This window comes from Rhinolophus sinicus, linkage group LG14 (assembly GCF_036562045.2).
Source record: "Rhinolophus sinicus isolate RSC01 linkage group LG14, ASM3656204v1, whole genome shotgun sequence".
Lineage (NCBI taxonomy): Eukaryota > Metazoa > Chordata > Mammalia > Chiroptera > Rhinolophidae > Rhinolophus > Rhinolophus sinicus.
In genome coordinates, this window is record NC_133763.1 from 42,425,710 (window position 1) to 42,539,468 (window position 113,759).

General features: G+C 44.6%; 4 protein-coding genes and 1 pseudogene across 8 annotated transcripts; 3 read left to right on the top strand and 2 right to left on the bottom strand.

Annotated features, from left to right (window-relative positions):
- The first annotated feature begins 21,614 nt into the window (after positions 1–21,614).
- Positions 21,615–28,957, top strand: RBM15 (RNA binding motif protein 15). 2 transcript variants are annotated; one of them, XM_019730470.2, is made up of 3 exons: positions 21,615–24,574; positions 27,831–27,940; positions 28,589–28,957. In XM_019730470.2, exons 1-2 carry the CDS (start codon positions 21,712–21,714, stop codon positions 27,932–27,934), a joined length of 2,967 nt encoding a protein of 988 aa, XP_019586029.1. In that variant the 5' UTR covers positions 21,615–21,711; the 3' UTR covers positions 27,935–27,940; positions 28,589–28,957. The 2 variants fall into 2 exon arrangements, with proteins under 2 accessions (XP_019586029.1, XP_019586030.1); XM_019730471.2 differs by lacking the exon at positions 27,831–27,940 and having other exon boundaries at positions 21,617–24,574.
- Positions 28,958–42,234: 13,277 nt separating this feature from the next.
- SLC16A4 (solute carrier family 16 member 4) lies at positions 42,235–63,832 on the bottom strand. Of its 4 annotated transcripts, none has more exons than XM_074318938.1 (10): positions 63,020–63,814; positions 62,199–62,277; positions 61,573–61,690; positions 57,817–57,949; positions 56,917–57,060; positions 56,586–56,747; positions 54,769–55,287; positions 52,816–53,027; positions 51,654–51,747; positions 42,235–42,504 (listed from the first exon to the last, which is right to left on the bottom strand). In XM_074318938.1, exons 3-10 carry the CDS (start codon positions 61,657–61,659, stop codon positions 42,380–42,382), a joined length of 1,476 nt encoding a protein of 491 aa, XP_074175039.1. In that variant the 5' UTR covers positions 61,660–61,690; positions 62,199–62,277; positions 63,020–63,814; the 3' UTR covers positions 42,235–42,379. The 4 variants fall into 4 exon arrangements, with proteins under 4 accessions (XP_074175039.1, XP_074175038.1, XP_019586031.2 ...); XM_074318937.1 differs by having other exon boundaries at positions 62,199–62,329; XM_074318939.1 differs by lacking the exon at positions 62,199–62,277 and adding an exon at positions 42,604–42,696 and having other exon boundaries at positions 42,373–42,504; positions 63,020–63,832.
- Positions 63,833–67,933: 4,101 nt separating this feature from the next.
- On the bottom strand, positions 67,934–71,901 carry LAMTOR5 (late endosomal/lysosomal adaptor, MAPK and MTOR activator 5). The gene is made up of 4 exons (XM_019730474.2): positions 71,744–71,901; positions 70,837–70,898; positions 68,903–69,020; positions 67,934–68,261 (listed from the first exon to the last, which is right to left on the bottom strand). The coding sequence occupies exons 1-4, from the start codon at positions 71,776–71,778 to the stop codon at positions 68,201–68,203; spliced, it is 276 nt and encodes a 91-aa protein (XP_019586033.1). The 5' UTR covers positions 71,779–71,901; the 3' UTR covers positions 67,934–68,200.
- Positions 71,902–84,974: 13,073 nt separating this feature from the next.
- Positions 84,975–86,537, top strand: LOC141568497 (small ribosomal subunit protein eS19 pseudogene; annotated as a pseudogene).
- Positions 86,538–96,001: 9,464 nt separating this feature from the next.
- Positions 96,002–100,968, top strand: PROK1 (prokineticin 1). The gene is made up of 3 exons (XM_019730574.2): positions 96,002–96,225; positions 98,867–98,992; positions 99,714–100,968. The coding sequence occupies exons 1-3, from the start codon at positions 96,154–96,156 to the stop codon at positions 99,831–99,833; spliced, it is 318 nt and encodes a 105-aa protein (XP_019586133.1). The 5' UTR covers positions 96,002–96,153; the 3' UTR covers positions 99,834–100,968.
- Positions 100,969–113,759: the final 12,791 nt, after the last annotated feature.

Here is a 113,759-nt window from a genome sequence, read left to right on the forward strand (position 1 = left end):
CCCCCACCAACCTGGGCCTGCATTGCAGTGCGAGGGAGACTCACACACGCACGCACACATCTGTCCACAGGGTTTCTTCACGTCTGGCTGGAAGCGCTGCTCCAGGCTCCTGGCACTGGGCACTGGTTAACAGGCAGGGATGTCTGCCTCGGAGCTCTGTGGTTGAAGGAACCTTTCCTTCCCCAGATACTTCCCTGCCCATGTCACCTTTCAAATTAGTCTGCAAATTGCTTTGGACAATCTCCCGGGTCTTACAGCCAGAAAGACCATTTCTGCCCCTGCAGGCTGGTTAATGACTTGACTCCCGCCCCTTGGCAAGCTTCTTCCCCTCTCACTGTGGAGAGATGGGCTAAGTGAGGGTCAGAGGACAGAGAAAAGACTGTAGTTGAGAGCAGTCCCCTGTTTCTAGATTATGAAAAGGGGCCCCTAACTTCCTCCTTTCCCTAACCCTTTGCAGGTACAAGCCCCCATGTCAGCAAATTTTGATTTACGTTGCGGAGATTAGACTTGAAGGGCAGGAAGCCCCCACTTGATTTGACAAAGAGGCCCAATGTGCTGCTATCAGAGGGCCTTCCTCGCGTTGTCTCTGTCAACATGTTGCTGCTCACGCCAGGGCTAAGAGCGGGCGGCAGTCTCCACAGACTGTGTCCATGGGCCTGGGGTCCTTTCACTGCCACTGCTCTTTGCTCTCCTGGGTGGGGTCTTCTGTGAGGTGCGTGCTCCGGCTAAAGACACCTCGGTCCAAACTACGTGAAAGGAGGCACTTAAACTAGCTCTTCAGCTTAGTCAAGTGTTCATCAAGCCATAAATGAACAGCTGCCTCCCACCTTGAGCCCGATGCCTCGATTATTCATTCTTTTTGGCTTTCAGATCCTCCTTTTGGATCCAGACAGAAACTGCTCCTTCCACAGCCACCTTAGTTTGTAATGTCATCCTTCCAGACACCCCCACTTCCCAACTCCCAGCCTTTGTCTTCCTTTGGTTGGGTGGGCGTGTCTCTCTTCTCCAGGCCCCTTCTTTCATCCCAGGCAGAGTCTCTGAGACACTGCTCCAGGCTTCTCTCACTTCTAACCAATTCCTTTCCCCTCTTGTCCCAACAGCCTGCCACGCATTTTGTTGGCTCCTCTCCATTTTATTGAACTTTCCTTAAAATATCTCCTTCGTTTTCATCTATCTCTACTCCATGAGGCCCTAAGAAGGATGTGAATTTGGCCTTTGGTAGCGTCCTTGTTTCTGCACGTCTCCTGGGGTTACCGCTTTCGTTCCTTGTCACCACCGTGCACCTCGTCCAGTCTCCCCCCTCAGGTGTTATTGAGTGTGTCACATGCGCCAGGAATTGTGTAAAGGCTTTGCCTGCATTTTTTAATTTCATCCTCACAGCACCCCATGGTGGTAGATACTATTATCCCATTTTAGAGGTGAGGAAACTGAGGGAGGCCCAGAGAGGTTGAGTAACTCACCCAGGGTCCCACAGTCAGTGGGAGTAGGGATCCTGACCCAGGTCTGTCATGCTCTCGATTCACTGCCTAACACACACACCTAAGTCAACATTTATCAAAAGCCTGTGGCATGCAAAGCACTATGGGAAATACTTACTTGGAGAGGAAACAAAGAGAAATAAAACAAGATTCTGTCTATGCCCTTGAAAAGAGTCTACCTAGTGTCAAGACAGATGTGTAAATATATAAATACATGGCAAGTGTGAGGGCTAAACATAACCACAGTGTTCTGAACGCTTAGAAGGAGTAACGATTAACATAGGGGACGTGAAGCCCCCTTCAGGAGGGTCTTGCTTATCTAAACAAAAATCTAAAAATGGAATGAGGGAATATTTCAGGGAAGGATCCTCCAGACACTGCAGGAAAGTGGGAATTGTTGCAAAGCGGATTAGATGTTTAGCTCTTGGGCTCTGGGTCAGATTCTTGACCACTTTGACCTTGGGCAAGTAACCTAACATCTTGGAGTTTCAGTTTCTTTATCTTCAAAATGGGGAGACACCTACTACCTGCCTCCTAGCAGTGTTGGGAGGCTTGAGATAATACAGTACCAGTAAAGGGTTGAGCATAGTACTTGGCATGTTTTTAAGGCTCTATGATTATCATTCCCATCAACTTCCTTCTTGTCACAAAGTCCCCCCACTCCCACCCCGTGAAGAATAGTATTTATCGAATATCTTCTTACAGTTAGGTGGCTTCACACGGATTAACTCATTCAATTCTCAGAACCAAGCTGTAAGTTTTGTCTGGCACAGTTGGTTGTCACTGTCTTAACAGATGAGGGAACCCAGGCTCAGAGCGTTTTGAAATTTGCTCAAGGTCATCTGGTCACTGAGAGGCCTCCACCAGGACTCCAGTGGGCTCTGCCTGGCTCTGCAAGGCCATGCTTTTTCCTCTGCATGAGTCACCAAGAAGTCCTGGAGTGGAGTCACCGAGTGGGAGTGGAAGCATCAAGATTCAGGGGGACATTGGAGGACATCGAGTCCCCAGCTGTATTATCTGTGGAAGGAGAGGGCCCCCGGGCATTCTCCTGGTGACCCTGCAAACACTGAGCTGTTTTCCTGATTACAATGAGGATAGGCAAGCAGAGCAGCCAATTTTCCCTGGAAATGTCTACATTTCCTGCAAAATCTTCCCAGTCTGCGCAGGATGGGGGTCAGGGTTGTTGTTTATCCTTGCTACAAGGCAAAAGAAGGACAGTGGCAGTTGGCATCTTGTTTGAATGGACACAGGATTTGAAGATAGGTGGACATGGATTCAAATCCCAGCTCCCAGCCTCGAAAGCTGGGCAACTGGGTGAGGCACTTCTGTCTCGTCCTCAGTTTGCTTGTCTGCAGACAAGGATAATCGTAATTACTCCAGTCACTCCACAGAATGGTCCCTAGAGCCCATGAGTCACCCAGAGCCATGGGGCACCCTTCACAAGGTCAGGCATGCCCCATCATTGTTGAAAGAATGAAGTGCGTGTTCCGGATGGCTCAGAGCCCAGAGGAGGAAAACTGACCTACCTCCTGACAGAGGAAGGCAGCCAGCTGTGGCCATCTCCTGAGAGCACCCCCGCTGCCCTGCCCTGCCTCACTGGTCCACGCCACATACATTTTTCATGGATCATAAAGTCCCCCACGCCAGCCCTGTCTGACCCCTCTGATGACACTCTTGCAGCTGCCACCTAGGGCCACACACAGAGGACACGCTGAATCACTGCTTATTGACTGACTGAGTCAGTGATGGGGCACCTGCTTGGGCCCTGCTTTCTGCCCTCGCAGAGCCTCCTCCTGCCAATACTTCCCCCTCCCATGGAATCCATCCCTTACCCAGGCCTCTCTGACAGCAAACTTCCCCTCCCTGACCATTGTCTCTTTCCAGGCCTTCATTTTTCCCAGGTGGCCGACTTGTGGGTCTCAAAGCAAGGCCACAGAGTGTCAGTTCACACCCCCCCCCCCCCACCGGTCCCCAGCTTCTGCCAGCCCTGCTGCTCCTCCTTGTCTTTCCCTGGAAAGCTTTGGCTGGAACCAGATGCCAATAGGCCAAAGTTCCTGTAGCCTGGCTCTTCGCAGCATCCAAACCAGCAAACCAGGGGCTTCCCTGGGGCTGAATGACCTCCTCTGGGCTGCAGGCCAGAGCCCAGTCAAGTGCTGCCTCTTTAGCTGCTGTGGCTGCAGGAGTCCTGGGCTGCATCCCAGAGAACGAGGGCCCGGCTCTGTGGCTGAGAACCTCAGGGGGTGCAGGGCTGCAGGGACCTTTCAGATCACCAAGCCCAACTTCCCCCATTGTCCAGAGGAGGCTACTAAGGGCTGAAAAGAACCAGCCACCTGGATCCGGTCACTGCAAGCGAGATGTGCTGGGCTGCAGCCCTGTTCTCTAGCCCTGGGCAATTTCTGTCACCCAAAAGCCCCCAGTGCCTAGACTGGAAGATTTCAAGGTCTGCCTTCCACCCCTTTCCTTATGGGCCCTGCTATTTGGCTTTCTTAGGGAAGAAGCAGGCTGTTTAGTTTAGTCTTGCTTTTAATTTCAGATTAAGAGGGACTGGGAAGAATAGTATTTCTCAGGAAAATACTGTCATTGCCCCATTGTACAGATGAGGAACCTGAGGCTCAGAGATATGAAGTAGCTTGTCCAAGGTCTCATTGTTAGCAAGCAGCAGTGGTAGGGTTCCAAGTAAAGCAACTGGCTCTGTCACATTATGCCGCCGAATCCCCCTCAACCTCAGAAGCACTGGCTGCTTCTTACAGCCCCAGAGGCCAGGCTGGGCTGGAAAAACTCAGTTTGTCTCATGCCCAAGGTTGAGCAATGTAAGTGGTGTCCAGAGGTAAAGCAGGGAGGATGTGGGCAAAGAGAAAGCCCCAAGGGGAGGGGGAGACTCCAAGGTTTGGGCAGCTCACTATAGGGATACAGTCACTATAGGGATCCTTTCTTCAATAGTCACAGAGGAAAATTCTAGAAACAATTGAAAAGGGCAGGAACTTGCCTTTCCCTGGTCCCACTATTCTCTGAGGCTCAGTTATATTATATATATATGATTTATTTTTCTTTTAAATCAGTAAAACTGGGAGCTCAAATTAGTTCTCCAAGGTTCCTTCCTCATTAATAACCCACGAGCATCCAGTACTAAGCTGAGCCCTCATATAGAAGCATCCATGCCCACCACTGGTCTGCTGTATAGGAAGGGGCAGCAGGCTTCAAGGTCTCAGATGAGTGGAGGAAACACACAGTCTGGAATAATGCATAAATGGGTCCTTGACTTTGGGTTCAAGTGGCCCTTCTAACCATCACAGAGTCCACGGGAGGAATTGGAGTTTTAGGGGTGGTACCTTCCCCCTTCCATCCTCAAGGTCCACTCTCATTCCAGGTCTGTTCATTTCCCGGATTTCTTGACCCTCAAGGACCTGCAATGACCAGGCTTGAAGCTACCAGGGTGCTATGGAGTGGAGAGGGGTGTGGGGAGAGGCAGCCCCAGGGACCCCACCCAGGACGGCGTCCTGGCAGAATGAGTTCACCCTGCAGACTAATAGCACCGTGGACTTCTGCTCCTCACTGCAGTGCTCTAAAGGCCTGCTTCTATTGTTCTCCCCTGCAGATGGTGCCCCCCGGAAGGGAGGGGTGGTGAGGGGAAAGAATAATATTCTCACACTCCCACCATCCTTCCATTTAATCTCTATAGTAGAGCTACCAGTTTATGGAAAAGGAAACAGGTCTGAAAATGACTCACACAAGACTAAACCAGGACATGAAAGCAAATCGAACTCTAAACCTAGGTGTCTCCTAACTACTAAGTTAGCAGGCCTAGCATTCACTGACATATCCAGCCCTTCCCCTTCCCCCACCTCCAGTGGAGGTTTCAACCCAGCCCTAAAGAGAACCTCACACGCCTTAGTGAGGTCCCAGGTTCTCTCAGGAGCAACCCACCCCATGCAACCCAGCCTTGGCAGGCCTGCCCCCCCCCCCTTCTTCTGATATGTGGCCTGTGGGTGTGTCCAGCTTCTTGAAACCCTTTGCTGGGATAAGGTCCTTCCAGCCTTCTCCCCGCAGCCCTGACCCATCCCATGTTATCAAATCTCATCCTTCCTTCTGCAAACAGGGGCTATTTCAGCCAGTCCAGAGGCCTGAGGGCTCCAATGACCCTGTCATGTGGCATCTGGGGCCGCACAGCCCTTGCTGGGAAGTCCAGCGTGCCTACCCCCCACGGAATGTTTACCGCTTGGCAGGACCGAGTGACCCAGTTTCCCCAGCGGGGAAGCTGAGCCAGCGGGCTGCGCAGTTCCGCATCTGCTTGTCTCTGCTGCTCTCTGCCGGTCACGGAGCAGGAGGCTCAAAAGCGCAGGCAATCCCACACAGGGTCCACCATGGGGAATTGCCTCTCAGGCCTGTAAATGTTTGCTGAATGAACTGAATGAGTGAGTAGATTGTGTACAGTTACAGGCTCTGGGGCCTAAAGCCACTGAAAAGACAGGACTGCCCTTGGCAAAAGAGTGACTTTGGTGGGCTGCTTCCAGCCTCCCCTTTGGCAACGCTTTTTTCCCTTCTTGTGTGCCTCCCCACCCACCAAGGCATGCAACCTTCCTAGGAAGATCTAGAATTTTCCAGGCCCGGGTCAACTAGTTTCTCCCCTCCTACCTCATTATAGTCTCCTCTACCACATCCCCAATGAGTGCTCTCAGCTCTCTGCTTGAATGCCTCCAATGACAGGACACTCACTATTTATCAGAGCAGCCTTTTCCACTTTCTGAGAGCTATAATCAAAAGAATGGCCTTGCCTCCTTTTTGACACTAAATCTGCCCTTTATTGTTTTCACACAGAGACCCAGTTCTTACCTCCTGGGTGAGTTGTTCAGAAATCTGACCTGTCCACACTGTGACAGCAGTCACACCAAACTTTCCTCAGCGGGGGCTTCTGCCAGTGTACTTTGGGAATGCCTTTCCCTCTCCCCAAAGCAATATAGAATTTACAAAGAGCTAGAGGCTCGGTCAGGGATTCCTGCCCAGGTGTGCCCTGGGTGTCAGAAAGCTAGTGAATATCCAGGTTTCTGTTCCCCTGAGGGCAGGAAAACCACTCTTGTTCCTGCGGATTCCACGAGAACGCAGTGCCACTTATGTCCCTCCTTTGGCAGTGGCTGGGACGCTGTCTCTCTGGGCAAAAAAATTGCTCACCATAATTACACTTGGCATTTGAGCAACACTTTATAGCCACTAATTAGTTACATGTGCATAACACCCAGTGAGGCCAAGAAGAACCTCGGGCTCTGTTTTGCGGTTGGGAATACAGGGATGGGAGCAGGAACTCCGGCCACCAGTCAGTCAGAGTGGTGCTGGTTCCGAGGCTCTGCTCCCACTGCAGACCTGGCCCAACAAGCTCTGAACAGTGGCAGGGGTTTCCTCTTCCTTCTCCCTCAGAAAGACGATGAGGTGGTGGTTTCCTAAACCATTCATCCTGCTATGTTAACGGAAATTGAAAACAGTACACTCTGAGCAGTCTCTGCATTACCCAGAGGCTCTGACAACGGATCACCAAGCACCTCTTGAGCTCTGACTATAGATATGTCTGTGGGCCCATCCCTGTGCTGAACATGCTGCAGAAAAGCCATGCCTCCATTCCTTGCGTCGAAGAGGGCTAAAGTGAGGCAAAAGAAAGTATATGAGATGATCAGACGGTAAGTCAAATGAAGGACAGTGTGGGTTTGCTGAAGGTCAAATGAAAGAGGGACTTGAAGTTGAGCCTGGGAGCACCGAGGAGGTGAGCTGTGGGTGGTGTGATTGAATAGGCAAGGGGACTGGTGAATGTGGGGGCCTCTGGGATAGGCTGCCCATGGGCATCTTCCGTGAAGGACTTGGCCCAGCTCCTGCAAGTGCTGGGAGTGGACGCCAGCAGCTGTCAGCCACTTCAGGGGGTTCCTCTAGTGCAGCGAGCCGCTTTGCCCAAGGTCATGATCCTTTCCGTGGCAGAAAATTCTATTCTAGACTTGAGTTTGAGTTGACAGCAAGACTTCCAAATGGAAATGTCTTGTGGGCCGGTTGCAATCTAATGACCAAACAATACAGAAATAGGGACAACACTGAAAGCCACTATTAGTGGTTCATTTTAACTCTAGGGCTCCCCTCGGGTGGGCTGAGGATATTCTAGTTCAGCTCCACTTTTTCTTTTCCCGATCCTAGTTCCTTCCCTTTCCTTCCCTTCCACAGGTGTCAATCTCAAAGTTTCTTTACTTCCAAAGAAACACCCTGCATGCTAACCACCTCTGTCTCAGAGTTCAGTTTCCAGGGAACCTATTATCAGAAAGTTAGATAAATGAACTCCCTTAGGGCACCACTCCAGAATCTTAGTAGGAAAGTGGGATGTGGGATTTGGGAAAGACTACCAGGCCGGGGCATATAAAATGGGTAGGAGCAAGGGAGAGGCTGGAAGAGAGAAGACCAGCTGGGGGGCCAAGAGGTGAGAAGAGTCGGACCAGGGTGATGGGAGGAGATGACGAGAATCCAAGAGCCAATAAGAAGAAGGAAGAAAAGACTAGACTTGGTAGATTATTTTCAGAGAAGGAAAATTCAAAGATAAAACATTTAGTCTGTGTGATTTTTTTTTTTTTAGGTTATCACAGTACCAAAATAATAAGATTATTGGAATAAAGTGTTGTGGTAAATTTTGTTTTAGACTTGAGTTTGAATGGACAACAAGACTTCCAAGTGGAGATATCCTTGTGGGCAGCTGTGTATCTAAAACAGGAGAGTGGATAAGAGATCAGGATGGAAGAGGTCGATTTGGGAGCTATGTCAGACTGTAGCTTCCAAAGACGGCCATGACAGTATCTCCCATCACACATGCTCTTTTACATTGTGACGTGGACACTGTCCCCATCAGAAGTGGAATCTAATCCCTCCACACCCATCCCACCTTGAGTCTGGGCAGGCTTGTGACTGCTTCGACTAATAGAGGCCAGTGGAAGTTAGGCTGCGGAACTTCTGTGGCAAGGTCGGAAAAGGCATCTTCTGCCTGCTTCTCTTGGGATGAAGCCAGATGCTATGTAGACGTCTGATGACCCTCAGATGGCACTGCTGGAGAGGCCGTGTGTAGCAGATGACAGCCATTGTCAACTGCCAACCATATGAGTGACCTATGTTGAATAACCAGCCCAAATGAGATGCCTGAAGCCCCAGCCAACATCTGACTGCAACAACATGAGATGCCTCAAGCTTGAATTGTCCAGTGGAGCTGTTCTCAAATTCCTGATCCACGATTGTTTCAAGCTGCTAAGCAAAGGGGTCATTTGTTAGGTAGCCATAGTAAGGGAAACAGGGGTCATTAGCTGTAAACATATAGCTAGATATGTATATATAACTACATAAATATAGCTATAGTTATATCTATTTATCTGTATCTGTATCTTATTGGTTCTATTTCTCTGGAGGACCCTGACTAATACATACAGGTAGAGCCCAGGAATTTGTTTTTTAAAACAAGATCCCCCAGGTAATTTTTATTTTGACTCGGGTTGACACACCCTCACTTACAGGACCCAGTTCTTCACAACCCAATATTCTACTCCCCCTTTTGTTAAACATAAAAATCTCACCACTACCCTCAAGAGGACAATGGCTTTGTTGCCGAATGTCTGTATCTTCTATATTTATCTACCAGCTTTCCTACTTTGCGCTTTAATTCCTATAATTTATATTATAAAAACAATAATTTCATTCTCGAGGTATAAATGTATAAAATTGAAATTGCAAATTAATAATTTATATAATGTGCTTTTAAAATATGCATGTGCATAAAATTTATAAATTAAATAATAACAGGAGGAAAAAGTTTATCTTCCAGATAAATATTATCCCCATCCCCGCCCCTTCTGTGCCTCCAGAGAATCTGAAATTCTGCTCCACTGAGTTGAAAACCACGACTTTACCCAGTAGGGCTCCCTGAAGATCCCCTAGTCGTGCTAATTTCTCTGCCTCAAAGGCTTTTTGTCCCTTTGACAAATTATTGAAGACTTAGCGTATGCCAGACACTGTGCTATGCAACACATCGCCCCTCCCAGAGAGAAGCAATTGGTTCTTTCTCTGAGGGCCACAGCACCTGAGTTTGTACTTCCATCATAGCCTTGTCATTCCATGACACATTAGTCGTCTTCTTCACTAGGAAGTGCAGGTTCTTCAGGAGTTCTTCTATCTTGTTCATCTTCGTATGTCAGTCACTGGCACCCTGCCCGATACCCAGTGGGAACTCAATTAATGTTGATAAATGTGTTCATAAACGAATGATGATAGCCCAGCGTCTGGCACCTCACAGATAATCAATAAATATCTGTTGAAATGCAATTGAATTGAAAGTTCAGGGCACAGAAATAAGGCCAGAGAGGATTTGGAGAAGGAGGGGTTGTTGAACACCGTCAAAAAGATATGAAAAGATGAAGGAGGTGAATGCTGGTGGGGTCAGGAGGGAAAAAAAAAAGCACATTGGATTTGACAAAAAGGAAGTTGATGTGAAATCCTAGAATGAATAGCCGTTGAGAAAATGTTTATCACAAAATGAACAAGTGAAGATCAGTATTTACTTACCCTCTGGGTGTCGGTGGTAGTTCTTTAAATCTAGTTACTGGATAAACTCCTTTGAACCCTGTGGTTTATTATGCCACAGTCTTCACTAACTAGCTTGTTAAAACGCCCATGCATTAGTTATCCAAGCTTAAACATCTTCTCCTCACACTTGAATTTTAGGTTTAGCCATACAAGTATCCTTTCTATGAAAAGATGGGACCACTCGCTGAGGTGTTCTCACCCCAGATACTTTCTCCTTCCAATCAGTCTTTAAACAAGTATTTATTGTGCTACAAACTGTGCTGAGTTGAGTCCATTCTTCAACTACTGGGGCAGCTTCTATTCTTAGAGTGGGTTCGTGCTTATGGCTCCATTTCTTAAATCTTAAATCCTAGATTTGCCTGGATTCCCAGGGCAGCTTAACTCCTGGGAAATTCCTCTTAGAAACACTTAGAACCCTTTTTGCCATTTGCTGTTTCCAGAAATAGTGCTATCACGGGAAACTAAGATCTCTCCCTTGAGTTTTGTGGCCCAGAGTATGTTCTGGGGAACCCTGGGTTGTATTCTGTGGTCAAATTAAATGGAGGGCTTCTTTACTGCAGGATTTGCCGGCACCTTTTATATACAAACATGTGTTAGGGGTGAGGATAGAGGTTTGGATAATATGGTATGAAGTGTTTTCTAAACGCATTTGACTTTTTTTTATGGGATGTTGGGAAATACTGCATAGGTTATATTTATTCATTTACGTAACAAAAATTTGTGTGTGTCAGTTATGGGTCTGGCAGTGTGCTGAGAACTGTGAATAAAATGGTAAGGAATCAGACACACAGACCTGCCTGTTCTTATGAACACTTAAGGGGAGATAGACATGAATCAAAAGCGCTAAATCGTAAATCAAACAATCACAACAAATGTAAAATTGTAATTATGACAGGTGCCGTGAAGGACAGCCACATCACACGGCCAAATGAGAGTCTACAATTAGGGAACATGAGTCTGGTCAAGGAAGACTTCCCTGAGGAGGTGACCTGGAGCGGACACCCGAAGTATGTATGGGAGTTCGAATGGTGATGAAAGTGGAGAAGAGTATATATACCCTGGGATGAAGGGAGTTCAGTGAGTGTGTGGGACAGAAGGAAGGCCAGTGGGGGATGGGGAACAAGATGTGGCTGGAATAGGAGAAAAAGCCAAACCACATAGGGCCATACAGACCATGTTAGGAATTTTTATCTTTATCTGAGGAGCAATGGAAGCCATCAGATTTGCATTTTGGAAAGTTCATTCAAGCTGCTGAGGGGAGAACCGGTTGGAAGTGGGCCAGAGTAGACCGAGGTAGACTGGTTAGAAGGCTAATGAAGTGGTCCAGGAAGATGGTAATTTTGCCCATGATGATGGTGGTGGAAAGGATGCTAAAAAGAATTCATTCTCATGGGTCTGGATCAAGGCCTTCTTCTCCTACAAAGCAGCCGAACCTACATAGAGCTGGCTTTGTAATAACACATAGATACCCATCTGCTTCACCAGAAAGCTCCTCTCTGCCCCTGAGGGATTGGGGATGGTCTGCTCTCATCTCAATTCAGTCAAGTAAAGCACTGTACAGAAATGCTTTTGTCCTAGGATTAAAGACGCTCTCTAGAGCATCTGTCATTGGAATCAAAAGAGAACCCTAGGGCTCTCTTTCCAATTTAGTCCCCAGCTGTACCATGTTTTGAGGGGGCCTGTCCTTTACTCTATGTGACTATAGGTTTGTTTCCTGGCATCTGAGAGTTTCAAAGCTGGGAGGGATCCTAGAGATCACCTTCACCCTCACCTGTAGACAAGAATTCCTTCTACATACTTGAAAATATCTCAAACGAAAGTTAATCATTCTATCCCCAATCACCCTCATCATGAGGATACCTGATACAGCTTTCTCATTCTGTCCCCAAGCCTATGGCGTCTTTAGAGCTTAAATGTCATCTCACAACTCACCCATAATAATTCTTCACATTCTCATAGTAGCACATCCTATCTCATTTCCTCACAATAGCTTCCATTTACAGAGACATTAAGTGACAGGTTCAAGGTTACACAGTGAGGAAATTTAGGGTCAGCACCCTTAGCAAAGCAGTGCTTAGAACTTAGCCAGCATTCTACCCCATGCATTCGGTGTTGTCTGCAATTTTACAGTGAACATATGTAATTCCCCTGACGACCCCAGCCCTCACTGATCTCTCCTACCCCCAAACCTTTACACTTGACTTACTTTTTAAATTTTAAATTTTAATAATTCACTGACTAATTTTAAGTGTACCTGGTTTTTGTTTCCATCTAAGCCAATTTTAGGTAGGAATTGTGTCATACAATTTTCCCCTGTATTTGCACTGTGCTGGGCACATGAAACATGTTTAATAAATATCGCGGAATTGATTGAATTAAAGGAGCTCATAATTTTTTAAATGTCACGGAAATACTGTTTATAGTCATGTTACACATACACAAATATTTGCAGAAGTCCATTTTTCCGCTGGATGATTTATAGCTGTGTTGAGGGGCTCGGTTTTCCCAAAGTTGGTCTCTTTTGGCTAACAGTGGGCTCACAGAGATGCCTTGTCAGGTCTCAGCCATGAATTGCATTTGCATGAAAGACTTTATACGCTAAACAAACCAGGTAATAGCTGAGGCTACAACTTTTTGTCCAATTGAAACATAGTTGGTGACAGGAGCACTCACCTTCTATTAACTTTATAACCTCATCAGTTTTTATTGGTGGGTAGAATCTGACATGCAAGAGATGTGAAGACTCTGCAGAATACACTATCAAGAGCTCGTTCAGTTGGACTCTCCACCCAACACAGGGAGCAGCAAGAGGACTTTGCCTCCTACCCAACGAGCAGCAGCAAATCAAGCTTTCACTGCCTTTGACTTTAGAAGTTTTGTCCAGTAATTGAGAATCCCTGAATCCCCATCTCCTTTGTAAGACACCCAGTTTTCGTCTTTAACCTCCCTGCAGTCAAATGAAATACTCTTTCGGTTGCTATAAACTACCAAGGTTAAAGAACCAGCCTTACAGCAGGCGGATACTAACATGGTTACTATATATTTTCCCATTACATTAGCGCTCTATGGAATCATCCATACCACTTGTTCTAGAAATTTCCCTAGCAAAGTACTATACTGTTCACAAAAAAGAAAAGGAGAATGGAGATTGGTTAGACAGCCAGAAGTGTCACCCATAATATATAAGGATGATTTCAAATCAAATGCCTCTCACAGACTGGAAAACAAACAAACTAAAGTCTCCCGGAGTATCGTACATATTCTTTTTCTTGAATATTTGTAAAATATACTGGGTCTGTAAGCCTCAGTTTCCTTACCTGAACAAAGGGGGACTATAAGCCTGCCTATCTCCTAGGGTTGTTGTGAGGACGAGTAAGCTAATGTGAGGAAAGTTTTAGCAGAGTGCTTGGTATGTAGTATGTGCTCAATTAAAGCTGGCTTTTATTTTTATTACCTATTGATGAATGGATTATTTAATACGATGTGCTTGTTCCGATTTTTACTTGTGGGAAGGAGACACTGCTGCTGGAGAGCCATATTATTTCCAACAACCTGGTTCATATGAGCTAGAAAGTGTCCCACAGGGGCAGTGAGTGGAGCTGCATCTGTCCCACACCTTGCAGATTTAAGTGCCACGTTGAAAAAGTCACAGAACATAGAATTATTGGGCTGTGTGGGAGGTAGAGTCTGTCTAGAGCAGCTAGGATTTTAGAATTGGGAGACTGTGCTTTTCTTTTTGACTGTACTGTCTCCTTCTTTGAAACAAAACAAACAAAAACCACCATCACCAGCAATAACTATAATTAGCTGCTCCGAGTGTTAGTTTCCCAATCTGCAATTAAGATCATCATATTTGCCCTAACTCACATTTCTATGAAGATCAAATTGGATAATGTAAGTGAAATCATGAAATGACATGTTTTAGTTGAATCCTGCTAAGTGCCATGAGCTTTACATGTATTGTGTCATGGAATTCACCCAGCAGGGAGTTACTAGTGACCTCCAGGTCTGCTCTCCTCCCTTTCCTTAGAAATAAGACCCCTGACTTTTAGCTGAATACACTTCCCAGCCTCCCTTGCTACGTGTGATGAGATGTCTACATTCTGGCCAATGAGACAGGAGTGGAACTGTAGTGTGTTACTTCCAAGTAGTGTTCTAAAAGGAGGATGACGTCCTATTGTCCCTCCCTTCTTCTTCCCTGCTCGTTCACTGGAATGTTATTCCATGGCTGGAACTTGAAAAGCCTTATCAGATCATGAGACATCATGAGGATCACAGAACAGGAAAATAGAAGGAAATGATCCACTCCTTAAAAGTCTTCTGAACCATTTAGAGTAAGTTGGAGATATCATGTCCCTTTACCTTTAAATATTTCAGCATGCATAGCTGAGAGCAAAGGCATTATCTTAATAACGACAGCATAATAATCAAAACCAGGAAATATAACAGCGATCCATTCCTATTAACTGATTCGCAATACGTATTCAAATTTTATTAGTTATCCTAATGTTGTCCTTTTTAACTTCTCTTATAATACGGCATTGTGCATTGATTTTGATTGCCATGTCTCTTTGGTTTACTTGGGAAGAAATTCAAGATCTATTCATGATTCAGAACTTTTAGAAAATTAGGAATAAAGTCGATTTCCTTAACATAAGGATAACAAACAAACAAAACCAACAAAAACAAACAAAACGTGCCGTAAATATCCTAAATGGAGAAACGTTAGAAAGAGTCCCTTTAAAATCCGGAATAATGTAGGAGTGCTGTCACTCTAGTATTGTGTCAAAGATTCTACTTAGCACAAGTAAGACCAGAAAAACTTAAAGTTATAAGGATTAGGAAGGAAGAAATACTCTTATTATTTGTAGATGATATGATTGTCTGCACAGAAAACTCAAAGTGATCTATGCACTAAATTAATATTAGGACAGTTTAGTAAGTGGCTGCATTTCAAATCACTGACAACAAATAGAAAGCATAACTTAAGAAAAAGACACCATTAACAATAGCAATGAACCATAATAAAAGACATGCAAGAGTACTCATAAAATTATAAAAATGTTGCTGAGGGAAATTAAATAAGACCTAATTAAATAAAAAGATATCCCTGTTCACTGAAAAGAGGACTTAATTTCATAAAGATGTCACTTTTCCCTAAATGAACTCACAGATTTAATGAAACCCCAATCATAGCTGTTCATAGAACCTGATGAATTGATTCTAAAATGCATGAAAAGAACAAAACTTTAATATAGGTGAATCCTGGTGGCAGGATTGGGAGAAGTGAAAAGGATATCTTAGACAAGATACAAAAAGTGCTGACGAAAAAAGGTTGTTAAACTCAACTTTATTTAAATTAAGAACGTCTATGTATTAAAACACAACTTAAATGAAAAAGAAAGCTGCAAACTAGAAAGATATTTGCTATGTACCCTACAAAAGATTAGAATCAAGACTATGTGAAAAACTCATACACATATGAGAAAGATATAACTTAAAAGATAAGTGAAAGACATCAATAGATATTTCAGAGATGAAGAAACATATATGGCCCATAAACTTATAAAGTGATACACGACCTCACTAGTAATCAGGGAAATAAAATATCAAAACCACAAATATACTATTTGACACCAATTTGTTTGGCAAAAAAAAAAAGTTATAAAATGCCAATGACATGGATCAATAAAACCTCTTGTAGGGGCTGGCCCAGTGGCTCAGGCGGTTAGAGCTCCATGCTCCTAACTCCGAAGGCTGCCGGTTTGATTCCCACATGGGCCAGTGGGCTCTCAATGACAAGCTTGGCATGCCAGTTCAATTCCTCGACTCCTGCAAGGGATGGTGGGCTGTGCCCCCTGCAACTAGCAACGGCAACTGGACCTGGAGCTGAGCTGCACCCTCCACAACTAAGACTGAAAGGACAACAACTTGACTTGGAAAAAAGCCTGGAAGTACACACTGTTCCCCAATAAAGTCTTGTTCCCTTTCCCCAATAAAATCTTTAAAAAAAAAAACCACAACAACCTCTTATACGTTGCTGGTGATACTGTAAATTGATTTTTAAAAAACTACCTTAGAAAACAATCTTATAAAACTGACCACTCAATATAACCTTTAATGCAGTAATTCCACTCTTAGGTATCTCATCCCCACCACCTCCCTATCCTATCCCAGGGAAATTTTTGCTTCCGTGACTCGGGACATATGAGTAAGAGTCTTCATAGCAGCACTTTCCATAATAGCACACAATAGGAAAGGATCCATATGTCCATCAAAAGAATGAATATACAAATGATGGTATATTCCATACAATGGAATATCTTATAGCAATGGAAATAAGTGAACTATAGTTTCAAATGATGACATGGACGAATCATAGTAACATTATGAACGACAAAATGTAAGTCTCAGAAGATTGCATATACTATATTGTTCAAATATAAATGTATATCAAGGTACTAAACAAGCAAAAATAAAACCACACTTTTAAGGTGTGTGTGTATGCATGTGTTACCCAACTCAAGGGTTTCACCACGTGGGATGTTCTATTCAAGAACAAGATGTGGTTATCTTTAGGTAGTTTTGTTCACTTGTAGCAAGGGAAGGAGACAGAATATTCACATCCAAAGCTCTGTCTCCCTGAAGGGAGTCTTAACCATTGCTTCTATACACTATTTGGTTAATTACATAATGATTTTTTCTTTACACTTAGCTATAGTTATCTGATGGGTTCCTGTCAAGTTCATCCTGTTTACAGCTGCCTCTGCAAAATACTGTGCTACATTCTAACAGTTAGCAAGAATTGCATTTATTAAGAGACCCTTGTTGTATTTAATGCGTGCACGCGTGCGCGCGCACACACGCACGCATACAGAGAATTCTTTAAAATTCCTTCAAAATGTTCTTTGAAGTTCTTAAAACAAAACAAGGGATTGCTAAATACCAGATTCAGGAGAGTAGCTACCAATGGGGGTAGGCAGTGCATAAGGGAGAATTTAGGTAGATGTAAATTATCTGTAACTTCCTATTTCTTGGATTGAGTGGTAGGTTCATGAATATTCACTATGTTCTTGATAAATGAAAAGTTTAAAGGTCCATGGATGAACTGTTGATGGTTGTATGTCATGAACCAAAGATTATGATTAATCCAATTCCATGTACTCAAGTGCAAAGAGAAACTATGTTAGTAGTGCTTGCCATGTACCAGGCACTGTTCTAAGCTCCTTACATGTTTTATCCCATTTAATCCTCCCAAGGAAGAGATTCTATGATTATTCCAATTTTATAGACAAGAAAATCAAGGCCCAGAGAAAATTAACAGTAACTATTCTGAGGCCCAAAGCAGAGCTGGGATTTAATCTAGGCTGGCTGGTTCCATAGCCCATGCTCTTAACCACTGCCCCTTAAGTTGTCTAAATAAAGAGGTAATTATATTACTGCTTAGTCACCTAGGAGAAGTTATAGCAGAGTGCTTTCTGTAATAATATTAAAGGATGAAACACATATACAGCGCTGGATATACATATTAAAAAACCACTGAATTGTACACTTTAACTGGGTGAACTTTATGGTATGTAAATTACATCTTAATAAAGCTGTTTAAAAAACCTCACAAACCACAAATGCGTGACTTTATAATGCAAACTGGGTCCTAACTGATTGTTAGCTATTTTAGGGATTTAATATATGCTTATGTGTAAAATATACACTTTTTCTGTAGACCAAACAAACAAACCTCACTGTCAGGAGACCACTCATTTTATGAAGGAAGGCGAAATAGAAAATTTTAATCCACTGTTGTCAGTGGGAACAATTTTTCCATTCCCAGCTACAGGCCTTTTTGCATCTGCCAGGAAATCAAATAACTCTTGGCTCCCAAGACACATTTCTTATTGCAATTGTCTGTGTGTGTATTGAGTTTACACCAACAATAAAATGTAGGAAGGAAGCGGGTGGAAAGAAGACATTTGATTGAAAACAGACTGATGTCTTTTAATTGCAGATTTTTTCCATGTGTATAACAGTTTGCTTTTTCCTTTTAAATCTAAAAGTGATTTTCAAGGAAATAGAGAAAGCACTTCATATGGAAAGCTATGGCTGCTCTCCCCGAGAGTCGAGTCCTCTAGGACCTTCAAGCTGTACAGCTCTAAGGGGCCAATACTAACACCAGAACGGGCGAAGGCAGCTTTTCAACACACTTGGCTTTTGACAAGACACTGAAAGGAGAGATAAAACATGCTATGATGCTCAGGGAATCTGTTGGCAGTTTAACTCCATTTTCATGACAGCTGAAAGATCCTCCTTGCCCAGGTCAGCTGTCCTCACAAATCTGGCCATAGATCATTAGGAGATCAGATGAAAGCTTGGACTGGACATCAACGACTCCATCACTCACACCAGAAAAAGTGTTCAGAGTCTTGGCCCTTTAAACCATGAATCACTTTTATCCTCTCAGGCCTCCCTAAAGCTCACGAGTGAAAACAGGCTGATTCAACCTCACTAAGCAGCTTCATACTGTAAACAACAGAAAGGAAATGACAAAACCTTATTTTGACTACAATGAGAATCAACATATTATGTCATTATTCAGTCCATTATTCACGGACACATGGACACACACATCACAGGCTGTATTTTGGCTCTGTTACCGGTAATGAAATTCAGGCCTGTACTATCTACCGACTGAACTACCCATCCTCTAGACATCAGACTGGCTATCAGTCCCCTTAGGCAAGCCCTCGCGCTGAAGCCAGCTCTGGGCAGGAGCTCCACCAAGCTCGCTAGGATCACATATGGCAAGGCACCACACCAAGCAGAGACTCAGGCACTGCCACTCATACTGGTCCCCGCTCCCTGAATTCTCTCGTGTTCCCTCACTCACTATTATGAGGTTTGGGAAACTATACTGATTTGGTCATTTTCTCTTTTGTTGATCAGTGAGTCACTTAAGCAGGACAATCTAGGCCAAAAAGTCAGTCTGGAGCCTGGTTTATTTGCATTGGCTATTACCTTAAGTAATCAGATAATGACTTACCTTCAATTTTGTGTTGTATTAATATAACCTTGCAATAGATTAAAACCCCATATGTGAAGATTTTTGTGTTGTGCTTTTACACATAATGTGTTGGTTGTTGGTGTTTTTTTGTTTTTTTTTTAAATCTTCTAGCATTCAGATTTTTGTCTTTAAATATTATTTCCCACTAAAAGGAACCAGAACTCTTTGGAGAAATGACTGATTGTATGTCTGGGGCAGATAATGTACCAGATAAGCCTGGAACAAAATAATGAAGGGGGGGTTAGAGTGGGAAGAGAGTAAAGATGAAACAGAATTGACATGGGTTGATTGTTGTTGAAATTGGGTGTTGGGTACATCAGAGTTCTGTATAGTATTCTGCTTTTTCCATGAAAATAGTTCTAAGGAAAGCTAAAAATAATATATATATATATATATTTAAAAATATGAAACAGTAACAGCATGCACATGGTAAAACAAGTTTTAATAATGCATAAAGGTATACAATGAAAAGTTAAGTTTCTCTCCTACTGAAACCCTCCGACACCCCCCCCAGCATGATCTTAGTAACAATTTCCCAAGTATTTTCAATGAAGTTTCTACAAATATTTACAAGATATATATACACATACATACATATCATTTTTAAAACCACAAATGATAGTATATTATACACACGGTTTCATGATTTATAAAGCTTTAACAGCTAGTTTTAATACAATGAGTCTGTCTACATACCACAATACTGTGGATTTTCATGCTTTGCTATATTGGGCGTCTTTCAAACTTCTTTGATCTAATCAAGAGAGAAAAGGCGCCCATTGTCACCTTCCTCAAGATTATTTAGAAAGAGAAGAATGGCTGAGGGGAGGCTAAACAGGTTGCAGCCCCTAAAAGATTTCAAGTTCAGGTTTCAGTTTGATGGACATTATTGCTACCTTAAAAATGTCATGTTTTAAAACATCTCCCATTCTCTACTCCATATTGAACTTTGAGAGATGTGGTGGACGAGAGAGAATCAATATAAGTATCCTCATAACTTCTGCCCGGAGCACATCTGGGAGGACTGCACAAAGCCTAAGGGCTGTGATGAACTCAGCACTACAGCGAGCAGCAGGGCAAAGGTTGTACCTGTTCTAATCTCGGTATCACCAGCACCTCGCATAATAGGTGCTTTATTGTTGGACACAATAAAGGTCTCTGGAAAGAATGAAAGTTGGATTTTGAAGCAGATGATTGAGGAAGCCCAAAGAGGTGGATTCATAGACAGCAAGGTAGTTGTGCCACTGAGTTCTAATATCGAATAACGGGGTGACAGGGGAACTGCCAGGAGATACAAGAAGCAACAGGAAAAAAAAAATGCGACACATGTGCAGGGAGCGTAGACTTCACTCGATTATTTAACGGAGAGGGGCATGACATATAAAACACAAACATACTCTTATTACACGACTACAAAATCCAAAATCCATGTGAATTCGCAACATAAAGCAGGAAGCCCACAGACACGTTCGCGGTGCCCGACAGTCCGGGCCACCGATGCGGGCAGAGAAGCTGGGAGCGTCGGTCACTCCCTTCGGTTGCTCGGGGGACTTGGGCAGGAACGGGACGCGCCAAGGAGACCTGGGCTCCCGAGCGAGGCTGTGTCTCGATTGCGCTGCTTCGTAGCTGCGTGACCCCAAGAGCCCGCGCCCGACCTCCGCCCCGCCCCGGGGGCGTTAGTGTGGTCCCGAACCGTGTGAACTCCGGGCCTAGCGTGCCCCGCGGGCTCTAGGGACCGCGCGGGCAGCGCTCTCTCGAGCACAGTGAGTAGGGCTTTTCTAGGCTGTTGACGAACAGGCCGGAGGGACTAAGATGCTGCCCGCTGGCCGCTCCGGAACGGCTTCCAGAGGGATTTGTGGGTAGAAAGTGGGGAGACGAAGGCGCAACGAAATCAAGTACCCCACGGGACCCAACAAATACTTGAAGGAAGAACGCCGAAAGCGCGGGGAGGCGGAGCTGTCCCCGGGTCACCATCTCGCGACGTCTAATGACGTCGCACAGCAAGCGCGAGTTCTACACTTTCACCTTCAGTCCACTCCAGCAGTACGTGGGTCTACCCCCTTAAGCGAGTGATGGACAGTTTTTTCAGCCTATCGATTTTACCACTGTCATCCAATCAGATTCAAACTTCTTTCAGCCGCCAGAGGAGTTGGAAGAAAGGGTCGAAAGTAGGAGCGCTGTTTCTCGCGAGATCGCTGTGAGGCGGCCTCTCAGAAAAAGACTCCAGAACAGATGGCCCGACTTCCCAAATAGTGGGTTGAAGGACGGGGTCTAAACCAATGAAAGGGATGAGGAGGTGGAACCACTGCTTTCACCGCGCAAGAAGTACCGTTACAGAGCACACTTTTTGTCCAATCAACGCCTCCAGACTTTGGGTCAGGTGACGATAGAGTGCGAGGGGCGGAGCTAGAGCCTGGCGCGAGGAACCGTTAAGATGGACAACGAATATAACCAATGAGGTACTCCGACTAAGGCGTTGAGAACCCAATAACAGTGGTCGGGCGGGCTCCTTCCCGGAGCGCGGAGAGATGTAAAGACAGACAAGTAATTTTCCCAATGAAACTGTAGAAGAGGGGAGCTGCTTGACCAATGAGGAGTGCGGGGCGGGATCCTTTGCAGCGGCGGAGTCCAAGATGGCGGCATGCGGTTCCGCTGTGTGAAACGAGCGCGGAGCGGCGGGTTAGTCAGCTCCGCGGAGACGACCTCCGACGACCCGCAACAATGAAGGGAAAAGAGCGCTCCCCAGTCAAACCCAAACGCTCTCGTGGTGGTGAGGATTCGACTTCCCGCGGGGAGCGGAGCAAGAAGTTAGGGGGCTCTGGTGGCAGCAATGGGAGCAGCAGCGGAAAGACCGACAGCGGCGGCGGGTCGCGGCGCAGCCTTCATCTGGACAAGTCCAGCAGCCGAGGTGGCAGCCGCGAGTATGATACTGGTGGGGGCAGCTCCAGTAGCCGCTTACATAGTTACAGTTCCCCAGGCACTAAAAATTCCTCGGGCGGGGGCGAGTCGCGCAGCAGCTCCCGGGGTGGAGGCGGGGAGTCACGTTCCTCTGGGGCCGCCTCCTCAGCTCCTGGCGGCGGGGACGGCGGGGAGTACAAGACACTGAAGATAAGCGAGTTGGGGTCCCAGCTGAGTGACGAAGCGGTGGAGGACGGACTGTTTCACGAGTTTAAACGCTTCGGTGATGTAAGTGTCAAAATCAGTCATCTCTCGGGTGGCAGCGGGGATGAGCGCGTAGCGTTTGTGAACTTCCGGCGGCCAGAGGACGCGCGGGCGGCCAAGCATGCCAGAGGCCGCCTTGTGCTCTATGACCGGCCCCTGAAGATAGAAGCTGTGTATGTGAGCCGGCGCCGCAGCCGCTCCCCTTTAGACAAAGATCCTTATCCTCCGTCATCCAGCGTGGTCGGGGCCTCTGTAGGTGGTCACCGGCACCCCCCTGGAGGGGGTGGTGGAGGCCAGAGATCACTTTCCCCTGGTGGTGCAGCCTTGGGATACAGAGACTACCGGTTGCAGCAGTTGGCCCTTGGCCGCCTGCCCCCTCCACCTCCGCCACCATTACCCCGGGACCTGGAGAGAGAGCGAGACTACTCGTTCTATGAGAGAGTGCGCCCAGCATACAGTCTTGAGCCAAGGGTGGGCGCTGGAGCAGGTGCTGCCCCTTTCAGAGAAGTGGATGAGATCTCACCCGAGGACGATCAGCGAGCTAACCGGACGCTTTTCTTGGGCAACCTAGACATCACTGTGACAGAGAGTGATCTAAGAAGGGCTTTTGATCGCTTTGGAGTCATTACAGAAGTAGACATCAAGAGGCCTTCTCGGGGCCAGACCAGTACCTATGGCTTTCTCAAATTTGAGAACCTAGACATGTCTCACCGGGCCAAACTAGCAATGTCTGGCAAAATTATAATTCGGAATCCTATCAAAATTGGTTATGGTAAAGCTACACCCACCACCCGTCTCTGGGTAGGTGGCCTGGGACCCTGGGTGCCTCTTGCTGCTCTGGCACGGGAGTTTGACCGATTTGGCACCATACGCACCATAGACTACCGCAAAGGTGATAGTTGGGCCTATATCCAGTATGAAAGCCTGGATGCAGCTCATGCTGCCTGGACCCATATGCGGGGCTTTCCACTTGGTGGCCCAGATCGTCGCCTTAGAGTAGACTTTGCAGACACAGAACATCGTTACCAGCAGCAGTATCTGCAGCCTCTTCCCTTAACTCATTATGAACTGGTGACAGATGCTTTTGGACATCGGGCACCTGACCCTTTGAGGGGTGCTCGGGATCGGACACCACCCTTACTATACAGAGATCGTGATAGGGACCTTTATACTGACTCTGATTGGGTGCCACCACCGCCCCCAGTCCGGGAACGCAGCACTCGGACTGCAGCTAGTGCTGTGCCTGCTTATGAGGCACTGGACAGCCTGGATCGCAGGCGGGATGGCTGGTCCTTGGACCGGGACAGAGGTGAGCGAGATCTGCCCAGCAGCAGAGACCAGCCTAGGAAACGACGGCTGCCTGACGAGAGTGGGGGACGGCATCTGGATAGGTCCCCGGAGAGTGACCGGCCACGAAAACGTCACTGCGCTCCTTCTCCTGACCGGAGTCCAGACTTGAGCAGTAGTCGGGATCGCTACAACAGTGACAATGATCGATCTTCCCGTCTTCTCTTGGAAAGGCCCTCTCCAATCAGAGACAGACGAGGGAGTTTGGAGAAGAGCCAGGGTGACAAGCGAGACCGCAAAAACTCGGCATCAGCTGAACGCGATAGGAAGCACAGGACAGCTGTTGCCACTGAGGGAAAAAGCCCTCTGAAAAAAGAAGACCGGTCTGATGGGAGTGCAGCCAGCAGCAGCGCTGCTTCGTCGAAGCTGAAGTCCCCTTCCCAGAAACAGGATGGTGCAACAGCTCCTGCAGCATCAGCCTCTCCCAAGCTCTGTTTGGCCTGGCAGGGCATGCTTCTATTGAAGAACAGCAACTTTCCGTCCAACATGCATCTGTTGCAGGGTGACCTTCAAGTGGCTAGCAGTCTTCTTGTGGAGGGCTCGACTGGAGGCAAAGTGGCCCAGCTCAAGATCACTCAGCGTCTTCGTTTAGACCAGCCCAAGTTGGATGAAGTAACTCGACGCATCAAAGTGGCAGGGCCCAATGGTTATGCCATTCTTCTGGCTGTGCCTGGAAGTTCTGACAGCAGATTCTCCTCTTCCTCAGCCACATCAGACACTGCCACCTCTACTCAGAGGCCACTTAGGAACCTGGTGTCCTATTTAAAGCAAAAGCAGGCTGCTGGGGTGATCAGCCTCCCTGTGGGGGGCAACAAAGACAAGGAAAACACCGGGGTCCTTCATGCCTTCCCACCGTGTGAGTTCTCCCAGCAGTTCCTGGATTCTCCTGCCAAGGCACTGGCCAAATCTGAAGAAGATTACCTGGTCATGGTCATTGTCCGTGGTGCGTCCTAAAGTCCATGTGTAACTTGTATTTACTACTTTGACACGGTTCCTGTTTTGTGATGTATAATGGGATACAGCATCAGAGGAAATTTTCTTTTTAATTAGTTGTAGCTTTTTTCTTTTTTATATTTTTATAAACCTCTTTAAAATAGACGTCAAGACAGTTTAGCTATTATGTTAAGTGAAAGAGATGCCCTAAAGGTAGCAGGCAGAAGGATTTACTTTAATTAGGAGTTCCCACTTTTATCAGTAACTTTTTTCCTCCTCTTCAGTTTTTCTCTTTTTTAACCTTGAGCTTAAAAAACTCCTCAAAGTTACAAAACCAAAATTTTGAAAAGTCAGAATTTGGGGAAAGGAGCCTACCGACTGTATAAAGATGGTAATACACCCCTAAAAATGCCTCTATTAGTATGTGGGCAAATAATTCCTGTACCAGAAATGTTATTTGTATAGCCGAAAAAATTTGATCAGGGAACTCAAAAGTGTAAGCTGGTAAACTGTATAGTGTAATTATTTTAGGTATTTGAGTATTTCTCTTAAAATACAGTTTATTCCGAGTTTACTTTAACATCCACATGTTTATCATTAGTTCTTGAGTTCTGTATCCCGTATATGCACTTTTGGTTTGTAGCTGTGATCAGTAAAAATTGAGGAGTGTGTTACAAACCATGTGTCTTATGCTTACACTAGTATGCAAGGAATGAGTAGGTGCTTTTAAAATCAGAATTCATTGGTCAGTTATTGGTGTGTGGTGGTGTTTTTACTGGCTTTTTCAAAGTTGTAACAGGTACATTTCTAATTGTGCACATTTCAAAACTTAAGTGTTTTTCATCAAAGATGAGTTTTTGTTTTTGTATCCATTCAAATTCCTGATTTCAATAATAGAAAGAGGAGTTGTCTGCAGGCTCGTAAGTCATCTTTTGTTTCAGTGGGCATTAATCAGCCATGTCTAGATTTCAGAATTTTTGAAAGTCATCGTGAAATGCTTTTGACATGCTCTTTTAAAATTTTGCTTGTATTTTTATTTTCCTATTTAACAGTAGCGATGACGTTACATTATTGAAAATGTTTTGAATATCTTTGAAATCTTGTGTTTAATATTTTCACCGGTGTCCGACTACAGAGAATTGAAATGTCAGTGTAGGAAAACCCTTTTTAATTGTTTTTCCCAAACATCTGGAATTAATTTAAAATAATTTAACCCATCCTCATGGTTTTCTTCATAGCTGAAGATTATATCGACTTCTGCCTCTTAACAAGGACTTTTCCTGCTTAACAGTAATGGATAATTTTTTTTTTTTTTTTGTCCTGTTTTTTCATCTTTCTCTCTGTCCCCACCCCTAGTTTCTCAGGTCATTAGTAAGTTTATTTCTCTACCCCCCTTGATTTATATACTGAGGATTTTAGCTAAGGCCCTTGATATTTAATTATGATTAGAAACTTTAGGACCTTTTGGATCATGGTCATGTTTCTATTCTGTGAAAGTGACTTATTGAAAGCCTGGCAGAACCCAACTGTTTTCTTTCTGTTATCAAAGCTGGTAGTTTTAAAATAGCACCAATAATAACCCAGGGAGATGTCATGTAATTTATTATTTTCTGATATGAGAGGTGTCTAATGCATGTCAGCATGAAAGCCTTATCACTGCTGTGTCATACTTTTTGGTTTTCACTATGCATTCATAAATTTTTTTTTTTTTTTTTAGGTTTGGAGGTTTTTGTGTTCTTCTGTTTTTAAACTGGAAAAACTAAGCCATTTTGAGAGAAGGAAGGTACTAAGCTGTAAGCACACAGGCCCTTGGTTAGCCTGTAGGGAAAATACCTGAAATCCTACAATTAAAACTTTGGGTGCTTTTTGCTTTTAAAAGGCCGTGGTTGGCATGCTAATATGGAGTAGGCACCTGTTTAGAAACTAATTCAAGTGTGCAGTCTGTGTATACATGGCTTCAGTACAGTTTCACTAGATACGTTTTTCCAGTTTAAATCTCACTAACCATTAACTTTTGAATATCTTTTGATAAGATGGCTGGACAAATGATTTTGCTCTTTTAGAGAGTGAAGTCCTTGACATCTGATTTACGATAATCCAAAGTATGGTTTTTTTCCGTTTCTTCTTTCCTTTTTTTTTTTTTTTTTTTTTTTTAAAGTTGATGCTACAGTTTACTGAGGAGTACTGTGGTTTTTGCTCCATGTTAGAATGTTTATCTGACATTGCAGCTTTTGTTAGATCCGGGAAATTTGTGCTTCAGTATTTTTGAAACAATGGTTTGATATCATTTCTAAATGAATGTATTATAAATAACTGTTTAGTTTGATGCTTACCTACAGAGTGCCATCAGATGAATCTCTTATTTGTGTTGCCCATTCTGTTGTGCAAGTTTATAATATTGGTAAACTACTTAAACCTTCAGAATGGAATGAAAGCAAAAGTCTAAAACTGGTTCTAATTCTTACTAATCAGAATTTCATAATCTCAGCATTGGGTGTTCTTTGTAACAACCAGTTTTTTCTTATACTTAAGAAAATACTTGATTAGTTGATGTTTCTGGAACTCGGTTCAAATGAATGGAAAGAAAATTTCTTCGTTAACATAATTTAATGACTTATTAAGTATTACTGGTGAAAAACATTAAGCCAATTAAGACTTTTAGATCACAGTTTCAAAGCTTATGGAAAATTAAGCAAGCATTCAGTTCCTAGCCAATTCTTAAATATTTTGTTGGTCGTAACTGGGATTCTTATAAAGAATTTTCAACATAAAAATTTAAATTCCTGATTTAAGATGTATACTTTGACTCTTAAGTGAGCATAGATAGAGTTTTCCTTTTGGATTACATCTTAAAATGTCCATTCTCTGGCTGGTATAATAAGCTTTTGTCACATTTTGAAGGTAATATACTCTGGCCCTTCTTAATTACATCATTTAAGGTACTGTAGTTAAAAAAAATAAGGTGTGTTTGAGCGTTCAGAGTCAAACACTGTTTAGGTTTGTTTAGAAACTTTTATGAGCAGGTTTTCAATGACAGTGTTTTTTAAAAAAATTGTTTTTAAATCCTCTTTGTTTAGACAGTGAAATTGCTCATTATGCAGGTACAGCTCGAACTGCAATTTGGGTCCATATAGACACCATTCACCAAAAACTGTGGTAACAGAATTAGGAAATCCTCTTGAGAAGAGGGCCTTTATGACCTTTCACGTGAAAAACAATTTTTGGAGAGAATTTCTGGACATATGTTTTTTCTGTCTCTGCCACAGTGCATGGTTTTGAGATAGGAGTTCGGTATGAGAAAAAGAAGAGAGAAGTGGAGCTGACTTTGTTAACATCTGGTTATAGTGATATCCCTAAGGGGAGAAAATGATTTCAGGTAACCATAGTGAACTGTCTAGAGTGATGAAAAGTTTTATATGTGTGATTTAAACAGCATTGAAAAGTCAAAGTCCTAAAGTGTTCTTTGACTGTTCAGCAAGTGTTCTGAGTGTTTTGTTAAAATAACAGCTGCTGTCTTTGGTAACACAGATAAAGGTGGATTTTTAAATGGCTTTATATCTTGACCCCTCTACAATAATGGAGCAGTTCTGTATTGCTCCATGTAAATTTCAGAATGAAAATAGAGGGGGTAGAAGTTTGACTGAACTTCACCTTTTTACAGTTCCATTTTTTTTAAGTTATATGTAGAATATATTGATTATACACTTGCTTTTTCTGAATGTTTTCCAACATGTTTTATTCAGTTACGTGACTATAAAGGATATTTTCAGTCCTATAATCCACACTTAATTGCAGTCTTTAAAAAAATCCACCCTACTGTTCTACTTGTTACTTGTCTGTTCATACAGTAAATTCATTTCAGGGTTTGTGCCAGTGGGTATTATTGGTGCTTTTTGAAGTCAAGGTGGATTATCCAGGAAGGTCTTGTTAGCGTTTTTTTCATCTATAATGGCATAGGGGAAATATATATATTTTTAATATTGTAAACATTTGTACTGAATAACCTTTTTTTCCCCCCTGCAAGCAAAACTGGTGAACAGCGGATGAAGATACGGAATTCAAAACTCTAATGGACCTTTTTGAAGAGAAGTTGTGGCTCATGTGGAGTTTACATGGGCCTCTTGATGGAAGAAAGCTAATCTGTTTAGTATTTGTGCATTTTACTAAAATGGCAGCTTAAAGTTGTGTATCTGCTATTGTGATGCCAATGCCGGTGTTTTAAGTGGAAAAAAAATGACCTCTTGCTTTGTGCTGTGTACACAAGATTTCTGGAAAAGTAAAGAAAAACCCTTTTTATGGCTCACACAGCTTAAAAGTAGCTGTCACTCAAACGTGCGCTCACAGTTGAGCTGCTTTTGTTTTATTCTAAATAAATTGTTTCTTTTGAGGAAAATGTTTTTCTGCCTGGAAGTGAATTGACGGCAAACCTTTGACCCCTTTGTTTGCAGCTGAGGGGTTACTTGCTGCTGCTCAGATCTTGTATGTCTTGAGCAAGAAGCAGGGAGACCATCATTTTGACTATCGCGGTGTGTGAATTCTGAAGGATCGCTAGTGTTACTGTGACCCCCTTTGTTTGCAGTGAAGGGGATCGTTTGCTTCTCAGTCCTCAACTTGATGAGGAAAAGGTGCTGTTTGCTGGCACACAAGAAGCCGGGGCACGCACCGTAAGCCTCGCCACAGTGCACGAGTCGGGGGCTTTGCTGGTTTGAAGAGCCGGAGTTGCTGAAATTTAAGTTTTGATTTATTTTGTTCACCCATCACGTTTGTGGCCTTAGTTTCATTTTTAATTTGAAGAAAAGTTTGCAGTTGCTTTATCTTGCACTTAACATTTGCACCAAATTGCCAAAAGAAGGAGAATGCTCCGTTTGCTTTTTAAATGTTAATGATGATGTTAATAAAGCCTTTCCTGACACATTTGAGGAGCTCCTCCATCTCCAGGGGCTTCTTCCCAGAGGTATGCAGTGATGGGTTTAGTTCTGAATGGATGAAGAGTTCCTGAGAGCTAGCGTTTGTAATTAGAACCGTTACTTGGTATCTGTGCCTTACTTGACCTGTGGTTCCACATGCCTTGGATGTGCATGCACCGTGACGGTTTCATAGGTACGAACGCACACTCAGGCCCTGTCACCTCGGTTGGTAGTACAGATTGTGAGGAAAAAAAATGGAGGCATCCTTAAGGAGGAAAAGTGTTTGCCTTTAGTTCCTGCATTGTCCTGCACAGGGGCTCCTGAGCTTTGGAAGCTGTTCCCAGTACAGGAGAACAACTCCCCTGTTTGCAGCAGGAGACTTCGGTGCACAGTGACAACGCTGGAGTTCAAGAGGAAGCCAGCAGTGCTGCACCATTGGCTTCAGACACCATTGTTTTTTGCCAGTTTTAAACTTACCTAGTTGCAGACGAAGACCACCTTGAAATGCAGGCTTGTTGGGCTTGTTTTGAATTGTAACCTCGGATGGAAGAGCCCTAGTGCTGTCTGTGTCCATGCGGGATGACGATAACTTAGGCAACAGGTGATTGTCAACAGAGGATGCCAAGGTTATACTCTGCAAGGTGGTGTTCCAGTGGCAGACAGCTGTGTAAACTCTTGTAAACAGGTAAGAGGGTTTTTAGAGGTCAAATGCATTCTAATTAATAGGGTGAGGGCTGCTAATGTTTGGGGCGTGTTTCTCGGGAAGGCCTCGGGCTCTCTGCTGCTGTACCTTCCTCCCCTTCACCGAAGTGTTGTGTTTATGAAATCCCGGGCCACAACTTTTGTTCTCCTTGGTATTTGTATTTTTTAAATTTCTTTTAACCTTTGAAACAATTCTTTTAATGTGGGAGCCAAAGTATTAAAATCCTGGCTGTGGATTTGGGACCTACAGCCTTGATGTCCTTTAAAATTTTGACATTTTCCATTAACATGACCTTCACACTTAGTGGTGATGTAATGGTGCTGGAAGAATTTACTGTTACAAAAACGTTGGCTGATTTCTAAATCTGCAAGTTAACAAGATTATATAGCAAAAAAAAAAAAAATGTGCTATCAGACTGGGAATGATGAATAATTTTACCAAAATGGTTAGTTTTTTTCCTTGTCCCACAGAGAGATTAATTTAATTATAAAATTAGACGACTACAATTTTAGAGAAGTGAATAGGCAATGTTGAGAACAATCTAGTCTTTGCTCTTACCATCATTTTCATTTTCCATTTAGTCCTACAAGCCTGAGTCCTTCCAGCCCCTCCTCCTGATATTAATCAAGTGTGAGGCTTTGGCAACTTAATATAAGCACAACTTTTTTCGTGTATAATATGACTTAGGTTTCCTTGGCTTTATTTTAAATGGGGTCAAAACTTTTTAATAGAATTTTTCATGAAATTTTTTTCATCTCTTTCCAAAGGGGAAAAGTGAAGTACGGTGGTTATTTTCAGGTTCCTAGTGTGTCTTAAGGGTTTTTACAACATCTGCTTATGCGTTGGCTGCCTTCTAAAGCTTTGCTAAATGACCTCTTATCTACATGTCTTTAAACATTTTATACCTGTTGGGAATGTCAATTTCCAGTGTATTTTCTTTCGTTGGCTAGTTCACATTGAAAGCCCATTAAGTAATTTTTCCAACTAGTAAACAAATATTGTAAATCACTATAGCGATTTGAGGAAGATTGTTACACTCTACATATTTCTACATATTTGGTATGTTTCTAAGGTCTCAGACTTCATCTCAAAAACAAGAAGAAATCTTGCAACAGGGCATTTGTTTATTTGTATATGAAACTGTATACAAAATGGAAAGGTACACAGTATGACAGTTTTTTGAAACTGCTCATGAAATCACTTTATTTCCAGCTACACCATGAAGGAAAAATTACTAATTGGGTTGATTATTAGATCTAGAATTCTGGTTTATAAATTGGAAACTGCCCTTGTGAATTATTTGTGTGGTTTCCCAGTGTCTTTCATATGATCTGAATTTAGGGTACTACTCGAAAGGAAATAGTTGCACAAACACCTCTGAATTGACTTGTGCTCATTTTGAAAAGCCTGGCTGTGAGTATTAAAATTGAAAATAGGGATTACTCTGACTAATAAAACGACCTAGATTTTTAAAATTACCACTTCTGTAGCTTAAGGCACATTGTTTACAAGCCATTTACCTGAGGCAATAAATTTAGTGCTTAAGGCTTGTTCAACATCTGTTTTTCTTTTTACCATAGGGTATCTGGTTATGGCTTATCTGAGTATCACCTTTATCTCCCAGTTTACTCTTTTGTTAAGTTTCCCTGGTTAAAAGACCCTTTTACTTAATAACTTGAATTATAACCTAGTTCTAAGTTGTTAGCAGAGGAATTTATTGACTGACAAAATTCCTTCAAACCAGACAATATTGTTCTTAGCAACCAAGAAGAGATTTTGACCTTAAGGTAAAATTATTGAACATGCTTCTACCTGAAAGCTGTAATGTTAAGCTTTCAGGTAGGGTTTTTGTGTAATCATGTGAATGCTGGTTGTATATTAAGAACTAAGGTGGTGAGCATATAAAAGAAAGTATCAAATAGTCTCTACCCCAGTCAGCAGTTTATACTGTGGAGAAACTAGATATAAACAGGTAAATATTACATCTTGAGTAAAGTTCACAGTTGAAGACAGCGATAGGAGAGATGTCACAGGCTAGTATTTGATTTGCTAATGACTTTTTACAGGTGATATGGTATATGAATGAGTATATGAACGAGTCACTGTAAGCCAGGACGGTCAAGAAAGGCTTTACAAAGTAATTTGTTAGTTAGAGAAGGATGTGTAATGGAGGAGGAAGGTTGGGATTGAAATGTCAGGCAGACAAGCATGAATAATTATCTAGCAGCTTGTTGATTGATGGAAACGGTGTAGGCTGAAGCCTGGAAAACTAGTAAAATGATTGGGTCAACAAAAACAGAATCCTGAAGGGCAAACCAGTTTGAGAAGCGTGGGGAATGAGAATGCATAAAAAAAAAAAAAAAAAAAAGGCATAATCAGTTGAGGCATATCGATATAAAGCCTAGTACTAATAATAGCAATCATTTGTTAAAGGCCTCCTTCAGGCCAACGTTCTGCCAAGTCCTCTACACACATGGTCTCGTGTAAGTCTCACCACAGGCCATAATCTGATAGCGAGTGGTAGAGCCGGGGTTCTAACCAGGTCTGTTCCAGCTCGGGCTTTTAGTCACTAGACTGTCCTTTTTCTGGAGGCTGGGATGGAATTAAAGCTGCAAACTTGAGAAAATGCCTGGGCAGTGGATTTCAGACTATAGAGTATACCAGTATTTTCGTTGTTGGGAAACGTAGGCCCATGGCTCCAATCCCAGACATCCTGGGGTTTGTTAGGGCCAGCGTGGAGTCTGTTCTTGACAAGCTCCCCAGCTCAGTTCTGATGTAGTCTGTGCTCAGTGGCCGGATGTTGAGCAACAGTGACCCACAGAGAGTGGGGTGCTGGAGTATGTAACTGGGGTAATGTTGTGTTTAAGACGGGAAAGGAAGATACTGTGGGAAAAGAAGCCCAGGTGGGAGAGCCAGAATAATATTCTGTCTCTGAAGCTGAGAGGAAGAGTTTCCAGAAGCTCAATTCAAAGCTGTTGCAGAGACAAGCAGAATGAAACCACAAATGCCATAGAATTTATCACTTAAAAGTGTACTTAAGCAACAGTTTTATAGTCCTGTAATTATTTCTCCAAGGAATTCAGGCCAGCTTAGTTTCTAGTTTTGCCTTGTAGCAGTCTGTGAAGAAGGGCCACTGTGTATGAAATGCTAAAAGGATACTAGAAAAGTTGTGGGTTGGCTAAGGGACACACAGCCAGGAACTGATTGAGATATCCTTGAGGTTTTAGATGTTAATCTGAAAACAACGTGACGATAGTCTAACTTAAAATTGAAAGTGATTCCAGGATTGAGTATGTGTATGTATGTGTACACGTAAATTGTTTTCCAGGAATGTTCATTTCCAGGAACCGTCACCTGTCTACCACCTTCTAACTAGGTTTCTAATAGGATGGATACAGAAAGGAATTATAGGTAAATTGAGTGTATCGTTGCCTTGTAAACAGTTGGAAAGAATTCCTGTTTTGAATTATCTATACTGGTTTGTCTTCGATAGGGTAGCTAATTAATTCTTCAAATATTTAGGTACCTATTATGTCCCAGGCATTATTCTCGCTCTTGGGAGTATATTGGTGAATAAAACAGATAAGTTTCTCTTTCATCATGGAGCTTACATTATGATGGAAGAAGGGAGATACTAAACTATAAGTTAGGGCCTTGTTGCCAAGAATAAAGGGTTTGGATTGTATTCTAAATGTTGAATGCAGTGGAAAGCCAGTGGAGGTTTTAAGCAGGAGGAGTGATATGATTTGGTCAAGATTTGACTCTCAGGAAAGTAATATACATTTCCTCCAGACGTCTTTAAATTATTCCCAAGATCTAGAAAATGCCTTGTATATAATAGAAACCAAATAGTTGAAGAATTAATTAGCTACAGTAATCGAAGACCAACGCAGTATTAAGTAATTCAGAAAAGGAAATCTTTCAGCCACTTAACAAGTCGAAGATACGATTTTCTTCAAAGATAAATTAGCATTTCAGATTCTCTGTAAGACTGGATATGTTCTTCAGAGATCAGCAGTGTTCCTTATTTAAATACCATAATAGAGATTTTATTTCTTTTTTGAGCTCATAATTGTTGGCCAACTTCTTCCTACTACCATGTTTTCTCAACATGTTTTTTCTTATTCTCTCTACTGTCAGCAGGCTGTCATGACAGTTTCCGCTGTAGTCATATATAGTTTCTGCTGTAACACACTGACCATGCTTTCTATATTTCATAACTTGTAATTTCACTAGTGGTATCAAACCAAACTTGCTAACTAAAAATTGGTTAAGAGGGTCTTTCTGTGGAATGGCTGTTATCCTGTGCAAACCAGATACATGTGTTTGTATAATTTTTAAGTGCTGAACTGGTATCTGACCTTTCTCAGGTGACCAACAGGTTCCTTTTACTCAGGAAAAGGCCTTAAAAAAAAATTGATGCATAAGCATGTTATTACATCTATGTCTAGAGTAGAACTATCATTACAGGCAAAATGAATGCTTTGAGGTGCTACCATGTTTCCCCGAAAATAAGACTTAGCAGGACCATCAGCTCTAATGTGTCTTTTGGAGCAAAAATTAATGTAAGACCTGGTATTTTATAGTATATTATACCTGGTATTGTATTATATTATACCCAGTCTTATATTAATTTTTGCTCCAAAAGATGCATGAGAGCTGATGATCCTGCTAAGTCTTATTTTCTGGGAAACATGGTATATACATAATCTATTTTTATTAAATATCTTAATATTGTATTAAGTATTGTATTATTTTGGGAAATTGATGTTCCATAAAATTTGTATTTTAGCATATAGAAATTGACAATAGTTTTACCTCGCACCCAAAGGAAGCATCTAGTTTGTGTATGATCTTTATATACAGAAATCTTCAGTAAACTGGATTTCTTCATTAGAATTTTTCTGCATTCTGTAGCAGAGGTCTCAAACCGGGCTGCACAGTAGAATCTCCCGAGAAACTTTAATACCAATAGCTGGGACTTTCAGAGATTCATTTAAATTGATATAGGTCAAGTGGGACTCTGCCAGGTTCCCAGGATTGCTTTTGTTTTGTTTTCAGTGCCCCAGTAATTGTACTGTGTAGCCAGGGTTGAGAACTACTGCTCTAGAGACAAATCTTAAACATACAAACACACACATCATCAACCTCTTAAGGACTGTTAGAAAATCAAAATCAAAAACTTTTTGGAGTAAAATTTGGGTTCAGTACAGTAGGTATACTGCTTAGTCTTCTAGAATCTTTGCTATTGAAAGTGTGGTCCTCAGACCAGCCGCATTTGCATCACTTGGAAGCTTATTAGAAATATAGAATTGCAGGGCCTCACCCCAGACCTACCGCATGGACTGATATCCCCAGGTGATTTGAGTTTTAGTTCAATCCTTTAAAGTTTGAGATGTACTACTTAAGCTGTAGGTACATAAATGTTCTTTGTAATAAAAATAGGTGATTAGAATCTTATCCTATATGAATAAGATCCTCAGATTTGTGCATTAGTCAATCATGTCCTTTAAAGCATTTAAGAAATACGCTCGACAAGAAAAGTAGGAACAGAAGAGTTCTTAGGTATTGAGCTTCTGGTGACCAGCAAATGACCAGAGGTTTCTGCCACCGAGACAGAGGGAGGGGTTCTATTGCCTAATCCTAGTTGGTTGCAATCTTCTTGATTATTTTGTTATGCTTATATTTTTTCTCTCCTTCCTATTCTGTTCTAGTTTACTCTTTTCATTGTGAGGTAGGACACGTTATTTTTTACAGATACAGATGACGATATTTGAGACAGTGTTTGCTGATAGGTGCCCATAGTTGAGAAAATGTGGTGGAGGTATGTTGAGAACTTTCTATGGGGAGATGGGTATGGACAGGACTGAGGAGTGGTTCCTAATTGCCGTTGTGTTTTAATTCTAACACAATAGTCACTTCACAAATAAACTGATTTTCCTCACATGGCTATAAGAACCAAGAATCTAATTTATATTTGTCTTAAAGTTCACAGTGAAAAATAATATATTTCATGTTAAGGTTCATATATATTAAAAAGAATGGTCCAGTATGAATGTTCAGAAAATACTCTAAATTGCAACGCATCAATTTAGATACAGGAATGATATTTTTGTCGTGTTTGTTTTTATGGTAAAAGATTCTAAAATACATTCACCAAGCAATCATGTCAATATCAGATGAAAAACTGCAGCCAGGTTATTCTCACATCCCACAGGTTTTAAATTTTTAAATTGGCGTATGTTCTAGAGGGATTTTTCGTTAAGCACAGCAATGTCAGGGTCTGTAGAAAACTTTTCTAGGGTTTATTTGTGATTTATAGATTTCTCTGAGACATGAGAGGTTTGTTTTTAGTGGAGACTTAGCTATATCGTCATTAATTTTTCCTGACACATTTCATTTGTGAAATTTACCTTTTGCAATGTTATAATCTTACTGAAAATTCATTCCACAAAAATGAATTAATCTGAACTTTAAGGTTTGGTGTTTGAAAATACTTTATTTCTGTGATACATGAGTTTTTTTTTTCTCTTTAATATATTGGTTTAAAGGTATTTTGAACCTTTAAAGATGCTTTTCCTTTTATTTGCTACTCCTTAAGTTTAGAGATGTCTTCAGACATCTAATAAAATTTTTAAAAATACATATGGTATTGGGACCCCCTCCTCTATTTTAATACCCAAGTTTAAAGGAGGGAGCGTTTCTAAGTACAGTATTGGTTAAACATCTTTTTTTCCTCCTGGGTTTCTTTTTAGGAACTACTGACAATCAGAAACCTATAGCCGACTTTGGGATATGACTTTATTATTCAGCAACTAAAAGATGAGTTCTAATTGTCAGACTTCTGTCACTGGCACTTGTCCTCCTGTTTCTATAGAAACTGGGTTGGAAGTCAGAGCTGCACAGAGGGAAAGGGTAAGTTTCTTTTAAACTCCATATTTATAAACCCATGTCTTATTAACTGGCATGCTGTCAGTTTTCACATACGGATATCCATCAGCGAACTAGAACTCAAATATGAACTCATTTTCACTTGCGTGGAAACTGACATCAAGTCATTAAACAATAGGAGGGTTTAAATATGGATTTATTTTTCTTGTGACTCTGACTTCAGATTTCTTGAAGCAGTGAACTCAGTATGATAATTCTCACTGTTAGTATTTCTAATTTGGGGGTCGTAAAATTGATTTTTATTCTTCTAGCTCTTACTCTTTTGTACTCTTCTGATAAGTGAAAATATAAAATGGCATATAACATGCACAGGACATTTTAAAAGTCTGCATGAATTACAAGTCTCTTCTTTGGAGCAAAGTCTGATTCTTTACATTGTAAAACAAGTACTATACTAACCATTTTTTAAGCCTTTCTCCCCTCTTAGCCGAGCAGGATGAGGTCGTCTGTTGGGCACAAACATTTGTTCCCGTCCAGCCAGACACCCATTATTCATAGAACCTAAGACACCTGCCAATTGGTGAGTCATCTTATTGCTGTGGCTTCAGAGGGCTATGCTGCATAGTTGGGGCATTTAGTCTTGAAATTGCTTAATCAAGTGTGACAAACTCCTCTGATCTACAGACTGGTGTATGTAAATAATACATACTAAACTGAGCAGCTTTGCAATATTGGAAGGAAGACAGTATTAGCTCTTGTCCTTTAAAACATACCTGTGCCATTTCCTTGGTCCTAACATACTGCTCTTCAGTATGTTGTTAGAGATGTTTCCCTGCTAAGTGAACATTAAATAATGTTGGTTGTCGCCACCACAGAATAGGACATCTTGGCTTGATTTCAATACAAACCATCAGTGTTGTAAAAATAGTGTAAGAAGTGAAAGTTGGAAGTTTTTCAATAGGGAAAGTGAATTCATTTTTTAAAATTTCCAAATCCCTGGTCAGTTAATGCCTAAAAGTAGATTCTCATTAAACATGTATGTCTCTCTTCCTTAACTACTAATGTGTGTCCTGTTAGTTTCTATTTGCTCACTGTGGCTTGAATGAGGTAAAAATAGAATTAAATTTGTGAGTTTTTGGAGGAGGTAATTAGAAAAAACTTTGGTTTTCGGATGCATGCTATGAAGTGTCCAGACATCCAAATATGTAGTCTCCGTTCCTTAGCCTAAGGGGGGCCAATTCATCCTGGTTTTAAAACCGAAAGTCCTGAGTCCCAGGAGGGCCCTTGTTTCCAACGAAGCTCAGACAGTTGGTCGCCCTATCTTAGTTTATTCTCTGCGTCCCTAAAAAGGCCTCACTAGGTTTTTATGGATCATCATTTTGGATAGAAGGAGATTTCCCAATATACTAGCTTCTGTCAGAATGTACCAGGGATTTGGTTCTTTTTTTCTTGAAAAATGATGGTCATATTTGTCTCTGTGGTCCTGGGTAATGCCAGCTTACCTCTCACAGAAATAAGACATGAATTTTAAACTGGTTTATTTAAAAGTTCATTCCAATTATATTTTATTTGTGTATATATGTTAAACCCTATATAGTTGATAAATGTGAGGCAGGTGGGTAGATATTTGTGGTAAAGGAATAGCCAAATATATAGATATAAAACCTCCAACAAGTTGATTCTGGCTTAAGAAAAAACCACTCAAGGTTTTTAAAAAGTATTGGACTTTGGTTTTATATTGAGGTTTTCAGAGAAACCACTGCCTAAGTTTTATATTATGTCTCTCTTAAGACCAGTTAAAATCAAGTAATAATAACACATGGTGTGTTTTTTCTCCCATGGAAAAAGCTGATTTTACAGTTAGGCACATTTTTTTACTAAGGAGCCAATTTTTTACAAAATTAGGATCACATATGTTAATATGCCTAAATTGTTTGAAAAGATCACAAAATTATCATTTCAGTCCATTTAAACATAATTGTTGCTTTTATTAAATTTTAAACTGCTAGAGACTCATTAAAGAAGAGGAGCCAAAGGCCATGATCTAATGAACACTGGTAATTAGGTTTCAGAATTGGCTCTGTCAAGGACCAGCTTTGTAACTTTAGGCAAATAACTTGGTCTTAATTTTTTTTGTTCCTTATGTATAAAATAGGAATAATAATACCTCTTCAACTTCCTCACAGGGTTGACCTGATGATAATGAGATAATAGGTGGGGAAGGTTAAAAGTACTATAAAGTATATAGAATTTTAGTATCAGAAATAGTATTTAATGACCGATATAGAAAATTCCTTCGTTAACAATGATAATATGGCATGTTCTTCAGAGTAAGAGCAGCAAGAAATGGTTGTCGTAAGTTCTAAATGTAACCCAGTAACTAGCTGAGAAGAAAGTATACTGAACTTTTATGTTCAAGTTATCCTAGCTCTAAGTAAAGTACATAATATTGATAGATATTTCAAGGCTGGTAATTTATTATAAATTTATTAGAAATGAATTATCTATTAATGCTAATAATATTTTAGTATTAAGGAATTATAAATGGCCTATACTTAGGCACTACCTTCTTTGGTCAGGTTCAGTGAATAATGGAAGACCTAAAAAAGTTATCTTAACAACTGCATTGTTATTGCAGTGTAGCAGATGTGTTTGTTTTGGTTCGTGGGTACTTTGCATTTTTATTTCAATCCAGATATTAAAATTTTATGCCAATTTGAGTTAGAACAAATTTATTACAAGGTAACTGCTTTCAATTAAATTAGCTTCATAATCTTGTAGAACTGCCAAGAAACAAGGGTGATGTAGAGAGGAAAGAAAGCACAGGGTTTTGTGTCAGTATGCGTTTTGAATTGTGACTCCACTACTTAGTGGGTGTTTAATTTCTTTGACCTAAAGTTGATTCATTTGTAAAATGGGCATCATATGATCTGCTTCTAAAGGTTGTGAAGATTAAATAAGATAATATATAAAATGTGCCTACCTCAGTGACTACTATATGTTAGATGTTGAAATAAAGTTATTCACCACCCTACCATTCCAAACACACATACTTGTATAACTGAAGTCTAATATTTGTTTTAGTCTCTGTCCCATAAGGACTTCTTGAGGGAAAAGGAGAAAATCAGTGTCCTGTTTTGCTTTTCTTGAAACCCTGTACATATATCTGGGATAGTATTTCTAGATTATGGATTCTTAGAAATGTATTGACATCTAATAATGTCCAAGAAAAGTAATAAATGAACAGGAACATCATGAGTTAATTACAATGACTACGTTAGTTATAGAAGACTTCAGCTTCCTATAGTCCAGGGATCATTCAGACTTTTCTAAATCCACACCACCCAGGTGTTACAGGGACTATTGCTATTGAGTAGGACGAAGAACTGCTCTGCTCCATACGATTCATGAATCAGAACTCAACTTGCAGTTCTGTAGTTAGTTCTACTTAAAATGTACAGTTTGCTTTCATAGGAGGAAAGGCTCTTTTGAGAACAATCATTGCTCAAAAGGGAAGGAGGGTGAAAGGGGTTCCTCATAAATTATTAATTTATTTTATTTTTCTTTTGATGTAGAAAGCAGAAGAAAGGAAATCAGCAGCTCCTGTGTATGAGGGCTATTTTGCTTGGTACCAGTGTATTTTCATTCAATCCTCATAATACATCTGGGAGGTAGATTGGTAGTATTGTCCTCAGTTTACAGAGGAGGAAATTGGGAACAAGTGGCAGAGCTGGGGTTTATTACGTATTTTTGCTGTTTGTATGAGGGGTGGTTGTGGGTTTGTTTTGTTTTTTAATATTGTCTTACATCTAAAATGTAAAATGTATGTTAGACATTTACATTTAATGTGAACCCTATACATTTAAATAGGACCAACTACTATTTTTAAGATAGAGATTTGGCCCCCGATTAATTTGGTTCCAAAGTTTATGCTGGGCCTTGAGGACTACAAAATTGAATAAAATATCTTCCATCTTGTTGATCTTGCAGACTAATGGAAATGGTTGACGTGTAAGCTCATGTAGTACTCAGATAGTTACCTGGATTCCAGATGAGAGAATGACGTCATGCTAGGGAAGGCTTTCCAGAGGAGGTGGCCTTTGAGTGAATCAGATTGTGAAGGATGGTGAGACTGCCTGGTGGAGAAAGACAAGCCTGGGATCCTCGCTGGCGGCGAAGCTCGCACAGAAGCATATGTAGAGAGTGAGAGTATGGCATTTGGAAGCTAAAAGCAGGCTTTCAGTTTAGGGTTTTTCTCTACAGGGATGATATTTTAAATCAGAGAGAAATGGAAGGATGTAATAGTAATAATAATAATAGTAATAGTTTTAAGGAGCATTCTGAAGGCAGTGCTAAAAGGAGATTGGTATTGCAGAGAACTGTAGGTGTTTTTTAATTAAAATCACCAAATAATGAAGGGTTTTCTGTTGACCTGTAATTGCTTAGTCCAAGTGACATTATTAATTAACGTAATTATTCCATGTTTAAAGAACATCTTTTGGTTTAAGGATACCTTCCACTAAAAGCCACCTATTCAACTTTCATGTAAAACTTGTTCTAAAGACACACCTAGATATTTAGCTTGAATATTTTAGATAATTAGATGTAGTAAAAAAGTAATATTGTTTGGATGGGCAGGAATACTATTCACATGATCTTGAAATAAAGAGTTTTTTGAGTCAAATCATTTTATTACATATCAATATATGTTTTATCACAGAAAATTTCAGAAATAAAGGAAGACAAAGATTACCTCTAATCAGTAAGCAAAGATAAACTTTTTGGGGGGTGTATAACATTCCAGTCACTAAACAAGATTTTAATATTCAGATTCCAGAGTTCTAGTCAACCAATGGCTATATTTAATACTACTTTAAGAAAAAAAAATTTTTTTTTTGTCTTCATATACTTCACAAAATTTTTTTTTTTTGTCTTCACATATTTATTAAACTTAATTACTATGGCACATTGAGTTTGGTTAATTTATTATTACAGTACATTCTGATTTTTATTTAATACCTAAGGTAACAGCTTCAATTAAAATTTTAACCTATTTGATTGAATACTAACAAATGTTTTAATGTAAGTTGCTCTTACATCTTTCTTACTACCAACTAGACATTTCTCAGAATGCTATAGCGAACCTTAAAAACTATCTCGGTTGCCTTCTCCTTTTACAAACAAGGAAACTTTTTATCCAAGCTTTTGTTTCCAGTGACTTACTTGTTTAGATTTTCTTTTGTTTCCGGTGACTTACTAGTTTAGCTTTTTTTTTGTTAAGCACACAGTTGATTACAGTCCTCTTTCCTTCTGGTCAGACTCTACTTTTCCATCTCTCAGCCAGTGGTACAAAGAAAAGGGAAACTGAAGAGACGAGATAGCATGTGCCGGAGAGGTAGAAGGAGCCTGTGTATGTCTGGGTATAATCATATAACCAGCCTGGAGGGAAGGAATGATTTCTGTTAGCAACGTGAACCTTTGCGTTAGTCATTCTCAGCCACGAACTGCTCCTTGAGCAAAGGAGCCTCCTGTACTTACCAGTCTGTATCATAGCCCTTTAGAAAGTTAGTCAAGCTGCTGACCTGTCTTATTTTCTATTGATGAAGTTGTCAGTTCCGCCAGGACTTAACCCTGTGGGGGAAAAGTCATTGTGGACCCAGAACTCATCTCTAATCTCACAGTGGAAGTTGGAGAAAATTAGGGACACATACAACTTTATTTTATGATGAATCTTATTAGAAGGCCACTAGTCTTACAAATAAAATGATTGTGAATTACTACTGTCTTCCAAAGAAGAAAATTAGAGAAGTGACTTTCTTTTTTCCTTCACTGAACAAATATTTGATTACGTACCTGTATTCCCAGCAGTGTGCTAGGGGTTGAGGATATAGTACTGAACCGAGACAGACATGGGCCCTGCCCTCACAGACTGTACAGTTTAGTGGGGTGTTAGGTATTAACCATGTCACTTACACAGTGATAAGGGCTGATGAAAAGGAACTGACTGCTTGGTCAGTGGGTTTAATTATGATTAATTTGTCCCCAAATCAAAATGCTCTTTTAAAGCAAGAATGGGGGAGAGAAGGGGGTGTCCTCAAAATCATTTGACTAATGGCAGTTTTAAGTAAAACTTAACTTTTAAGTAAACTTTTAAGTAAAACAGTTTTTTTTTAAACTGTGTGTGGTAGCAAAGAATATATGTGCAAGTTACCAGTATTCAAATACTGTTGCAAAGTCAACTCTGAAAAGTCAAGTCTCAGTATTATTATGAAGATAGACCATTATATGCATATTATGTTTATAGATGAAAATTTACATTATGGCTTGTATATTTAAAATCCTAAAAAAAAAAAAAAAATCTTAAAAAGTTAAAGCTGTTATTCTGATCATTTATTCGAAAAACTTTGGTGCTATATGCCAGCCAACTCTTATGGAGCTTTTTTTTGTTTTCCCTTCTTCTGCCTCCCCACCCCCCCACTCCGGTTCAAGCTGATGTTTCTCAGTCTAGTTGTGTAGGACACAGCTCCCTGGCCCATGCTGGTGTTACGATCTCTAAGCTCCCCTCCCCGCAGCTGAGGCAGTTGGTGGCCGGTCTTTGGTCCGCCTCTCACAGCAGCTCTGGCCGGCTGCCGGCCACTCACACTGTCTGCCGGCCACTCAAGCTGGCCACCGGCCGCTCACTGGCCCATGTGGGAATTGAACCGGTGAGAACTGGTGACCTCCGAGTTAGGAGCACGGCACTCCAACCACCTGGGCCACCCAGGCTGGCCCGGAGCTTACATTTTGTCTTTGATTTTTGTTTATATCTTGGGACATGATTTCTCACTGGCTGTGTAGAGTGTAACTTTTTTTTTCTTTTTAGTCTCTGTCTATCTCTCCTGTCTCTTTGTTCTCTTATTTGGCTCTGATATAGACTTAATTTTGTTGCTGTTGTTTCATTAGCTTTATGTTTCCTATTCTTAATGCAATGAATGAATGGAATGTTTTATAGCCTCTTAAATTCAGCTAACTTTTAAGTTGCTTTTTACTTATTGACTCCTTATTTGATCAGTGACCTCAGTTAAATGTTTCTTGGAGCAAAAGAGTGGAGTGAAACCTACTAGGACAAGTCCTTGTATTAATGTTGATTGTGATTGACATTTATGTATCTAAGAAATAGGTGATCAATCTCTTATCTCTAGAAATTTCTAGAAAGGAGGGAGTGTGGAAAGCAGCAGCACCCCCTTTTATCCTTGTCATTCTTGCCTTTAGTCCCAGCAGTACAGCAAATTTACCAGTATATACATAACCTGTGAGTTATGAAACAGGTCTTAGAAATAATACTCTGGGAAAAGACTAGAAATTCTTGGACACAGAGGTGGATAGTGCTGCTAAAAGGTCAGGAAGGCACAGCTAAAAATAGTGTAAGTGGGTGGTTGTTTTTAATAAATCCCAGAAGGCCTAAAGCCATTTAAGAGAAAACTGCTTATAAGCTTTTCATTTCACATACATATGCACACACATAAAAGTCAGAATGTTGTTTCTGTATATTTTAACATTCAAGATTAAACTATATTTAATGTATTTTCTTGCCAGGGCAGGGAATCATTCAGCATGTATAGAACTATTTCCATATATTTCCATGCAAAATTTAATGAAATAATTTGTTTTAAATCTGTTTCTCCTAGACATACTTTATAATTGAGATGTTAGTATATTTTTTATTCTAAGATCCAGTTGCCATTCAGTAGGATAATAATATACAGTTGAATATTTAGTTTTAGGATTCTATTTATAATAGCAAATGTGAGGTGAAATACAGGATGCAGGACTATATTGTATTACTGATTAATTGTCTTATGAAAATATTAGCTATTATAATCAGGGTTTGATTTAAGTGGCTACTAGGGAAGTTAAATTCAGAACTTCATTAATATTGAAACATCTACCCTATTTGGTTGGAATAATTCGCCTTTCCCCACCACTGAAAGTAGAAGATTTTATATTTGCTCTGATTTTATCAGATCTCTGTCCTTTTTTTTGTAACAGTATGAAACAGCTGTGTACAAATGCACTTTCAACCCTAAACAGTTTAATGCTTCTAACTATATATTTTTTAAAAGAAATTATTATGGTACTTCAAAAGCCACTGTATTCTAACTGTGAATGCGAATACAGCCATAGGTTGACATGCAAAAGCCTGGGTTCCTTTGTGGTCCTAGCAAAAGAATTGTGAATGGCAGAGAAAGTGGTGATTATGTACCAGCCATAAGGCAGGGAGAGTGTGTGTACGTCTGAGTGTCCACTCCATGCTGAGTAGCCAACCCTGAGGTGTACACTGGCAACTGGTACAGACTTCCTAAGCCGCAGTTCCCTGTGAGCATTTCCTGTGTCTACAGACTACCCGCGTCAGATTCACCTGAGATGCATGTTGATCGTGCAGGTTTGTTGGCTCAAGCGTTTTTCATCCTGGGTGGCACCCAGTTATTCTTACGCACAACAAATTGTTTTCCAAATTACTCCCTTATATCTATGGCTGTAACCCATGTTTTGGGCAGGAATGTCTAATAATTTTCCTGAGATAATTTCAAACAACTAAGAAGATAGGGCTCAGCTTCCTTAAATAGTTTTACAAACTAGTTTACTTCCAGTCAACACAAAAGGGATTAGAATAATCTTTCAAATTTGGTATTTTATAACAGGGTTCTAAGTTCATTTTTTAAAATGTCAATGTTTTAAAACAATTTAACATTATTTTATGGGTTAAGCCATACACATTTAAAAGTGAGTTTAACATCCTGTCTAAAAAGTTTTCATATCTGTGATATCTCAGAATTTGATTGCTGAGCTTAGTTACGAATCCTTTTTATTAGGATTACTATTGTTAAGTTTACTCTTGGTCATCTTGTTAAAACTTGAACTATGCTCAGAAGGCCCTTAATTCCAAAGTTCCTCGATGGTAGTTCAAACTAGTGATTGAGAATGCTGTAAGTGATTGGAAGATATTGAACTAGAACTAACAGCTGATGGCCTGCAGCATAGTGACAGACTTCCAAGGTGTACGAGACCGTGATGTTCCCTCATCCCTGGGATCACTGGCTATTAGCAGTCAGGTCATTTTACTTTGGGTCCACTGTACAGATACTCTGTATGTGCCACAATGGGGGAAATCTTGGGAAACCTAGTGTAGCAAATTTAAACCTCAGTGCCTTTTAAGACAGAAACTCTCTAAAAGGTCCCATGATAGAAATTTGCAGTAAGATTTACTGGGAGTGCTTTAATTATTGGCTCTGCTGTGAGTTTTATTAAAAGGATTATGATCTATGTTAGGATTTTGAAACTTAATTCCTTGGCCTTGCAAAGGGATATATTTGCGAGGGAAGGACGCCCTCCCACCTCTTTTTTAAACCACACTACAGAGCTATTTGGAATTTATTTTTGATGTTTTTGTAAGGAGTCATTAATCCTTACTGAAAGTAAAATTCTACGGGCCATTGTTGTTTTTGGGGAAAATAATCACCGGATACATAAATGATCTGCATTATTTCCTTTAGTCTCTTTAAGGTATAATATATTCTTCAGGACTTAGGGCAGAGAACATGGCTTTCTCACTTGTCCCCCAATCACCCCTAGTCTCCAGAAGGGATTTATAGCAGACCAAGAAGTTGACTTGTTTTGTTTGTTTTCCAAATAAAATTTCTGGCCATAGAGAAATTCTCAACTGATAGGCCAAGATGACAGATAAAACTGTAGAGGCCATGGTTGATAAAAGGTGGAGTGAGGACGGGGTGGAATGTTTGTTTTTTTTTTTTGTTGTTGTTTTTTTTTAATTGGGGAAGGGGAACAGGATTTTATTGGGGAACAATGTGTACTTCCAGGACTTTTCCAAGTCAAGTTGTTGTCCTTTCAGTCTTAGTTGTGGAGGGTGCAGCTCAGCTCCAGGTCCAGTTGCTGTTGTTAGTTGCAGGGGGTGCAGCCCACCATCCCTGGTGGGAGTCGAACCGGCAACCTTGTGGTTGAGAGGACGCGCTCCAACCAACTGAGCCATCCGGGAGCTCAGCGGCAGCTCAGTTCAAGGTGCCGTGTTCAATCTTAGTTGCAAGGGGCGCACCCCACCATCCCTTGCGGGAGTCGAGGAATCGAACTGGCAACCTTGTGGTTGAGAGCCCACTGGCCTATGTGGGAATTTAACCAGCAGCCTTCGGAGTCAGGAGCATGGAGCTCTAACCTGTTTGTTTAATATTGTATATGAAGTGGGGATGGAGGAGAGATAGGCAGTGACCTATTATTTCATGAGGAGACGGACTTCTCTGTGTTAATGGGACAGAGGCAAACTTAGGTGGATGCATTTCCATTTTAGCCACTGTCTTTTCTTATAAATAAAACAGAGTTACTGAAAAATTACCAGTTTTACCCCATGGTATTTTTGATGAGGTGTGAGGTCGGCAAATAATAGCAAGAGACAGATGTACTTCTCCTCTAGGAACTAATGATCTTTAACTTACGCTGGCATACAATCGACTTACAGTTATTTGGCTTTAGAAATGGCTTGCCTTGAGTTTGTCGGAAAAAAAAAATCACTTTTGTGAAGTACCAGCTTGATTCAGTGAAGCTTTAATATATTTTAACATCATTTTTATACCACAGCTCACTCAGAATGTCTTCATTTAAAGGTAAGAAAATGGAGACATGGGTTGAAGTGGCCTAACCAGTGGAAGAAGAATGCAGATGCTAATAATTCTCAGTTTTGGAGGTTCTAGAGTGTTGTCCTCGGTGTTAGGTCCTGGCAGTGTGTGTGGCAGAGTGAGTGCTGTGATTCTCTGAGCTCTGGAAGAACATGAAGAATAACTTGCCTTCTCTGTGTCCCACAGAGCAGCTAGCAGAGAGTTATGCCAGTAAGTTCGCTGGTAATTATTGAATGAATACTGAGTTGTAATAAAATATTGATGGTGTTTTAAGGGAGTTTTCAGAAGATAATTGTGATTGATTTAAATCTATATTAGCATATTATATGCATTCATCAGTGGGGAATGAGGGGGAGGTATATGGAGGGGAGGGGAACTGCATTCAGTTTCATTTTATAGGTAGTTAGTATGGGCCCTTGGTGTTTTCAGTTTGAAATGAAACTGAGCCCTTAGCATTTTGAGCTCACAAGTCAAATGCCTTTGGCTATTAGATTAGCAATTTCATATAAGTAGCTTACATGTGACTTGTGTTCTGGAGAATATGATTACATACTTGCTTCTTTTGCCCAAGGCACTATTTTTGTATTTATATTGCTTTCTGCAGGTTTACTTTTGCTAACGGGTCTACTAGAAATATAATAGGTTTTAAAATGTCAATACTTTTTATTTTTCGACAGTCTACCAAGGCTTCCATCTTGGTGCCCGCGTGTAGCTCTGGATGGCACCCACCTGCTAAGAGTACCGTTTGGGTTGGGTGAGCAGTGAGTCCTGTATGGGACTAACATTGGCCTACACTTAGGCCTATTCACCACCTTAGGTCAGGAAACCTAGAACAACCCTAAAACTGACCTCCTCTGAAGCAGGCCATCCTATGAACTAAAATTGAATTTGTCGTTGGAGTACTGGAAAGGAATAGGAGGGCTGTGGGGTGGAATGGGCGGGGCGGCAGCTTGAGATGTGTTGACGTGGGGGTGGGGAGTCATTTTTAACTTTTATCCACTTCACTCCCTTGTGTCAGTTTCAGCAAAAATCTGATAACGAATTGTGTTGCTACTATATTTTTTATTATAATCATAGTTTAAAAAATATGTATAAATAATTTTCCTGTCTACGTTTTCTTTCCTTGTTTTATTAAAATGTGCTGCGTAGGACTAACTTGTTTTTCTTTGTCATTTCCATACAGGATTGACGATTACTGTGAAAAGTTTTGCTGTTTGCTAGATTCCTAATTTAAAATGCATGTAATCTTTTATAGGAATTTCAACTTTTGCATTTGGTAATAACAGATCTAACAGGTAAGGGGAAAACTGAGAATCTCACACAGTTTTGAAGATGTTAAGTTTGGTTCGGAATTTAACATTCATTTTATAACCTGTAAGCCTTTTGATTTAGTCAAAGCTAAAGACAGTAATGTAAGTGCCCGTTCCTGTTGAGAACTCAGTGCATCTGTCAATCAACATTTCTGAAGTTTCTTGGGTAGTTGTTGCTGGAGTCAAGTTAGGAACAAGTCTTAATGAATGGCCTTTGGAAAATCCTCTTCGTCCTTAAACAAAGGAATGACTTACAGGAGCAAAGGCTTTCCTGAAGTTTCTCCCTTCAGCAAGATGCTTAGCACAACATTGCAGTCAGGGAGAGTTCGTGGTATAGAGAAGGAAATTTAACTGAATTGTGGATTAGTAATCATAATCTTGTTTACGATACTGTGAGCAACTTCCAGACTAAAAATCTATACATAAGCTTTCAGTAACAGCCTTGCCAATTCCTTTGACTTTTTGTAGAACTTACAAAATCTATAATTGCCTAAATAATATTCTCAGAATTAGCAGGTAAAAATTCTATCACGAGCAGTCTTTAGCCTCATATAGAGTGCCAGGGTATTGTGGAGTTCGGGTAATAAAAGGCGTGTAATTTTTTCTTTTTGTGACTCACTGACAGTAAGAAATGTGCTTTGCTTTACATCCCATATATTGATGTTACACAGGTATATATGTGTGAAATAAAAGTTTCACAATAAAGTGATGAACTGTTTTGTAATCTTCTCTATTGTTTATCCTTTTCTATTAAAAAAAATAAAAAGATCATGGCCCAACAAATTGATTTCAAGGCCTACAAATGATATATAGCTTTTCCCTTTCAGGTAATGGTCCTCACAAAACTTGGCCTTGTCTTCTCCTATACTGAACTCTGAATATTTTATTTTAAGATGTATTAAAAAACATACACCATAAAATCTCTAAACATGTTGTACTTTTGTTACTTGCTTTATCACTTGAATACGATATTTTGTGCGGTGGTATTTATTACTTCCTTATGCTTTTGGCCCAGTATGCTTGAAGAGTTCCAGGTGTCTTTGGACAGTCAGTGAAGAAGGATCAAGATTGAAAAATGCATCAGCAAATTATATTTGAGCTCTGTTTACTGTATCTCACTGGTCTGGGCACTAACCATAACTAGTTCTGCAAGGCACCTCTGGTGTTTGGTCCTATATAACAATCCTGGCTTGACCTTAAAATTATAGCCTGCTCTCCATGTGTGAAGTGTAGGTTGAGTTAGACAACGTGGGAAGAGGTATGTTCATACATGCAAATGAGTGGTTGCATATTTGTATAAATTTTTCCTTTAGAATAGGTACACCTAAACTGAATCTCAGAGAGTGGTACATTTTGTTCCCTCTTCCAGCAATAATCTTTATCATTAGATTTTTATACTTTTGATATTTACCTTTTCTAAGTCTTAAGTATACAGAGGTACAAACAACGTTTTTAAAAAATTAAAAACTTTAAAATTTTTTAATTTTTAAAAAGGGGCAAGATGCAATCCCTTTTCTGTCTCACTTCAGAGCTGAAGAAGGCAAAAGTAAGTTTTAGGTTGAATTCCTTTTTGTGGGTGATTGGAAATGATGTAGTGATTTGTACATTCAAATACGGTGGTACCTCGGTTTTCGAACATCTCTGCTGACGAACATTTCGGTTTATGAACACCGTAAATTTTATGGATCTGTGGTATCATTAGATAGTAAAATTCATGCTAAATTTGCAGTTTTAGGGGTTGATTTTAAAGGTCTGGAATGGATTAATCCATTTTGCATTACTTTCTATGGGGGAACCGTGCCTCAGTTTTCAAACATTTCAGAAACTCGAACAGTTTTAACGGAATGGATTACGTTCGAAAACCAAGGTACCACTGTATACTGAGAACTATAGTGTGGAAGATACTAAAGTTTAACTCTGTTCTCTAGAAATATTTCTATGTGAGTAGTGACTTGTAATAGTCTTGGATTAAATATTCAGCAAGCACAAAATGTTCAGTTAGGTAAATAGTGTAAAACAACACTAGTCTTAAAGCTATCTTAAATAATCAAAACTCCCCCAATTTTTACTCTACCTGTATTAATGTTGACCAGTGGCCACACATATTCTTTCTACAGATATTCTGGCCTTTGGGCCAGGTATCTTCCCATCTCTGGCACAGATAGAATATAAAGGGTCTCCATCCCTCTTTGAAAATACTGAGATTCCCTGGACAGATGTGTGGCACATCTGAAGAGCAAAGGGGGCCAGCTTGCAACTTTCAAGCTCTACAAAATCGACTCCTGTTTAGATAAAAGATCGTAGTGTTTTGTTTTGCTTTTTCAAGTATCATAGGTCTTTCAGACTCTGATAAAACTCTGGATTTTCTCCCCAGACAAGTAGACATTGCATACAACCCCTGCTCTAAGACATGAAAGAGGGTATATGAATCTACTTAGTGCACGTCTGTTGAATTAACCGTCAGATTCTCTCAGATTGGTGATGGGGTGTGAGAATTAATACAGGAACAGCCAGAGAGATCGGTTTCTTTCAACCTGGTATTGTCATTACATGTTACTATTAGTCATGGATCAGCATTTTCTTTCATTCGCTCAAAATGTGACTAAGTTGTTACCTGCTGTAGGGGGTCCAGAAAGGACAGCTATCCCAGTAAAGAAACTCGCAAGTCCCAAAAACCGTTGTTCTATGGAACACCCAGACATATCAACCTGTAGGGATTAGAACACAGTGTGAGCCATATTGAGGAGGAAATTCTGTAGAGACCTATGCCTACAAAGAGACAAATACTGTTTCTGTCATCTGAAACTGAGCAGTTGACTTCTGAGGTGATTTGCATTGCCTTTTGCCCTGATACTGTAAAAAAGCTGAGGCAAATAGGGGACGGTAAGTTCGCTAGGCTGGCAGTGTTCATTTTGTTAGTAAGGAACATTGTTTTTTTCGTTTCTTTTTTTAGTCTTTTAGGTCGTTCAGGGGTCCTTTTTTCCCTGAACCTCACTTTTCTATTACGAAATAAGTGGTGTTTACAATCTGAGCCAACAGTGGTATTCTTGCATCCGTCTGTGGCTGAGTATAACCATTGATTTTGTAAGAAATCATACCGCAAGGAGTTGATTTCAGCTTTAGAAAGTTCGACTTGCCTAAGCCTCATATAATATCCTGCAGCACTTATTCTAATATTGATATCAGGCCAGAGCTTTCCCAGGGGTTCTGTTCCAGCACATTGGGGACCTAGTTCTAAGAAGCACCCCTGGGGTTCCAAGAACCCAGAAGTATTTGTATTTCAGTTCCATTTGGGTTAGGACTTTAAGTGAATTGGGGGTAACATGGAGGAGAGTTAAAAAAAACAATGTCCCTATTGAAATACACAGAACTTCTCTCAACAAGAGAAGCCACACTGGTCAGAGAGCCCCTTTTTCTCTTAGGAAACTTCAGTATTGTGTCTGAGAAGGAGCCAAAGAAATTTCTGGAGCTGAAGGAAAGAAGTGAACACAAGCCTAACATTCTGGGAGACTGACAAGCAAAATGGAATCCTGCTGGTCCTTTTTTTGCTTTCGTTTCTTTCCTGTTCCAGGTGGATAGTCCTCTCATCGTCCCTCCCCCACGCCAAGGTAAGATGAATAACTGGACAGGACAGGCGCAGGGCTTCTGAGGCCTTGGGTATGATGTTTTTTTAATTATAAAATTGATACAAAATACGTATTCTCTTTGGGGGAGATCATTATTAATACTTGGTTTTACTAAATGGTTTAACAATGTTAATGAGTGTGTCTACTCACCAGTACAGAAATTATCAGTGCCAGGTAACCACCAGAGAAAATGGCAAAGAAGACGATATAGGTCATAAGTAGTGGAAACGTGGTGGCTAAAGGAGCAAGCAGGTTAGTGATGCCACAGAGGATGAGGTAAGACTTCTGGTAGTGGTACTTTCTGATCCAGTTTTGATCGGCAACCCATCCAGAGACAATCTGACTGACTGACTCAGTGATACCTGGAACAACATTAAAAAGGTCTTATGAAATCCCATTTCTGTTTTCCTAGCCCCTTTGAAAAATGTAAATGTCCAAGGCATCTTTTCCTAAGGAATACAACTTCATCCTGAGGATGTATGAGGGGAAAAATGGTTTTGTTTGTCTACCAATAGATTCTATCATTACTTACATGTTCCAAACACATCCAATAAAATACTAGAGAGGCACCTCCAGGTTTGGGTAAAAGACCCATCAGGTGCTTTTTCTGATTGTGTTTGGAAAGTAAATGCCATCAAACTGGAATTCCTGGTTACAGAGGACCTGGGCTCAGGTGGCCTTCCTCAAAGAGGTCCTGTAGGTGAGAAAGTGAGGTCTCTTAAAGGCTAGTTAGTTCCTGGCCCTGTTCCTTCACATCAGTGTCCTGGGGTAGTCACGTGGTAGGTGATTGGAATGTAAATAATAAAGTCTTATTACTGGGGGAAAAAAGGTAGATGGGCCTCTTATAATTGTGTATGAGGTTTTGATAATTAAGTCTTCTAAAGGTTATTGTGCTTGAAAATATGTAGGAAGTCTGGAAATGGGAGATCATATTTTGAACATTGGAGCTATGGTGTAACTTGAATAAAGTTGAACCACATTTTCAGTTTCATGATAAAACATCCTCATCCTTTATCCTGTTATAAACTAATGTAGCAATTAAGTATTGAGAGATTTTCACCAAGAGTAGCCTGAGCTACAGCTGTTTCGTACTTGAAATTCTTCCTATGGTTCAAACATAAAATCTAAAATTGCTCCACACACACAAAAGAAAGAAAAAATGCGTACTACCGTTTCTGTATCTATTTTTACAGTTATTTCGTAGGATGCACACTGAGTCTTTATGTTACCTTCTTTGGTCCTTAGCTCTAATCTGATCTAAATTGATACTACCATTTTAGTGAAACAATCAGTTTTGCTATGTATCTTTTTCGTGTGTGTACACAGGCTTTATTTGACTGACTCAGCATGCCTTTGCATTCTGAAACAAGAGGCAGTCAGTTGTGTAGGGCTTGGTAAATAGTCTTGCAAGAAATTAGCAAGAGAAAAGTCAATGTTGAGCTACTAAGACTTTCCAGATAATTAGCGCAAACCAGTGCCATTTCATCCCTTTTCATTTTTTTTTGTTTTTTAGACTTCTTTTGTCAGTTGAGAACTTGTATGTTCTGGATCAAGTATCCTGTTTCCATACATTTTTGTACACAACTGAAATGATTGTTTTTATTTTTAACTTATTCTAAACTTTACATGCATTACTTGTTTAATCGTCATAACCTTATGGGGGTAGGTACTCTTAGCTCTATATTACAGATGGGGAAATTGAGACACAGAGAAGGCAAGTAACTTGCCCAAGGTCACACAGCTAGGAAGTATGGAAGTCTAGGAAGACTAGAAGTCTAGCTCCAGAACTGATCCTTTTGACCACTGCACCATGCTGTCTAGGATTTCTTTCTTTTTTTCTTTTTCTTTTTCTCTCTTTTTTTTTTTTGCAGGATAGCGAAAGTGATTTATTGAAAGTGAAAGTACACACTTGAGAGGAAAATGCAGGTGGACCCAGAGAATGAGTTACACCTACCTAGGATTTCTGGAGCTTTTGCCACTGAGCACCGGCTTTTAAAAATAAGTATTTTCCAATAAACACTTAGTGTTTCCTGTGTCAGAAAGACACACATGAAAAAATTGATAAGCCCTTTTTGTTTGTGAGGTTAAAGGAAGCTTTCTTACCAGCTACGGAAATGAGGTAGGAGGCATCCGTCATGTCAATCCCCAGTGTTTTGGCTCTGGCTACCAGGTGAAAGGTAGGGATCAGATATGCCAACTGACTGAAGAGCCAAGACCACGTAAATATGTAGAAGAAAGGATTCTTAAAAAGAGAAATACCACAGAATTTTTGTTTACAGCTCCACAAAATAGCCTTTTTCTCAAAACTTTCTTCATCAGTTATTAGGAACAATGGGCGCCTGTTCGGCCCGTTGTTGAACTCTTCGTTTCGATCTTGTGAGTCTGTTAAACTTGTACCAGGTCGTCCAGCCTTCTGCACAGCACTGTCCCTGATGGAAGGCTCCTGTGTTTCAATGCAGTGTGAGGTTTCTGTCCCGCACACTGCCGCTGGACCACTTGCAGACAAACTGCTACCTTGATCTTTAATATCAGAATTGCTCTCGCTTGTGATATGGATGGGTCTTAAGAGCATACTAGAAGGGACCAAATTCAGTGCGATAGCTCCAAATAATATAAGGGCACCTAAATAAAGAGAAATTGAGAAGTGTTAAAAAATTACCTCTCATTTCACAATACTCGATGTTCTTAGGCTCAGAAGAGCTCCGGCACTAAATCTTCATAGTGCAATAATTCCTTTGTCTCCTGAATTTAACTGAAAGTGTTTAAATCTGATGATTTAATTGTTAGCTGTCCACACTGCCATATCCTTGTGAAAGCAGGGTGTTCTTTGGAGATAGAAAAACCAGAAAGTTGCACCAATAGATGGCATAGCAGGAAAGCGTGTCATTTGTGCTAAAGGAAAACAGAATAGTGTTTGTTTTTTTGGCGAGGAGGTCGTGCTGGTATTTCAAATACTTGAAAATAACATTAAATAGGGATTTTAAATATCCTGAAGTGAGAGTATAGAGTTAGGTGTAGTAAATATAGAATTTGACGATGGGAATCATTTGGAAACTGCCTTGGAAAAGGTGACAGGCTTTCATCTCGTGACATTTTTAATTTTCTTGAAAGAAGACAGATGCCAGTTTTGCCTTTGAAGCTGAGTGGTTCCCTGATTGCGGTGACTTATGTGTGGTGCTTCTAGACCTAGAACTTGCTGTAGGTTCTGTCCTGTCTTACGGATTTGTCAACTCGTCTTGTTCACCATGTGACTCCTGGTAGTTTTTTATGTAGGAAAGATTCAACAGAACTGCTCTGTAGATAGAAATAGGCTTATGTATATTCATATATATGTGCATATTGTGTTTTTCAGATAATTGAAGATTATTTTAATCCCAATGTTTTATCTCAGGCACAAAGAACATTTTGGAGTGAATGATTTTCATTTGTGAAAATTTGTAGTTGGCAGTAAGAGATTAAGTATTAAGGAACATAATTCTCTTTTTACCCCAGTTTTTCTTTTTTCTTTTGCCTATTTTAGTGGGTCTGATGGAGGAGGCATTTTTTAATGCAGATTTTTTTTTCTTAAAGGGAAAGTTTCAAAAGAGAATGCTTTGGTGGTGGAAAGGAGGGGTGGGGAGCCCTTGTCTCCCCAGGACTATGGCTTTCCCTGCAGGTGTCTCCCAGCCACACTGAGTGCCCTCTGTCCCCTCAGACGGGGACCCTGTGGTGAGCTCTGAGTTGCTTGTGTAGCTGGTGGAGCCTGCAGGTAGTTCAAGGTCTCTTCTGCTCTGTACTCTCCAAGGAAGAGGAGCATGTGTCCTTTTAGAGGTCATGCTCATTTCCACTCTAGCTGCGGAAGTCTTCACTTCCCGTCATCAAGGGGAAAAGCTGAACATGAAATCGTGCAGAGTTGATAGATCAGAAACAGAATGACTCACCTGTCCAGTCATACAGATCTATCATGGCTTTTGTAAAAGGGGCTAACAGAAATGTCAATCCCACCCCTGAACGGGCAATAGCTGTACAAAGCGCTAATCGTTTTTTGAAGTATTTGCTCATTACCACCACAGCTGCTTGGTATACAAGAGCGGAACCCAAACCTAAAACGAAAAACAATAGGTCAGAATCACTTCCTCGAAGTGCCTTGGTACCAGACGAGATACTGTCCTGGACCCACGATAATAAAACTAGGCCTTTTGGACCCATGGACAGTAACAGGGAAGGCTCCTAGTTCCCCTTTTTATAGTTTTGCTTTTACAGTGGACTCACCAGGTAAAAATCCCATAGTCACATAAAGAAATGGAATGCTTGTAGCCCAGCTGCTGAGCAGGTATCCACCAGTAATAAGCAAAGCCCCAAGAATGGAGGCAGTTTTCTCTCCACATAGGTCAGAGATAACGGCAACTAGGGGACCTCGGGAAAAGAGAGAAAAGCTAGTACCACGTCAGTGTGCTCTGGCAGCCTTGTCTTCTGATGTGTAGTTTAAATGAACAACTGAAGGGAAACAGGACGACGCTACTTTGGAGTATTGTGTATCCTTCGAAAAGGTATCTACTGAGTTTCTTAATGTTCCTCGTCCCACACTGTTGCTTTTTGGAAGAAGAGTTATTTATTTGTTTATTTATTTTAAAGGAAAAGAGGATTATAAATAAGCAGGTTTGGAGGGGAAGCTTACTGAAAATGCATTGTGAAACCTCCACAAAATGAGATTGTGTCTAGTGGCCTATGCTTAGAACAAGGTTTGATCATTGATCTCCTCCACACACAGTATAGCTCCAAAAAGAACTAGAGGAAGAGGGATTAGTTCTCCGTGTTCAGTACACTTAGATGACCAGATCCGAACTTCATGGTCTGGCTTCACAGTTGAGAGACTGGCTCACTGAACTTACGTTAAGGCACTGGGGAAAGAAACAGGGCATGAAAAATGCAATCATGGGATTATGTAGTTGGATTCTTCAACTTTCTTTGTTTGAACTCTATAATTCTTCTAATTTTACCAAGTCAAGTGGAGGCTAAGTACTGCAAATCCTTCCTTCTCTCCGCTGTACATATTAATAAATGAACCTGACTTGTGGCCACACTTCAGTCTTGAGTGACTGAGAGATGAGTCTTCTCAGAATTGCCCCATGTGGTCCTTCTTGGACACCAAGCCTATTGCTGGCTTCATACCTGCAGTATAACTGAGCGAGGTCATGATGGAGCCAATCCAACCAGTTTGCTCTGAGGTGCCTTCAAATTCTTCTTGAAAAACCACAAAGAAAATTGCAAAGGTCTTGAACATCCCCATCACAAACACATTGACCTGAAACAAAGCAGACCAGAGAGTCCAAGTCAGGTGGTGAGTGAGCCATTACAGAGGAGGTTCAGCTGCCCGGCTCACCAGTATATACCAGTTCGTTTGGTACTTCCTCATGCATTTAATATTCTGCAGGGTGGTCATCCCCTAAGAGCTCCTCTAAGCACTTGACATGAAAACATCTCATTTCCATTACGAGGCTATAGAATAGGTGTGTCAGTACTGGACTGGAGGTCCGGATTTTGAGGTTTAGAGAGTTGCTCAAGATGGAGGTGCTGGAGCTGAGATCTGAACCCAGATAAAGTGACTCCAGCCGACCAGTACTCTACTAGCCTGTTACTAAGTTGGTGCAAAAGTAATTGCGTTTTTTGCAATTTTTAACCTTTTAAACTGCAATTACTTTTGCACCAGCCTAACACAATAGCATCTGTTAAAGACAGCTAAGTCCAGTTACCTTTGTGAGAGGCACGTTGGTCCAAAAGATCAAGAATTGTTCCTGTCAGTTCTTAGGTTAGCTTTGTTGTAACTTCTCTTGAGCTGCGTACCCTCCTTCGCTTGATATGTAAATAGGGACCGTACAATTTATCCAAATTGAAACAGGTAAGCAAAAGGGAACACTTAACTTATGCCAGGACAACAAGGGTAGGTCACCTTATGGTTGGGTCACGTGCCCCTCCTTTCCTTTCGTCCCACCTGACCCTCCTTGACTGCACCACCCTCGTCCCCTCCAGGAGGAGCATGGCTTTCAGATCAGGTTTTTCTGTGCGGGAGCACTGCCGTGTTTCCCCAAAAATAAGACCTAGCTGGATAATCAGCTCTAATTTTTGGAGCAATAATTCATATAAGACCTGTCCGGCTAAGTCTTATTTTCGGGGAAACAGGGTAACATTTGTTTCTTGGGATTCTGATTAGCCTGGGGCAGTGAAGGCAGGAGCTGAGGGAGGAACAAAAAGGGAAGCCACCTGGCTGCGGGCCACTGATACTGAAAGCCCTGGAGCTGTGTGCACTCACTGCCTCCAGGGACTTCTAGCTTCCCCTTTCCCTTTTTCTGTGGCCTTGGTTTTTCAAGGCGGCTTTCTCTGCTCACAACCTGGCCGTGCCCTGCTTAAGAATCACAGACCCTAGATTCTCTTTCACTGCTTCCACTTTCTCCACGTAGTATTTTCTCCCTGTGGGTCTGCATTCATCTCGCTGTATATCTGTTCTGTAGACAGTCACTAACTCTCAAGGCCTTAATTGCCACCCGTGGACCCGTGATGTAAGAATAGTTGTGAGTACTGTTCTACATGGTTAACTCTCTTGGCCTGAATCCTGGCTCTGCTTCCTACTATGGTGTGAGCTCAGGCAAACTGCTTCATAGAACTTAAACTTCCTCTTTTGTAAAGTGGAGGTGAAGTAAATGTTACTTGGCTCATAGGACTGGGAAGATCGAGAGAGTTCTGGTAAAGTACTTAATAGAGATGCTCCTTGACGTAAAATGGGGTTACATTCCGATAAACCCATACATTGAAAATGTCCTGTCAAAATGCATTTAATACATCTAATCTGAACATTGTAGCTTAGCCTAGCCTACCTTAAATGTGCTCAGAACTCTAGCGTTGGCTGATAGTTGGGAAAATCATCTAATACGAAGACTTTTATAATAAAGCATTGACTGGATCATGTGATTTATTATGTGTATTGCTTTTGCACCATTGAAAACCATCATAATTCAGGGACTGTCTACTTCACACTTAATATTCAAACTGTTATGACCTATTGTGTAACCATCCTGCTTTCCCAAGAGCTTCAGCCTCATCTATATAACTGTCTACCATCGCTCTCTAACGTGGGTCAGCTCATCCAAAGCTAAACTCATCTTTCCCTTATCCCATGCCTACTCTTCCTTTCTATTTTTCTTTTGACTGGTACCATCCACCCATTCACCTGAGTCAGAGACCTCCCTCCTCTGAGGCACCTCATTCCCTTATCTCCTACCTGCTAAATAATCAAGACCTTCCCCCTCCATCTCCATAGCTAGACTCTTATTTCAGACTAATATTTCTTGTCTGGAGTAAGGAACTGAATCAGTGATGGTACTCCAAGGTTGCACAAGTTGTGGGTGGTGAGGAAGAGTCCTCTTAATGTCTCTTCCATTCTAATTTGATAGAGGCTACTAATTTTTTATGATTTAGAATGAACAATACCAGGGCTGTGTATTCAGAAGTGAAAAAGATATAAGCCCCATATTCAGACAGATTTGTCATCAGAATGCTCCCCAAAGGTGCTTCTATCCGGAAATGAGGCTGGGGAACACTCACAAACTTTGAACGATCCAGACTTATTTCTCAGTACAAAATACCCAGAGTGGTGATTTTGTCCTCTCCTGAGCAAGGAACACTGCCGCAAGCCATCATTCTGGAAAATAGCCGCCTTCTTCTGTGGACGTGAGCTCTGCTGGCACCTACGTCTGAATTTGGCTAGCTACTGGTAGGTACCTCCCCGTTCAGAACCTGTCCTTTCTGGCCTGTCTGAAGTCTGGGCATAGCAGCAGTGAGTGGATATGACTTGTCTCTAATAACAGTCTGTGTCTCCCATTTTGGATAGCAAGTAAGTCAAGGACAGCCTTTGCATCTACCCTCCTTCCTTCCCTTGTAACCTTCCAACTTCGTTTCTATTTTGATTCAAAGATTAAAAATCTTTTTCCCAAGATCTGGATTTGAGATCTTAGTTAACCAGCAGACTAGATAAATATATTTCATCCCGTGCTTTGGACCAAGTTAGTTTGGTTTCGGTCCTATCCTAGAGTCCACATCAGACATGAACAGGCTCACCCCAAAATAAAAGCCCCTAGAAATTCATTGGCTGATCCAGCCCCCTCATTTCCTTTTTATCTTTAAGAGCATGCCTCCTTCCCCCAAAAGAACTTCCTCACCCTCATTCTAATTAGAGTAGTGTCTTGGGAAGGGGGGCGGGGCTGGACCAGCCACAGTGGCCCCTTTTGAATACAGAGCATCAGGCGTTATCAGAAATTATTGTTTAATAACAATTTACTTCTACCCTATGTCCTTCTAGTATCACCCGAGCTCTTCCTGGTCTTCACAGACAAACTGAAGAATAGTCTGTCAGATTTTCTCCACTTTCCCAGCACTCCGTGGTACCGGCTCTTAGCAAGGTTATAAGACCCCCTGTTGCTAAGCTAATAGCCCATTGTCATTTCCGCGACCTGACTTTTCCGCGGCACTGCTCCTCACTTTCTCCGCCTGGACGTTTCTGCCTTCCTTTCTGTGACGCTGCATTTCTGGATCACCGCTTGCTTCTCTGACTGCCACTCAGTTTCCTCTGTGGGCTTCTCCACCGGTCCCCAAATTCTAACTGCCATGCTGGTGACTGGCACTTTCTGTAATTTTAAGGGATGGTAGGGAGGAGGAGACTGGATGGCAGTGCTGCTTTCACTCAAGGCAGTGTTTTCCACTTTCTCCTGGGTTCATTGTGGGCTTGCGCAGCTGTTGGCAGGTCCTGCCCATGCTCCCCCTCCCTCGGCCCCTTCCGTTTACAGGTGAGGGTTTCAAAGTGATCTCGTTAGGCTGCTCAGAACCTTTGTCCCGGGCGCCCTCTTAGGCAGTGGGAAAGGGAAAGTAAATTCTTACCAGGAAGAAGTGAAACACAACCATCCAGCCCCAACCTCCATCCAGGGCTTTAGTGTAGGGTCGGGCCTTTCCCTCCCTCTTCAACATGATACTTTGTCCGTTTTAAATGCGAAGGTCCCTGTGGTGAATCCAAGACAGTTGATTCAGTTCATGAGAAACGGATCTAAACTTTTAAACTATTTTTCTCTATGGTATAAAACCACTTGTACTGTCATTTTATTTTTTAGCCCACCCTTTAAAAAAACAGATGATTCCTCTTGTTCCTAAAGTTGTTTAGAGACTCTCTGATCTCAACTTCACAAATGCAAGCAGGAGTTTATATCATCTTCGGGGATTTTTTTCTGGAGGTCTGCTGCCTGGCTTCACCTGGCAAGTCCACATGGCTTTGACAGCTCTCTTGAAGTGTGTCCTTAGTCATGTAAAAGTCTGCCTGACTATAATGCCCCCTTATCCCTGTTCTTTACATAATCACAACCCAGAAGTAACCTAGGGAGAGGTAAGGAAAAGCTAACGAATGGGTGTGATTTGAGGGACGTCAAAGCCGACACAGGAAAATCTACTACCATTTTGAATGGCGGGAACATGATCACTCAGTTTATTTCAGGCAGGAATTGCAAACGAGTTACCTGGAAAGCTTCACCTCATTGATGATGGGGTGGCTGCTCCTGGCACTGTCCTCAGGGTCCTCCCCCCAGATCTGCAATCCTGGGGGAAGCAGCACCTCACTCACCCGCTGGTCCTTTGGGTGAGCTCTTGACTTAGAGAAATAAAAACGGGAGGGGGAGCCTCGGGTTTAGGAATTCCCTTCACAAAGCACTTGCTAAAATGAAGATATTCTAAGGGACTCAATTGACATGACAGCAAAATGTAATGACTGCTCCTTGAATGGATCCTGGACCAGAAACAGAATTGTAAAGGATTTTGGGAGGTCAGTCGGGGAAATTTGAATATGGATTGTGTAGAACACAAATCTCTTGGGCGTGATGGTCTTGTAAGAGAATATGTTAAAAAGTATTCAGGAGTGATGTGTCATCATCTGCTACCTTCTCACAAACGGTTCAGTAAAATTCAATACAGAGGGTGCACCCGAAAATGTATACACATTTTAAGAAAGGAAAAAAACTTAAAATTGTAATATTAAATACATACCGATAACAAAAGATGAATACAAGTCATGTGTATACATTTTTTGGGCACCCCGGTGTATGTATGTGTGTGTGTGGAGAGGGAGAGAAATAGCAAAACAAGAAAATGTAAATGTTCTGAGGGAGGGGTACAGCATTCTTTATTTCCCACTGTCAGTTGGCAGGCAGGCTGTTTCTTACTAGAAAGAATCCACCAGCAGGACATGGAATGGCCGTCCATCGAGTTGGCTAGGCTGGGAGAGAAGGTGGTCATTCCAAACACAGAAAACCAACCCCAACTCACAAACCTGTTTGCATCTTACCTTTGACGTGTTTAGCAAAGGAATCCTCCACAGCTGAGGCACCTTGGTAAGAAAAATATACCATTCTCTAGAATGTTACTGTTTTTTAAAGGTAGTTCATTCTGCTGCACTGTGAAAACAAGTGAGCATTGTGAGGCCAGACGGTTAGAGCCAGGACTCTCCTGCCAGTGGACTTTACTCTCTGAGGAGAGAAAAGACTGTCATTTGACATTATCCCGGGCCTTCCTTCCACGCACCCTGACTCAGAAGCACTGGAGTAAACCAAGTAGAAAATCCTCTTGGTAACTGTTGAATTAATTTAGCAAGGAGGTCATTAGCCTGCAGTGGCTCTGGTACTCCAGTGGCCTACCCTAATCTAAGTCCCTGAAGGCCTCCAGGTTACAAAATCAAAACCTGAAGACAACCAATTACAGTGAACCAGGCTTTCTGCTATAGCCAATCAATAATTTATTTGTTTTGTATCCACCTTTTCTCTATAAAAGCATCTCCCTGAGCTGTTGGTGGAGTGCTTTTAAACCACTTCCGGTTTGGTGTTGCCCGATTCAAATAGATTTTTGCTCAAGTAAGTTTTTACAATTTTTAATACGCCTCATTTTATCTTTTAACACTATGCTGAAGGTGGGGGGTGGGGCCCCAGAACTCTGATACCTGTGTCTCTACTATTCCTCAGGGAGGTCGTCAGGACATCTGATTTTACAGGAGAAAACATACCACTCCCTCAGAACTGGGAGATACATTTCCTGGGCTACAAATGGCAGTCTTCGGGAAATTTGGCCTATTTGTGTGGCCTTTTGTGTATTGACTAAAGATTCTGGGTACTAATTTGGAGTTCTAGGCCCCATTTTAATTGCTTTCTTAAAAATCCTTATTACCTTAATGTCAGACACTTACAGAGAAGGTATATACTTGAATTTTAATGAAACTTTTTTCCTTACTGCATTTTGGAAATGGTTAAGGCTGTCTCCTAGGAAACCAGTGGGATGATTCAGCTTTCCTTCCTCTGTTCCACCCTTCACCTCAAAAAAAAAAAAAAAAAAAAAGTCAACAGGAAATGGCCTTTCATCTCCTCAGCACCAACATTCCAGGTTTCAAATCAGAGTGTATTTTAGGCCAAAGTGTGTTCTTGTTTTATCTGGAAAATCTGCACATATTTATGCATGCTCCTTTTTTAAAAGTAAGAGGCTTCACACGCTCTTAAAACCAAACTCTGTAACACTTTTTGATTAAAATACTAACAGAATCACAGCTTCGTGGTTTGGGAAGATGCCCCGTAAATGCAGTGATGGAAAAGATTATGCAATTATGTAGTGCTCGTGGTAAGGCTCAAGCAAACCTTCAGCAGAAGGCAAAAACCCAAGACAGTAGATGGGTAGATGGATACTTTTCAGTGTTGTCTGTAGTTACGAACATACTCTGGAAAGTATTTTTTAGTAAACCTCTGTAGGACTGATTTTTTTTTTTTTTGGATGCTTACCGCTTTTTTAAAGTAGGGCTATCTGTGATTCTGATCACTGCATGTGACGAGGCGAGGCTTTATATTGATAAGAGCTCTGATGCTGAGAGCTGCGGTCAGATTTGCAATGTGGCAGAACAGTGAGTCATTTATAGAGTAGGAGGGCTGCACAGTCCTCAGAGACGAACCCCTTGAAGCATCTTTCATAGTGGAAGCTTTGAGGTGTAGTGGGAAATGCAGACTTTGTTAGAATCGCAGCTTTGCCGTTGTTTAAGCCTGCAGATTCTCGGCCAGTTACCTTCTCTGTGTTTCCATACCTGTAAAATGTGGCTAATACTATTTTGCAAGTTTGTTGTGAGGACTATGTATGTATACGTGTGTGTGTGCGTACGACTGTATATCACCAGACTCACTATTGGTACTTTGTTCACTCAGAATGGTTCTTGTTAATCAGGTGGGGCTTAATATCAAGAGCAAAGAATCCGTAAGCCACCGTTGAGATACTAACATTTTGCCTCTGCACCCAATTGACTTAATAAAGCTTATAGGGTCTTTAACTAAACATAGTTTCCTTAATGTCTAACATTCTAACTCTTGGCCCTAAAGCTATTCAGCAAGAATTGCAGCTTGATTTCCTAAATCACCACTATTACCCTCGCTCTACTGTCAAATACAGCACATGAATAATTTTTAGCATTACAGACCTACCACCCAGACTTAAAAGATTTTAGTTGTAGCTGAGTCTTTGCCTGTTCTGGTGCAGAAAAGTTAACATAGCTGGCCTGAGATTCCTATCTTTTGAAAGCCTTGCTTACAAGGTTGCCCTCTGGCTGGCATCTGGGAACTTAGATTTTAGGAGGGTTTCCACCATTCCTTCGATTATAAGAGTAGATCACTGTGCCTAATTTATTTGTGCAAACAATATGGTTTATGCTAATTACTTGTTTTCCTTTTGGGAGTGTAGAATTCTTAGCAAATTCCAGGGAGAGGGTGCCTATGTGATCAACCTCCAATAAAAAACCTTGGAGAAATTTCATATACATATTATATGAGAGAGAAAAAAAAAATTGGTTCATGTGATTATGGAGGTTGAGAAGCCCAAGATTTGCAGTCAGAGCTGAGGGTGTAGTTCCAGTCTGAGCCCAAAGGCAGATGATCCGTGTCCCAGCTCAAAGACAGGCAAAGAGAAAAAATTCTTTCTGACTCAGCCTTTTATTCTGTTCAGGCCTTCAATAGATTGGATGAGGCCCCCCACACTGAGGAGGGCAGTTTGCTTTAAGTCTACTGATCAAATGCGGATCTCATCCAGAAACATGGGTACACCCTCCCCCCCCAGACATGTGTAACTAAGTATCTGGATACACCTTGGCCCAGTCAAGTTGACACATAAAAGTAACCATTGCAGGTGGTCTTTGGAAACCCCCCATACAATCCTACTTTAGCTTCAGCTCTGTACAGACTAGAAAATTAGCCATCTCCAGCCCTGGGCTCTTTCCAGCATGTCTTGTTTTAGTAATAAAATTGGGTGCACTACACCCTACCTCAAAGGTTGTTGTGAAAAATAAATGAGAAAGTACGTTCATTTATTCGTTTCAGTCAGTCAAGTTGCCGCCCATGTGCCAGGCACTGGGCTAGACAGGCGTGTGTAGGCAGCGGGTGGCAGCAGATGTGGCACAAAGGGTGGGCAGGGGCTGGATCATACAAACCGTGGGACTATGGTAAGAACTTCAGGTTTTGTTCTAAATGCAATGAGAGGTCCCTGAAGGAAAGTCAGCTTTGTGCCTGGTATAGTGAGCCCACAGTGTGTTTGTTATTCAGCATTACCACCAGGAAGTCCTGTCGGATACTCAGTTTCAGCATGTCTACAATCCAACCCAGCCATCTTTTCTCTGGAATCCTTCCTGTGTTGACTCCTTTCTGAGTCACCCACCTCTATCACCCGGACAATTCAATTATCTTTAATTCTTCATTCTCTTTTGTTCTCTTTCTGCCAATTTAATCTCATACCATGTTTCCCCGAAAATAAGACCTAACTGGAAATAAGCCCTAGCATGATTTTTCAGGATGACATCCCCTGAATATAAGCCCTAATGCATCTTTTGGAGCAAAAATTAATATAAGACCCGGTCTTATTTTCGAGGAAACATGGTAGTTGAGCTAATTTATCTTGCTGAGCCTATTTCTTCCTAAAATGGAGATAATACCTTATAAGGTTAAGATTAAATAAGCTAAATGCATACAAATTGCTTAGCATGAAGCAGTAACTCACTAGAGATTGGCTCTCATCACTTTGGGCTAGGAATTGGAGACATAGATAAGCAAAAGAAGTTTTACTCCTTGGAAAAAGAGCTTGCTCTACCTCAGATTAATCTTAAAGCTCAACTTTTGACTCTCACTTGTTCCAAGCCCCATTCTGTTAACAGGATGAGGCTGAGGATTCTTAAAAAGCAGATATTCAAGGTCCTTGAGGTAGTTGCCCTACCTTCCAGCTTTTTACCCCCTACCTCACAGACCAAACTAAAGCATTTAGTGTTACATATTCCTTTTGGTTTATCACCTATTTGCCACTGGCACTCCCTCTGCTGGGGAAGCCAGTTCATACCAAAAACTCCCTGTTGTTATATATTCATTCGAGGTGCTTGGAATACTTCTGTGAATATGACAAAGCTCTTGCCCTCAAAAGTGTCTATACTAGTGGGGAAGAGACAATAAAACAAACGTATATACACGTCAGGCATTGGTAAGTGTGGTGAAGACAACATCCACGCATATCCTTTCTGTCAAAGCATAAGCTCAAAGGGTGGAGCCAGCCATGTCTTATTGGAAATCTTTGTATCCTTACATAGCGCCTTGTATTTGTAGATGCTGACATTTTTAAATAAATAATGGTAATAGTTTGGAGACTTTTATACTGTCGAATTATTACATTTGTAAGACCCACAGTTGCATTCAGATTGAACATGAGGTCCTTTGTGTCTGCTTGTGCACCAACCTATTGTTGAGAACTATACAAGTTAATGCTGTTCTGTACTTTCAAATGGTAGATATTTTCCTGGCCAAATACGCCTATTTCTGTGGTGGTCTGGGTGTGAAGAGTACAGGCTCTGAGTTGGACTCTCAAGTCCAAATGGTGACTCTGGCAACCCGTTGCCTTTATTACACAGATGTAAAACGGCGGCAAATACTAGTACCTGCCATGTAGGGCTGTTAATGAGAATTAAATGAGTTCCTGGCACATGGTAAATGATTAATGACACTAGCTGTTATGTTATTGTGGGGTAGGAATATTCTTGATTTGTTTTAAATATCCATGGACACTTTTGTGAGAATATATGTATTTCAGGAAGCTTCTGAGAGAAGAGAGTAATTTGGAGCAAAGACCTTTTAAAAAAATTACAATTTGATAATTGAAAAAAATGAACATTTGATAAGAATTTAAAGAATTCAGAAAAGATCCAAGCTTTCCTCCAACCAGATTTATTGAACATAAAAAAATTATATATACAAACTGACCTGGACTGGCTGCTTCAAACCATGATCCTTTCTTACTGATATTGTGATAAGTCAGTCCACAGAGTGTCAAAAAGGAGCTTACTCTAAAATTAATAGAGAAGTACCCAATGCACATTAAATAAGTTGCCTAACTATTAAACTTTAATATTAGTCTGTAAAATAATTAACACGGGTGGGAAGGAGTCCCTACGACAGGCTGCTGGAGAACTGAGAGGTTAAGAAGCCATTTTGTGCACGGCCACTGTGATGCCATCATGTTTCTGGATCATAATGTTCCTGAAAGACAAAGCAGAAGATACTTAGTAAAACGTTTTCAGTGGGAGTCATTGTAAGATTAAATATGCTGTTTGGTTTAGGACACAACTAAAAACATAACATTTATCATTTTTCTATGTACAAAAGCAATATATGAACACAACAAAACATTTAGAAAATATAGAAAGTATAAAATAGAAAAATGAAATGAATTCTGTAATCCTACCACTCAGAGACAACCACTATTAATATTTTCCTGGTTTTTTTATCTGCACGTATACTATTTATACAATTTTCCTTTTACAAAACTGATCATATTGTACATAGTTTTGTATTCTGCTTTTGTCACTTACTACTATTCTGAGGACTCTCACTTGGAATACCTTTAGTATTCCCATTACTACAGAAGGTAGTTTCTGTTCTTTGATTGGTCTTACTCTTATTATTTCTTTTTCTTGATAGACTGATAGTTCATGATAATTCTTCCTTCACTGTGGTCTGACAGCACATTAGCTTCAGAGATCAACTGATCTGCTCCTCGGGTCCAAAGGGTGAAGAACCTCCCTTACTGCCCTGATGAACACAGGACAAGCCCCAGTCAAGTTTTCCAGGGATTTTTCCAAATAAAAAGGAAAGGATAAGATTCGCTGACATCTACTCACCCGTTATCTGATTCTAGACACACCACAGGAATATCAGTGGGGTCTGAGGTTAGTTTAGCTGCTTGCTGGGAGAGAACAGATATCACCCCGGCATGCTCATCTGACAGAGTCCCACGGCCTGAAAGACAGATGATACCATGTCGCCTGACCGTCCAAAAGTAAGGTTAGAGCCGTAGGAGTGTCTCCCATTGAATTGTTCACAAAAAGGTTTTTCATGCTTTCTCAGGTTACTGACAAGAAATGCTTGTGCTCTGATGGTACTCAGCTGGTTACAGCAGTGAGAAAGACAGACAACAGTTCCTAAATCAATAAAACACTCAGTTTTCAAAGTCGTTCCCATTACCACCTCTAAACACCTTCTCAAGCATATAAGAAGCTGCAATTCAAGTCCATCTGAAAGTCATAAATTCATTTTATAGGAAGCTTGCTGAAACAATAAGAAATTCAGAGGTGAGATCGACAAAAACCAGTAAGGGCAAGAGACTTGTTGAAACTAATTCCTCATGGGAAATCTGATTTCCTTTTCTTGAGCTCAACCTCAAAGAGCAGAAAAATCTTCACTCAGGAGTTCAGCTCTAAGATCACCTTGACAGCATATGTGGATATTCTGTGAGCAATTATTTCACTAGCATAAGCTAGCTGTTTTCAGATGTGAACAGAATTGGCTTTTTATTAATGCTTGTTTTAGCCTGAAGATAATAACTAAATCTTGGGTGTCAGGTACAAAAAGTAATTACCAAGTTTTACAATATATTTCCACATATAAAGGCAACACAAGCCTACCTGCCTGCACTATCTGGTAACACACATGTCACTATGGCAGAGTTGACAGATTTATTATTATTACATAAAACATTAACTGGACACAGTGCAGACTTCCAGGCCTTGGAAGTTTCTTAAAGGAACTCATTTAGTTTCAGCCTTTCCATTAATGAGCCTGGCAAGCAACCCCCACCTCACCCCAAAATCTGCCTTGTTTCTCCTAACTGATTTTTGTGTAAAACCTAACTAAGTTACACAGATCACCTCTTTCAGTCACCCTCCCAGCGAAAATTCAGAGCTTTAAAAAGTCCTGCAATAAAGAAGAATAAGGAACCCTGGGCTTACTATTTCTGACAATCAGCTGAATGCTTTAGTTATTAACCTTTCTGGGTTTATTTCCTCATCTGTAATTGTTACCATTTATTGAGCATGGTGTCTGGGTTCTTTGCTGTGTTTTACACATATTAAATAATCTTACAGTATTGTGATGAAGAGACTTAGGAGCCAGACTCAAATCCCAGTTCAATCATTTACTTATTATCTACCTTAGGATTAAATGACTTAGTATATGTAAAGCATTTAGAATGGTGCCTGAAACAGTAAAAACTCAACAAATGCAATTTAGTTATTATTATTATTAAACAACTACCCAGTAAAGAAACTGAGGCTTAGAAAGTCTCTTTTTGGTCCAAGTTCACACAACTAGTAAACGGAAGAACTGGAGGTTCAATCCAGCTGTGTCCAACTCTGCAGCCCTGTTTTTACAGCCTACTCATTGTTATGTGTGGTTGGACTAAAAACTGGCACTACCCATCTTGCAGGAGTATTAAAAAGTTAGATACTAATATACGAAGCCTAGCAGTCCGAGCATACGGCACACATTTAATAAATGTAACTGCTGTCATTATCTGAAGTCCTTTCTAGAACCAATGTAAAGTTATTCAAACACTATTTTCGTAGAAACCACTGTGTAGTACTAGCACTGCAAGGCACAGTTTTCTAACTTCATAAATTTGTTTTCTAATCTCGTTATTTGGAGTAATCTCTACTCTCAGAAAAGTACCTAGAAAATGGCAGGATGACAGGAAATGAAAACTAGAGAATAACACTAGCTTCCTACTCAACATCAAATGCTGTGCCACCCACCAAAGGGTTGCCGTGGCGATACTTACAGCCCAGATTAAGGCCTTGTGAATCTGTGCACAGGACTCCAACGATGGACGGATTCTTCATGCTAATACCAGGAACACGATGTAAGAAAATGAATTTAAATAACTACAATAACACATACAGGGATTGTTGTCTAAGTGCTTTAAATCAGTGTTTCTCAACCTTTTTTCATTATTACCCCCCACCCCGAGGAAAATTATAATTAACTAATTTAAATGTTACACCCGTTTCTCGCTGATGAAAGATTGTCAGGGAGCTTTAATGTGCCATAAACATTTCATTACCTGGGAATTTGCTGCCCTTGTGAAAAATGCGTTAGCAGATTAACTCCCTTAAAATACCTGCCGAAAAACTAACACAGTCGCCTCCCGGGGAGGAAGGGGGAAGCTGAGCGGCACTGGGGCGAGGGGGGTGTCTCCCCGCGCGCCTCCTCATTTGGGGTTTTACGTAGATCGTCCTCGTTCGAAAAACTGAAGGGATGCCCTTTACCCCAGGCACCAAGTGACGGATTAAACACGGAAGAAGATGCGCCTGTGTGTTTATGTTTACACTGCAAGGCTCGTCCGCACAGATGGTGTTATTACACATCCTTCCTCCAAATGTACCCATTTCCTGAAACTGCCAACAACCCTGTCCAGACGGACACTTTCAACGCGACGGGCGATTCGGAGCTCGGGCTCCGGCCGCGGAGACCCGCTCCGGAGGGAGAGCACGGAGTCCGGGCGGGACTTTAATTCCGGGTTACCGGCCCCTCTGCGGCCCCGGCACATAGGTCACCACCTGACCCCGTTGCCTGGGGGTCGCGCGGCGTCCCCGTGCCGCCCGCCTGGCACTCGCGACTCACGCCCTTTGTCGCGCTCAAGTCCCCGCCGCGACCTCAGGGCAAGCGGAGGAAGCCGTATCACTCACGTGTCCTCCAAGTGCTGCTCCAAGGTCGCCTCCATTTCGCCAGCCGTCCAACCCGGGCCCGGACGCCGCAGGCAGTCGCTTCTTTCTCCGCCACGGGCCTTGGGCGCTTCCCGATCACATGACACCAGCGGGACGCGGGCTGGGACGGCGCCTCCAAAGGGCCAAACTTCGCGGCGCAACCTCCGCGTTGTGTACAAGGAGCGCTCGCTCGGTCCCGCCCCTCGGGCTGGGCCCGGGTGCTGGTGCCCGCTGGGTGACAAGTGAGGGGACCTGCGCTGGGCTCGGTCCGGAACCGGGTGGCGCAGGTTTTCCCCCGCAGGAGAGAGGTCTGCAGCTGGTCCTCAGAGCCTCGGTTCCTGGCCAGCCACGTTGTTTTAGGGATGTCACCTTTGGATTCCGACTCAACCCACTCGGAAACGTGGGCGGATCCTCGTATTCGTTTTACCATAACCTGGCGGTGGGACAGGGACGGAGGAAAGACACAGGGGCCCGGTGAAAGGGTCCGCAGGCTTGGCGGGGAAGCGACAGGCACAAGGAGCTAGAGAGAGGACGATGGAACAAGGTGAAAACCCCAGCTAGGTATTGGGAAGGTGTTGGGATTTTAACGAAGACATTGGTTCTTCCTTTGGCGAGGGCTCAGGTGAATCTGGGAAAGAAGGTGGCACTTGTAAAGAAGACTGGGTAGGACAACTTAAAAATAACTTTAAAAAATTAATTATGAAAGCAGTTATAAAAATAAGGAAAGAAAGCCACCCATAGCCTCTGTCCAGAGATGACTATGAATCCCTTGGAGAATATCCTTTCAGCCCATTGTCTGCAAATGTTTGATTTAAATTTTTTTTTAAAGCCAAGTTGATATACATCCTGGACACAATTCTGTAGCTGTCCATTTTTACAGAATTTAGCATAAATGTCTTTGCATGTCGATAAGTATTCATATACATCTTTTGTAATAGTTGCAAAATAGTTACAGTTACAGCTGTACCTTGACTTAGCCAGCCCTTTATTAATATGAGTTGGGTTGCTGATGGATTTTGCTTATATAGTCCTTTCCCTACCCGTGGTAGTGAAATTTGCAGCCCTTAAAATTCCAGTCTTAAATGTTTTGATTCAGGAGTTTTGGACACCTGCCTTGGAGATATTATTTATGTTAACTTAGGACAACATAATATGGACCATTTAAATTTTAGCAAAATCAGTTTAAAACTACGCTTAAGAAACAGTATTAGAAAAGGAAAGGAGCGAGCCTGCATCCCGCATCCTGCCAAAGTCCTGCGGGAGGCAGCTGAGCACTGCAGTACCGCCCCCTTGTGGTCCTAGGTGGCCTGGCCACACTAGAAGTAAAACAGGTGAAATTTTAATAATATATTTATCCAAATAATATGTCCAAAATATCATTTCAACATGTAATCAATTTAAAACATAATACTAAGATGTTTTACAACCCCGCCCTCCCGCCCCGCCCCCTCGCTCCCGCCCCGCGTCTTAAAAATCCAGCATATATTTTTCCACTGACAGCACATTTCAATTCAGACTCACCACCTTTCAGGGGCTCAATAGCCACGTGTGCCAATATGGCTACCATATTGGCCAGTGCAGCTCCAGGCTATTTCTGATGATCTCAAAGCCAGATCAGTGATTAAAGGATTCTTGGAAAAGTTGGTAATCACTTTTTAAGCTGTAAGGAAGGCCTCTGAGGGGGAAATGAGCATAGGAAGAAGATGACCGCGGGCCCAAACATCCTTGCCACCCTGGAGTGGGAGGGCATAGTATGCCATACCACCCTCCTTTCTCTGCCCCTTTGCTGTTTTGCCCCTGGGCAGGCAGGCTGAGGGAGCAGGGTAGTCTATACAAGCTGGGAAAGTGCTGGGGGCTGGGCTGATGGTTGGAGGAGGCGTCTGACCCTAACTTTTCTATTTTCTTGAGTTTGTGGGGTAGTTGACGATTCTTAGTCTCAGTTTTGAGTGCTGATAACCATTTCTGGGTGACAAGGAAAGTCCCATGACACCCATATTAGAGTACTTTCCTCATTACACTCATTTTTTGTGTTTAGTTTTCAAAGATGGGAAGAATATCTTCTCCATTTCTGCATCCGGAATGTTGCAGAGCACACTAAGAATCCAGGAAATATTTACTGACGCATCTTGATGGGTCTTTGGAAACAGACTCTGTGTTAAGGTAGAGAAGCCTGAAGTCCCGGACTTGAACCACCTTTATCTTCTTTCTCCCTTCCTCCATAAACAAGCTCTTGGAAAATGAAAATTCTCGGAGTGTCCAGCAGAGAATGCCCATGCCCTCACGTCTTGACTGGAAAGTGGGAGAGGAAAAGCAGGGAGGGAGGAACCAGACCTTGTAGGTCATCTCACGGCTGTTGGCCCAAGACCCTAACCTTCCTTGACGTATCAGGAGCAGATTCCTCCTGGGGGTCCCTTTAAGAAGTGCCGCTCTGGTAGAGGGTCTAGCTCTCCCTGGAGGGCAGAGGGGCCTGCCACCCCAGAGCTGGCCTCATTGGTCACTGTTTCAAGTGCTTAAGGTCACATGCCTGTGTGGAATGATCCTGAAGCCTGACTGGAGAATGGGCCCTCATGTGCCACCAGGGGGCAACAGGGCCTTGGAAAACCCTGCTCAGGCTGGAGGTTCCCAGATGAGGGAAAGTGATGCACAAATGACCGAGTTGGTAGGACTTGGTGAGCAGGCACGGTGCTAGGTCAGTGGCCTCGGAGTCAGAGGTAGAACTGAATCATGGCTTGGCCACAGCCTACTTACGTGACCTCTGAGCCTCAGGAGCTCGTCTGTGATAATGGGAGTGCCGTTACCCGCCTCACAGGTTGTGGGGAGATACCTTATGTAAGAGGGGCTGGTGCATTGTGGAAATCAATAAATAAGCTTTGCTAAATCTGAGTAAGAAGGCTCAGATGATTTCCTCAACTTGCTTGCAATCTAGGCGAGGACACACACGAAAAAATAGCTAGTGATTCAATGAAGGTAAGAGCCAAAGATTGCTGCAGACGCCAAACAGTCTAGTATTCGTGTGAGAGTGAGATCACAGGGCTGGATTTATAGAGCTGCTTTATAGAGCTCTTTCAAATGAGATAATTAAATACCTTTTGTTATACTTTTCTATGGTACAAAAATTATAAAATACAGTGAGGAAAAACAAAATCTCCTGGAATCCTAGCCCTAACGCTAATGATATGAACGTGAGTGAGCTGAGTAGAAGGGGTCGGATTTGGATAAGGTAGAGATGGGGAGAGGCATGTCACAAAGTTCACCAGGGTCTTACCCGCTGAAAGAGCCTCTCACTCCACGTGAGCTACCTGATGGGCCCCCGGGGTGGGGGGGATAGTCCTGCCTTCTGATAGTGGACGCCACCTGAGAGCTGAGTCCTAGATCCAAAGCCAGTAAGACCATTAGCAGTTCATTTACAGAGAGTGACAACTATGTGCCAGGCAATCCTCAGGCCTTATTAGTCCTTGCAGCCTTTTTGAAGTAGTGATGGCTCTCCCCATTTTACAGTTTAAAAAGCCCTGAGGCTCAGAAGGTTAATACTTAGATCAGCCGCTCCTAGTGGTACAGCCTCACCACGCCCTCCCTACTGAACCGCAGCAACTTCTCTTGCTTCCTCAGCAACCCAGGCCTAGAAATGGGAGCGGGTTGTCAATGGGAGGCCCAGTCCTGGTCTTTTATTCTCTCAAGAAGAAATCTGAAGCTCAGAGAGGGGGAATGGCTATCTGAGAACATGAACCGCAGATTCTAACCTGCTCTACAGCTGTCTTACAGCCTTAGTTGAACCAATTGCAGAGACACTCATCGTTATGGGGGTGAGTTGTGTCTCCCCCAAATTCACATGTTGAAGTCCTAGTCCCCACTACTTCAGAATAGAATGGCACCTTATTTGGAAACAGGGTCTTTACAGGGATAATGAAATTAAAATGAGGTCATTAGAGTGGACCCTAGTCCAGCATAACCCATGTCCTTATAAAAAGAGGAAATTGGGACGCAGAGGCACTCACAGAAGGAAGACAATATGAAGAGACGCAGGGAGAAGCCGGCCATCCACAAGCCAAGAGGAGAGGCCGGGAATAGATCCTTTTCTTGCGGCCCACAAAAGGAATCAACCCTACTGACACCTTGATTTTGGACTTCTAGCCTCCAGAACTGTGAGACAATACATTTCTCTTGTTTAGGCCACTCAGTTTGTGGTATTTTGTTATGACAGCCCTGGGAAGCCAATACACTCATATATCCATGAAGTCTACAAGTCAAAGTCAATTCTGTCATATCACCAAGACTTGGAAGCCCTAATTAATAGAAAGAGTGGTTGGAATGGTCACCCTTCCAGAGGCAAAAAGATAGAGTAGATAATCTTTCCAGCTTGCTCCCAACCTTAATACTAACTAAGATATTTTTCTTACATTGGCCAAGAGTGGGGGTTTGATCCATTTGACTGTGACCTTCTTGAGTCTGTTTTATATCTCTGAGCCTGGCCTACAGAAGGTGCTCACTAAATGTGTGCAGAGGAAATGAGTGGGAGAGTAGGTTTCTAGCTACCCTGATCCAAGCTTCTCAAAGCAATGAGTTGGGCTGTCCGTGGATGGCATTTGAAGTTGGGCACCGTCTCCTGAAATTTACAGCTGAGCCCTAATTCCAGAAGGCACAAGCAAAATATATTTCAGGTGACTCAGGATTGGCTAAAGAAGTTCCAGCACAGAAAGCTGTTCGCCTGCTGCTTTATTAATTTTCCTATTGAGGGTAAGTGAGATGGAGACTTGCATATCCAAGCCGTCATGAGATGCCCAGTTAATGCAGCCATGGCAAATCGGAATAAAGCCCTTATGAATAACAATAAAGAAAAGATCAACCCAATATAAAAAATTGTAGACCAGAGAAAAGAAAATGGAGAAGAACTGATAAAGTATGCTTTCCATAATTAGGCTGTCTGCATCACACATCAAATCAATCTTAATGCCAAGATTTATTGGCCTTGGAACTGTGTAAATGAAATAAGTGCTTGAATAGGAATGGAAAAGAACTACCTGTATTAGAATGTGTTTGCAATGTAGACCTGTGCACTGATGCTTGTAGGCAAATGCAGCCTTGCAGCCCCTTAGCACCTGGGGAGTTTCAGAGAACACACTTGTGAGGGAACAGTATGTCCATCGCCAGTAATATCTGCCATTGTCTTGGAGAAATCCTCCTTTACAGTGAAATATCTTTGTGTCTTTATTTCACTGTCTGTGAACTTAGTGAGTCAGGTATTACTGGTCCTTCCTTCAGAGAAGAGAATGTTGGGAAGACGAGATGACTCGCCTCAGTTTGGCCCATCGCACCATGGAGAGCAGAACAAAACACTTTCTTGTTGACTGCCACCGTCTATCTTGGAATCCATGTTGGGCTTTCAGAGCTTGTCTACTGTCAGGACATTTAATTACCCTCTTTTAAGACTTTGGACAAGTCCTCTAATGCCTTGATATCTCAGTTTTTTTCCACTATTAAGATAAACATAGTACCTGCCTCATAGTGGTGGTGTGAGAATTCCAGGAGGCATTGCATAGAAAGCCCGTGGCTTAGTACCTGGGAGCACTGCAAACAATGAACAAAGAGAGCTGTTGTTGATGTTAGGACCTGAAGAAGTGAGAGCCGAGGCAAACTTGAACTAGACTGTCTTTCCAGGTTACAAGCAACAGAAGCTGACTCCGGCCTATGGAGTAGGAAAGACAGTTTTTAAATGACATTGGGGACCGCATGATTTCTCAGATTGTTGTGGGGGTGGGTTGCTGGAGAGCTCAGTCTAAGCTTTCAGTGACAAACCTCTACCCCCCCCACCCCCCCATCTGGGAAACACCCCTGCCACTGGCCTGACCACACCCACAGCAGCTTGCAGTACCAGTGCCACCACTGTAGCAGGGACCTCGACCTACAACTCCTGCGCCCCTGCTCTGCTGCAGCCTTTGCCAGCAAAGTAGAATTTTCCCAGAGCCTCGGAATTGAGGTCTCCTGTGTAGGTAATGCAAGCAGTGGAGGCTGGATCACATGGCAGGCTTTAGTTGCAAGGGAGGTTGAGGAGAAAATGTTCTCCTTCCTGTATCTGTTTTGAAAGTATCCTGAACTTTGCAAAGGCATTCGTTCACATGGAGCTGGGCAGCCAGAGAGTATTTCTTAGGTAAGGCACCCATAGCCCCTGCCCCAGCCCGGAGAACAACTGGGCATGTTCCACTCCCCGGCAGAGGGAGGGGAGCGCTTTGTGCCCTCTCTTGTACGTGAGCCCAATATATATAGAATGTGAGAGCTACGGTCGTTTTGCTTTGTGCTCCTAGAGATGAAGGCCATGACCTGTGTCTCAGAGCCCGTCTGTCGGCCAGCTTCATGCTGTGGCCTCACTGGGGCTCTCCCGTTCCATTTCTTTATGGATTTCGCACTCCTAGTTCGCCACATTCTATGTGGGAGCAATAGGAAAGCGGATGGAGCTTCCTCACTCAAGGAGCTTGTGTTTTATATGGCAAATAAGCTAGAGATAATGGGCAAAACCCAAGCTCTATTTTGGATAAGAGAAACTTATCATACCAGTAACAACCTGTTTGTTTGGCCCTTCTCGGAGCCTGGGGCCACACTGCCCTCTCCAGGCACAGATCCTCTGGAGAGAACTCAGTGGGGCAGGCATCCCACATCGTCCCACGTCTTCAGGGAGGGAGCTGCTTCTGGGGGGAGAATAGGACAGGGTGATCAGGAGAAACACCAAACCCTCAGGGTCAAGACCTTTTCAGAATCTGAGTGTGTTGTCTTGACCCTCCATGGTGTCTAGCAAAACATCTGGCACACAGAAGGCGCTCAATCAATGTCTGTTCTGTTACAGAAGGAATCCCCTGTGGAAATTTCATAGAAAACAGATGCTTTCCAACCCTTTGTCTGTCCATTACTCTAGTTCCCAAGGAACCAGTAGAAACAGGAGCAGTCACAAGTGTCAACCAACACCAGTGAAAGTGGTGGACAGTCTTCCTAACGTGACTGCTATGGATTTCCCCGCGGGAGGCCTCCGTTTTCATATCTGTAAACTCGGTCAGTTTCTCACTCAAGAACATTGCGTTTACTCATACTTAAAGATGAAAAACGAACATTTACCAAGCACATCTATTCACAGGCATTATCTCATTTTAATCTCAGTCATCCCGTGAAGGAGCTCTGTCCCATTTTTTTGGATGAAGCCACTGATGTCTGGAGAAGACAACTAACTTGTCGAGGTCATAGAACTTAAAATTGTCCGCGGCCTTGGACTTTAAAACTAGGGCTGGCCAGTCTCCAGGATATAGACCGCAGATGAGTCAGTCCCTCTGCAACTGTCTTCTCAACCAGTTTAGACAGGCCTGTGAGCCAGTCCCACGAAGTGGCCAAGGGGGCGCCTGCTTAGCTCAGTTGGTTAAGACCACGATGCTTGTAATACCAGGGTTGCCGGTTCGATCCCCACATGGGCCATTCATTGTGCGCTGCGCTCTCCACAACTAGATTGAAACAACTACTTGACTTGGAGCGGATGGGTCCTGGGAAAACACACTTAAAATAAATTTTAGGAAAAGTTAAAAAAAAAATGTGGCCAAGGGCTTCTTCTCTGCTCCTCTCCCCTCCCCGCAATGGGAGGACTTAGCCCCAAGCCTTTAGACACCACACAGTAAATCAACCGTCACATTAATTCTGGACCATCAGCATTTCCCCCCAGGAGAAAGTCAGAGGCAAGGAGACTAATGTGCCATTGATCTTTCCAATTGCCAAAGGGGTAGTAAGATGAATCTAATCCCATCTGTCTAGGTGAGCAAGGGCCGTCTGAAAGCAGCACAGATTACTTTAAGGAGATAACAGTTTATCACTCTCTGGACAAGTGAATATGAAATTGGGACTAACCTCCTTTATGAGTTGATAGGAACATTAATCAGCAAAGAGAATGTTTAGGGAAATGAGCAGCAAGTTCTCTGGCTTTTTTCCTACTTGTCCTTTCCCTAACACTTTATGGTTTTTTATACATACATACCCATCCAAACAGGACAACATCCACCCCCGACCCACAAGAAATAGATTTGTTGAGGATCGATGATTGCCAGGTGCTGTGCTAAGTGTTTTATATTTATTATCCAGAAGCGTTCTGAGGTGTTCTTTTTATCACCATTTTACAGATGTGGAAACTGAGGCTCAGAGATGTTGAGTGACTTGCCCAAGGTTACTCAGCTAGTGAAGGGTGAAATCAGAGGCAGTCTGGCTGACCCTGAGCCTGCCCTCAACCGCACACAGTATGTATAGGTTATCCAGCCTGCAAAGTAGCCCCGACTACTTCCTGCTGAGGGGCTGGGATGACTGGAGGTCTCAGTCAGGGCGTCTGGACAGCTGAGGCTCAAGGAAGGGTGATGGAGTGGGCAGCAGAAGCTGTGGGCCTCCGCACATGCGGGGTTCAGGCCCTGCTGAGGCTCCCCTTGGTTACTCCTGTGCGTGAATTACCTGCAGAGGAGGTGAGGTCAGCGACAGTCTCTCAGCCGGTCAGAACTGGGACGACCAGCGTGTCCAGCCACGGTGCAGGCTGCTGTGGCCACTGAGAGCCTGAGAAAAGTCCATGGGTTAGGAAAGCCTGGGGACCACAACAACGTGATTTCAAAAAAGCCACGAAGGAATGTACACACCTGAGATCCTCAGAAAACAAATCTCAGCATCCAATTCTGATCCTTTGCTTCAACCAGGGGCAGAAGCATCCTCCAGAGTAAAGAGTCCCCAGAGAGGGGCTTTGGCACCGGCCTTGACTGGGGACACGCAAAGCCAAAGCAAGGGTCACTCGAGGCTGCAGTTTTTATCGCCTCGAGGGAGGCTTCTCCTTCTCCTCTCCCCTGATTATAAATGTGACCAGAGGTAAGTTTTTAAATTAATACCACTTTGGAGCCGACAGAGATAACTGCTTTGTCTCGGGCTTGTTTGAGGTTTATCCCTGTGATCGATGCTGGTAACATTTAGAGTTTGTCAGGGAGATATTTCATGGATGCCCCACGTGGTGGGATGGAGACAGCCAGGAAATGCGATTCCCTCGTTAAGGCAGAATCAGAGATGACTCTGAAGTATTGATGGAAAGGTCCAGGCCCTTTCTAGCCTCTTGTGGGGGGGGAGGTAGGGGAAGGGGGTGAGGTGGAGGTGGGGGCTTGAGAGGTGCTGGACTGGCCTGGAGCTGTAGTGGGGACCTGTCGTGAGGGGCTGAGAAGAGAAACAACATATTAGAGGCAAGAAGCTTTTTTCCTAAGCTTTCTCATGTAAAAGTGTTGCCCATCCATAGACTTTGTGTCTAAGACACACATGAAGGGAAGCAAATAAGGAGATCATTCTTCCTGCCATTCCTGGGGTCTGAAATGTGTGCCCCCAATCTCCGTTTCTACATACCCAAGTTCACCCCTTCATCACCAAGCGGATCTCAAAAGTGAAAAGGTTCTGAATTCCCCAACAGGAGTGACCTTCACCCTGACATTCATAGCCATTCATACGTGGCTGTCAGAGCATAATGTCCAAACATTTAAAATCATGACTTTCATAAAATATGGAATGGACAGGTGTCAAAGATTTAGTAACTCATGAATGAGAGAACCCATACGATGCTAAAGCTGGTTCAAAGAGCATTTTGAGGAACTAGGTATTGGTAAGCATTTAAAAGGGAATGTTGGGGTAAATTTTCTAAAAAATAAAACGTTGCTCTCACGTACATTGCCATAGCAGATGAATGGCTAAGCCCAATGTGGTGTATGCATATGGTGGGATATTATTCAGCTTTAAAAAACAAAGAAACTCTGACACATGTTATGTGTCAGAGTTTAAATATAAATGAACCTTAAGGGCATTATGCTAAGTGAACTAAACCAGTCGCAAAGACAAATACTGTATGATTCCACTTATATGAGGTATGTAACGTAGTCAAATTCATAGAGACAGAAAGTAGAACGGTGTTGACAGAAGCTGGCGGGAGGTGGAATGGGAGTCATTTTTTAATGGGTCCAGAATTTCAGTTTTGCAAGATGAAAAGAGTTGTGGGGCTGGGTGGTGGCGATGGTTGCACAACAATGTGACTGTACTTAACGACACTGAACTGTACACTTAAAAACGGTTTGATGTTAACGTGTATTTTACCATAATTAAAAAAAGAAACAAAACCGGTTAATGGCCTCCAGGGCAGTGAAATAATCAATCTTTGGTGTTATCTTTTCTGTTGGTTATAAATTATTTATATCTTTACTGGACACGATCTACATGTTACTATGTAATTTCGCAGAGTCTGAGTCCTTAATTAATGGTCAATAGCCAAGTCAACACAGAGATACATTCCCCCTGGTAATTAAGTAATCCTTGGGTGGGCTTGGGAAACAATGACCCAATGACGTTGGAAGGACAGACTGTCCTCTCACGGCCTTATTTCCAGGATTTGGATGATTAGTCCTCTTTTTTAACATCATGGTTATTTATGTCCTTGTTTTTCCCACCAGTCCCTTGAGGGCAGGGGCTCTGTTTCACTCAGCTTTGCCACCTCACTTGGTTCTGGTTTGTAGACTGGAACTGAAGAAAGAGCAACATGGCAGAGCAAGTTGGGAGCAGCAGACCTGCGTTTTCATTGTGTCTGTGGCCACGACCATGGCTGTGATTTCCCAGAGCCTCAATATTCTCACGGATCAGATAATGACATAGCATCTAAGTCCTGGGCACTGAGGATGCCGTCTACTCTCCGGGTTTCCTTCCAGCTCTAAAATGCTTGGATTCCAGTTTGGTCTAATCATCCACACAAGAAAGGAGTTACTTAACCTCCTTTCAAAGGCGTTGATGCAGATACTTAAATAAACATAATGAATAAATGAAAGAGCCTCTTAAAGGCACATGCAATACACGGGGGCATTTTTTCCCCCTTGTTTTTCTTGGAAGAGCCATGTGACATCTGCAGCCCTGGCTCCCAGGTGGGGAGGTGGATGAGGGTGTGCTGTTTTGTAGCTTTGCTAGAGAAGGAACCCTGGTGTTCACTGGTGGCAGGAGTGCCTCCTCCCAGCAGCTGGGGCCCTGGGTCAACAGGCCCCAGAGGGAAAGTACACAGCCTCCAAGTCTGCTTTTGAAAAAGGAGCAAGTTACTGCCTTATTATGTATTCATGAGACTCTTATTGCTGTTTTCAATTAATTTCTTGACAGCTCCTGGCTGTTCCTCTTTTTGTTTTTCTTCGGACAGGAGGACTCTGGGTGATCCATTAGGAAGGTGAAATGATGTGCCCAGTGACAGCTCTGGGGAGCTCTTGCTGAAATTAACTCGAGCACTTTGGAGCGAGATTTGCATGCAGGATAGAGCCAGGACTGGTCCTTTTGGCAAGTGCTGCTGGGCCTCTGTGCACGTTGCCACTATTTTTTCCATGATGTGCAATGTCCCCAAAGGCCATTGGAGCCATGTGCAGCCCCATCCCAGTGTCCCTCTGTGTCCTTTGATTGTGGGTCTCACCAACTTTCAGGCAAATCCATCCATTGGCCCCTCCCAGCCCAGCTTGGCTCCCCACTCTCAAGTACTTACAGTGTTTCAGTGAGAACATATTCTGGCTGCAGAGGAAGATGGTGTCCCAGACTCTTGAGTCAACACACATTAGTCATGGCCACAGACAGGGCCGGAATCTTGCTGACTGGAGTCCCAAAGGTGTCTGGTGTTCTCTACTCCCTAAGCCTAGGCTGGAGGTGATTCTGGGCCTTTTGGTGGTGAGTGTGGGTACCTCCCAGCTACGCCATTTTCTGAGCTCCCCAGGCTCTCTCTTGAGGAAATGAAAATCTCTTCCTAGCACCACAACCATCTTTTGCCGGCTGCTATGCACCCTTGTTCAACAATAACCAACCACCATAAACCAATAGGCCTGGCTTCTCTGTCTAAGCTGGTACTAGTTAGGTACTTAGGGAGAGAAAACAGAGGCCCAGGAAGACAAATGATTTGTCCAAGGACACCAGCTAAAAAGAAACGGAACGAGGATTTATCTGAGCATCGTTCTAAATAATCTCAAAACTCATATTCTTCTTAATTTTCCCTTTTCAGCCCTTTTGTAATTATTTAAAAGCAACATTTACTTCATTTTCTATTACAAAAGGAGCACATGCTCAAAGAGAAAACTTTGAAAACATAGAAACGTATAAAGACAAATGAACCACCAACTTAAATAAAATCAAGCAAATGTACCACAAACAAAAGCAAACCCAAGGTCGTTAGCAATTCTTCCTTGCCAGGATAAAATATTAACATTTTAGTTCCTTTCTTTTCAATCTTTTTCTCTTTGAGGGTGTGTGTGTACACATACACATACACGTGCAAAATGGAATCACATTGTACATTCTTTTTCGTTTCCAGCCTTTCCCACTTCACAATATAATGTTAACATTTCCCCACATCAATAAATGACCTTCAGTCCCATGCCTGTTAACCCTCTCAACCAAGGCAAGTTCCACCCAACTTTGTTTTCTTCTGTGTCCAGTCAGATGCCTCCTTTCCGGGCTGCACCCCAGCGGACACTGAAGCCTGTTCTAGCAAATCGAGCTGGTTTGTACCCAAGGGACTGCTTTGCAAGGGTCACATACCCCCTTTGTCTGTGAATCTGCCAAACTCTATTCAGGGTGGGCCTGTTATCTTGTTCAAAGAGAGGACGAGCAGCAGGGAGGACAGAGAGACCATGCAGCCATGACAGCGTGCCCTTCCCAGGAGCACCTCCCAAAGTCAGTGTGGCCCCCTTTACCTCCATAGTTGATTTAGACCCAGGAGGCTGTGTGTGGGGGATGAAGCACGTTCCAGTTAGGATGCTTGACCTGTTGCAACCACTCCAGTCCCTGTTTCCTGAAAGGAATCAGTCACTGGCTGTTGGGAAACAATTCTCAAAGTGATGTTGCAAGGGCATGGTGGGAACCACTGACCTTGAGACCTGAACCACTGACCTTGAGACCTTGCGGCCTGCAGGTGCTGTCTTATTTTGCTCAGAGCTGAGAAGAACCACTTTGAGAGAATAAACATTAGCAGGAAAAATGAAGATTATTTCATTGGGAAAAACCCTCTGAGTCTATAGGAATCATCTTGGCCCGTGTGTATGTGTCACTTACCTCTGCCCAGGATGGCCAGGGTGAGGTCACCTCCCTAGAAACGACTGCATCCCTGGAGGTGGGGTCTCCAGGGCTCAGCCCTGATCTCTTTGCCAAAAGTTTAAAAAAAAAATAAAATGAAAAAAAAGCAGTTTATTCCAAGAACCACCAGGGAGGGGAAAAGCGTTGATGAGTCATAACCGTATTCCCATCACCAACAATCCATAGCTCTCAAAGGAAAGACTGTGATTCCAGCTCTGTGATCTGAACCAGGAGGCTGAAGGTATTGCTGGAATCCATTCCTGTGATAGAGGCAAAAACACAACTGGGGCCTCTCACTGGGAGGTGAAACTCCCTTGATCCTGAGCCTGTACTTTTTACCTCTGATATTTTTCTGTATAAATGGATTATGTCTGAGTAGAGCTCCTAGTTGGAAAACACATGGCCTGGGTTCCAACATGTTCCCATCCTGTACTCGGGACAGACATCAACAGTCAGCGTTGGTACCCTTTTCCATGGAGCCCAGAGGTGGCTTCAGATTCCATCTCAACACATTTCCAGGCAGTCATTACGATCAGTCAGCATCGGCCTGTGGGATGAAACCCTCTGCCTTCCCGAATTCTTTCATAATCACAGGCAGGAATTGTTTGCCAAGTTCCCATTGGGTAGAATACTTAGAGGCCCTCAGGTCCCCCCTCCCCCATAGGAATGAGGGCAGGATGAGGATGGGAGGAGTGGAGATAGATGGAGGGACTTGGGCTAAAGAGAGCCAAGGACTCTTTCTGGTCCTTCCACGTCCTGATTTAAGACTAGATGTGTCTCTACTCACATGGCCACCAGCAGCCTCCTTGACTGCCTGTTTCCAATCTAGCCTGGGACGCTTCCCATTGCTAGACAGGGCAGCTGGAAGTGGGGGCCTGGGGTGCCCGTCCTCCTGAGGACAGGCAAAGGGCAGAGCTCTGTCCCTGGTGTCACATAGCTGGCCCATGCCCTCAGGTCGTGGGACCTGTGGCCACCCCGCTTCCCAAGACACCCTTAGCTTAAAGAATCCAGCTGGGCCACTCCGAACCCTGTTGACCTTGTTCCACAAGAAAAGGCATGTTTAGTCATTAAACCCTACGTGGGGAGCAAAAGAGGGAAGTCGTAAATGTCCCTATGATGGAGAAGGTCCTTAATCTGCCACCAAAAGTATTATTTGTTTTTAATTTAATTGCTTTTGTTTTTTTAGTGAAATGTTTCAAATGTATAAAAGTGCATGGATTGACCCTCGCGAGACCCCGAATTGTGCTCCCAGGAAACCCCGCTGCCCCTTTTCTCGTGGCTGGCAGTGCGGAGGCCACTGGATGCCTGGAGTTACTGTAAAAGACGTGAACCACCAGGAGTTCGTCAGAGCTCTGGCAGCCTTCCTCAGAAAGTCCGGGAAGCCGAAAGTCCCTGAATGGGTGGACACTGTCAAGCTGGCCAAGCACGAAGAGCTTGCTCCCTACCATGAGAACTGGTGCTACACACGAGCGTATAGCCTGGCTCCTGCACCTCCCGGGGAGCTCTGGGGTCAGCTCCAAGACCAAGATCTCCACACCCTGGAGGGACTGCAAATGATGGAAAAGGACCAGGATGGGGGCTGCAAACTGACACCTCAGGGACAGAGAGAGATCTGGACAGAATTTCCGGACAGGTGGCCGCTGCCAACAAGAAGCAGAACAAATGATGCTGGGTTAATAAACTGCCTCTTTCGTTTTTTTTTAAAAAAGTGCACGGATTAAAGAATCCTATTAAAACAATCACCCACATACTCTCTGCAGCTTCAGAAATGGAAGGATTATTCTTTAATGAGGAGACAAGAGCAATGTAGCTCATGAAGTGAGCCGGGGCTCCCAGGGTCTTTCTAGGAGGATGTGGCTGACATATTTTCGTGGGAAATTGGTCACTGCACATTTACCACACAATATGAAGCTTCAGCTGTCAGTATTCCCACAGCAGCTTCTGTTTATTGCCTTGTTCAGTCAACACTGGGTGGAAAAAATACCCCTTCCTGTTGGTGAGCCCTTGGCTCCACGTCCTGACCAGCCGCGTGGATGGGTGGCCCCCACATCTGTCTGCTCTGACTCTCTAGTCAGCGCCATGTTCAGACCATCCTGAGTTTGTTTTTCCCCAAGTGTTTTCATGGCTCATCCTGTGTAAAGGATTGTGGAGCTCAGTGGCTCTGCTGTTCTTTTCCTGGCAAACAACCATTTTCTTCCTTGTGACAACTCAGACCACAATCCCCTGGTAATTCTTTTGGGTTTGTAACAGCAGAGCACAGAGGATAAAGGAAGACTGGGTCAGGTCTTGTGCTTCTATTAGCTTTTCCAGGTGGACAGGCTGCTAGTACGAGAAGGTGGACTGGCTGTGTTTCCGAGAGATAAATAGGGGTGGGCGAGCTTTCTGAGGTTTAGCTCACGGAGTGATCTGCCCTCACCAGGGGCCTGAGCTGTGCTCCACAGCTTGGTGGGCTGGACCTTGCTCCTGTTTGCAAGTGCGAAAGCTGCACTTAAAGATAAAACCTTGTCACCGTAATATTATTATAGCGACCATCCAGATGCTGTGTACTAAACATCCCTGGCAATAGTCTACGCCAAAGCACACTTGACTATGCTCGTCTGCTCAAAACCCCTCGGGGATCCACGTCACCTTGAATTTGGTTAAAGGTCCAAGTGCAGGCCCTAATATGCTTATTGACCCAGTCTGGTCTCTTACTCCTTCTGGCATTACATTTTTGCTCTAAACGCTGAACTGGGTTCATCGCCACATACCCACCCCACTTCCCTTCTCTCCCCAGTCAAGGTCTGCTCATTCCTAGGAGGCTTTTTAACTTCTGCATCTCCCAACCGACCTCACCCACCCCACACCCCCATTAACAATGTTCTATGCTCAGAGAGGCCGTGATCAGCTCTGCTATAGGAGAACTGTCACGCTTCTCCAGGAGGCCGTCTCTCCAGCTCAGAGTCTGAGCATCTAGGCTTGAGCACAGTGCCCGTCACATGGTAATTCCTAGTAAGTGTCCCAAGTGGACACAAGGTCTTGCGGCCATCCCTCAGCCTGAGGTCCTGCCTCCACCCCTGGGCTGTCTTCCTCCCTTGGTGGGAGCCGCTCCCCAATCCCCCAGTTCTCAGGGGCAGGTTCCTCAGCGTTGTTGATTCAGTCACCCACCCAACAAGCACTGAGCAGAGTTAGCCTCGATGGCTAGGGGACAAAGGCGCTCACACTGTGATGGAGGCACATGGACACAATGACAACCAGATCCTGTGAGAGGAGTTGAAAAAAAGTTCCAGAGGAGCCCAGGGGAGCCAGCCTCTCTGGTGGCTCTTTCCCAGACTCCTTCCTCAACCTTCTCCAGGTCCCCGAGTCCTGCTGTCTCTGCTACAGACACACCGAGGTGTCTACCTTTCCACCAATGACTCTTAAGTACTCAGCCCTACCTCTCTCTGAGGCTCCGAGAGGTGAAGTAAATTGACCACGGCCACACAGCGAGGAGCAGCAGAGGCGCAATCTCTGGCACTGTGTCTACATCTCCAAGCCTGCTCTTCGCTCCGAGCTTCCATTTGTTCCTCAAGTCCACTCCCCACCTTCTTGTCCCTGCTCTGTGTCCTGGAGGCTGACCCCTGGGGTGGCATCAATGGGCCCTCAGCTGGCTGGGCCCTAGTTGGGCTTGGCTGGTGGGGAGCTTTCAGAAGACTGGCAGACAGGAGGAAAGTGAAACGAGGCATTTATTCCCCTGGCGTACTCCGGGTGAGGTCACCTGGATTGGCTGTCCTTTGCCCAAAGGATCACAGATCCTCTCAAGAGATCTTCTCTACAAGACTCTCTTCTTCTGGTCCCGGTGGCTGTACTCTCTCTTGCCTTCTGGCCTGGATGGTGGAAGCTCTTCCACTCTGCTGTTATCAGCCCCAGGTTCCTGCCATCAGCCCTGTGTTTAGCCTACGCCATGTCCCCAACTTTGTGGAAACACCCTCCATGCAGTATCCTGTTTGAGTGGGACTTCTTGCCCTCCAATTCTGGGGCACCTTCCCACTTAGCTGGGAGTAATTAGAGGGCAAGGAGGCTGAATGTCGGATTGTCTCTGAGAGCTCCCTGCCCTGACATTAGCAAAGCAGCACCAGCACTGTTTATGGCCTCTGCCACTTCCAAGACATTGCTGGGCTACCAGAGAGGGGATGGCTTTGACATTTACAGGGGGACCAACAAGTGAATGAGCCAGAGAGATTTCTGTTGCCTGGGGGGATCCTCTTAGGGGAAGGAGAAATCCATCTCAGACAGGAGTGTCCAGAAATTTGTTGGAAATATCCAGCCAAGGGCACATACTAATCCCATGCTTCTTTTGGATGCTGCCTCGTGACCAGAGAGACAGAGGGCTGTAAGGGTGTCCTTGGAGAGGAGACCCCAGTCATACTGCCTCCAATGAGGGGCTCCACCTCAGCAGGAGAGCCTGGGGGGCTGGCTTTCCTTTCTGGAACTGCCTCCATGGCTTGGAGGGAACATTCATGACCTGTTGCCCAGGGGTCTTCCATCAAGTCAAAGTTCTATGAAAAAGTGAACTCAAGTGAAATGCCAACATATGACAGCTGAAGGAGTAGCTGCTCTGTGAGACAAGGTGGGGAGCTCTTTGCTGGGCCTCACTAGCCCTGGGAGGGGCCGTTTCCTCCCAGGACAGGCCCCGAGGCACAGTATCAGAAACCCCCTTATTTGTAGAGGAGGAGGATGAAGTCCTAAGATGCTGAGTGACATCTTGACTTGGGTTCCCCAGGAAACAGAGCCTGAGGCCAAGGCTTGGTTGACGGTAGTTTATTTGGGAGGTGAATCCATGACCCAGGAAGGAGGAGTGGGGAGAGGGAGATAGGGAAGGAGGGAATGCAAATAAAGAACGTCTTCTCTCTTTGTGGCTGGATTCTTCCAGGGCCTTCCAGGTTGGAGCATTTATCTCCTGGCTCCCTTCCCCCTGGTTGAGGGGTCCGGGGGATGGGGGTGGGGATTAGCTCCCAGTACTTGCAGGCTGAGTTCCTGCAGTGCAGAGAAGGCCTTGGGTTCTCAAGTTGGAAGAAAAGTGGCCTTCTGCAGGCAGACCCTGTCAGCACAGGTAAATCTGAGCTCACGTGGAACTTTCTACCTCAGCTACCCCTGAAATCAGAGATGGGCCTATAGCCCAGGTGATGGCCCCAGTGTCGCCTGCTGCAAGGGACTTAACCGAGGTTCAGTAAGTCAATGAGCTGGGCCTACGAGCCCAGGGCTCCATAAGCAAGAAAAATATAGGAGGTTTATAGATATGTACGTGGATATACAAGATCTGACACAGGCTTATAATTGCAGCACATTCTCTCTCTCTGTCTCTGTCTCTCTCTGTCTGTCTCTCTGTCTCTCTCTCTCTCTCTCTCTCTCACACACACACACACACACTCACTCATTCACTTGACTCTTAACATTTGAAAGGATTATCAAAATAAAGACCACATAAGAAAAGCAAAGGTTATTTATTCTGAGTTTGCTGTAGCAAGGGAGTCAGCCACCGTCACTCGTGTGTTAGCTGAGACCCAGAGACCAGCAGAGGAAAGGGAAAGCTCTACAGAGGGAAACAGGGAGGCCTCAGGGCGCCCTGACTGGAGGCTGTGGGCCTGGGGGAGTTGTGGGAGGCTAACTGGAAGGGGGCATCCTGTGGGATTGCTTAGGGGTGCACATTTGGCTTCCTCTGGTTGGTCCCAAGTTGGAAGCAGGGCAGAATGAGGGAAGTTGTCAGTTAGTCACCAAGTCCTGGCCATTTGGGGCTGATTGCTTACAGGGGTTATTGTTTGGTGTTCTGGACGGCTGCTGGAGACGGTGGTCTGACTTCTAGCAGGCTTCCTGGGCCGGTTACTGTAGATAAGGGGCTGGTTTCCTGGGCTGGTTATGGGCCAGAGGACTGTTTTCACACATGGTCTGGCCATTGTCCATTTGTATATCCAGTGTCTTAGGATCTTAAAAGCAAGACCCACCGCTATGGCTTCCCTGTCGGTTGGGTAAGCCATAAGGCCTCTTTGAACACATCTAGCGAGGAGACGCTCACTGCCTCCATGGCAGCCCATTCCCTTCTCTGCTGGGACAGTCTTCCTCGCACTGGGCTAAAATCTTTTTCCCTGTAACTTCCATTCTTTAACACGACTTTTGTGTTCTGAAGCAACACAGAGCAAACTTGCTGCATCCACCTTCCTTCTGACAGCCTTTCTTTCCCGCATGTACGAGGCAGTGTGGCCTGCTGGTTAGGCACAGGCATTTAACGTTGGATTTGAGGTCAAGTTCTAGCTTCTGTCACTTACCATCTGTTTGACCTTCGGTAATTACGGAGCTTCCATTTTCTCAGCTGTAAAAGGGGGTAATGATATTTCCTCAGGGCTGCTATAAGCATTAAATCAGACAATGCAGGTAGACCGTCCAACAGGGGGTCATGACAACTGAAGACTGTTATCATGTCTGCTTTTTCAGGCTAAGTATCACAGCTACTTCACCTTTCCCTCACGACCTGCCTAAAACAGCCCACACACTCCCTGGCCTGCAGTGGAGATATTACGGGTCCCCAGATTCTACCGTCTAGAGCTTGAGGGTCTAGAAGCTGACGGGTGACAGTGGTGGCAAGAGGACAAGTCATGGGCTGTCTGGGGAGGGAGGTGGTCAGGAGATTAGCGTGCCGGACTTTTGGCTGGGACCTGAGGGCTGGTGGGGCAGGTGGCACAGTGGTAGTGCAGACAGAAAGGAAGGACAAATCTGTGTTCTAGGGGAAGTCCGAGTGACAGGATTAAATGACTAACGAAAGCAGGGCGACTCAGGAATTGAGGAAAATACCAGGTTGGGCTACCGAGTGTGTTGTGATGTCACTAATGGAGCAGGAAACATAGCAGGAAGAAGCGGGCAGTGGGCAACTGTGCTTTGTAGCTGCCCGAGAGCTTTGGACGTCTTCCCCGCATACAGTGTGAGTCAGTTACTTCTCAGTGCCCTGGCAGATGGGTGTAATATGCTGGGTCTGCGATCAGACAGCTCCCGTGAGCCTGCCGTAGAATTCTGTGCTGGGGCTCTGGGCTTTGTTCTTGGACCTCGGCTCCGTCCTATTTCTCAAGATCCCAAAGGATTCAATGAGCTACTTAACAGTCGTTATTCAATTCCCTTTTGGCTTAGGCTGGCCAGACCGGGTTCTGTTATTCAAAACTAAGAACCCTGAACAATGTAAGTGGATTTAGGGGTGAGGGTGCAAAAGGGATGCTAGAAGAGGAGGGCATGGGACTGTGAGATGCCAGTGGCGTGTCAGTGTGTGACATCTAAAGGGCTGTTGGCTATACAGGCCAGGAGCCTGGGGTGCGTGGGGTGCAGGCAGATCTGGGATCACACACATTTAGGTGGCCGCAAAGTTCATTCGGGTGTGTGTGGAGGGATTGGAGACTATTGAGTGTGTAACCCTGGGGAACAGCCTCCTTTTAGGGATGGAAACTAGCAGAGGCACCCTTAGAGGAGACGGAGAAAGGGGAGCACCTAGAGAAGACGATGGCATGAAAAGTAAGAGAGAAGAATGTAAAGAAAGCGTCGTCGCCTGTGCCAAAAGCTGCTGAAGAGCAAGTGAGGTGAGGGCTGAAAAGGATGCTTTGTAGTCGGCATTCAGAAGGACAAGGGCATCTTCCAGAAGGGGGGTTCCCTGGTGTGGTGGGCACAGGAACAGGCTGGCGTGGCGAGGAGGGAACAGGAGAAGAGGAATGAGGTCTATCTTTCTAGACACTTACTGCACAGGCGGGAGAGGAACAACGAGCAAGACAAAGGAGAGAAGCAGGGCCACTTTCCAAGCTGAGTGACAGGAGCTGCTGTGAGCACAGAGCTTGCGACAGGGACGCGTCGGGATAACCACGGGGTACCAGGTCCAGGCTGTCGGGGTGTTTATTCTTAGGTACTTGATAGTCTCTGATACTATTGCAAGGTGTCTTCTCTCTAATTACATCTCCGACTTGCCAAGTAAAGAGGTCCTGCAATCATTGGAAAGACCCAGTTAGACAGTTGGGATCCAAGTAACGTGAGTTAGGGGCTCAAGTTTTGAGGACTGATGGGAATGTGGGCCTTGTTTTGTTTGTTTTAGATCCAAAGGGTTCTGAAGATGTGGCAGATGGGGTGCATGTTGCATGTGGGTTAGGGAGACGGGGGGACCTTGGATGAAGTCTACCTGGACCGGGACGAGGAGGCAGCTCTTGCAGGGACCCTCAGTGTGGATGCAGCCCTTCCTCTCTTAGTCCTGTTGGCCCTTCTGACCCCGGACGCTGCCCTCGCTCACCTGTTCTTGTTGGCTGCTGCTGCTTCTACTTCCCCTTCTCCCTCCTCTGCCTCTTCCTCTTTCTCCATCTTCTTTTTTTGACAATGTTTTCCCCCCTCAAATGTGTCCAGTTTAAGGGTCTCTCTTTTGGCTAGCCCGACCTTACGACCCTACCTCTCGCTAAACGGAGTCTTTTCTCTAAGTTTCCTCACTCTGCTTTAGGCGTTTGTAGCTCTGTTTGTACCAGGCATCCCTCTGAAGCCCACGACTCCTGCCCAGCATAATGTTTTTAAATGCATAAAACAAATATGGAAGATTACAAAGGCAATCAGTTAGGCTGAAATACAGTCATGGAAATTTATATTAAAAACAAATTCATGACATGGTAACATACGTGCTTCTTGGTTCACACACCAAGTTACCCAGCTTAGCAGTGGCCCTAATCACGGCTGTGATTTCATTGCAATGCTTTGAGCGCTTTGCAGCAACAGTAATATCGTACGGAAACATCTGCAATTTGTCTTGGTGACAAGGACACAGGTACTATTAATGCTTCTGTGTTTGTGGCCTATAGTTAGAGGAGAAGGCGATGTCACAATCCAGTTAAAAGTCAATGAGAATGAAGACACAATTCTTTTCTCTCCCCCGGTTCATGGATCTTCTGAATTCTGTTCATGACTCCTTGGGGGGCGGTGACCTCAGGTTAGGAACCCCTGGTCTGAATGCTTGGGTTTCCGTTGTTTGATCATTCATTTCTTTCTTCACATCTTTCTTAAGGGAGTCAGAGCCAACTCTTGTTTCATCATTAGCAGGGAACCACTGAGAAAGTGGTCACACGTTGTCACATTCAGGTAGGACATTGAGGACTTCGGACAGGCACCCACTTTCTAGTTCCAGGACAATGACCTCGTGGTGGACCTGGAAGGGGGCTCAGACCCCCTCAGAGTCTAACTTATTCTACAGATGAGAGTGAATAATCTCAGGGGACCATGCCAGGGCAGGGCTGACCTGGGCCTGGACCAATCCCAGGGTTTGCCTGTGCCTGTGAGAGTGGTTCTTGCTCAACACACAGACACACACACACACACGCACAATCCTGGAAAATGGTGACACTGGCATAAACTAAAGCAGACAAGTAGGGGCCCTTTGCCCAGCATACCTCCTCACCAGCTTTCTTCTCCCTCCAGGGAAGCAAGTTCGTTGTCAGCATTTGCCATCATTTTCCCCCCACTTTTCACCACTCACTTTGCCTCTGGCCTCCTTCCTTTGTCTCCTCGGTTCCTGCCTGCTTAGTCTAAGGTCTTCCTTTCCTGTCCACTCTCCTTTTCTGCACTGACACTTTTCTGACATTTGTCAGCCAAAAGTAACCCTCATGTGGCCCAAACGTGTCAAGAATACCGTTGAAACCACCTGTACACAGGAAAGGAAGGCTCTCACTTGAGAGAAATAAGACCCACTGGCCATGAGCTCTGCGTCCTGACATGTGGAAGGCGCTCGGTGGACATACGCTTAATTGAGTTATTGGGTAAAGAAGCCCTAAAATTCCCCAAAGTCTCTACTGGGATTTCCACCAAGTGGCCATCTATCCCTCGCCTTCCTTTAATTCAACTGGTGTGTTCTCAAGCACCACCGTTTAAAAGAAAGAAAATGTTTTCAATCAGTGTTATTGGTTCTGTTTGCAACAGTGTTTCTTGCTCCCATTCTTCACGCCATTGTGTGGGATAATTCGTTTTGTGCAGCTGTGAGGAGATGCTGACAAGGGAGGGGTGAGAACGGGAGGTGGGGGAGGAAAGGGGTGCCAGCCTAAGAATCAGCCATCAGCTAACATTGCCTCCCGGAAGGCGACCTGAGTGAGGTGGGCAGTCTGCAGGGCTCCCACGGGACTGCTTCTGTGAGTTCCTCCGATGACCCCCACGGCACTGCCTTCTCCCTCGGTCACTTAAGTTCCTGACAGGCAGAGGTGGCCTTTGGTTCTGCTGCTGTGGGCCTGGGTCTGCCATAGGGTTCAGGTGGGCTGGACAGACTCATTATTTTGACTCTCACTTCACAGGAGAATTTTATCTTAAGACAGACAGTGTACCCATCTTTTTTTTTTTTTTAAATAAAAACTGCCAATCGTTAGCAAACACTATTTTTGACAGGCAGTGTGTTAAGCGCTTCACAAGCGGCATCTCACTTAATTTTCCATGTGCAGCCGCAGAGACCCTTTCAAAGTGTAAATCACATCCTGCCCCTCCCCTGCCCGAAGCCCTCCAAGGCCTCCCATCACATTTGCAGTCAGAGGGCATGGCCCCTAGCTCCTGTTCCCACCACTTCCCCTATCCCTGCCCTCTCCTGCTCACCATACTCCCTGCTGTTCCTGGAACAGCTCCTGCCACTGGGCCTTTGCACATGTTCTTCCCCCAGGCTCTGCTCAGCTCACCCCTTCATTTGATCAGGACTTTGCAAGTGTCTTCTCAGGGAGACCCTCACTCTCTCTAAAATGACACCTGTCACGCTCTGTTGTCCGGCTTCCCCGCCCAGATAATTCTTGTTGGCTCGAGTGTGAGGGAACAATGAACCTGTACATTGTGTGGCTTGGTGCGGGGCAGGATCAAGGGAGAGGTTGTAAATCCCTTAATTCATTACCAAGTCCTTCCCCTGCCCAAAGCAGACAGAGGAGGCCCCAGAGGCAGAGAGCACAACAAGTTGTGATGTATGTAACTGCCTGGATCAGTGCATTCTTGGGAGAGTGAGAGCAACTGACTGTGAAAGCCCCCGATATGTTCATTTTTATTGGTTTTGATGGTGATTTCATGTCATTAGGGATTCATGTCTCATCTTCGTGCCTGAGATCAGCTGAAGAACGCTGGTGATGGGGAAGGGAAGAGAGGAGACAGGCATCCACAGGCAGCCTGGATCGGACCATATAAATCTGGGCGGAGGGAGGGGGCCGGAGAGCCAGGCCTTCCTAGCTGGAGGCACAAGGCTGAGCCAGCAGGAGGAAGCGAGAGGCAGCGGAGTGGACAGTGTTTTGCCTTCACTCCAAGTGACCATGAGAGGTGCCACGCAAGTCTCAGTCATGCTCCTCCTGGTGACGGTGTCCGACGGTGCCGTGATCACGGGGGTAAGTCGCTTAGCAGTTCCCTGTGCCCTGGGTTTCGGGAGCGAGCCAGGAACCACACGGGGGCAAACCAACGGGAAGGGAGAGTTTGCCATCAGACAGCAGTTCAGAAGCCTTTCACATGATTTTCACATTAGTTAGACCTCACTCTCCTAAACGGGGTCTGCTTTCGAGAAGCTGTGTGTAAATCAAATCCTGTTTTTAATGCATGAGGAGGGCATTGAAAAATTTGAAGCTTAGATCTCTGGTGAAATGACGATTTCTATTGCATAACAAAGAATTCCTTTATAAAATGGGTTAGCATTTTCTAATTTATCTTTTGTGTAAATTTGGGTTTTCATATACAGCCTGGTCCATGTGTCAAGTTTAATATACACAGCATGTTGATTTAATTAAAGACCTTATTAACGTCTATTGTGTACGATTAACCTCTGCTTTCTCTACTCTTAAGCAAGTCTGTCTTGAAACTCTTTCTTTCCCTTACTGTTTATGTGTTTTCACTCTGTGCCCACTTCTGATAGGAATATGGGCGACACCATTTGGCTGAGTGTACCCCAAAGCAAGCATCAGACAACAAGGACAGGTCTTGTCTCACAATAGAGGTTCTGACACACTTGAGTATTCAAAACACTTCGGTTGTGGTTCTCTCTCAGAAGTTGGCTTTACCTGGAGACATCCTCAAACGGGGCACATGTTGTGTTACGGTGGTGAGACCACTCTAACTACAACAGAAAGTAAAAGAGCTTTCCAGGTAAAAGCCACTAGAAAAAAAAAAAAAAAAGAAAGAAAAACAAAAGAGGGAAATTCACTTTTATGTCAACCTCCTCCAACTTTTCCCCTAGAGAATGAAAATGTAGAAAAATGCCAAACAATTTCCTGGAATTGGATCAGTTTTAATGTTCACAGAAAAGAAAACTCCTTTCTTCTCCTTTTTAAAGGACAAAGACAGAGTTTCAAAGAACAAATATTAAAGGCAAGTGAATGCCTTTGAGCATAAATAATGCCAGAGCATAAACAAAATTGCTCCGGCAGAATTATACCTAATGAATGTAACCCCTAAAGGCTGTCCTCCTATTGTGTAGCTTGAAGGTCAGGGAGGGTAAGTCAGAGGAGAGAAGCCACAGTCACCTCACTAAGAGGGGTGGGGGCAGCGGGTTGACCGAGCGAGGTCACGGTCACACCCGGGTCACCTTACTGTGTGAGCTCACACATCTATCTGACTGCGTGGCAGCAGGGGGCAGATCTGAAAGAGGTGGGAAAATGACTTCCTAGTAAACCCTTCAAGTTGACCCTTTGAAAAGCACAGTGAGAGAAAGCTAAGGTAAGAGGGGATGCGTGACAGACGTGACACGCTGATGAGTGGTTAGAACCTGGCGCTGAGGGAGGGCAAGTTGGGACCTCCACTTTCCATTTGCTGCTGCCCCTGTCTGCCTCTCAGGAAGGAGCCGAGTTCTACCATCTCCACACTCCCCAGCTCCCTGGACTGTCACCATCCCAAATTCAGGCCTAGATGGTCCCTCTTCCCAGAGTAGGACAGTGGGACCCACCTTTGCAGGAGGAGAGTCAGGTAGGGTCTATTTGGCCCTAACCCTGGGCTTTCAGGGGCACGTTGGTGTGTGAGACCTGCCCTCAGTGGGCTGGGGAGCAGCATGACCTGGTGACTGTCACCTGCAGTTCCTCTGGGTGACAAGCAGCCCTGCACTCGCCACTTTCCTCTGGGGACTGAGCAGCTTGGGAGCTTCTGGGTTTCTCCACACCCACACAGATGACAGAGAATGCTCCACGACCTTCTATTGGAGAAGAAGAGAGAACTAAAACCCAGCTCTGAACTTCAGCCCCGAAGAGCTGCCAAGTTTCTCTAGAAGGGAACGGTTGAATGCCTCTCCAACAGGGCCCCGGTTGAGTCTGGAGCAGCTCAGAGTTCTGCTTTCCCCAATTCAGGCTTCTGTTTAAAGTGGGCTTGTGTGGTTTTCTTTACAAATGGCACCTTCCAGAGACCAGGCAGGGCCACTCAGCCCCCGTTCTGGGGGCCCAGCTCAGAGGGGTCTACTCCTATCTGGGGATCAGGTAGGTCTGCAGAGAAGCTGGAGGGGCGTGGACACACTTGGTCACTGGTGCTGGCACCTCAGATGAGCTTGGCTTCTGGTGAGGGTGTGTGGGGAGGGGCGGCACCAACCCCGGGTACTGATGGATCACGGGGGAGAATCCTGGTCCAAGGAAACTCAGCACTGCCCACCTGGGGCTTGGACCGTCGGGGCCCCTCCCCCTTCTAGGAATTTGAATTAATTCAATTCCACCGACATCCACTGAGCATCTACTGGCCCCAGAAAAGCTACGTCTCCTAAGCTCTAGATTTGCTGGAAGAGGACTGTCTCCCAACCGAGTGACCTCAAGGGAGCGTGGGTGTGTGGGGGGCGGGGCGGGGGGGGAGGGGGGGGTCCTCTGATGCTTTGATGATCCCTGAGCCTCCGGCCATGAGGGACCAGGGCCAATGATGCACGGCCCCAGGTGTCCTATGGCACGGGAGGTGGAGGTTGCTGCTTTCAGCCTCCCACCCCCAAGGATTTGGGGATGTACTTCTCAGTTCTGGTTTCTCTTGGATGGCACTAATGGGCACGAATGGCCCCTTTGTCTCCCCCTGCAGGCCTGTGAGTGGGATGTCCAGTGTGGGGCAGGCACCTGCTGTGCCATCAGCCTGTGGCTCCGTGGCCTTCGAATGTGCACCCCGCTGGGGCGGGAAGGAGAGGAGTGTCACCCTGGCAGCCACAAGGTACTGCACAGACTTGCCTGAGGCACACAGCCAGTGAGGCAGAGCAGGGACTGGAACCGTTCTTTGTACTAAGTGCTTTTTTGCAATTTTGAACCTTTTTACAACCGTGTGTGGTAGGCACTATTATTAACCCATTTTACAGATAGTAAAGTTGAGGCACAGAGAGGCTAAATAACTTGCCAATTGTCACACAGCTGGGAAGTGGCAGGCCTGGGATTTGAACCCAGGCAGTATGATACTACCTATTCTCCTAACCTCAGTGGTTCAGCACTCCTCTGGGTGTGAGTCACAGGGCAGAGGGTGTCTGTCCTGTCCAGCTGCTTCCCTGGCACACAACACAGTGTTGAACACATAATGGCTGAGGTATTAGTGACAGTCAATCAAGGAGCGTGTGTATGGGGGTGTGTGTACATGTGTGTGCTGGGTCAGCAAGGGGTAAGCAGGGTTGAGGCTTCTGGAATTTCAGGATTGGGGGTGGACAGCATTGTGTTGTGGCCGATCACATAGTCTCGAGAGCCAGATTGTCTGGGTTCAGATCCTGGCTCCTCCGCATATTAGCTATGTGATCTTGACATGTCGCTTAGCCACTCTGTGCCTCAGTCTCCTCCGCTAGAATAGCTGTTCCTGTTGTGGTGGGGCGGGGGTGAGGAGACACTGGCCAGTGCTGGGCTGACCGAGGCTGGTGCCAGAAGGTGTCGTCCCTCTTCTCCTCTCTCCTCAGATCCCCTTCTTCAGGAAACGCCAGCACCACGCCTGTCCCTGCTTGCCTAACCTGCTGTGCTCCAGGTGGCCAGACGGCAGGTATCGCTGCTCCACGGACTTGAAGAACATCAACTTCTAGGAGCTTGTCTGGTCTCAGGATGCCCTCTGGGCCTCTTCCTGAGTGCAGCCGAGGGTGGTCTCTTACAGGCTTGTTTTGTTTCTGCCTGTAGCCCAGCTCTTCCCTCCACTCCCAGCTGTCCTCGTCCCTTCTCCCCCACCCCCCACCTCCCACCTTGGTCACTCCTTCTAAGCACACACATGTGCACACATGCAGCCACACACCACCAGGTGACACGGTCCTCCAGGCTGGCCTGAGGGTGTCCCCGCTGTGGCTGTGGTCGTGGAGATAGTCTGACCAGTTCTCTTCCTGCTTAGGCTGCCTGAGGTGTTGTGAGTAAGAGGAAGGGTGTTCTTTTCCCTTGTTCCCACCTCACTCAGCTGCTTCTCCTCAGAGGTGACCTGTCCCCCTCACTGGGCCGGCCTGTCTCCCGCCCAGCACGGGCTCTTCTGCCGGAATCTGACATCTGGAGCACGGGCCCCTTGGGGCTCTCCTTGGAGTCTCAGGGCCTGGCCCTGCCTGAGCCCCTGATGATCAGCCTTGGAATTGCCTGTCTTCCTTTGCTCTACTTCCTCCTCATTTTTAGGCTACAGGCCCGAGGGCAGCCCTTCCCAGAGGGTGATGGACAATGGCCTCGCGTCCTGTGTGGGGAGCCAGGGAGGTCCGTCGGCCTTCAGACGGTGACCTGCTCACTAGACCAGAATTGCAGGGGCTCCAGGGCCCCTCCTCTTACATTTTACCAGTTAACCAGGGAAGCCCCCAATCCCCACTGCTTCCCCATACAGGCCAGTGGTGGGATTCAATCGAATGAGCTGCTGACATTTTAGGAGGCAATTAGGGCGTTACAGCTTCTTTCCAAGGATTGGCCTCCGAGAGCCAGTCTATGACCTTTAGGAGGACGGGCTTCTGCCCAGCTGGGGGAGGGGGCTAGGAGGAAAGGAAGGCAGATGGCAGACACAGGGAGGCAACTGCCACCAGGGACCATAGCCAGGGACCACACCGGATAAGGTGTCTTATCAAGAAAGCAAGGGTTTCTGAAGTTGACAGCGGTTTGTCTGGGAGCGGTGTCACCAGCCCCCATTCTCGTCTCAAAAACCAGCCCCAATAAGCACCTCACATCTGGAGCCTGCCCAAGGCTCACGCGTAACAGCCTGGAAGCTGTGCACACTGGCCTGCTGGTTGCAGAATAAAAGCATGAGCAAGGGGCAAGTGGCTGTGCCGTTCCCTCTGTGCCGTGTGGGGACTTGGGGCAGGATGGGCTGCGCCCCGGTGGGCGAGGCTGCGACTGGTGATTCTTCCCTCAGCGAGGGCAGTTTCTTGGAGAAAGTGGCTTCAGGGTCTCTTTGAATAAAGGGTGAGAGGCAGCTCAGAGGGCTGGGCCAGGAGGGTGCGGCTCAGACGGGTTGGTGGTTGGAGGCACGAACGGGGCCACGAGCTGGTATCTGGGTGGGAAGGCTCCATTGGTGGCATCTGGATGGGTCACAACTCCCATTTCTGCAATTTTGTCCCTTTTGCTCAGTGTCAAGTATTTGACACCGCCAGGCCACCACGTGTGGGTGTGTAAGTCTATCTCAGACGTGGGCTGGTGAGGCCCCAAGCCTGTGTTTGAACCCAGGGGCTGGGAGCGTCCCCTACATGCCAGGCTAGTGGCCCCATGGCTCTTTCTCACCTCAATTCCTAGCTTAGAAAAATGCAAACGGTAGGATGGAAGTCCATTGTCTCTGCCTATTTATCCCAAGCCTCCATGAAGACTGTGGTTTCTGAAGCGGGAGGTTCCTGCCCACCCTCATGTGCCCTTGATCCCTTCAGAACTTGGCTCAGGGGTTGACCTGGACAGGCTGTACTCCAGGACCCACTCAGGCGTCAGTCTTCCTTTTCAGTTCCTTGGACAGACATTGTCACCTGCTCTGACGACTCGTGCCCTTTCTTACACTGCGTCAGGCTCTTTCCCCACTTTCAGACTCAGGTACTGGATATCGAGTTCCTTTCCATGCCCAGGATTCCTATTTGACCACCCTTGTCCTTTGGCTATCCAGGTATCGCTGCCAGGTCACGCTGTCAGGCGAGCCCTCTCTGTGAGCAGAACCATCCTGGGGGAGGCACATCAGAGAGGTGATGGCTGCAGGCACAAAGGTGCCCATGGCATGGGGCACACTGACACGCTGCCCGCAGCTGCCTCTCTCCATCCCCGTCCGGGAGCCGGACAGTCTGCTGAGCCGGCAATGGGCAGAAACATCCATTTATCTAACTGGACCAATTCTCATTTTTTTTATAGCAGAATTTTGAGGAATGTGCATTTGGTATCGGCCCCAGTCCCCACTGTTTTTGCTGGAGACTGAAGAGCAGAGAGGGGAGGCTGAGGGGATAAGAAAAATCTTTGTGACAATTCTTTATATTCAGGAATATAGTCTTCATACACGTAGATATAAAAAGAGTCTACTTATAAGAATATTATATCCACAGTAAGAATGTATCCTAGAAGAATTAAACTAAATTAGGATTGGATGAAATGGACACCCCTCAAAATGCAGGCCCTTCGGTGGCAACCTACTCACCAGCTCCCCGTTCACCCTGTTCCGTCTTCCCCAACTGGTGGAGTCTGGTTCCATCTAGTGGCTGAAGTGCAGATGGCACAGAAAAGCTGAGATGGAAAAGCCGGCCGTGTCAGTAAGACTCAAGCTTCTCAAAGCAAATGAGGACCAGTCCCTGGATATGCCCAAGAGTTAGACTTACTCAGAGGTTTAGAGAAACAACGCTTCCTCCTGTAGAACGAGGTCTGACATTTTAAGGAGCACACTTTAAGGCTTAATTGCCCGTTTGGGTCTTGTCCCACCCTAGATACTTCTTTCTTAGAAGCCACGTCATCTTCCGGAGACACACCTCTCACAGCTTCTCCAGGATTAGGAGGTAGAGGTGGGTGGGGGTCAGAAGAAGACAATTGGATCCCCCCCCCCCATCTGTGTGCCCAGGGCACACAGCATGGGAAGACAGCCTCTCCCCAAATCTTCATTTTTCTCTGCTAGTTCTCTTAGGGAGTGCTTCCACCATTCCCCAGTATCCAAGTCTGAAGCTCAAGGTCAATCTAGATTTTTCCCCTCCCACTGTCCCTTCTCCCTGAACTCCATGTCAGCTGGTTACCAAGCTCTGTTTCTTTTGCCTCCTAAACGTCTCTCAGCCCTGCCCTCTTCCTCCAGCCAGGGCTGTGTCTGAGCAGCCATCCTACCTCGCACAGTAACTGCTTCCAACCGATTCTCCCTGCCTCCAGTTTCCCCTTTAAAATCCACCCCACACGTCTACCAGCCAGCTTTCTAGGCAGCACATTGACCTAGTTTGTTTCCCATTAAAAATTATCCCATGGCCTCTCTGCCAAAGAAGACAACCCAGCTCTTGGCAGGGAGCAAAGGGCCCCTTGTGGTGTGGCCCTGCCCACCTTTCTCTGCCTCGCCCGCCCTTCCCACCAGGCTTCCTGGCCTCAGGACTGTCTACAGTGTGTGGAAGATGCTATGTCTGTCTACCTGGGCTGTCCCCCCTGTGAGGACTGCTCTGCTCCTCCTCTGCTGTCTGGTGACGTCAACACATCCTTCACGATCAGCTCAGATGCCATCCTATCCCGCCTACATCCATCACCACAAAAGCACCTAGAACACACCGCAGGCACAGAGCTGGCATGTCCTCTCAGAAAGCACCCATGTGGAGGTCAGCCTCTACTTGTGAGACAAGGAAGGGCAGTGTCTGAGTCCTGTTTGTGTCCCCAGGGTTGAATGGTGGGGGTCAGGGCTGGAGCAGCGGCACAGCCAGAGGACAGAGGCCTCATCTGGGGGCAGACTCACCACTGAAGGCAGAACAGAGAAAGGGGGCTGAACTGCCAGCATAAGGGGGTGGAGATGTCAGCAGTCCTAGGATGGAGCCATGAGCTGAGCCGGGAAGGGCCTGTGAGAAGCGGGGGTGGGCCAGCACCTGGCGTCCTCCCCACAGAGGACACAGTGCCAGACACAGACTGAGTGAGGGGCAGGAGTCAGAGCCAAGACTCCACCCGGGAGGTCTCTGAAGGCCTAAAATGGAGCCGATTAAGTGGAAAACTGCTGCTAAACCCTCTTCCCCCTGAATATTTAACGGTGAGCACGAGATCAAATTCCAACTGGCTGATGACTGAGCAAACGCATTGTGAATGCATATCGACTGCTGCCTCTCCCATCCACGTCTCCCTGTCTGCATCTGCGAGACTCTGGCCACCAGGCTCTAAGGGTCAGTGAGCAGAGCTGAGACCCGAGGAGGAAGCTGAAGACTCCTTCAAGCAAAGAAAAAGCTCAGCTCAGCGGAGGCTCCAGGGCTGGCTCTTGCTTCAGAGTTGAGTTTGCACAGCAAACACACTCTTTTACTTAGACTGTGCATTTATCTAGGGTGGCTTTGGTCGAGCCCAGGCCCTCAAGCCTCCAAGGGCAACACTCGACATTCCTACTCTTTCAGACCCTTGCAGTGAAAATCCCTGGGTGCCAGAAATAGCTACTTGAAATTTTGCACTGTATCAGCTCTCAGACCAGCCCAAGAATCAGGGAGGACTTACCTGTGGGTGTACCAAAAAAATCAGATCCTACCTGAGGGGGAGGGTGGCACAAGGTGGCCCTAGGGATCCTCTTATCCATGCAATGGAATATTATTACTCAGTCATAAAAAGAAGTGAAACGCTATGCTAAGAAGCCAGACGCAAAAGCACACACCTTGTCTGAGTCTATTTATGGGAAATGGCCACCATCAGCACATCTATAGAAATAGGAAGTAGATTGGGCGTGGCCTGGGGCTGAGGGTAGGAAAATGGAGAGTGACAACTGATGGGTATGGGGTTTCTTTTTGGGGTGCCAAGAATGTTCTAGAACGAGATGGTGGTGATAGGTACACAACTCTGTGACTATCCTAAAGACTACTGAATGTTAAATGGGTGACTTGGTATGGGGTGTGAATTATAGCGCAATAAAGCCTTTCAAAGTAAATATTAAAATCCATAAATTAAGAAAAAAAGAAAAGCTGTCCAACGTCAGCGCATAGGCTGTGGCCAACGCCCCCAGGCTGGAAAGAACGAGGCCAGGACCCATCTCAGTGTCCCTTACAGCTGAACAAAATGGCCCATCTTTACCAGAACCAGGGCTCAGCTTTTGAGGTGTAGGGCTTCCAGGGACCCTAGAGGTCCTCAGGGTCTTGGGAACAACAGGACTGCGGCATTGCAGGCTAGCAAATGATTTGGTGTCCTTTCATGTTCATTAAACGTTTATTTTGTGTGGTGGGGAGAAGAAGGGTGTATGAAATAAGGCATTTGCAATATGTGGTTTCCTACAGCAGACAACTTTCACGGTATACCAAACTGTTTACAATGTAGATAAATAGAAGAAATCCTTCACTAGCCATACAAAAGCATTGTACCGTGCACCATGCAGTTTGGGCTTTCTGTTTATTGTGACTGCATCTGAAAATGCGTGTCAGTTGGCTGCACTCAGAGGCCGTGGAGCTCTGGAAATGACGCACTCCCCAGCTGAACCTTAGACCTCACAGATGTGTGCATGAAAAAACTTTTCCTGGAGGCAAGATGTCTCCTGCAAGACTGTTTTTATATTTTTTCCACTGGGTGTGTGGGGGGCATTGCCCACATTGTGGAAGCAGAGAAGTTCCTGTGGTAGGTAGCAGCCGAGAGATGTTTGGGCCTCTTTGAGAATTGCACCCTGGATCGCTGACCCTGGGGAGGAATAAGGTTGAAATATGAACCACTCTTTCCTTGTGCCAACCCTGGTGGGGCCATTCCTCAGAAGCCCAAAGCCATAGAGTCATGTTGGAAAACAACTTTTAGATGGAGAAAGACTTGGCTTTCCTTCAGCCCCCCCTAAGGCCCCCCTAGACCTCTGCAAGCTGCCATTGAGGCCTTCCACTCAGTAATTAAAGGGTCTGGAGGGAGACTGCAGTCAGTCACAAGCCTGAGAGAACTGCTGGGACCTCAAGAAGACCACTTGGCCCAGGCCATGGAGGACGGCCCTCTGTCCAGAAGTTTCTTTCTTATCTCAGCCTCTGCCTACTCGGAAAGGCTCTGCTGCCCATGGATCACAGGGACATCTGCTTCATTTAAATATTAGCACAACTTGGAGGAAAAACATGGGTGTGGATCAGGGCCCCCAGCACGCCCCGCCTCCTGGCCTGGCGGTACAGAGGGGACTTGATTTTGAGGGTGAGAATTAGTGAGGAGGATTCACTGGGTCTAAACAGAGAGAAACACTGATGAGTAAGAAGCCGTGGGCACAGAGACAAGGCCTAGAGGAGCCTATGAAACTCTGTCACAAAACAGCCCCAGAGACTCAGTAAACAAATACGTCAAGCTTGACATTTTCTTGTCATTTTGCATGTTGCTTGGTTGGCATTCTCATGGAATTAGCAGCAAAGCTACCTTGGTGATGTTTCCCCACAGGAGTTTAGCGCAGTGGTTAATAGCACAGACCGAGAGTTTGAACCCTGGTCAGGCTCCTTACTAGGTAGGGACTTTGGCCAAGTACCGAACCTCTCGACCTCAGTTTCCCCATCTGTAAAATGGCTATAATACAACAGTACTTGTCTCTTAGGGTTGCTGTGAGTTAGCTAGTTCATGCAAAGTGCTTAGGATGGGCCCGGCATGCAGAAGCTCCGTGGGAATGTCTTATACTTTTTTATTTGTGAAGACATTGTGGACAGTCACCTCTGGGATTCCTGTGCCTCTCGGGACTCGCTCACTAGGCCAGCATTACCTAGGGGCATCTCCTCCGTGGGCTACACGAATGAAACTGCCAGCAACGAGTGAAAACCTATCCTGGAAGTGCTGCAATTCCCTCGGATTCAAACATGATAGGAAGAAAATTATAGTTTGTCCAGATCACGTTCTATTATTATCATGGAGTTTCGAAGCACAGGTTTAGGTAGGCAAAGCTTAGTAACACCTCCGTTTGGGAACACAGATATGGCAATCTTATCTGAGCGCACCTTGAAACCTTGTTTAAACACATGAGCTGTCGTTCCATAGTAAAATGGAATGTTTGCTCAATAATGGGCTATGATCGTAATACTGCGCTATTCGGGGTTTTTGTTTTGTTTTGTTTTTTTCTAAAAAAAAGCATAAGGAGAGTGGGCTCTGAATTCTCTCCTGGCTCTTCTCAGATTGTGTTCAAATTAAACCTGACATAGCATGTGTGTCCTCTGAGACAGGCGCCACTGTGGATGGCGGCTGTTCCCCCCCCCCCAGGAGTGCACAATATTAGGAAATGTCATTCGCCCTATACACTTGCAGGCCCCCAACTTAAGTGTGCACAGGAGCCCAGGAAGAAGGTGTTAAAATGCTGATCCCTGGCTTACCTCCAGATATTCTAATTCAGCCTTGAACAAGCCCAACTCTCTGGTTATAACTGATGCCGCTGGTCGATGCCCTCCACCCCCAGAGAAGCACTGCCCGGCCCTGTCACCCCGACCGCTGGAGGAAATAAATTAAACATAAAGTGAAAATTCTAGTTTTCTTTTCAAGGGGCAGAGGGGTTAGTTTCTATCAGAAAAAGCACCAGTCAAGCTACAGTGGGATCTTCATGTTAACACAAGCGCTAGCAACACAGGAGAGAAGGGAGTGGGGAGAAAGGGTGTGTGTGGCTGGGCCTGGGTCTGCATCCATCCAGAAGTAGGTTCCAAAGGGGGAATGATTGTCCCTATGAAAACCTCAATCACAAAAGTGGCAAATTGGACAAAGAATATAAAGACTGTGGGGGGGGGGGGCTGTGGAGGAGAGAGAGGAAGCCCCTCTAAGGGGCTGTTATTTCCACTCTTGAAGGCAGCAGCTGGGCCCACACCTGGATGCTGGAAAGCCACGTAGTCCACAGTGGCTGCCCCAAGGTGCCAGCCAGGAGGCAGACACGTGTCCTAATGTGTCCCAGTCCCCATCTGGGGCCCAGCTGGGAGAGGGAGAGGCAGGGACCTGAACCACCAAATGGGATGCTTAGTGGCCTGATGGGGTATTAGGGAGTCAGGGCAAAAAGAGTGGTACCCAGGCCCCTTCCTCGGGGCAGCCCTGCTCTCTAAGAGCCTTCTGGGGGCAGGTATGTTAGTAAGTAGCCTCGTGGGTGGAGGCAGCACACAACTGGCTCCAGGGTGTGGGGAAGGGACTCAAACATTTGATAGCCCCCCTGCCTGGCGTGTCATACTTGGTCTTCTTAGCCTCCAAGAAGGGTCACTGAGAAGGTGCCCAGGGAGGCAGGGTCAGAGGGAGGAACCTTGAGTGTTCTGGGGGCGGGGGATTGAGCACATGGGAGGTTTGGTCCCAGCAGGGCAGCCAAGCCGCCGCTGGAGAAAGGTGGTAGAGAAGGTTTGCCGGCCTCCCTGTTGCCGTCCCGGGTGGACAGCACGGGCCCTGAGAGCCCTAACTGGCAAGGGGCAGCTGTGATATGACTAAGTGGGGCACTGTCAGTCGTCTAGTGTCCAGATATTCTTTTTCTTCTTCTCCTTAGAGACTTTGGGTGCTTCCTATGACGAGGAAAGCCGTCTGTGGCCACCACGCCTCCCCCTGACAGCCTGCACCCTCCTTGGAGCCCTGGACCTGGGGAGACCCGTGGAGACAGCCTATCACAAAGCATGTGGGCTGGGGCGTGGGGAGAAGGGGAGGGATGTGCTGGGTTGCCCCAGAGATGCCCTGAGCTTTTGGGGAGCTGAGTACAATCAGAAATGGGCCTGTATGCTGCCCCCAGCATCTCCTGCCCCCTTCCCTAGACGCTGCCGTCCCTATCTCCTACCTGCCTTCTCGCCTCTCCCTGCCCTGCTGTCTGGTAGTCCAATCTCTCCTGGTGACACTGGGACCAAAAGTTCAGCTTCTCAGCTCAGCTCCCTGAGGGGTCAGGCAGCTCTTAGAGTCTGTTTCCACATCTGATACGTGGGGACACTAATTCCTGCCACCTTGTGAGGTTGTCATGAGCTATACCCATGGCAGAGTGTCACCGGCCTTTCCTGCCACTGGGCCCTGGGGTGCTTGTTAGGGTCCCAGACTCCTGTCCCCCATCCCAGAGTCACTGAATCTGACTTGCTGGAGAGGCGGCCTGGGAAGCTGGAGTTTTAGCAGCAATTAAGCCAAGTGACCCCAGCGACTCAATTTTCTCTGCTTGAATCCTGAACTTAGGGTGGAATGAAACAGCTTACGCCCACTCCCGCCTCTGACTGACCTTGAAACCGGCCCGGTGGGTGGAGGTGAGGTTGACCTCCCCCAGCCCACGGAAAAGATACACGTTACAGCCCCTCTTTGCTCATGTTTATCCGTCACCCTCCCTCCTGCTCTGCGATTGCAGTCTTTTTTTTTTTTTTTTTAATGTTTTAAATGCTACCCCAAATAGACCCACCCAGGAATTGACTGCACACTGCAGCCCTCCTCATTCTGTAAAACCACCGCATGCAGTCAGTCTGTTCAGTTCAAGGTGAAGATTTTAACTTGGACTATTTATAATTCCCAAGACGGAGTGTTAATTTCAAAGCAGTCACACCAGATGTCAACTTGAAAGTTGAGAGGGAGACAAGCGTCCTTATAAATTAATGTTGCCAGTGATTAATGTTTGATATCTTTTAACATACATTCATCTCAGAGGAAAAAAATCCTCTTTGATTAATGGCTGGGTGTTGTGCGGCCCTCCCATTGGTGAGAGGTTGCTGGAAAACTTTGGGTATAGCTTCAGGGAAAGATCTGACAGAAGAAAATAAGTGAACCCTGAGCCAGATTCTCTTGTGGACCTGCCTTTAGGCTGAGACCGTCAGGCTTGGGAGTCCTGTGCTTCTTGTCCTCTGCCCATTTCTAGTCCTCTATGCTTCCTGCTCCAGTCCCGGGCTGGCCCAGGCTGGAGGAACCACTGGCTGGTTTCATCATGGCCTGGGAGTCAGAGACTTGTCTTTCATATGGGCTCTGCCAATAAGCGAAGGGACTCATATTGGAGACCAACACTGGGTGGGCGTCATCTGCACAGTATAACAATAAAATGTTACCCTTATGGAAAAGTTGGTCTATTTCCCTCCAAAGCTGCATTTCCGGTATCTCTTGGAAAATGAAAGCCCGGGCATCCCGGAGCTGGGTTGCCACAGTGGCACTACTGGTGGTACTTCCAACATACCGGAACCCACCACGCGTCAGGGTCGCCACCACACTTGCTGCAGATGGCCAGCTGGTGGCGGGGGTTTGTGGCTGACCTGTGAATAATTTGTTTAGTCTATACAGTGTTGCTGTTCATTGTGCTTAAAACAAATTTGGAAGTGCGGTCAACCACGGCAGAAATCACTTTGGCGGCAGGAAGGGAGAGGCTGGGGACTTTCACAAATGCTGAGGACAGTCTTCTGATGCATTTTCCAGGTCTCTGTCCTCCTGAGGTCTCTCCCAGTTGAGCCATTGATGTTCCTCTGTCTTACACTTAAGACCCTATGACTCCCTGATCTTCAGCCTGAGGTTTCTCAAGTGTGGACGTAACGCAGTTATCTTTGCTGAATCACCGAATTATGGTGCTGGGAGGGCCGTGTTGTCACACTGAGAGGATGTGTAGTTAAGAATCAAACAGACAAGTTTAAATGCCAGCTCCATTTGTTATTAGCTGAGTGACTTGGAAAATTAGTGAAGCTTTCTAAGCTCCCGTTTGCTCACTTGGAGAATGGAGATACTTTGAAGGAGTCAATACATGAGGCCGGCCACTAAGTAAGCCTATGCTGCATCTTCTAGACTTTTAGCGTGGCTGAATAATACTTTTGAGCTACTGATTTGATTTGTATAAAACCCTCTCATTTTCTCCTTTTCGCTTTCCCTCAGGCAAGGAAAAGCCAGCTCTGGCTTTCTTTGCCTCAGGGAAGATGCGAGCAGGGCAGAAAACAGAAGTGACCTGCAGGATTTCCAGGTCAGGATGTCATTGCCTAAAGCCTAAACCCATAGGAGAACTTGGGGGTCTTCAGAGGATGTAGAAAGAATAGGTGGGGGGAGACAGGCGGGTCCTGAGTGGTGGGGACATGGATCCTGCTTCCTGGTGGTGGCACCGGGAACTGGAAAGACCAGAGCGGAGTGACATGTGGCTTGTCTGGGAAGTATGATCAAGGTAGCTTCCAGAAGGCTGGGTTGGCCCAGCTGCGGCATGGAGGAAACAGGGGCCCTGGGCAGGGACAAGGAAAGACCACCGGGCACACCCCCGAAATTTGGCAGGCTGGAGAGTCACGTGAGCCAAAGCACATCTGTGGGACACTGTGCGAAAATGACAAAGATGACTTTCTCTCTAGCCTGGAGGGATGAGGGCACAATGCAGAAATTCAATTGTTTTCTAGAGCAGGAAAGGAACGGAGGCGTTGTACACACCTGAGATTCAGACCAGCTCCATGAGCTTGGAACTCCTACATTTCACAGGTGAGGAATCGAGGCTGGGGAAAGACATGAGACATTCAAGGTCACACAACTGCAGTCATTCACCGCTCATATTCACAGAAGACCCAGCACGTGGAAGCATTTGACTTATCTCTGATCCTCACGTGACCTTCTCAGTATCGTTGTCCCTCCAGAAGAGGAAATTGAGGCCCCAAGAAATAAAGGAACTTACTCAAGTTCACACCACCACGTGGCAGGCCCAGGGTGGTCACACCTGCCCATCCCAAAAACCATACTCCCCTGCCTATTGGCCCCTTGCAGCGGGAGGTGTCTGTCCCTTTGGATCTCCTCTTATACAGCAGGGTCACATATTGAATACAATCTGTCCCCGTGGACTGTGGGCTCCCTAGGGGTGGAGATGACATCATTCCCATATGTCTGGGTCCGGTGTGAGCACATAGAAAATGTTTAAGAAACTGAGTTGAATTGGCTTTGTTGAAGCTTGTGTCTGAGTGGAGATCACCAGGCTGGGTACCCAGCTGAGGTTGTCCCCAGCCCTGTTCATGGATCAGTCCCCCGACGCAAGGAATCTAGACCCATAGAGTCATTCCCACCTGGTGCTGGGTAAGCAGTAATGACATCTTATCGTGGCTTTTCTAAAAGCTTTTTGCAGGTCTTGACCTGCTTCTGTTGGATACACAGCCTTAACACTCTGTGTAATCTCAGGCAGCACTCCTGATAGTGTGTACCTGGATGCTGTGAGAACGATCCCAATCTTGTGAATAAACAAAACAACCAGTGCCAAGGGATCTTTGTTTCTCGGCTTTGAGGTCACCTTCCAGTGGGAGAGGTGGCCAAGCCTCATTTCCAAGGCTCATGGAGCAGGAGCGTTTGCTGTGGGGTCAGCGTGGGACACTGTTGACAGAGCAGAGTGGTGTAGCTCCCACCTGATATTGCTGACGCCAGCAGGTCCCAGCCCCAGATGCTGCAGATGGGCCCGCTGCCCACAGGTACGGCTGTCCCAACGGGTGTCCAGAGGCGAGGAGGGGTGGGCTAGAAGCAGAGCTGCCCCCAGACTTGCGTTGTAAACTCATGAAATGCCCACTGTGTGCCTGGCCCAGTGGTGTCGTGTGCAGCGTGTCAGACCAGGAGTCTTGGGACTATTCAAACTCTTCTTCGTTATGTGCAAACCCTTTAACATCTGTGAGCCTCCATTTCCTCACCTGCAGGACATAATAAAGATGCGGCCTGCTATTCCATGAGAGTGGTGGGAAGACTATGTATTCATGCATTTGCTTAAGCGAACATTTATTGACCATCTACTATGTGTCATGTTAGGTGCTGGTGTGAAGGAAGAAACACTGCTCAGATACAGGGCCACTGTGAAAAGACAGGGAGGCCCTGGGCTGGCAGGGCAGGAAACAGGAAACAAGCGGTGCCATTTAATGTGTGTTTTCTCTTTGCTACCCTGGGTTTTGGAAAGGGAGGGTGCCCTGAAGACAGCTGGATGTGCTGTGTCTGCTTCCTAGGGCCTGACGAGCAGCAGTATCCGGCCTTCCGAGAAGAGACGTGGGTGGGACGTTGCCATGGCAGGGATCAGATCCGGCTGTCTTCCTAACTCCTGTCACAGAACACCCAGTTCCCCTGTTGGGGGGCCTTTTCAGGTTTTTTCTAAGGTGTTTTGCAAGTCAAATACAGGAAACTCTTGGGTCTGGCTCTCTCCCAGGTGCCCACCACATCCAGGGCCCACATGCCCACCTCTCCGGCCGCCCAGCCTGCCCTCTCTGTTCCAGTTCCATGCCTTTCTCTTCCATAGCTAGCAGCCTCCCCTCATTTTGCAGATGTCTGTTCCTGAGGGAGTAGGCAGACGGCCATGTGGTCCTCTGCACATCTGTGGTACCAAAGCCCCTTATCCTCACTTGATCCTGGTTTTGCATATTGTAGCCCCCCCGCGTCCTCCCATGTGATCTTCTCCTCCCCTTTCATGGCCAAGTCTCTGTTTTCCTTCACATCCTCGTTCTCCCTCAGGCTGCAGGCCTGAAACACATCTGGCCTGGGTGGCCTGGTCTCTGGGACCCTCTTCTCATCACGATCCCTGCGTGTGTACTTTACGGAAGCTCTTCCTCAATCCCCTGCGTGGGACCCAGATGTCATGTCTCAGCCTAACCTGCTCCCTAAACCTGACCGTCCTGTCAGAGCTTCTCCCTTCCCCTCTGTGTGTGGCACATGTCTGCCTCCCCTGCTCACCTCCCCAGGCCTCCCAATGACTCCTGGGATCCAGCATCTACCCTTTACCTTCCCAACACCCTCCTAACGTGAACCAAGGGCCACAGCAGAGGGTCTTAGGACCAGGTGACAGACTGAACACGCTGCCTCAGATGCCACTTTGGGAGTAGACTGAGTGTCCCTGGGGAACTGGGCTGGGAGATTCCTGGACAGGGCAGCCTGCCGACTCCCGTGAAGTCAGGCCCAGGGAGGGGAGGCAGCGAGGGCAGGAGAGGGGTCCGTTGGAAACAGACCTCTTTGCAGGCCATAAGGTGGAACATGAGATAGGTTTCTGCTGGTGGCCACCTGTGTTAGCTTAAGAAATG

Excerpts from the sequence above, each read along its gene's own strand:
- RBM15 (XM_019730470.2), top strand. The coding sequence starts at position 21,712 with ATGAGGAGTGCGGGGCGGGATCCTTTGCAGCGGCGGAGTCCAAGATGG. Across the intron at positions 24,575-27,830 it reads GGTCATGGTCATTGTCCGTG|TGCATGGTTTTGAGATAGGA; the intron begins GTGCGTCCTAAA and ends TCTCTGCCACAG.
- SLC16A4 (XM_074318938.1), bottom strand. The coding sequence starts at position 61,659 with ATGTTGAAGAGGGAGGGAAAGGCCCGACCCTACACTAAAGCCCTGGAT. Across the intron at positions 56,748-56,916 it reads GACTATGGGATTTTTACCTG|GTTTGGGTTCCGCTCTTGTA; the intron begins GTGAGTCCACTG and ends TTTTCGTTTTAG. Across the intron at positions 42,505-51,653 it reads TTCTGGACCCCCTACAGCAG|GCTGGTTATATGATTATACC; the intron begins GTAACAACTTAG and ends CCTTCCCTCCAG.
- LAMTOR5 (XM_019730474.2), bottom strand. The coding sequence starts at position 71,778 with ATGGAGGCGACCTTGGAGCAGCACTTGGAGGACAC. Across the intron at positions 70,899-71,743 it reads GAGCAGCACTTGGAGGACAC|CATGAAGAATCCGTCCATCG; the intron begins GTGAGTGATACG and ends TCCTGGTATTAG. Across the intron at positions 68,262-68,902 it reads TGTCTAGAATCAGATAACGG|GAACATTATGATCCAGAAAC; the intron begins GTGAGTAGATGT and ends TTTGTCTTTCAG.
- PROK1 (XM_019730574.2), top strand. The coding sequence starts at position 96,154 with ATGAGAGGTGCCACGCAAGTCTCAGTCATGCTCCTCCTGGTGACGGTG. Across the intron at positions 96,226-98,866 it reads ACGGTGCCGTGATCACGGGG|GCCTGTGAGTGGGATGTCCA; the intron begins GTAAGTCGCTTA and ends CTCCCCCTGCAG. Across the intron at positions 98,993-99,713 it reads GTCACCCTGGCAGCCACAAG|ATCCCCTTCTTCAGGAAACG; the intron begins GTACTGCACAGA and ends CTCTCTCCTCAG.